The sequence below is a fragment of the Tiliqua scincoides genome, chromosome 5, assembly GCF_035046505.1.
Source record: "Tiliqua scincoides isolate rTilSci1 chromosome 5, rTilSci1.hap2, whole genome shotgun sequence".
In the NCBI taxonomy this organism is placed as follows: domain Eukaryota; kingdom Metazoa; phylum Chordata; class Lepidosauria; order Squamata; family Scincidae; genus Tiliqua; species Tiliqua scincoides.
In genome coordinates this window covers 132,675,668-132,816,318 of record NC_089825.1, presented here as the reverse complement: position 1 = coordinate 132,816,318, position 140,651 = coordinate 132,675,668, and the positions used below count along the sequence as shown (strand labels likewise).

At 45.7% G+C, this 140,651-nt stretch overlaps 17 protein-coding genes and 3 pseudogenes across 17 annotated transcripts; 6 read left to right on the top strand and 14 right to left on the bottom strand.

Annotated features, from left to right (window-relative positions):
• Window positions 1–2,008: 2,008 nt before the first annotated feature.
• LOC136653622 (olfactory receptor 6E1-like) lies at window positions 2,009–2,953 on the bottom strand. Its single transcript, XM_066630514.1, has one exon. It carries the CDS (start codon window positions 2,951–2,953, stop codon window positions 2,009–2,011), a length of 945 nt encoding a protein of 314 aa, XP_066486611.1.
• Window positions 2,954–8,457: 5,504 nt separating this feature from the next.
• Window positions 8,458–9,399, bottom strand: LOC136653621 (olfactory receptor 6E1-like). Its single transcript, XM_066630513.1, has one exon. The coding sequence runs from the start codon at window positions 9,397–9,399 to the stop codon at window positions 8,458–8,460; it is 942 nt and encodes a 313-aa protein (XP_066486610.1).
• Window positions 9,400–15,393: 5,994 nt separating this feature from the next.
• LOC136653620 (olfactory receptor 6E1-like) lies at window positions 15,394–16,338 on the bottom strand. The gene has a single exon (XM_066630511.1). It carries the CDS (start codon window positions 16,336–16,338, stop codon window positions 15,394–15,396), a length of 945 nt encoding a protein of 314 aa, XP_066486608.1.
• Window positions 16,339–23,022: 6,684 nt separating this feature from the next.
• On the bottom strand, window positions 23,023–23,964 carry LOC136653619 (olfactory receptor 6E1-like). Its single transcript, XM_066630510.1, has one exon. The coding sequence runs from the start codon at window positions 23,962–23,964 to the stop codon at window positions 23,023–23,025; it is 942 nt and encodes a 313-aa protein (XP_066486607.1).
• Window positions 23,965–33,655: 9,691 nt separating this feature from the next.
• On the bottom strand, window positions 33,656–34,594 carry LOC136653618 (olfactory receptor 6E1-like). The gene has a single exon (XM_066630509.1). It carries the CDS (start codon window positions 34,592–34,594, stop codon window positions 33,656–33,658), a length of 939 nt encoding a protein of 312 aa, XP_066486606.1.
• Window positions 34,595–36,625: 2,031 nt separating this feature from the next.
• Window positions 36,626–36,745, bottom strand: LOC136654599 (5S ribosomal RNA; annotated as a pseudogene).
• A 3,573-nt stretch (window positions 36,746–40,318) lies between these two features.
• On the top strand, window positions 40,319–40,438 carry LOC136655054 (5S ribosomal RNA; annotated as a pseudogene).
• A 1,351-nt stretch (window positions 40,439–41,789) lies between these two features.
• Window positions 41,790–42,740, bottom strand: LOC136653617 (olfactory receptor 6E1-like). Its single transcript, XM_066630508.1, has one exon. The coding sequence runs from the start codon at window positions 42,738–42,740 to the stop codon at window positions 41,790–41,792; it is 951 nt and encodes a 316-aa protein (XP_066486605.1).
• Window positions 42,741–46,474: 3,734 nt separating this feature from the next.
• Window positions 46,475–55,028, bottom strand: LOC136653616 (olfactory receptor 6E1-like). Its single transcript, XM_066630507.1, has 2 exons — window positions 54,661–55,028; window positions 46,475–47,060 (listed from the first exon to the last, which is right to left on the bottom strand). The coding sequence occupies exons 1-2, from the start codon at window positions 55,026–55,028 to the stop codon at window positions 46,475–46,477; spliced, it is 954 nt and encodes a 317-aa protein (XP_066486604.1).
• Window positions 55,029–57,433: 2,405 nt separating this feature from the next.
• Window positions 57,434–58,417, bottom strand: LOC136653615 (olfactory receptor 6C74-like). The gene has a single exon (XM_066630506.1). The coding sequence runs from the start codon at window positions 58,415–58,417 to the stop codon at window positions 57,434–57,436; it is 984 nt and encodes a 327-aa protein (XP_066486603.1).
• Window positions 58,418–63,231: 4,814 nt separating this feature from the next.
• Window positions 63,232–64,215, bottom strand: LOC136653614 (olfactory receptor 6C74-like). The gene has a single exon (XM_066630505.1). The coding sequence runs from the start codon at window positions 64,213–64,215 to the stop codon at window positions 63,232–63,234; it is 984 nt and encodes a 327-aa protein (XP_066486602.1).
• Window positions 64,216–70,927: 6,712 nt separating this feature from the next.
• On the top strand, window positions 70,928–71,875 carry LOC136651722 (olfactory receptor 6E1-like). The gene has a single exon (XM_066628360.1). It carries the CDS (start codon window positions 70,928–70,930, stop codon window positions 71,873–71,875), a length of 948 nt encoding a protein of 315 aa, XP_066484457.1.
• Window positions 71,876–78,453: 6,578 nt separating this feature from the next.
• On the bottom strand, window positions 78,454–79,557 carry LOC136653613 (olfactory receptor 6M1-like). The gene is made up of 2 exons (XM_066630503.1): window positions 78,599–79,557; window positions 78,454–78,481 (listed from the first exon to the last, which is right to left on the bottom strand). The coding sequence occupies exons 1-2, from the start codon at window positions 79,555–79,557 to the stop codon at window positions 78,454–78,456; spliced, it is 987 nt and encodes a 328-aa protein (XP_066486600.1).
• Window positions 79,558–85,360: 5,803 nt separating this feature from the next.
• On the bottom strand, window positions 85,361–86,320 carry LOC136653612 (olfactory receptor 6M1-like). Its single transcript, XM_066630502.1, has one exon. The coding sequence runs from the start codon at window positions 86,318–86,320 to the stop codon at window positions 85,361–85,363; it is 960 nt and encodes a 319-aa protein (XP_066486599.1).
• Window positions 86,321–96,987: 10,667 nt separating this feature from the next.
• On the top strand, window positions 96,988–97,962 carry LOC136653611 (olfactory receptor 6C65-like). The gene has a single exon (XM_066630501.1). The coding sequence runs from the start codon at window positions 96,988–96,990 to the stop codon at window positions 97,960–97,962; it is 975 nt and encodes a 324-aa protein (XP_066486598.1).
• A 12,652-nt stretch (window positions 97,963–110,614) lies between these two features.
• On the top strand, window positions 110,615–111,562 carry LOC136653610 (olfactory receptor 6M1-like). The gene has a single exon (XM_066630500.1). The coding sequence runs from the start codon at window positions 110,615–110,617 to the stop codon at window positions 111,560–111,562; it is 948 nt and encodes a 315-aa protein (XP_066486597.1).
• A 5,946-nt stretch (window positions 111,563–117,508) lies between these two features.
• Window positions 117,509–118,465, top strand: LOC136653609 (olfactory receptor 6M1-like). The gene has a single exon (XM_066630499.1). The coding sequence runs from the start codon at window positions 117,509–117,511 to the stop codon at window positions 118,463–118,465; it is 957 nt and encodes a 318-aa protein (XP_066486596.1).
• A 4,026-nt stretch (window positions 118,466–122,491) lies between these two features.
• LOC136653608 (olfactory receptor 6C74-like) lies at window positions 122,492–123,448 on the bottom strand. The gene has a single exon (XM_066630498.1). It carries the CDS (start codon window positions 123,446–123,448, stop codon window positions 122,492–122,494), a length of 957 nt encoding a protein of 318 aa, XP_066486595.1.
• Window positions 123,449–126,338: 2,890 nt separating this feature from the next.
• LOC136653607 (olfactory receptor 6C4-like) lies at window positions 126,339–127,607 on the bottom strand. The gene is made up of 2 exons (XM_066630497.1): window positions 126,758–127,607; window positions 126,339–126,415 (listed from the first exon to the last, which is right to left on the bottom strand). The coding sequence occupies exons 1-2, from the start codon at window positions 127,605–127,607 to the stop codon at window positions 126,339–126,341; spliced, it is 927 nt and encodes a 308-aa protein (XP_066486594.1).
• Window positions 127,608–133,109: 5,502 nt separating this feature from the next.
• LOC136653606 (olfactory receptor 6M1-like) lies at window positions 133,110–134,064 on the top strand (annotated as a pseudogene).
• Window positions 134,065–140,651: the final 6,587 nt, after the last annotated feature.

The window sequence follows — 140,651 nt, the reverse complement described above, 5'->3', positions numbered from 1 at the left end:
ATGAAAACAGAGGCTTCAGCTGATAAGGTGAACCTTTTTGAGACTTGCAAAGCCAGGTGGATCCTGACTGTGATCTGGTTTAAACAGAGTTGTTAAATTGAACTGGGCACTGGGTAGGGCTGAAAACCTTATGATTTTTGTAGCAGGCAGGCTACAGAGCAAATTCACTTGGTGGAACAGGGCTGGCTTCTGCTTATTTATTTGTTTTACTTTAATTATTTATACTTATTTATTTTGATTTGCCTGATGATGTCACTTCCACCATGACATGACTTCTGGTGGGTCTTGGACAGATTGTCATTCTAAAAAGTGGGTCCCAGTGCTTAAAGTTTTAGAACTGCTGCAATAAGGTGTTAGTAAGTTGACACCCTGGGGTGTGTGTGACTAGTGACCAAAATCACTAAAATCATAATTTGGAAGAATAATACCATCTTGTTATATATCAATCAATGCGTAATATCATGCAGAATATGTTCTATCTTTGTTCTATTAAATGGTACAGCCAAAAAACCAGTGGGGGCGGAGTGATGATACATTACCACGCCCACCACCTGGGGTGTTGCCCCGACCACTGCGCGGGGGGTGACGCGCTGGCATCCCGCACCAGGTGACGCGAACTCTAGTGACGCCAGTGCCTCTAAACAAAACACAAGCCACCAGCCATGGATCAAAGTCTGTCAGTTGCTTGACAACTTCCCTGTTTTTGCAATCCTTGTAGGCAACAAATAAAAGAGGGCTATAGAACTCCTTGCATTTGAATATTTGCCCCCAGGTAAATTTTGGGGCTGGCAGAACAAATGTTTCAATGGGGAGCTAACTAGTGATGATCAGCCAAAATGTCATCCCAGAATGTCCCCTGAGAATGGCACTACAATGATAGGGCAGCATAAGAACATAAGAACAGCCCCACTGGATCAGGCCATAGGCCCATCTAGTCCAGCTTCCTGTATCTCACAGCGGCCCACCAAATGCCCCAGGGAGCACACCAGATAACAAGAGACCTGCATCTTGGTGCCCTCCCTTGCATCTGGCATTCTGACATAACCCATTTCTAAAATCAGGAAGTTGAACATACACATCATGGCTTGTACCCGTAATGGATTTTTCCTCCAGAAACTTGTCCAATCCCCTTTTAAAGGCATCCAGGCCAGTTGCCATCACCACATCCTGTGGCAAAGAGTTCCACAGACCAACCACACACTGAGTAAAGAAATATTTTCTTTTGTCTGTTCTAACTCTCCCAACACTCAATTTGAGTGGATGTCCCCTGGTTCTGGTGTTATGTGAGAGTGTAAAATCCATCTCTCTAGCCATCCCCTGCATAATTTTGTATGTCTCAATCATGTCCCCCCTCAGGCGTCTCTTTTCTAGGCTGAAGAGGCCCAAACGCCGTAGCCTTTCCTCATAAGGAAGGTGCCCCAGCCCCGTAATCATCTTAGTTGCTCTCTTTTGCACCTTTTCCATTTCCACTATGTCTTTTTTGAGATGCGGCGACCAGAACTGGACACAATACTCCAGGTATGGCCTTACCATAGATTCTCTCTCATATCCAGAGAGCATTCGGGGGGGGGGGGGAATGGAGGCTCCAAGCAGATAGGTGACATGAGAACATCTTCAGTAAAATTGGTGGATAGGAGAAACATGTAAACCAATGGCCCCCTTTCAAGCATTGACTCACCGCACCTCACCCCCCAACGCATGAGTCAAAGCTTCTTCCCTGAGAACTTTGGGCTCAGCACCACATCAGTGCAAAGTTTACATCCACAGAATGAACTTGCTTCTTAGATTTAAATCCCACTAAAGAAAATGGTGTTTACCTCCCAGGAAAATTCTTGGCACTGAAGTGGCAATTCAGTGGCAATTTACGACAGTAATTGGTGTTCAATTGTTGTAAGAAATCAAGGAGGAAATAGAAAACAGTGTCTTTGTAACTGCTATTTTCCCAAAGAGGTGAATAACACCAAAGTTTGTGTTTAATATTTTGTGTGGATGTTGGTCTTCTTGCCAATCATCTTGAATTCTTACAGAACCCAACAAATTTTCTAAAAACAGCTCTCAAGGCATCTTGAACCTGTTTGTTCCTCAAGCAGTATATGAATGGGATCAAAAGAGGAGCCACAATGGTGTTTAGGATAGCCACCACCTTGCTGAAATCTAATTCAGTGATTCCTTTTGGCTTAAGGTACATGAAAATGCAACTGCCGTAAGTGATGGAGACCACAATGATGTGAGAAACGCAAGTGGAGAAGGCCTTCTTTCTCCCTGCGGCTGATGGGACGTGCATGACCGTGGTAGTAATTTTGACATAAGACACAAGGTTAATGGCCAAAGTCCCAAGGAGAGAAAGTGTAGCAATGAGGAAGTCAGCGAGTTCCAGCAGACTTGTGTCAGCACAGGCAAGTTTGAGCAGTGGTCCACTGTCACAGAAAAAATGGTCAATGATGTTTAGTCCGCAAAACGGCATCTGAAATAACTGAATTGCAGGACCCATAATTAGCAGGAAGCCCCCCACCCAAGAACAGAGCACCAGCAAAGAGCATATTTGACTGTTCATTATGGTTGAGTAGCGCAGAGGGTTGCAGATGGCCACATATCTGTCAACAGACATTACTGCCAGCAGAAAAAACTCAGTGGTTCCCAGCACAAAGTACAGAAAGGACTGTGTGAAGCAACCAGAGAATGATATCGTCTTATAGCCCATTGCCATATTGGCCAACGTTTTGGGAATCACCACGCTGGTGTATCCAATCTCTGCGACTGCAACATGCCGAAGGAAGAAATACATAGGAGTATAGAGCTGGCGATTCAGAAGTGTGATCACAATAATGACTACATTCCCTATTATGGTCAGAAGGTAAGCGCTGAAGAGCAGGAGACAAAGTGAGATTTGAAAGGCGCGGGAGCCGGCAAAGCCTAAGAGAATGAACTCCTTCACCGTCGTTCTATTCCTCATTTTTCGCACCTTCCGAAACAGTTTGTTGGGACTGCAGCGACGACATTGGAAGAGGAAACAAAGCAAAACATGAACACATTTCAGAGAACTGATCCATGATTTTGAGCATGTAAGTCTGTAACACTGTCCATGCTTTCTGGAAGATTCTGGAGTATCTTGACACACACACAGCCGCAAACTTCCTTGCATACGTTTCTTAGCTGCAGAAGAGAACACAGAAGCAACCTCTGATATATTGTGCATAGGCATGTTTTGACCCTGAGCGTATAGTACTAGGCAGCTATCGTTATCATAGTACACAAGAGACATTAACTCTGCTTCCCGGAGGAGCGGAGAACTTAGGTGCATGTGATGAAATAGGTCTATGCCACAAGCAAACTGTCTCAAAGTGCCATAGATTGTCGATCTGGATCCTGTGAGGCTATCATTCTGGATTCCAAACAGAGTTGTAACTGGATCCTTCAGTTGTCCACTGCAAGTTTTACTGCTCCATTGGAATTGTTGGGGGCTTGGGGGCTCTTCCTAGGTGGGTTGCAGCTGGAAGGCACTGTGCAGATAGGAGTTTAAGAGCAGGTATTGGTATGCACTCTGAGGTCAGCTCAGCGATTTTCAGCTCTTCTCATGGCACACTGCCCTCTATGGTCTTCTGCACTGTCTTCTCCTTTAGTGATGTCACTTCTTGCTTCTGGAAAACTCATCCAGAAAACTTTTGTGACTCTGTTTCTAGGGTAACTGTCTGGATTCTTATCCTCCCAAGTGGTTCCAATTTATTGATTCCAAGCTTCTTTCATTAGACCTATCTCCTGAATCCCTTGCTGACATTGACCTCCACAGGGCCCACTCAATTATTATTAAATCTAAACTTTGGGAAGCTGAATTCAACCAACTCTCCTCCAATCTCAACCCCACCTGTTCTCCCCAGTTTTTTGGCCTTCTCCCTTCACTTGGTCGCCCTGGTAACGACTTCAGTAAGCTGATTAATCCTACCAAGAGGAGAGCCTTTATGCTCGCGAGATTCAACATCTTCCCTTCAGCTGTTCATTCTGGCAGATTTTCCAATATTCTGCACAACCGCAGATTATGTCCTTTTTGCTCCCTAGAACCGGACACAGTGGACCACATTTTACTCTGTTGCCCGGCTCACCAATCTCTTCGAGACATTCATTTGAAACCCCTGCTGTCTCTTTTCTTGGGCACTTCTACCGATCCTTTACTTGTCTTCCTGAGTGATAATTCTGTAGCCACTACCAACGCAGTAGCAGAATTTCTTGCCGCTGTTGCCAAGCTAAAACCCCCACCCTGATTTTACTCCTTCCATTGCTTCCCCCCCTTTTTCCCTTACCAGCTCTCTGTTGCGCTTTTTCTATTGGCAACATAGCTATTGTGCTGGCTACTGTTATTGTTATTTACTGTTTTAATGCCAATAAAGGTTATGGAAATGGAATGGAGTAACTGTCCGTAGAGTCAGCTGAGGAAGAGGGACAGGCAATGTGTTACTTCAGACAGTTGCCCAAAAAGCAGATCCACAGAACCTGAAAGACGTTTTCAGAGGTTTCAATCACTGTGCTCCAAACTCCCATGGCACACCTGTGGACCTTTCATGGCACACTAATGTGCCGTGGCACAATGATTGAAAGTCATTGGGTTAGCTGATTGGTTGAGGAGGACCCAAGGGCAATCCCAGAGGTTTTTGTGGTTTAGGATGCTGGAGCATGAATTGCAGGTTCATCCCTGAAGTACATGCAACTTGGAGCTGGCTATGCAATTCATTTTCCTTGACCACCACCACCCCCATCCCCTTGTTGAGCAGGGGGTAGTGTGAGAGCCTGGATTGCCATCAGGCGATCCTGTGTTTTGAGTCAGGGAGGAAATGCCCCAAAAGGGATCTAGAGATCCACAGGCCGCGGTGGCTCTGAGTGGATTCTGCTCGCCCAGCGCTCATGCAGAGCTTCTGAACATGGAGGTGTTCAGCAATGATATTAGTGCTGTTTGGCTCGAAAGCACAGTTCGTTGGTGTCAAGCTGACTCCTCAGCTTCCAGCAGCAGTAGCATAGCTAGAGGGGGGCAAAATGGTATCCCAGGCACTGCAATGTGCTGTGTAAGCTGCCTCTACCACTTGACATCAGAACCATTCCGGGCAGTGATAGTGTCGTACCCCTCCCCCGAAGAGCAGAGCCAGTTGGTTGACAGGTGTAAATTCTATCCAGTGCCGCTGAGACCGAATGAGCAAGACACTGAAAGGTGGAAGGCTTTGAAGGTTTTTATTGTTTCAACAAGACATGTCCGTGACCTCTGGGAGACAGACTCTCAAATCCAGAGGCATCTTTCAAAAGGGTGGGATCCCTTTTAGACATTTCAGTTGTAATTCAAGGCATAGTCTTTCAAAAGGGGATGTTCCCCATTAACCTTCCCTGGTAACTTTCTGCTGACCTTCTCATGCACTCGCCTCCCACCCCTCTCTAATGCCCTCCTCATGCACTTGCCCCCACCTTCTTAAAGGGAAGTAGTCTGGTTTCGGTTTGCCTGTTGAACAAGTTATTTCTATTTCCAGCTATAATGATGCATATTGTCTGCGGTTTTGTTAGCTTGTCAGCAGCAGGGGTTTGTTAATTATAAAATTTGCAAGGCAGCAAGTCTGGAGCAAAATTAGCAAGGCAGTAAGTCTGGAGCTTTTCCCCTTAAGTTCATACTTTGCCTGTCTTCGTTCTGCACCCCCTCCCTCTGTCCTGTATTGATGGTTGTTACAGGTTACTTTGGGAGGAAAGAAGGGGACCAAGACAGGTAAGTAGGTAACAATGGCAATGCACAGGAGACACAGTGAGTGCCTGCACATTGCCGTCAATGCCCAGAATGACTCTGAAGGTGAGTGGAAGGGGCAGCTTTCATGGCATGTCAAGAAGTAACAGCTCAAAAAAAGGGGTTGCCAAACAGGGTACGGGGTGGAGGCAAACAGAGGAAAAAGGAACGCCGTAAGGAGACAGAGGGAATATCAACATGAGCTCTAGAAATGTTCCTTTGCCCAGCCATTGGGTGGGAAGGGGGGAGGAACTGGGGCCCTGAAACCTGAACCTGTGTTGGGCCTTCTGACCCGACATGGGGACTCTCAACTCTGTTTTGCCGGCGTAGACTTGAGTAGCCCCACTGCAGAGCCAGCGCTCTTACCCAGAGGAATAGGATGTGTCAGGTTTTTGGCATCCCAGGCTAGAGATTGTTATTAGCCAGGATGTGGCAGGAGGTCCTGATATCTGGGCCTGGTGTGAAGCCACCAGCAAGGCAGCACAGCTGATGCAATCAACTGCGCCTGCTGCAGGTGGGGGTCACGTGACTTGGGGAGAGATGAGCATTGAGTCACGTAGGCTATGGAGGAATGGTGCAGTGCACCACTGGACAGCCAATCAGAGTGGGTCACAAGACTGTCTTGTGACTATGAGGTCACCCTACTCTGACTGGCTGGCCCCAGTATATGTGGGGCAAGCACAGACTCCTGGGTGTGGGTTGTTGTGATGGAGTTTCTGCTGCTGGTTTGTGTACTGATTTTGGACTGCCTTCTCGTGACTGTGACCTGCTGTATCCCTGACTTCTGGACCATTTGACTGACTACTCTTCTGCCTGCTCCTTTTACCAATACCTGCTTCTGCAACAAACAAGCCTGTGTCTGCTTCTCTGGCTCTGTTTGGGATCGCCTGCTTCTTTTGCTATCTCCCTACACTCCCGTGCCGTTCTGCTATCGGAAAAGCAAGGGCTATCCTCCCCTGCTGACCTGACAGGATAAATGTCCACTTCCCCAAAGGAGACACCAGTGGCTGCTGTGCGCTTAGGATACAGCCATAGCCATTTTGGTGTCGCTGCTCCTCTGGGCACCAGGCAGTTTAGGAATGGGCTGCGTGACAGCACAGAAACCACAGGAGGGGGCAGGGTTAGTCCAAATTTCAGCACAGGTAGGCAAAACTTAGAACTAGCCCTTCCCACCGGAGATGGTAGAATCAAGGCCCTCCCTTAAACATTTGGCATGCCAGTGAGCTGTAGCTCTGTAGGGGTCATTGTGATCTGGAAACCCATGCAGGCAAGTTGTCTCCACATCTACCATGTGTTCAGATGCTCCAGCAAGCAGGAATATGAGAAGAGCTGAGATGTCCATCCAGTCCATAGGGCTGTCTACCACAGTGGCTGGGGAAATGACCCACAAAGCCCTCAAGCAGGACATGGAGACAACCACTCATCCCCCTCTTTGGGGGGTATATAACATTCAAAGGATGGCCTTCTAGTCTTGACATTTTGCATCACATTTCAGGAGTTTGAAGAAATTCTTTCGCATGAACTCCAATAATACAGGCCAACAAACATTGTACTTCCTTAAATGTTACACCAATTCCTGGGTATATTTGGGGTGCCGATTCCAAAAACAGCATCTGTTTTGACCTATCACAACTAGTTTTGGAGACACGGCAGAGCCTCTTTAGCCTCATGAGGAAGCTGCTTGAACCATTCACTAAGAAGGCTATATTATATCTCCAAAACTAGACGTGATAGGGCAAAACGGATGCCGTTTTTGGAATTGGCATCCCAAATTCATATCAAACCACCCTAAAGTTTGGGAAAAACTTTTCTGACCCTCAATTTTGTAGGCCTGTGTAATCAGTATTATTATGCCTTTATCACAGTAGTCAGGACAAAGGAAGATGAAACTGAATAATGACTTTCCTGCACCCATCCACTGAGTTCCTAGCTGGGGAAGATTTGGAATCGGCTCACCTCTACTCACAGTTTGGTGTTTGACTCTCTATACCACACCAAACCCTAACAACTGCTATTGTCAGCTTTTTCCTTTCCTCAACTGTCTTTTCAACCTTTCTCCCCCCATTTCCTCCACCTCCATTTTAGGTATCAAATAATTCTGATGAATCAGCTCAGTTTAGGTGAGAGGGGTAGACAACTTATCCAAGCTGTTTTGGTTTGGTATGATTTGCTTTTTAGTTGCTTTCATTATTTGCATTTTAGTATCAACAAAATATCATAGGAAAACCTTTCATTTGAGAAAGACTGGATACAGTAATTTTATTAAAATAAATATATAAATATATATTATTGGAAATAAATCAATATTAAATCACTGATATTCACTATTGAACCATTTTCAGCAATGACTTCCAGTGCTAGACAAAAAATAAACAATCTTACTGGAAGGTAACAGAAAACTCATCATAAATACCATATTTTTTTTATGTTAGGCCGCTATGTTTTATATGGGACAAATATAACTGATTTATTCAGTTGTTATGTATTATATATCATAGGCTTGTACTCACTACTGTTCTCTTTGTTGTGTTGTTGTGTTTGTGTTTGTTATGTATGCCAATAAAGGTCTTATCTATCTATCTATCTATCTATCTATCTATCTATCTATCTATCTATCTATCTATCTATCTATCTATCTATCTATCTATCTAATACCATATTTGATATCGAACATTCTCTTGCAGATGACAGCCTACATCCCAATCTTCTTAATTTCTTACAGGAAGCTTTCTAAATGCAGATCTGAAAGCATCATGAACCTGTTTGTTCCTCAAGCAGTAGATGAATGGATTGAGAAAAGGGGACACAATGGTGTTAAGAATAGACACAGGCTTACTGAAGTCTAAGTGACTGGTACCACTTGGTTTTATGTACATGAAAATGCAACTGCCATAAGTGATGGAGACCACAATGATATGCGATGCACAAGTGGAGAAGGCCTTCTGTCTCCCTGTGGCTGACGGGATCTTTATGATGGTGGAAATGATGTTGATGTAGGACACAACGTTTACAGCCAAAGTCCCAAGGAGGGAGAGTGTAGCAATGAGAAAATCAATGAGTTCCAGCAGTCTTGTGTCAGCAGAAGCAAGTTTGATCAATGGTCCACTGTCACAGAAAAAATGGTTGATGACGTTAGGGCCACAAAATGGCATCTGAAATAGTACAACTGCAGGACCAGTCATGAACAATAACCCCCACATCCAAGAGTAAAACACGAGCATTGTGCAGATTTGACCGTTCATTATGGCTGAGTAGCGAAGAGGGTTGCAGATGGCCACATACCTGTCAAAGGACATTACAGCCAGCAGAAAAAATTCTGTGGTTCCCAGAACAAAATACAGGAAGGACTGGGCAAAACAACCAGGTACCGATATAGTCTTATGGCCCGTTGCCATATTAGCCAATGTTTTGGGGATGATTGTGGTGGTGAACACAATCTCCAAGAAGGCAAAATGGCGCAGGAAATAATACATGGGGGTGTCCAGCTGGGGATCCACCAGTGTGATGACAATAATGACCATGTTCCCTATGATGGTCAACGGATATGTGCATATGAGTAGAGTGAATAATATGATTTCAAGTTGTTGATTGTTTGTAAAGCCCAGAAGTGTGAAGTCCCCCTCTGTGGTGCAGTTCTTTATTTTGGGCATCATGTATCTAATCCGTTGCTTATGGCTATATTTGCGTTTGCCTTTTAAATTAAATTGCCCAACGCAGATTTTCTGCAATTTATTCAGGGTAGTCACTGCTAATGTCATTCAAAACTGACTGAGTTTCTTCAGCCTAGCGCTCCGTCTTCAACCATGGTGCACTAAAAGCAAATTCACTGGGCATTCCCTCTCTTTGTTGCAGCTGCTGATGTCTAGTATCAGAGAATATCAGGCGAATGTTCACATATCTCCTAAATGCCAACTTTTCTTTTCAGTTATGTGTCCAGTCCTCATGTGCCCTTTGCTAGCGAAAGTCTGAATGCAACTCCATGTGTACCACTCATAAATTCTGCTAAATCTGTGCATCTAGTACTCTGCCATTCATTTCCAAGTGCAAAATTTTTAATGCACAGTGCAAAGGTGAGTGGCAATTAGTTTACTTACCACTTACAATCGACCTCGACAGAATGACATTTACTTTGTTGAGCCAGCTCCTCAAATATCTCTAAAGTACATCCAATACAGGTAAACAAGCAGGTAGGATGTTGATCTTCTCTTTCTAAGCAAGCACGGAGACTTAACAAGTTTCATTCACCCTGTGCATTTTCTGAAATGGTAACTAGGTGGTCAATACCTTCTAGCAGCTTCTTTGCTTTCATGGCTCACATGCAAGCCATCTCTTGGGTGAGATGCTGGCATTTCGCTCTGTGCTCCAAGAGAGGCCATGGAAGCAGGCTCAGGTAGTAATTGTGCAGATTCTTATTATGTCCCTGAACACACAGCAAAAGTATATTAGGTCCTTCCTTATTAGTATACACAAGAGACATGAATTTTGTTTCCCAAGGAAGTTGAAAACTTATTGTACAATCAATGAAATAAACTCGTGCCTTGATTAGTCTCTTTCCACCACAGGTCATGTATGTGTGTAGCTCTAAAATTCCAATGGAACTGACCCCAATTTGCTGCCCACAATTCTCTTCCATGAGTGTTGTGTCTGAATACTTTCTGGGATATTTTCTGAGTATTTTCCAGCCTTCACTCACCGATCCATTACTGTACTTGACATTCGATTTTCAGAGCAGAATATTTGATATTTGACAAGAAGTGACAGTGTTTGATAACTACCCTGATGCTCCCCCCTCCCATTTCTCTGTGTAGCAATGATATTGGGAGCAAGCAGGACTCAAGAGTCCAGCTGCTGGATGTAGTGCAGGAGCAGAAGCAATGAAGAGAAGGCAGGCAGGTTTCAAAGGTAGATGCAGGGAAGAAGCTACTGGACCAGCCTCCTCCCAGCCTTTTTATTCACTCCTCAAGCAGTACAGAGCAAGCTGGGGTTACTTTCGGTTAGAGATGACGCTAGCTGGCAACTAACTGGCAACAACACATTCCTGAGATAAGGACGCGTCTCCAAAACACTGTCTCCCACCCTGTTTACTAGGTACCAGGCAGTGAACAAGGTCAGCTCAGAGTGTGCTCTGAAAGCAGAAGTAGATTTGCCTGTATTGCCAAGTTCACCAAGTTCATGTTACTATGCGTAGTTACTACACTCTGCATGGATACAATTTGCTTTTGGGAAATATTGATAGGCCATACAGCTCACAAAGCTCCCCCGTTGTTGCTTGTCAGAATTAAAGCAATCTCAAAATGCTGTCATTTTAAATACCTCCAATTTTATATTTTCAAATAAACAATTGTATTTAAAAATGTATTGGAACTCCAAAGGGGATTTAGGCATGGCACAAGCCCTTTCTTTCATGGATGATATCTGCAAATTCCTTCAGGACTAACTTTGGGGTGGACAGAGTGGATAGGGAGATGCTCTTTACACTCTCACATAACACCAGAACCAGGGGACATCCACTAAAACTGAGTGTTGGGCGGGTTAGGACAGACAAGAAAATATGTCTTTACTCAGCGTGTGGTCGGTCTGTGGAACTCCTTGCCACAGGATGTGGTGCTGACGCCTTTAAAAGTTTCTGGAGGAAAAATCCATTATGGGTACAAGCCATGATGTGTATGCGCAACCTCCTGATTTTAGAAATGGGTTATGTCAGAATGCCGGATGTAAGGGAGGGCACCAGGATGAGGTCTGTTGTTATCTGGTGTGCTCCCTGGGGCATTTGGTGGGCTGCTGTGAGATACAGGAAGCTGGACTAGATGGGCCTATGGCCTGATCCAGTGGGGCTGTTCTTATGTTCATTAGAGTCAATGGGGCTTACTCCCAGGTAAGCGTGGGTAGGGTTGCAGCCTGAACTGAGGGGGAGGGGGCTGTAAAGCAAGAAAGAAAAGGCTTGGTGTCCAATCCCAAACTCGTTTACTCGGGAGTAAGGCTAGAATCCTATCCCCACTTTCCTGGGAGCAAGCCCCACTGACTCTGGTGGGACTTCCTTCTGAGTCCCATGCATGGGATTGGGCTCCAAGTCGGTGAGTTCAGCGGGGCTTCCTCCATGTTTCAGAACTGCAAACTTCCTGGTTTGGATGCGCTCCCTCCCTTCCCAGATCCTTGGGCGGCGAGGGGGGTGGAGGATTCCCGGCAGGGTAGCTCGGAGGGAGTTTTTCCTGCAGGAGTTGCCTGACCCTCCTGCTGTCAGTGACCCCGTTTCGAGAAGTCCTGGCACGCCCTGGAAAGTCAAGTGCTGCCATACTTCAAAAAAAAGTATGGAGTATCGCTGGGAGTGAGGAGTGAGTGTGTGAGTAAGTGCGTGAAGCAGCAACTTATGGCTCCAATAGAAACGGTTGTGGTGACTCAACCCGCAGTCCCCCTGGGCGATCCTCGAACTAGTTTGTTACGAGGACTTCTTCTTCGTATTAGCTAAGTTTGTATTTCCCCCCCAGTAGCGTAAGGCGCCACTGGGCTGTACTACAACTTTACTCCAGAGTTTTGTTTTTTTTACTCTGCTCAAGTCTCTACATGTCTACTCAGAAATAAGACCTTTTGTGTTCAATGGGGGAAAGTGTGAATAGGATTGCAGGCTAACAGCCGAAACCTATGCCTGTCTACTCGGAAGTAAGTCCCATTAGAGCCAGTGGGGCTTACACCCAGGAAAGTGTGGTGAGGACTGCAGCCTGAGAGCTGCAAAACTAGAGGAAAAAGAGAGATTGTGCAGTGAATTGGGTTTTGGTGCAGCCTGGCTGAAGGTGGAGTGCTGGACTGAAAGAACTTGCTCCTATGCCTGTCTACTCAGAAGTAAGTCCTACTGTGTTCAGTGGGGGAAAGTGTGAACAGGATTGCAGCCTAACCCTATGCATGTCTGCTCAGAAGTAACTCCCTTTATAGTCAATGGGGCTTACTCCCAGGAAAGTGTGGATAGGATTGCAGCCTAAATGTCTTGCATAAAGTAGTGTCCAACAACACAGGAGACGGAGCCTGATCCCAAGCAACTTTTACTCATAAGTAAGTGGGGGGAGGCTTCTTTCTAGTGTCACTTAGCACCGCTGCCTTCAAAGGACCTTTCTATAAGGACAAAGGCTCCTAAAAGGTTTCAGATCCTGGTTAGGAGGCGGCTGCGTCCATGATATGATTGGCTATGATATGTTATGCTTTCTTTTCCCTTGAACAGACGTTAACAGATTTTTTATTTGGCTCCGGATACACGCAAAGAAGTTTTATAGCACATCGTTATGCTAATTGTGTTCTTATGCATTCAGTTAATATGTATCTTTTTATATATTTAGTGTATTAATATTATGAATACGCACCTTGTATTTTGTTTTAGTATGAGCTATATGTCTCAATAGTGTTGAATGCCTTTTTGTTATCCTCTCTGTATGTGTTAAGATACTACTAGGCAACACATGATTATTACTTATTCCTCCAATAAAAAATGGTTTAAAAATAAATAAATAAAAGATTAACAAATTGTGAGTTCCTGCACCTTTTTTTTTCCCAAAAAAAAAAAAAACACACTGGATGGAGGCAACCACAAGACTCCCTCCCCCAATACAGTGGGTTATAACATAAAAACTATGTGCTTTCTATTCAGTCTTGACATTGTGTAGCACATTTCCGGAGTTCAGATAGCTTCACTTACATAATATCCAGTCATCCTTGAACTGGGCTCTCCTGGACTCACAGCTTGGTGCCTGAGTCACAATACCAGGGTGGCCAACCTTTCAACTTTAGGGTTCCTGGATCTTTAACAATTGTGGAGAGGAGGGAATTTCAGCAGGTGCCACTTCTCCTCTCACAGATGCGCCTGCTGAAATTCCCTCCACGCCACCATTGTTGCAGTCCTAAAGTTGAAAGGTTGGCCACTCCTGCTCCATACCCATTGTTGGCAACCTTCAGTCTCGAAAGACTGGTATCATGCTCTGAAAGCTGGTTCTGGAACAGCATCTAGTGTGGCTGAAAAGGCCAATTCGGGAGTGACAATCCCTTCCACACTGGGAGCAAGTGCATACTAAACCATTCTATAACAACTGCTCTTCTCATCTTACTCCTTTTCTTAATTTTTGTCCACCATTTCCACCACTACCACCACTGCCATACATTTATGGTGTCAAATAATTGCAGTGAATCAGCTCATGTTACATGATAAAGGCAGGTCATCTCAACCAAGCTGATTTGTTTTAGTATGAATTGTTTTATAGTTACCTCCTTTATTCGTCATTATTTTAATATCAATGGAATATCACTGGAAAAACCTTATATGAGAAACACAAGATACAATTAATTATAATCAATATACAAATATTATTTTTATAAGTATCAAATGGTATTTACTATTAAACAATTGTCAGCAGTGACATTCAGTCTTGGAGGGGGGGAAATAATCTTACTGGGAGGTAACAAAAATTTCATCATAAATACTATACCAGGCTGTATGTTCAATATTTAATTTCATGGTGATGGCAGTCTATATCATAAGAACATAAGAACAGCCCCACTGGATCAGGCCATAGGTCCATCTAGTCCAGCTTCCTGTATCTCACAGCAGCCCACCAAATGCCCCAAGGAGCACACCAGATAACAAGAGACCTCATCCTGGTGCCCTCCCTTGCATCTGGCATTCTGACATAACCCATTTCTAAAATCAGGAGGTTGCGCATACCCATCATGGCTTGTACCCCGTAATGGATTTTTCCTCCAGAAACTTGTCCAATCCCCTTTTAAAGGCATCCAGGCCAGTCGCCATCACCACATCCTGTGGCAAAGAGTTCCACAGACCAACCACACGCTGAGTAAAGAAATATTTTCTTTTGTCGGTTCTAACTCTCCCAACACTCAATTTTAGTGGATGTCCCTTGTTCTGGTGTTATGTGAGAGTGTAAAGAGCATCTCCCTATCCACTCTGTCCATCCCCTGCATAATTTTGTATGTCTCAATCATGTCCCCCCTCAGGCGTCTCTTTTCTAGGCTGAAGAGGCCCAAACGCCGTAGCCTTTCCTCATAAGGAAGGTGCCCCAGCCCCGTAATCATCTTAGTTGCTCTCTTCTGCACCTTTTCCATTTCCACTATGTCTTTTTTGAGATGCGGCGACCAGAACTGGACACAATACTCCAGGTATGGCCTTACCATAGATTCTCTCTCATATCCAGAGAGCATTCGGGGGGGGGGGGGGAATGGAGGCTCCAAGCAGATAGGTGACATGAGAACATCTTCAGTAAAATTGGTGGATAGGAGAAACATGTAAACCAATGGCCCCCTTTCAAGCATTGACTCACCGCACCTCACCCCCCAACGCATGAGTCAAAGCTTCTTCCCTGAGAACTTTGGGCTCAGCACCACATCAGTGCAAAGTTTACATCCACAGAATGAACTTGCTTCTTAGATTTAAATCCCACTAAAGAAAATGGTGTTTACCTCCCAGGAAAATTCTTGGCACTGAAGTGGCAATTCAGTGGCAATTTACGACAGTAATTGGTGTTCAATTGTTATAAGAAATCAAGGAGGAAATAGAAAACAGTGTCTTTGTAACTGCTATTTTCCCAAGGAGGTGAATAACACCAAAGTTTGTGTTTAATATTTTGTGTGGATGTCGGTCTTCTTGCCAATCATCTTGAATTCTTACAGAACCCAACAAATTTTCTAAAAACAGCTCTCAAGGCATCTTGAACCTGTTTGTTCCGCAAGCAGTATATGAATGGGATCAAAAGAGGAGCCACAACGGTGTTCAGGATAGCCACCACCTTGCTGAAATCTAATTCAGTAATTCCTTTTGGCTTAAGGTACATGAAAATGCAACTGCCGTAAGTGATGGAGACCACAATGATGTGAGAAACGCAAGTGGAGAAGGCCTTCTTTCTCCCTGCGGCTGATGGGATGCGCATGACCGTGGTAGTAATTTTGACATAAGACACAAGGTTAATGGCCAAAGTCCCAAGGAGAGAAAGTGTAGCAATGAGGAAGTCAGCGAGTTCCAGCAGACTTGTGTCAGCACAGGCAAGTTTGAGCAGTGGTCCACTGTCACAGAAAAAATGGTCAATGATGTTTAGTCCGCAAAACGGCATCTGAAATAACTGAATTGGAGGACCCATAATTAGCAGGAAGCCCCCCACCCAAGAACAGAGCACCAGCAAAGAGCATATTTGACTGTTCATTATGGTTGAGTAGTGCAGAGGGTTGCAGATGGCCACATATCTGTCAATAGACATTACTGCCAGCAGAAAAAACTCAGTGGTTCCCAGCACAAAGTACAGAAAGGACTGTGTGAAGCAACCAGAGAATGATATTGTCTTATAGCCCGTTGCCATATTGGCCAACGTTTTGGGAATCACCACGCTGGTGTATCCAATCTCCACGACTGCAACATGCCGGAGGAAGAAATACATAGGAGTATAGAGCTGGCGATTCAGAAGTGTGATCACAATAATGACTACATTCCCTATTATGGTCAGAAGGTAAGCGCTGAAGAGCAGGAGACAAAGTGAGATTTGAAAGGCGCGGGAGCCGGCAAAGCCTAAGAGAATGAACTCCTTCACCGTCGTTCTATTCCTCATTTTTCGCACCTTCCGAAACAGTTTGTTGGGACTGCAGCGACGACATTGGAAGAGGAAACAAAGCAAAACATGAACACATTTCAGAGAACTGATCCATGATTTTGAGCACTGGAGACATGACCAGCCATATATGTGTGATGCAATTTTGAGGGAAACTGTGGGTGATCTTAAATATCCAGCTAGCTTGCGGCCAATAGCCATATTGTCCTGCATTTTGGAATATTCAGTATCCAAGTATTAAATACATAGTAGTATTACACACAAGGTGTGCTTCTTGAAGCCCTGGGGCTCTCTGAGACTCGTTCAGGGTCTCCACTGGCACAGCATCAATCACCCTCTGCCTCCTACCCAGTTTGCTAATCTATCCTCCCACCTTCCCTGTTTGTGGCTTTCCTTCCTTATTCCCCTCCTGTTTTGGCTCTTTGCCCGTGTCCCATGTTGGGCTCAGAAGTGCACCACTTCACGTATGCAGCAGTGCTCCTAGAAGCCTTGTGAGTGGATCCTGAAGGCCACACTCAAAGCTCCCTTCCATGTGGCTGGCCGGTTCCTTTTCGGCAGGACCAGTGGCCCAACTCAACCGACGCTGAGCAGTATCTTCACACCACATCAGTGCTAAAAATAAACCCAGGACCGGGTATTTTAAAATGTTATTTAAACATTTTAAACATATGCTTTAAAATATTTTACTATATATTATATTATGATGACAATCAAATAAATTAATAAATATACATTTACACATTTTTTTTCCAGTTTCAAAGTCTAATGTAGTTTATCAGTGTATGCTTCTCAGAACCTAGGAAGTGAGCATACATAAGATTATGCTGCATGTTATCCTATTTGTCACCCCCCCCCAAAAAAAAAATAAAAAATAAAAAATGAACTCTTAGCAAAATGCTTATCCTTACAATTCATGAAGACAGGGGGACATTCAGGGCCCAATCCTATCCAATTTTCCAGTGCTGGTGCTGCTGTGGCAATGGTGTATGCACTGTCTTGGGGAGGCAGTCACAGAGGCCTCCTCAAAATATGGAAACATTTGTTCCCTTACCTTGGGGATGCATTGCAGCTGTACCGGTGCTGGAAAGTTGAACAGGATTGGGCCCTTGTAGTGCTTTCCTGGTCTTGGATAATGTTGGGTTCACAGTCTTCTCTGTAAATAAAAACAAGCACTTAGAACATCCAACCCATAGTGAATAACGTATTGAGGCTAAAGAATCAGCTGTGATGGAGGCTGGTCCTCTCCTGCTGTCCAAGCAAAGAGAAAGACTGTAAATGCTTCATTCTCTGAGCTCATTTTGCAAGTCTGTAACACTGTCCATGCTTTCTGGAAGATTCTGGAGTATCTTGACACACACACAGCCGCAAACTTCCTTGCATACGTTTCTTAGCTGCAGAAGAGAACACAGAAGCAACCTCTGATATATTGTGCATAGGCATGTTTTGACCCTGAGCGTATAGTACTAGGCAGCTATCGTTATCATAGTACACAAGAGACATTAACTCTGCTTCCCGGAGGAGCGGAGAACTTAGGTGCATGTGATGAAATAGGTCTATGCCACAAGCAAACTGTCTCAAAGTGCCATAGATTGTCGATCTGGATCCTGTGAGGCTATCATTCTGGATTCCAAACAGAGTTGTAACTGGATCCTTCAGTTGTCCACTGCAAGTTTTACTGCTCCATTGGAATTGTTGGGGGCTTGAGGGCTCTTCCTAGGTGGGTTGCAGCTGGAAGGCACTGTGCAGATAGGAGTTTAAGAGCAGGTATTGGTATGCACTCTGAGGTCAGCTCAGCGATTTTCAGCTCTTCTCATGGCACACTGCCCTCTATGGTCTTCTGCACTGTCTTCTCCTTTAGTGATGTCACTTCTTGCTTCTGGAAAACTCATCCAGAAAACTTTTGTGACTCTGTTTCTAGGGTAACTGTCTGGATTCTTATCCTCCCAAGTGGTTCCAATTTATTGATTCCAAGCTTCTTTCATTAGACCTATCTCCTGAATCCCTTGCTGACATTGACCTCCACAGGGCCCACTCAATTATTATTAAATCTAAACTTTGGGAAGCTGAATTCAACCAACTCTCCTCCAATCTCAACCCCACCTGTTCTCCCCAGTTTTTTGGCCTTCTCCCTTCACTTGGTCGCCCTGGTAACGACTTCAGTAAGCTGATTAATCCTACCAAGAGGAGAGCCTTTATGCTCGCGAGATTCAACATCTTCCCTTCAGCTGTTCATTCTGGCAGATTTTCCAATATTCTGCACAACCGCAGATTATGTCCTTTTTGCTCCCTAGAACCGGACACAGTGGACCACATTTTACTCTGTTGCCCGGCTCACCAATCTCTTCGAGACATTCATTTGAAACCCCTGCTGTCTCTTTTCTTGGGCACTTCTACCGATCCTTTACTTGTCTTCCTGAGTGATAATTCTGTAGCCACTACCAACGCAGTAGCAGAATTTCTTGCCGCTGTTGCCAAGCTAAAACCCCCACCCTGATTTTACTCCTTCCATTGCTTCCCCCCTTTTTCCTTTACCAGCTCTCTGTTGCGCTTTTTCTATCGGCAACATAGCTATTGTGCTGGCTACTGTTATTGTTATTTACTGTTTTAATGCCAATAAAGGTTATGGAAATGGAATGGAGTAACTGTCCGTAGAGTCAGCTGAGGAAGAGGGACAGGCAATGTGTTACTTCAGACAGTTGCCCAAAAAGCAGATCCACAGAACCTGAAAGACGTTTTCAGAGGTTTCAATCACTGTGCTCCAAACTCCCATGGCACACCTGTGGACCTTTCATGGCACACTAATGTGCCGTGGCACAATGATTGAAAGTCACTGGGTTAGCTGATTGGTTGAGGAGGACCCAAGGGCAATCCCAGAGTTTTTGTGGTTTAGGATGCTGGAGCATGAATTGCAGGTTCATCCCTGAAGTACATGCAACTTGGAGCTGGCTATGCAATTCCGTTTTCTTGACCACACCCCCACCCCCTTGTTGAGCAGGGGGTAGTGTGAGAGCCTGGATTGCCATCAGGCGATCCTGTGTTTTGAGTCAGGGAAGAAATGCCCCAAAAGGGATCTAGAGATCCACAGGCCGCGGTGGCTCTGAGTGGATTCTGCTTGCCTAGCGCTCATGCAGAGCTTCTGAACATGGAGGTGTTCAGCAATGATATTAGTGCCATTTGGCTCGAAAGCACAGTTCGTTGGTGTCAAGCTGACTCCTCAGCCTCCAGCAGCAGTAGCATAGCTAGAGGGGGGGCAAAATGGTATCCCAGGCACTGCAGTGTGCTGTGTAAGCTGCCTCTACCACTTGACATCAGAACCATTCTGGGCAGTGATAGTGTCGTACCCCTCCCCCGAAGAGCAGAGCCAGTTGGTTGACAGGTGTAAATTCTATCCAGTGCCGCTGAGACCGAATGAGCAAGACACTGAAAGGTGGAAGGCTTTGAAGGTTTTTATTGTTTCAACAAGACATGTCCGTGACCTCTGGGAGACAGACTCTCAAATCCAGAGGCATCTTTCAAAAGGGTGGGATCCCTTTTAGACATTTCAGTTGTAATTCAAGGCATAGTCTTTCAAAAGGGGATGTTCCCCATTAACCTTCCCTGGTAACTTTCTGCTGACCTTCTCATGCACTCGCCTCCCACCCCTCTCTAATGCCCTCCTCATGCACTTGCCCCCACCTTCTTAAAGGGAAGTAGTCTGGTTTCGGTTTGCCTGTTGAACAAGTTATTTCTATTTCCAGCTATAATGATGCATATTGTCTGCGGTTTTGTTAGCTTGTCAGCAGCAGGGGTTTGTTAATTATAAAATTTGCAAGGCAGCAAGTCTGGAGCAAAATTAGCAAGGCAGTAAGTCTGGAGCTTTTCCCCTTAAGTTCATACTTTGCCTGTCTTCGTTCTGCACCCCCTCCCTCTGTCCTGTATTGATGGTTGTTACAGGTTACTTTGGGAGGAAAGAAGGGGACCAAGACAGGTAAGTAGGTAACAATGGCAATGCACAGGAGACACAGTGAGTGCCTGCACATTGCCGTCAATGCCCAGAATGACTCTGAAGGTGAGTGGAAGGGGCAGCTTTCATGGCATGTCAAGAAGTAACAGCTCAAAAAAAGGGGTTGCCAAACAGGGTACGGGGTGGAGGCAAACAGAGGAAAAAGGAACGCCGTAAGGAGACAGAGGGAATATCAACATGAGCTCTAGAAATGTTCCTTTGCCCAGCCATTGGGTGGGAAGGGGGGAGGAACTGGGGCCCTGAAACCTGAACCTGTGTTGGGCCTTCTGACCCGACATGGGGACTCTCAACTCTGTTTTGCCGGCATAGACTTGAGTAGCTCCACTGCAGAGCCAGCGCTCTTACCCAGAGGAATAGGATGTGTCAGGTTTTTGGCATCCCAGGCTAGAGATTGTTATTAGCCAGGATGTGGCAGGAGGTCCTGATATCTGGGCCTGGTGTGAAGCCACCAGCAAGGCAGCACAGCTGATGCAATCAACTGCGCCTGCTGCAGGTGGGGGTCACGTGACTTGGGGAGAGATGAGCACTGAGTCACGTAGGCTATGGAGGAATGGTGCAGTGCACCACTGGACAGCCAATCAGAGTGGGTCACAAGACTGTCTTGTGACTATGAGGTCACCCTACTCTGACTGGCTGGCCCCAGTATATGTGGGGCAAGCACAGACTCCTGGGTGTGGGTTGTTGTGATGGAGTTTCTGCTGCTGGTTTGTGTACTGATTTTGGACTGCCTTCTCGTGACTGTGACCTGCTGTATCCCTGACTTCTGGACCATTTGACTGACTACTCTTCTGCCTGCTCCTTTTACCAATACCTGCTTCTGCAACAAACAAGCCTGTGTCTGCTTCTCTGGCTCTGTTTGGGATCGCCTGCTTCTTTTGCTATCTCCCTACACTCCCGTGCCGTTCTGCTATCGGAAAAGCAAGGGCTATCCTCCCCTGCTGACCTGACAGGATAAATGTCCACTTCCCCCAAGGAGATACCAGTGGCTGCTGTGCGCTTAGGATACAGCCATAGCCATTTTGGTGTCGCTGCTCCTCTGGGCACCAGGCAGTTTAGGAATGGGCTGCGTGACAGCACAGAAACCACAGGAGGGGGCAGGGTTAGTCCAAATTTCAGCACAGATAGGCAAAACTTAGAACTAGCCCTTCCCACCAGAGATGGTAGAATCAAGGCCCTCCCTTAAACATTTGGCATGCCAGTGAGCTGTAGCTCTGCAGGGGTCATTGTGATCTGGAAACCCATGCAGGCAAGTTGTCTCCACATCTACCATGTGTTCAGATGCTCCAGCAAGCAGGAATATGAGAAGAGCTGAGATGTCCATCCAGTCCATAGGGCTGTCTACCACAGTGGCTGGGGAAATGACCCACAAAGCCCTCAAGCAGGACATGGAGACAACCACTCATCCCCCTCTTTGGGGGGTATATAACATTCAAAGGATGGCCTTCTAGTCTTGACATTTTGCATCACATTTCAGGAGTTTGAAGAAATTCTTTCGCATGAACTCCAATAATACAGGCCAACAAACATTGTACTTCCTTAAATGTTACACCAATTCCTGGGTATATTTGGGGTGCCGATTCCAAAAACGGCATCTGTTTTGACCTATCACAACTAGTTTTGGAGACACGGCAGAGCCTCTTTAGCCTCATGAGGAAGCTGCTTGAACCATTCACTAAGAAGGCTATACTATATCTCCAAAACTAGACGTGATAGGGCAAAACGGATGCCGTTTTTGGAATTGGCATCCCAAATTCATATCAAACCACCCTAAAGTTTGGGAAAAACTTTTCTGACCCTCAATTTTGTAGGCCTGTGTAATCAGTATTATTATGCCTTTATCACAGTAGTCAGGACAAAGGAAGATGAAACTGAATAATGACTTTCCTGCACCCATCCACTGAGTTCCTAGCTGGGGAAGATTTGGAATCGGCTCACCTCTACTCACAGTTTGGTGTTTGACTCTCTATACTACACCAAACCCTAACAACTGCTATTGTCAGCTTTTTCCTTTCCTCAACTGTCTTTTCAACCTTTCTCCCCCATTTCCTCCACCTCCATTTTAGGTATCAAATAATTCTGATGAATCAGCTCAGTTTAGGTGAGAGGGGTAGACAACTTATCCAAGCTGTTTTGGTTTGGTATGATTTGCTTTTTAGTTGCTTTCATTATTTGCATTTTAGTATCAACAAAATATCATAGGAAAACCTTTCATTTGAGAAAGACTGGATACAGTAATTTTATTAAAATAAATATATAAATATATATTATTGGAAATAAATCAATATTAAATCACTGATATTCACTATTGAACCATTTTCAGCAATGACTTCCAGTGCTAGACAAAAAATAATCTTACTGGAAGGTAACAGAAAACTCATCATAAATACCATATTTTTTTATGTTAGGCCACTATGTTTTATATGGGACAAATATACCTGATTTATTCAGTTGTTATGTATTATATATCATAGGCTTGTACTCACTACTGTTCTCTTTGTTGTGTTGTTGTGTTTGTGTTTGTTATGTATGCCAATAAAGGTCTTATCTATCTATCTATCTATCTATCTATCTATCTATCTATCTATCTATCTATCTATCTATCTATCTATCTATCTATCTATCTAATACCATATTTGATATCGAACATTCTCTTGCAGATGACAGCCTACATCCCAATCTTCTTAATTTCTTACAGGAAGCTTTCTAAATGCAGATCTGAAAGCATCATGAACCTGTTTGTTCCTCAAGCAGTAGATGAATGGATTGAGAAAAGGGGACACAATGGTGTTAAGAATAGACACAGGCTTACTGAAATCTAAGTGACTGGTACCACTTGGTTTTATGTACATGAAAATGCAACTGCCATAAGTGATGGAGACCACAATGATATGCGATGCACAAGTGGAGAAGGCCTTCTGTCTCCCTGTGGCTGACGGGATCTTTATGATGGTGGAAATGATGTTGATGTAGGACACAACGTTTACAGCCAAAGTCCCAAGGAGGGAGAGTGTAGCAATGAGAAAATCAATGAGTTCCAGCAGTCTTGTGTCAGCAGAAGCAAGTTTGATCAATGGTCCACTGTCACAGAAAAAATGGTTGATGACGTTAGGGCCACAAAATGGCATCTGAAATAGTACAACTGCAGGACCAGTCATGAACAATAGCCCCCACATCCAAGAGTAAAACACGAGCATTGTGCAGATTTGACCGTTCATTATGGCTGAGTAGCGAAGAGGGTTGCAGATGGCCACATACCTGTCAAAGGACATTACAGCCAGCAGAAAAAATTCTGTGGTTCCCAGAACAAAATACAGGAAGGACTGGGCAAAACAACCAGGTACCGATATAGTCTTATGGCCCGTTGCCATATTAGCCAATGTTTTGGGGATGATTGTGGTGGTGAACACAATCTCCAAGAAGGCAAAATGGCGCAGGAAATAATACATGGGGGTGTCCAGCTGGGGATCCACCAGTGTGATGACAATAATGACCATGTTCCCTATGATGGTCAACGGATATGTGCATATGAGTAGAGTGAATAATATGATTTCAAGTTGTTGATTGTTTGTAAAGCCCAGAAGTGTGAAGTCCCCCTCTGTGGTGCAGTTCTTTATTTTGGGCATCATGTATCTAATCCGTTGCTTATGGCTATATTTGCGTTTGCCTTTTAAATTAAATTGCCCAACGCTGATTCTCTGCAATTTATTCAGGGTAGTCACTGCTAATGTCATTCAAAACTGACTGAGTTTCTTCAGTCTAGCACTCCGTCTTCAACCATGGTGCACTAAAAGCAAATTCACTGGGCATTCCCTCTCTTTGTTGCAGCTGCTGATGTCTAGTATCAGAGAATATCAGGCGAATGTTCACATATCTCCTAAATGCCAACTTTTCTTTTCAGTTATGTGTCCAGTCCTCATGTGCCCTTTGCTAGCGAAAGTCTGAATGCAACTCCACGTGTACCACTCATAAATTCTGCTAAATCTGTGCATCTAGTACTCTGCCATTCATTTCCAAGTGCAAAATTTTTAATGCACAGTGCAAAGGTGAGTGGCAGTTTACTTACCACTTACAATCGACCTCGACAGAATGACATTTACTTTGTCTGGAATGTCTGGTGACAAGGGAAAATATTGACATAGTGGGCATAACGGAAACCTGGTGGAATGCGGAGAATCAGTGGGATACCGCAATCCCGGGCTATAAACTCTACAGGAGGGACAGGCAGGGGCGTGTTGGAGGTGGGGTGGCCCTTTATGTTAAGGAAGGGATAGAATCCAGCAAAGTAGAGATTGAAGGTGGGTCCGACTCCACCGTAGAATCTCTGTGGGTTAAATTACCAGGCTTGTGCAGCAATGTAATACTGGGGGCGTGCTATCGTCCTCCAGACCAGAAATCTGATGGGGACCTTGAAATGAGGAAACAGATCAGGGAGGTGACAAGGAAGGACAGGGTTGTAATCATGGGGGACTTCAATTATCCTCATATTGACTGGGTCAATTTGTGTTCTGGTCACGATAAGGAAACCGGATTTCTTGACGTGCTGAATGACTGTGGCTTAGATCAGCTAGTCAAGGAGCCCACCAGAGGACAGGTGACTCTGGATTTAATTTTGTGCGGTACGCAGGACCTGGTTAGAGATGTAAACGTTACTGAGCCATTGGGGAACAGTGATCATGCTGCGATCCGTTTTGATGTGCACGTTGGTGGAAGAATACCAAGCAAATCTCTAACAAAAACCCTTGACTTCCGACGGGCGGACTTCCCTCAAATGAGGAGGCTGGTTAGAAGGAGGTTGAAAGGGAGGGTAAAAAGAGTCCAGTCTCTCCAGAGTGCATGGAGGCTGCTTAAAACAACAGTAATAGAGGCCCAGCAGAGGTGTATACCGCAAAGAAAGAAGGGTTCCACTAAATCCAGGAGAGTGCCCGCATGGCTAACCAGCCAAGTTAGAGAGGCTGTGAAGGGCAAGGAAGCTTCCTTCCGTAAATGGAAGTCTTGCCCTAATGAAGAGAATAAAAAGGAACATAAACTGTGGCAAAAGAAATGTAAGAAGGTGATAGGGGAGGCCAAGCGAGACTATGAGGAACGCATGGCCAGCAACATTAAGGGGAATAATAAAAGCTTCTTCAAATATGTTAGAAGCAGGAAACCCGCCAGAGAAGCGGTTGGCCCTCTGGATGGTGAGGGAGGGAAAGGGGAGATAAAAGGAGACTTAGAGATGGCAGAGAAATTAAATGAGTTCTTTGCATCTGTCTTCACGGCAGAAGACCTCGGGCAGATACCGCTGCCCGAACGGCCCCTCCTAACCGAGGAGTTAAGTCAGATAGAGGTTAAAAGAGAAGATGTTTCAGACCTCATTGATAAATTAAAGATCAATAAGTCACCGGGCCCTGATGGCATACACCCAAGGGTTATTAAGGAATTGAAGAATGAAGTTGCAGATCTCTTGACTAAGGTATGCAACTTGTCCCTCAAAACAGCCACGGTACCAGAAGATTGGAGGATAGCAAATGTCACGCCTATTTTTAAAAAGGGAAAGAGGGGGGACCCGGGAAACTATAGGCCGGTCAGCCTAACATCCATACCGGGTAAGATGGTGGAATGCCTCATCAAAGATAGGATCTCAAAACACATAGACGAACAGGCCTTGCTGAGGGAGAGTCAGCATGGCTTCTGTAAGGGTAAGTCTTGCCTCACGAACCTTATAGAATTCTTTGAAAAGGTCAACCGGCATGTGGATGCGGGAGAACCCGTGGACGTTATATATCTGGACTTTCAGAAGGCATTTGACACGGTCCCTCACCAAAGGCTACTGAAAAAACTCCACAGTCAGGGAATTAGAGGACAGGTCCTCTCGTGGATTGAGAACTGGTTGGAGGCCAGGAAGCAGAGAGTGGGTGTCAATGGGCAATTTTCACAATGGAGAGAGGTGAAAAGCGGTGTGCCCCAAGGATCTGTCCTGGGACCGGTGCTTTTCAACCTCTTCATAAATGACCTGGAGACAGGGTTGAGCAGTGAAGTGGCTAAGTTTGCAGACGACACCAAACTTTTCCGAGTGGTAAAGACCAGAAGTGATTGTGAGGAGCTCCAGAAGGATCTCTCCAGACTGGCAGAATGGGCAGCAAAATGGCAGATGCGCTTCAATGTCAGTAAGTGTAAAGTCATGCACATTGGGGCAAAAAATCAAAACTTTAGATATAGGCTGATGGGTTCTGAGCTGTCTGTGACAGATCAGGAGAGAGATCTTGGGGTGGTGGTGGACAGGTCGATGAAAGTGTCGACCCAATGTGCGGCGGCAGTGAAGAAGGCCAATTCTATGCTTGGGATCATTAGGAAGGGTATTGAGAACAAAACGGCTAATATTATAATGCCATTGTACAAATCTATGGTAAGGCCACACCTGGAGTATTGTGTCCAGTTCTGGTCGCCGCATCTCAAAAAAGACATAGTGGAAATGGAAAAGGTGCAAAAGAGAGCGACTAAGCTGATTACGGGGCTGGGGCACCTTCCTTATGAGGAAAGGCTACGGCGTTTGGGCCTCTTCAGCCTAGAAAAGAGACGCTTGAGGGGGGACATGATTGAGACATACAAAATTATGCAGGGGATGGACAGAGTGGATAGGGAGATGCTCTTTACACTCTCACATAATACCAGAACCAGGGGACATCCACTAAAATTGAGTGTTGGGCGGGTTAGGACAGACAAAAGAAAATATTTCTTTACTCAGCGCGTGGTCAGTCTGTGGAACTCCTTGCCACAGGATGTGGTGCTGGCGTCTAGCCTAGACGCCTTTAAAAGGGGATTGGACGAGTTTCTGGAGGAAAAATCCATTATGGGGTACAAGCCATGATGTGTATGCGCAACCTCCTGATTTTAGGAATGGGTTAAGTCAGAATGCCAGATGTAGGGGAGAGCACCAGGACGAGGTCTCTTGTTGTCTGGTGTGCTCCCTGGGGCATTTGGTGGGCCGCTGTGAGATACAGGAAGCTGGACTAGATGGGCCTATGGCCTGATCCAGTGGGGCTGTTCTGATGTTCTTAACTACAATTCCCAGAAAGCCTTGCAGGTCTCTTATTATCTGGTGTGCTCCCTGGGGCATTTGGTGGGCCGCTGTGAGATACAGGAAGCTGGACTAGATGGGCCTATGGCCTGATCCAGTGGGGCTGTTCTTATGTTCTTATGTTGTTGAGCCAGCTCCTCAAATATCTCTAAAGTACATCCAATACAGGTAAACAAGCAGGTAGGATGTTGATCTTCTCTTTCTAAGCAAGCACGGAGACTTAACAAGTTTCATTCACCCTGTGCATTTTCTGAAATGGTAACTAGGTGGTCAATACCTTCTAGCAGCTTCTTTGCTTTCATGGCTCACATGCAAGCCATCTCTTGGGTGAGATGCTGGCATTTCGCTCTGTGCTCCAAGAGAGGCCATGGAAGCAGGCTCAGGTAGTAATTGTGCAGATTCTTATTATGTCCCTGAACACACAGCAAAAGTATATTAGGTCCTTCCTTATTAGTATACACAAGAGACATGAATTTTGTTTCCCAAGGAAGTTGAAAACTTATTGTACAATCAATGAAATAAACTCGTGCCTTGATTAGTCTCTTTCCACCACAGGTCATGTATGTGTGTAGCTCTAAAATTCCAATGGAACTGACCCCAATTTGCTGCCCACAATTCTCTTCCATGAGTGTTGTGTCTGAATACTTTCTGGGATATTTTCTGAGTATTTTCCAGCCTTCACTCACCGATCCATTACTGTACTTGACATTCGATTTTCAGAGCAGAATATTTGATATTTGACAAGAAGTGACAGTGTTTGATAACTACCCTGATGCTCCCCCCTCCCATTTCTCTGTGTAGCAATGATATTGGGAGCAAGCAGGACTCAAGAGTCCAGCTGCTGGATGTAGTGCAGGAGCAGAAGCAATGAAGAGAAGGCAGGCAGGTTTCAAAGGTAGATGCAGGGAAGAAGCTACTGGACCAGCCTCCTCCCAGCCTTTTTATTCACTCCTCAAGCAGTACAGAGCAAGCTGGGGTTACTTTCGGTTAGAGATAATGCTAGCTGGCAACTAACTGGCAACAACACATTCCTGAGATAAGGACGCGTCTCCAAAACACTGTCTCCCACCCTGTTTACTAGGTACCAGGCAGTGAACAAGGTCAGCTCAGAGTGTGCTCTGAAAGCAGAAGTAGATTTGCCTGTATTGCCAAGTTCACCAAGTTCATGTTACTATGCGTAGTTACTACACTCTGCATGGATACAATTTGCTTTTGGGAAATATTGATAGGCCATACAGCTCACAAAGCTCCCCCGTTGTTGCTTGTCAGAATTAAAGCAATCTCAAAATGCTGTCATTTTAAATACCTCCAATTTTATATTTTCAAATAAACAATTATATTTAAAAATGTATTGGAACTCCAAAGGGGATTTAGGCATGGCACAAGCCCTTTCTTTCATGGATGATATCTGCAAATTCCTTCAGGACTAACTTTGGGGTGGACAGAGTGGATAGGGAGATGCTCTTTACACTCTCACATAACACCAGAACCAGGGGACATCCACTAAAATTGAGTGTTGGGCGGGTTAGGACAGACAAGAAAATATGTCTTTACTCAGCGTGTGGTCGGTCTGTGGAACTCCTTGCCACAGGATGTGGTGCTGACGCCTTTAAAAGTTTCTGGAGGAAAAATCCATTATGGGTACAAGCCATGATGTGTATGCGCAACCTCCTGATTTTAGAAATGGGTTATGTCAGAATGCCGGATGTAAGGGAGGGCACCAGGATGAGGTCTCTTGTTATCTGGTGTGCTCCCTGGGGCATTTGGTGGGCTGCTGTGAGATACAGGAAGCTGGACTAGATGGGCCTATGGCCTGATCCAGTGGGGCTGTTCTTATGTTCATTAGAGTCAATGGGGCTTACTCCCAGGTAAGCGTGGGTAGGGTTGCAGCCTGAACTGAGGGGGAGGGGGCTGTAAAGCAAGAAAGAAAAGGCTTGGTGTCCAATCCCAAACTCGTTTACTCGGGAGTAAGGCTAGAATCCTATCCACACTTTCCTGGGAGCAAGCCCCACTGACTCTGGTGGGACTTCCTTCTGAGTCCCATGCATGGGATTGGGCTCCAAGTCGGTGAGTTCAGCGGGGCTTCCTCCATGTTTCAGAACTGCAAACTTCCTGGTTTGGATGCGCTCCCTCCCTTCCCAGATCCTTGGGCGGCGAGGGGGGTGGAGGATTCCCGGCAGGGTAGCTCGGAGGGAGTTTTTCCTGCAGGAGTTGCCTGACCCTCCTGCTGTCAGTGACCCCGTTTCGAGAAGTCCTGGCACGCCCTGGAAAGTCAAGTGCTGCCATACTTCAAAAAAAAGTATGGAGTATCGCTGGGAGTGAGGAGTGAGTGTGTGAGTAAGTGCGTGAAGCAGCAACTTATGGCTCCAATAGAAACGGTTGTGGTGACTCAACCCGCAGTCCCCCTGGGCGATCCTCGAACTAGTTTGTTACGAGGACTTCTTCTTCGTATTAGCTAAGTTTGTATTCCCCCCCCCCCCAGTAGCGTAAGGCGCCACTGGGCTGTACTACAACTTTACTCCAGAGTTGTTGTTTTTTTTACTCTGCTCAAGTCTCTACATGTCTACTCAGAAATAAGACCTTTTGTGTTCAATGGGGGAAAGTGTGAATAGGATTGCAGGCTAACAGCCGAAACCTATGCCTGTCTACTCGGAAGTAAGTCCCATTAGAGCCAGTGGGGCTTACACCCAGGAAAGTGTGGTGAGGACTGCAGCCTGAGAGCTGCAAAACTAGAGGAAAAAGAGAGATTGTGCAGTGAATTGGGTTTTGGTGCAGCCTGGCTGAAGGTGGAGTGCTGGACTGAAAGAACTTGCTCCTATGCCTGTCTACTCAGAAGTAAGTCCTACTGTGTTCAGTGGGGGAAAGTGTGAACAGGATTGCAGCCTAACCATATGCATGTCTGCTCAGAAGTAACTCCCTTTATAGTCAATGGGGCTTACTCCCAGGAAAGTGTGGATAGGATTGCAGCCTAAATGTCTTGCATAAAGTAGTGTCCAACAACACAGGAGACGGAGCCTGATCCCAAGCAACTTTTACTCATAAGTAAGTGGGGGGAGGCTTCTTTCTAGTGTCACTTAGCACCGCTGCCTTCAAAGGACCTTTCTATAAGGACAAAGGCTCCTAAAAGGTTTCAGATCCTGGTTAGGAGGCGGCTGCGTCCATGATATGATTGGCTATGATATGTTATGCTTTCTTTTCCCTTGAATAGACGTTAACAGATTTTTTATTTGGCTCCGGATACACGCAAAGAAGTTTTATAGCACATCGTTATGCTAATTGTGTTCTTATGCATTCAGTTAATATGTGTCTTTTTATATATTTAGTGTATTAATATTATGAATACGCACCTTGTATTTTGTTTTAGTATGAGCTATATGTCTCAATAGTGTTGAATGCCTTTTCGTTATCCTCTCTGTATGTGTTAAGATACTACTAGACAACACATGATTATTACTTATTCCTCCAATAAAAAATGGTTTAAAAATAAATAAATAAAAGATTAACAAGTTGTGAGTTCCTGCACTTTTTTTTTTTTTACAAAAAAAAAACAAAAACACTGGATGGAGGCAACCACAAGACTCCCTCCCCCAATACAGTGGGTTATAACATAAAAACTATGTGCTTTCTATTCAGTCTTGACATTGTGTAGCACATTTCTGGAGTTCAGATAGCTTCACTTACATAATATCCAGTCATCCTTGAACTGGGCTCTCCTGGACTCACAGCTTGGTGCCTGAGTCACAATACCAGGGTGGCCAACCTTTCAACTTTAGGGTTCCTGGATCTTTAACAATTGTGGAGAGGAGGGAATTTCAGCAGGTGCCACTTCTCCTCTCACAGATGCGCCTGCTGAAATTCCCTCCACGCCACCATTGTTGCAGTCCTAAAGTTGAAAGGTTGGCCACTCCTGCTCCATACCCATTGTTGGCAACCTTCAGTCTCGAAAGACTGGTATCATGCTCTGAAAGCTGGTTCTGGAACAGCATCTAGTGTGGCTGAAAAGGCCAATTCGGGAGTGACAATCCCTTCCACACTGGGAGCAAGTGCATACTAAACCATTCTATAACAACTGCTCTTCTCATCTTACTCCTTTTCTTAACTGTTGTCCACCATTTCCACCACTACCACCACTGCCATACATTTATGGTGTCAAATAATTGCAGTGAATCAGCTCATGTTACATGATAAAGGCAGGTCATCTCAACCAAGCTGATTTGTTTTAGTATGAATTGTTTTATAGTTACCTCCTTTATTTGTCATTATTTTAATATCAATGGAATATCACTGGAAAAACCTTATATGAGAAACACAAGATACAATTAATTATAATCAATATACAAATATTATTTTTATAAATAAAATAAAATGGTTCAGGATGTGGACTCACCTCCCTGCATTACAATCTCTGAGCATGAACTGGAGGTTGTCCATGACTTTGTGTACCTTGGCTCAACGATCTCCGACACTCATTCTCTCGATGCCGAGCTAAACAGGCGCATCGGTAAAGCAGCTACCACGTTTTCCAGACTCACAAAGAGAGTCTGGTCCAACAAGAAGCTGACGGAACATACCAAGATCCAGGTCTACAGAGCTTGCGTCCTGAGTGCACTTCTGTACTGCAGCGAGTCATGGACTCTTCGCCCACAACAGGAGAGGAAACTGAGCACTTTCCACATGCGCTGCCTCCGACGCATCCTCGGCATCACCTGGCAGGACAAAGTTCCAAGCAACACAGTCCTGGAACGTGCTGGAATCCCTAGCATGTATTCACTGCTGAAACAGAGACGCCTGCGTTGGCTTGGTCATGTCGTGAGAATGGATGATGGCCGGATCCCAAAGGATCTCCTCTATGGAGAACTCGTGCAAGGAAAGCGCCCTACAGGTAGACCACAGCTGCGATACAAGGACATCTGCAAGAGGGATCTGAAGGCCTTAGGGATGGACCTCAACAAGTGGGAAACCCTGGCCTCTGAGCGGCCCGCTTGGAGGCAGGCTGTGCAGCATGGCCTTTCCCAGTTTGAAGAGACACTTTGCCAACAGTCTGAGGCTAAGAGGCAAAGAAGGAAGGCCCATAGCCAGGGAGACAGACCAGGGACAGACTGCACTTGCTCCCGGTGTGGAAGGGATTGTCACTCCCGGATTGGCCTTTTCAGCCACACTAGACGCTGTGCCAGAACCACCTTTCAGAGCGCGATACCATAGTCTTTCGAGACTGAAGGTTGCCAATACTATACTATTTTTATAAGTATCAAATGGTATTTACTATTAAACAATTGTTAGCAATGACATTCAGTCTTGGGGGAGGGAAATAATTTTACTGGGAGGTAACAAAAATTTCATCATAAATACTATACCAGGCTGTATGTTCAATATTTAATTTCATGGTGATGGCAGCCTATATCATAAGAACATAAGAATAGCCCCACTGGATCAGGCCATAGGCCCCTCTAGTCCAGTTTCCTGTATCTCACAGCAGCCCACCAAATGTCCCAAGGAGCACACCAGATAACAAGAAACCTCATCCTGGTGCCCTCCCTTGCATCTGGCATTCTGACATAACCCATTTCTAAAATCAGGAGGTTGCGCATACACATCATGGCTTGTACCCCGTAATGGATTTTTCCTCCAGAAACTTGTCCAATCCCCTTTTAAAGGCATCCAGGCCAGTCGCCATCACCACATCCTGTGGCAAAGAGTTCCACAGACCAACCACACGCTGAGTAAAGAAATATTTTCTTTTGTCTGTTCTAACTCTCCCAACACTCAATTTGAGCGGATGTCCCCTGGTTCTGGTGTTATGTGAGAGTGTAAAGAGCATCTCCCTATCCACTCTGTCCATCCCCTGCATAATTTTGTATGTCTCAGTCATGTCCCCCCTTAGGCGCCTCTTTTCTAGGCTGAAGAGGCCCAAATGCCATAGCCTTTCCTCATAAGGAAGGTGCCCCAGCCCCGTAATCATCTTAGTCGCTCTCTTTTGCACCTTTTCCATTTGCACTATGCCTTTTTTGAGATGCAGCGACCAGAATTGGACACAGTACTCCAGGTGTGGCCTTACCATAGATTTGTACAACGGCATTATAATATTAGCCGTTTTGTTCTCAATACCTTTCCTAATGATCCCAAGCATAGAATTAGCCTTCTTCACTGCCGCCGCACATTGGGTTGACACTTTCATCGACCTGTCCACCACCACCCCAAGATCTCTCTCCTGATCTGTCACAGACAGCTCAGAACCCATCAGCCTATATCTAAAGTCTTCACACCGAAAGCTTTCTTAATACAGTTCTCAATGCAACGTGAACTTGTTTGTTCCTCAAGCAGTAGATGAATGGATTGAGAAGGGGAGACACAATAGTGTTAAGAATAGCCACAGGCTTACGGAAGTCTAAGTGGCTGGTACCATTTGGTTTTATGTACAAGAAAATGCAGCTGCCGTAAGTGATGGAGACCACAAAGATGTGGAAGGCACAAGTGGAGAAGGCCTTCTTTCTCCCTGTGGCTGACGGCATGCGCATGATGGTGGTAACGATATTGATGTAGGAGACCACGTTTACAGCCAAAGTCCCAAGGACGGAGAGTGTAGCAATCAGAAAATCAATGAGTTCCAGCAGTCTTGTGTCAGCAGAAGCAAGTTTGATCACTGGTCCATTGTCACAGAAAAAATGGTTGATGATGTTAGGACCACAATATGGCATCTGAAATAATGCAACTGTAGGACCCATTATGAGGAAGAAACCCCATACCCAAGAGCAAAGCACCAGCAACGTGCAGATTTGACCGTTCATTATGGCTGAGTAGCGCAAAGGGTTGCAGATGGCCACGTATCTGTCAACAGACATTACTGCCAGCAGGAAAAACTCTGTTGTTGCCAGCGCAAAGTACAGAAAGCCCTGTGTGAAGCAATCAAAGAATGTTATAGTGTTATGGCCTGTTGCCATGTTGGCCAGTGTTTTGGGGATGATTGTGGTGGTGAATCCAATCTCTACGACAGCAAAATGGCGCAGGAAAAAATACATGGGGGTGTCCAGCTGGGGATCCACCAGTGTGATGACAATAATGACCATGTTCCCAAAGATGGTTAACAGGTATGTGCCTATGAGTAGGGGGAAAAGTATGATTTCAAGTTGCTGATTGTTAGTAAAGCCCAGAAGAATGAAGTCGTCCTCTGTGGTGCAATTCCTTATTTGGGGCGTCATGTTAACTGACGACTAATCCATTTCTCTGACTATATATGCATTTGCCTTTTAAATGAAGTTGTCCTACTCTGAGTCTCTGCAGTTGGATCAGTGTGATCATGGCTAAAGTGGCTCATAACCGATTGTCTGAGACCTTCCAGTCCAGCACAATGTCTCCAACAATACTTCAACAAAAGCCCACTCACTGCACAGTCCCTGCCTTCTGCTACTCCCTGTTGCAGCCACCCGTGCTGTTACTTAGTACTTAAGAACACTGGGGAAAATGTTCACATATCTCCCAAATACTATTTTGTGCTTCTGTCATGGTTCCCAGTCCCGCATGTCTGCTTTGCAAATGAAAGTTGTCCTGCAAACACTCATAAATTTTGCTGAGCATGGGAATCCAGTACACTACTGTCCATTTCAAGTGCATAATATATTTTGTCTCCTTTATGCGCTGTGCAATCATGAGCGAGTCATTTACTTACCACCTACAGTCTGCATCGACAGAACGACATTCATTTCCATTCATGGGTCTATTTTTCAGCAAGCTCCTAAGGATCTAGATTACATCCAACACGATTAAAGAAGCAGGTATGATGTTTATCTTCTGTTCCAAGCAAATATAAAGACTTAAAAAGATTCACTCCGTGAATGGCAACTAGACGGTTAATTCTATTTGAGCAGATTCTTTGCTTTCATTGCTCAAAAGTAGTATTTTTTTCAGTGTAATTCAGGCATTCCTCTGTTTCAGGCGAGAACATGGAAGCAACTTCAGCCCACAGCATAAGATATATCAGATCCTTCCTTATTCGTATACACAAGAGACATGAACTTTGCTTCTCTGAGAAGTCAAAAAGTTATTGTATAAGTGATGAAATAGGCTCTTCCCTCAACCAATCAGGGCCCAATCCTATCCAATTTTCCAATGCTGGTGCAGCTGTGCCAATGGGAAGTACACTATGTTCTGTGGTGGGGAGGTAGTCACAGAGGCCTCATCAAGGTATGGGAACATGTGTTCCTTTATGTCGGGGTTGCGCTGCAGCTGCACCAGTGCTGGAACGTTGGATAGGATTGGGCCCTCAGTCTCTAAGCACCAAGGGTAACCTATGTGTGTGGCTACTGTTCCAGTCAAACGGTTATCATTTTGCTCCCCATAATTCTCTTCTATGAATTTTGTCTTTGGATTAAAATTGTGTTGCCAGAAGTTGTGGTGGTTTGGTTTGGTGAACATCCTCATTGGCAAGGAAATTGCCATTCAAAGGTATCATTTTCAACAGGCATTAAAACAAACCTTACAATATTTGTGTACCACCTTACCTATAAACTCAAGGCAGTTTACATAGGCAGGCTGAACACCAACTCATTTTTTCAATGAGGTTTTTACAAGTGCTGTGTCATGGGAAAATCTCATAGACCATTTCTCCAGATGTTTTCCTTCATAGCTCCCTCCTGTAGCTCCATAGGGGACAATGTGATCAGGAAATGCATGCTGGCAAGTTTTCTCCCAGTGACACCACTAGCTGGGTGTGGGCCGCACCAGGTGATGTGCACGGGTGTGTGTGTGTGTGTGAGACACTACTACTGACCAAAATTTTTAAAAACTTGGTATTTTCAAATCGTGCCATCATGTTATATATCAATCGATGTGTAATTTCATGCAGAATGCAATAGAACAAACTGGGTTGAAATAGCTCTATTCTATCAAAAGTTATAGCAAAAAAGCCAGTGGGGACAGGGAAATGGTACATCACCATGTCCATTGCCTGGGCTGTTGCCCTGCCCACTGCTTGGGAAGAGGTCCATCATGGGGGTGACACTCTGGCCTCCCACACTGGGTGAAGCAAACCCTTGTGACGCCTCTGTTGTCTCCTCACTGACTGTGTGCCCAGATGGTCTAGAGAGTAGGAATGTAGGAAGATCTGAGATTCTGTTCATAGGGCTGTCTGCCACCATGGCTGAGGAAATGCCCCAAGGAGTCCTTATGCAGGACATGGAGGCCAGTATCATAGATATGGTTGGCAACCTTCAGTCTCGAAAGATGGTGGTATAAGCCTACAGCACCTGGTATTCCCAGGCGGTCTCCCATCCAAGTACTAACCAGGCCTGACCCTGCTTAGCTTCCGAGATCAGACAAGATCGGGCATGTGCAGGGTAACAATTGCTGCTATCATAGCTAGAAGAAGGCAAAACAGTAAGAGTTGCAGCCCAACACACCATGTAAATGGCCTCTCCCACTCACTGTCAAAGTCATTATGGTCAGCGACGGCAATGTGCAGGCATTCATCACACAGAACAGTGTCTTCTGAGTATTGCCATTGCTGCCTGGAATGTTTCTAATGGTAAGAGGGAGGGGCTGCTTCTACAGAGCTTTGTGGTACATGCAGCATTTGCTGTTTAGCATCCCCTTTATTTCTTCATCCAGTGTATAATTGACCTGTGGTACTCCTTGCCACAGGAAGTGGTGATGGCATCTGGCCTAGATGCCTTTAAGGCAATTGATTTAAGGCAATGTGATTAGGCATATTTCTGGAGGAAAGGTCCATCAAGTCATGATAGGTATGTGCAAGCTCCTGATTTGAGAGGTAGGCTGTATCAGAGTGCCAGATGCAGGGGAGGGCACCAGGATGTAGGTTGTGTCTTATGTGCTCTCTGAAGCATTTGGTGGGCCACTGTGAGATACAGGAAGCTGGACTAGATGGGCCTTTGGCCTGATCCAGTGGGGCTCTTCTTATGTTCTTATGTTCATCTGCTCCACTGATAGTGGCATATGACATACAAATAATGTACTATCTTGACATTGTTCAGCACGCCTGCGTTGGCTCGGTCATGTCGTGAGAATGGATGATGGCCAGATCCCAAAGGATCTCCTCTATGGAGAACTCGTGCAAGGAAAGCGCCCTACAGATAGACCACAGCTGTGATACAAGGACATCTGCAAGAGGGATCTGAAGGCCTTAGGGATGGACCTCAACAAGTGGGAAACCCTGGCCTCTGAGCAGCCCGCTTGGAGGCAGGCTGTGCAGCATGGCCTTTCCCAGTTTGAAGAGACACTTGGCCAACAGTCTGAGGCTAAGAAGCAAAGGGAGACAGGCCAGGGACAGACTGCACTTGCTCCCAGTGTGGAAGGGATTGTCACTCCCGAATCGGCCTTTTCAGCCACACTAGACACTGTTCCAGAACCACCTTTCAGAGCGCGATACCATAGTCTTTCCAGACTGAAGGTTGCCAACTACAAGGCAGCACGTAACCTTCTTGTAATAAATAAATTATATGCAATATAGCTTAAAATTTAATGATAATTTGATGTTTCAATTAACCACATGAAATCAATAAACGAGTGTTTTTAGCTTTTATTTTGTCAAGTCCTACATTTTTGATGCCTCTTAATAAAGAATTTAAAGCAAGCAAGCAAGCAAACAAACAATGGGGCTTCTCAAGTCTGTGCTGGCTCTTTTGCCATCAGGCCTGACACAGAATTCATCCCACCCCCCACCCCTGCCCCATATTGAGGAATCCATGAAAACACATTTACCCCTTTTCACGCCCATATGGGTGAATCAGAGTATCAGCTCTGATGCATGGAAATGAGAAGTGACTCATGCTAACATTTTATTGGTTCCCCGCTGTGTCATAACAACACCTCATTGGCTCTTGGAACAAATGGTCTCATTGGTCAGTTTTGATTTAAAGAAATTAATTTTTGTTACATAAGGCAGTTGGGTTCTCCTTTTCTGGTTATTTGGACATAACTTTTGATAGAATACAGAAATTTCAACATGGTTTGTTTCAATAGTGAATGGGGATGGGGTAATGGAGGATTATGGTTATTTTATTTTATTTTCTATTTGTTCTCCTTTATCTATGCTAATAAAGGTCTTATGTATGTATGTATGTATGTATACCATACATACCATAGTCTTCCGAGACTGAAGGTTTCCAACAACCATGTGTGTGTGTGTGTGTGTGTGTGTGTGTGTGTGTGTGTGTGTGTGTGTGTATCTGAGTGGCCCGCTTGGAGGCAGGCTGTGCAGCATGGCCTTTCCCAGTTTGAAGAGACACTTGGCCAACGGTCTGAGGCTAAGAGGCAAAGAAGGGAGGCCCTTAGCCAGGGAGACAGACCAGGGACAGACTGCACTTGCTCCCGGTGTGGAAGGGATTGTCACTCCCGAATCGGCCTTTTCAGCCACACTAGACGCTGTGCCAGAACCACCATCCAGAGCGCGATACCAGAGTCTTTTGAGACTGAAGGTTGCCAACAACCATGTATGTATGTATGTATGTATGTATGTATGTATGTATGTATGTATGTATGTATGTATGTATGTATGTGTTTCATTGCATTCTGCATTAAATTACACATCAAATGATATATAACTGTTGGTATTATTCAAAAATACCTAGATTTTCACAGTTTTGGACAATAGTTGTGTCACACACACACACACCCCCAAATGTGTCACCCAGTATGGTTCACAACCCCCACAGCCCCCAGCAACACCGCTGGTACTAGACATCAAGTTATCAGATCTAAACAGGGCCTTTGAGAAGAGTTTTATCAGGGGGTACAAAGTTTCTTTTGGGCCCCTCCCCAGATGGGGAGGGGAGGGGATGAAACCGAGTGGGGGATGGTGGTGACAAGGATGGGCAGAAAAGGGGTGGGGGAGGGGCTAAACAGGGCAGAGAAGGGTGGCTACAGCCAGCAAAATCTTTGGAGCCCAGGTTTACTGGGCTTTCCCAATGCAGAGCCCAGGTCTACCTGCCCATGCAGCATTGGCAGCTAGACACAATAAAATGGAAAACCAACACACTCTTGAGTATCTCTAAAATCTTTTAAATATAGAAAATCATTGCGGAAAATGAGCGTCGTTGTATTTAGGCTCACACTAGAATGGAACGTTTTCTGTTTGCACCAAAACATACATCTGCAGCTGCTGTAGCCCCACAGCTGTGTCCCTGAGCTCCTATCCACTCCTTCATGGCAAGTGGATCTACACACCAAAGAGCTACTGCAGCAGGCCAGTTTCCTCCCAGATTTGACACTATGGTGAGGAGTGCCATATAGGCATTCCTTGGCCCAGCACATATGGCACATACAGCAGCAGCTGTGCGCCTAGCAGCGAGTCCAGGTGAGATCAGAAAACATAAGATCCCATAAATTTTCTAGGTCCCCTTCTTTGGTTCCCAGGCCACCTTTTTGACTAAGGGCCTGGGTACAAATGATCCCCTTTACAAGTGACAGTGTTTGATAATTATCCTGGATAAATAGGATTCCCCCCCCCCTTCCTCTGCTCAGAAATAATCATGAAAGTGAAAAGTAACTGTGGGTGGAACAATCATTGGCAGACAGGCTGTGGCCCCAGTCCAGTGTGGCCCCACTATGTGCGAGTGCTTTTCTGCTCCCAAATTTAACCCTGCAGGGATATTCCAGCAGCTTCTCACCTTCTTCTCTCACACAACCCAATCCTATCCTGCGCTGGAACAGGCGGGCCAACTGACCTGCACTGTATCCAGAGCAGGGTAGGAGGTGGCATTGATTTCCCTTTACCCCGTGTCACATGGCAGTCGCCTCAATGGGTCTACTTGGACCTGCCCCACCGATTGGTGGGCGGACCAGGCCCAGGAGGAGGTTGGGACCGGCCTCAGCGGACTAGCGGCATTCCAATTCAGAATATTATAGTTAATGACATTGAATACATATCCTGAATCTATAGAGATTTACACATTGAGAGGAGAGTCAATCAAGCAAGCAGCAACTGTTACCCTGCACATGCCTGATCTCATCTGATCTCGGAAGCTAAGCAGGGTCAGGCCTGGTTAGTACTTGGATGGGAGACCGCCTGGGAATACCGGGTGCTGTAGGCTTATACCATAGTCTTTCGAGACTGAAGGTTGCCAACCAATCAAGCAAACAGGCAAGAAGATCATTGCACTGTGACATTATTCAGGAATGTCTACACTTAGGCAGGGCCTAGGAGAAGGGGGTAAAGGGGGGTAATTTGGACCCGGGCCCAGGGTCAGAAAGGGGGCCCAGGAGCCAAAGGAGGGGGCACAGAAAGTTCCTGGGATCTGACATTTTCCTGTCTCAACCAGGCTATGCAGGATGCTGTATCTAGCTGCCAGTGCCAGGCAGGTAGGTAGATCTGAGCTCTGCATGGGGAAGACTGGTAGACCTGGGCTCCAAAGACTATTCTGGCTGTTGCCACTTTCCCCCTGCCTGTTTTGCCCCCATTTGCCCACCTCCATTGCCACCATCCCCAGTCTGTTTCATCCCCTCCCTCTTTGGGAAGAGGCCCAAAAGAAACTTTGTACCCCCTGATAAAATTCTTCTCAGAGGCCCTGCACTTAGGCAAGTCATTCCTTATCCTTCCTGCATCCCAGCTGGAGAATCCCACAATACCAACTCTACCATCTTAATAAAGGTCTGTCTGTCTGTCTGATTATAATGGAGTATAATGGCATGCACTAGTGAAGAATAATGCACTGCACTGAATGCTTTCCACATGCGCTGCCTCCGACGTATTCTCGGCATCACCTGGCAGGACAAAGTTCCAAACAACACAGTCCTGGAACGTGCTGGAATCCCTAGCATGTATGCACTACTGAAACAGAGATGCCTGCGTTGGCTCGGTCATGTCGTGAGAATGGATGATGGCCGGATCCCAAAGGATCTCCTCTATGGAGAACTCGTGCAAGGAAAGCGCCCTACAGGTAGACCACAGCTGCGATACAAGGACATCTGCAAGAGGGATCTGAAGGCCTTAGGAGTGGACCTCAACAAGTGGGAAACCCTGGCCTCTGAGTGGCCCGCTTGGAGGCAGGCTGTGCAACATGGCCTTTCCCAGTTTGAAGAGACACTTGGCCAACAGTCTGAGGCAAAGAGGCAAAGAAGGAAGGCCCATAGCCAGGGAGACAGACCAGGGACAGACTGCACTTGCTCCCAGTGTGGAAGGAATTGTCACTCCCGAATCGGCCTTTTCAGCCACACTAGACGCTGTTCCAGAACCACCTTTCAGAGCACGATACCAGAGTCTTTCGAGACTGAAGGTTGCCAACTATGTTACTAGGAAGAACAACAGTGTAGTTAGTTTGGCAAAACTTCCTTTTTTGGGGAGAGGACAGTGGGAAAAGGTAGACAATACCACAAGTATATAACTGAATGGTTTGACAGGGAATAGCAAAGAGGTAAGATCCATCTACACTCTTATTTCAGACACTAGCATCTGGGGATTACAGCAAATAGAGTTCTCTGACCAGCAATGTCCTTCAGGGCCTCTTTGACCTGCTTGTTCCTCAAGCTGTAAATGAAGGGGTTGAGTAGAGGAGAGATCACATTGTTCAGAACACCCACCGTCTTGCTGAGGTCCAGCCCCCAACTCTGACTAGGCTTGACATACATGAAAATACAGCTTCCATAGGTGATGAAGACCACAGTGAGATGAGAAGCACAAGTGGAGAAGGCTTTTTGCCTGCCAGCTGTGGAGGGCATGCGCATGATGGTAGAAATTATTTTAATGTAGGATACTATAGTCACAGTGAGGGTTCCCAGGACACTAAATGTGGCGAGGAGAAAATCTAGCAGTTCTAGGGTTTGTGTGTCGGTGCAGGCAAGCTTTATCAAGGGTATATTGTCGCAAAAGAAGTGATTAATGACATTTGGACCACAGAAAGGGAGACGAAACAGCAAGATGAGAGGGACGATGAGGTACAGGAAACTGAATATCCAGGAACCCAGAACTAACTGAATGCAGAACTGTCTGTTCATGATGGTTGTGTAGCGCAAGGGATTGCAGATGGCAACGTACCTGTCAAAGGACATGGTGGCCAGGAGAAAGAACTCCGTGGTTCCTACTACAAAATAGAAAAAGGCTTGGGCAAAACAGCCAGCCACAGAAATTGTATAGGTGCCAGAGGCCAGGTTGTATAAGACCTTGGGAGTTGATGATGAGATGAAGCTAATTTCCAGGACAGAGAAGTTTCTGAGGAAGAAATACATGGGGGTCTGGAGTCGATGGTCAGACAGGGTAATGAAGATGATCAGAACGTTCCCCACCACAGTGAAGAGATACGTGATGAAAAGCAGAAAGAAGAGTAGAATCTGAAGCCATCGAATATTGGTGAAGCCTACAAGGATAAACCGAACTACTGTGTCAGTCTTGTTTTCCATTGTAAGTCTTTGTTTGTGAATCATCTACCAGGAAGAAGTAGTGCTCTTTCTGGTGGTGCTCTGGTGTGCTCCCTGGGGCATTTGGTGGGCCGCTGTGAGATACAGGAAGCTGGACTAGATGGGTCTTGGGCCTGATCCAGCGGGGTTGTTCTTACGTTCTTAAGAATCCCTTCTCTACTAGGAAGATGTCCCTTCCCCACTGGAAGAACTTGTGATGGGTTCAGCTTTTGTAACAGGATTTAACAAGCATTGTCGGTTGACTTCTGTAGGAAGTAGTGGGATCTGGGCTACAAACAATAAAGCAATTTAACAAAAATAAAAAAAATGAAAATAAAAAATAAAAAAGAGAAACATTAAATGTTTCTAAAGGAAACATGCAATGCACTTAGATCGGTCCCATGCACTGTAGCACAGAAAAAGAAATAATACAGGAAAAAAATAAGAAAGGGAGAGAGGAATCTTTCAAAAGGGTGTCAAGTATTTATAAATCTCTCACCTACCTTTTTTCAGTAATAATGCCATTTTAAGGCTTTCCCTTCTTTGCTACTGCAGCCATTCCCACTGCGGGTAATTTGTTGATAGACCATAAATTCCCTGAAGATAAGGGTGCTCTGGTGGTAGAGCATTTGTTGATCTATTACCAGAAATTGGAATGCTTTGTTCAACTAGTTTTATTTGCTTGAAAAATAAACCATTGATGGTTGAGCATGAGTAGTGCTTTGATGCACATGTTGTTTAGTAGTAGTAGTAGTAGTAGTAGTAGTAGTAGTAGTAGTAATATTTTATTTAAGGGTCTCAGACCAACATAAAAGTAACAATACAGGTTCACAAACATAGCATAACATAGCAATACAAGCTTACAACTATAGCATGACCAACCTCAGAGGCCACCTTAAATAAAAAATTAGCTATATATTTCAGCAAAATAAAACTTTAAAACTAAACTAAGATTTACTGTTAAACTAAGAATTGCTATTAAATTATTCAAAAATCAATAAATACCTGATATACTGGTTTAATTTCTAAAATAATCTAGCACGTTGTTTAACAAGCAGTTTTTGCAGTACCTTCATCTCAGTTTTGTTTCTGAAGACCTTACTGTAGGGTAGATCTTCACATCTTAAGATCCTCTAAGCAGTGGCGTCGCTAGGGGGTGCAGGGGGTGCCAACCGCATCGGGTGATGCACACAGGGGGTGACGCGCTAAAATCGCAGTGGTTCGGAGTAACCCCATCATATTATATACCGTTCGATGTGGAATTTCGAGCAGAAGGCAATGCAGTATACCAGAGTGAAATATCTCCTTTCTATCAAAAGTTATGGCCAAAAAAAATGAAGAACAAAAAATGCATGGATCCCTATGGAAAGTGAAAGTGAGCCATATCATGCATTTACTCGTGAGTAGGCGAACTTGCATTAGTCTGTTGGAACGGGCAGGCTGAGTGGAATCCAGTGACACCAGAATGGTCCTGATCCAATGAATGCAGCCGAAAAAAACACCAGAGAAGTAAGTCCCTCCCTTCAAGCAGATGAATGTATTGAGTGAAACTAAGCCTCATGGTTGAGTTTACTTGTGGGTAAGCAAATGTGCCTTGGCTGGTGTGGAAGATCAGGTCAAGGAGCGTGCAAGGCTACCAGAAAGGTCCTGATCCTATGCACCTGCAGTTAAACAAGTGCTCCAGAAGGCAGCCTCCCCCCTCCACTAAAAAGGATCAAAACAGAGGCTTCAACTGATAAGGTGAACCTTTTTGAGACTTGCAAAGCCAGGTGGATCCTGACTGTGATCTGGTTTAAACAGAGTTGTTAAATTGAACTGGGCACTGGGTAGGGCTGAAAACCTTATGATTTTTGTAGCAGGCAGGCTACAGAGCAAATTCACTTGGTGGAACAGGGCTGGCTTCTGCTTATTTAATTATTTGTTTTACTTTAATTATTTATACTTATTTATTTTGATTTGCCTGATGATGTCACTTCCACCATGACATGACTTCTGGTGGGTCTTGGACAGATTGTCATTCTAAAAAGTGGGTCCCAGTGCTTAAAGTTTTAGAACTGCTGCAATAAGGTGTTAGTAAGTTGACACCCTGGGGTGTGTGTGACATCACTAGTGACCAAAATCACTAAAATCGTAATTTGTAAGAATAATACGATCATGTTATATATCAATCAATGCGTAATATCATGCAGAATATGTTCTATCTTTGTTCTATCAAATGGTACAGCCCAAAAACCAGTGGGGGCGGAGTGATGATACATTACCACGCCCACCACCTGGGGTGTTGCCCCGCCCACTGCATGGGGGGTGACGCGCTGGCATCCCACACCGGGTGACACGAACTCTAGTGACGCCAGTGCCTCTAAACAAAACACAAGCCACCAGCCATGGATCAAAGTCTGTCAGTTGCTTGACAACTTCCCTGTTTTTGCAATCCTCATGGCAACAAATAAAAGAGGGCTATAGAACTCCTTGCATTTGAATATTTGCCCCCAGGTAAATTTTGGGGCTGGCAGAACAAATGTTTCAATGGGGAGCTAACTAGTGATGATCAGCCAAAATGTCATCCCAGAATGTCCCCTGAGAATGGCACTACAATGATAGGGCAGCATAAGAACATAAGAACAGCCCCGCTGGATCAGGCCATAGGCCCATCTAGTCCAGTTTCCTGTATCTCACAGCAGCCCACCAAATGCCCTAGGGAGCACACCAGACAACAAGAGACCTCATCCTGGTGCCCTCCCTTGCATTGGCATTCTGACATAGCCCATTTCTAAAATCAGGAGGTTCCACATACCCATCATGGCTTGTACCCCGTAATGGATTTTTCCTCCAGAAACTTGTCCAATCCCCTTTTAAAGGCATCCAGGCCAGTCGCCATCACCACATCCTGTGGCAAAGAGTTCCACAGACCAACCACACGCTGAGTAAAGAAATATTTTCTTTTGTCTGTTCTAACTCTCCCAACACTCAATTTGAGTGGATGTCCCCTAGTTCTGGTGTTATGTGAGAGCGTAAAGAGCATCTCCCTATCCACTCTGTCCATCCCCTGCATAATTTTGTATGTCTCAATCATGTCCCCCCTCAGGCGTCTCTTTTCTAGGCTGAAGAGGCCCAAACGCCGTAGCCTTTCCTCATAAGGAAGGTGCCCCAGCCCCGTAATCATCTTAGTTGCTCTCTTTTGCACCTTTTCCATTTCCACTATGTCTTTTTTGAGATGCGGCGACCAGAACTGGACACAATACTCCAGGTATGGCCTTACCATAGATTCTCTCTCATATCCAGAGAGCATTCGGGGGGGGGGGGGAATGGAGGCTCCAAGCAGATAGGTGACATGAGAACATCTTCAGTAAAATTGGTGGATAGGAGAAACATGTAAACCAATGGCCCCCTTTCAAGCATTGACTCACCGCACCTCACCCCCCAACGCATGAGTCAAAGCTTCTTCCCTGAGAACTTTGGGCTCAGCACCACATCAGTGCAAAGTTTACATCCACAGAATGAACTTGCTTCTTAGATTTAAATCCCACTAAAGAAAATGGTGTTTACCTCCCAGGAAAATTCTTGGCACTGAAGTGGCAATTCAGTGGCAATTTACGACAGTAATTGGTGTTCAATTGTTATAAGAAATCAAGGAGGAAATAGAAAACAGTGTCTTTGTAACTGCTATTTTCCCAAGGAGGTGAATAACACCAAAGTTTGTGTTTAATATTTTGTGTGGATGTCGGTCTTCTTGCCAATCATCTTGAATTCTTACAGAACCCAACAAATTTTCTAAAAACAGCTCTCAAGGCATCTTGAACCTGTTTGTTCCTCAAGCAGTATATGAATGGGATCAAAAGAGGAGCCACAATGGTGTTCAGGATAGCCACCACCTTGCTGAAATCTAATTCAGTAATTCCTTTTGGCTTAAGGTACATGAAAATGCAACTGCCGTAAGTGATGGAGACCACAATGATGTGAGAAACGCAAGTGGAGAAGGCCTTCTTTCTCCCTGCGGCTGATGGGACGCGCATGACCGTGGTAGTAATTTTGACATAAGACACAAGGTTAATGGCCAAAGTCCCAAGGAGAGAAAGTGTAGCAATGAGGAAGTCAGCGAGTTCCAGCAGACTTGTGTCAGCACAGGCAAGTTTGAGCAGTGGTCCACTGTCACAGAAAAAATGGTCAATGATGTTTAGTCCGCAAAACGGCATCTGAAATAACTGAATTGCAGGACCCATAATTAGCAGGAAGCCCCCCACCCAAGAACAGAGCACCAGCAAAGAGCATATTTGACTGTTCATTATGGTTGAGTAGTGCAGAGGGTTGCAGATGGCCACATATCTGTCAATAGACATTACTGCCAGCAGAAAAAACCCAGTGGTTCCCAGCACAAAGTACAGAAAGGACTGTGTGAAGCAACCAGAGAATGATATTGTCTTATAGCCCGTTGCCATATTGGCCAACGTTTTGGGAATCACCACGCTGGTGTATCCAATCTCCACGACTGCAACATGCCGGAGGAAGAAATACATAGGAGTATAGAGCTGGCGATTCAGAAGTGTGATCGCAATAATGACTACATTCCCTATTATGGTCAGAAGGTAAGCGCTGAAGAGCAGGAGACAAAGTGAGATTTGAAAGGCGCGGGAGCCGGCAAAGCCTAAGAGAATGAACTCCTTCACCGTCGTTCTATTCCTCATTTTTTGCACCTTCCAAAACAATTTGTTGGGATTGCAGCGACGACATTGGAAGAGGAAACAAAGCAAAACATGAACACATTTCAGAGAAGTGATCCATGATTTTGAGCACTTGAGACATGACCAGCCATATATGTGTGATGCAATTTTGAGGGAAACTGTTGGTGATCTTAAATATCCAGCTAGCTTGCGGCCAATAGCCATATTGTCCAACATTTTGGAGTGTTCAGTATCCAAGCATTAAATACATAGTACTATTACACACAAGGTGTGCTCCTTGAAGTCCTGGGGCTCTCTGAGACCCAATTGATGGCACAGCATCAATTGCCACCCTCTGCCTCCTATCCAGTTTGCTAATCTATCCTCCCACCTTCCCTGTTTGTGGCTTTCCTTCCTTATTCCCCTCCTGTTTTGGCTCTTTGCCAGTGTCCCATGTTGGACTCAGCAGTGCACCACTTCACGTATGCACCAGTGCTCCCAGAAGCCTTGTGAGTGGACCCTGAAGGCCACACTCAAAGCTCCCTTCCATGTGGCTATCCTGGCCGGTTCCTTTTCGGCAGGACCAGTGGCCCAATTCAACCGACGCTGAGCAGTATCTTCACACCACATCAGTGCTAAAAATAAATCCAGGACCGGGTATTTTAAAATGTTATTTAAACATTTTAAACATATGCTTTAAAATATTTTACTATATATTATATTATGATGACAATCAAATAAATTAATAAATATACATTTACACATTTTTTTTCCAGTTTCAAAGTCTAATGTAGTTTATCAGTGTATGCTTCTCAGAACCTAGGAAGTGAGCATACATAAGATTATGCTGCATGTTATCCTATTTGTCACCCCCCCCAAAAAAAAAAATAAAAAATAAAAAATGAACTCTTAGCAAAATGCTTATCCTTACAATTCATGAAGACAGGGGGACATTCAGGGCCCAATCCTATCCAATTTTCCAGTGCTGGTGCTGCTGTGGCAATGGTGTATGCACTGTCTTGGGGAGGCAGTCACAGAGGCCTCCTCAAAATATGGAAACATTTGTTCCCTTACCTTGGGGATGCATTGCAGCTGTACCGGTGCTGGAAAGTTGAACAGGATTGGGCCCTTGTAGTGCTTTCCTGGTCTTGGATAATGTTGGGTTCACAGTCTTCTCTGTAAATAAAAACAAGCACTTAGAACATCCAACCCATAGTGAATAACGTATTCAGGCTAAAGAATCAGCTGTGATGGAGGCTGGTCCTCTCCTGCTGTCCAAGCAAAGAGAAAGACTGTAAATGCTTCATTCTCTGAGCTCATTTTGCAAGTCTGTAACACTGTCCATGCTTTCTGGAAGATTCTGGAGTATCTTGACACACACACAGCCGCAAACTTCCTTGCATACGTTTCTTAGCTGCAGAAGAGAACACAGAAGCAACCTCTGATATATTGTGCATAGGCATGTTTTGACCCTGAGCGTATAGTACTAGGCAGCTATCGTTATCATAGTACACAAGAGACATTAACTCTGCTTCCCGGAGGACTTAGGTGCATGTGATGAAATAGGTCTATGCCACAAGCAAACTGTCTCAAAGTGCCATAGATTGTCGATCTGGATCCTGTGAGGCTATCATTCTGGATTCCAAACAGAGTTGTAACTGGATCCTTCAGTTGTCCACTGCAAGTTTTACTGCTCCATTGGAATTGTTGGGGGCTTGGGGGCTCTTCCTAGGTGGGTTGCAGCTGGAAGGCACTGTGCAGATAGGAGTTTAAGAGCAGGTATTGGTATGCACTCTGAGGTCAGCTCAGCGATTTTCAGCTCTTCTCATGGCACACTGCCCTCTATGGTCTTCTGCACTGTCTTCTCCTTTAGTGATGTCACTTCTTGCTTCTGGAAAACTCATCCAGAAAACTTTTGTGACTCTGTTTCTAGGGTAACTGTCTGGATTCTTATCCTCCCAAGTGGTTCCAATTTATTGATTCCAAGCTTCTTTCATTAGACCTATCTCCTGAATCCCTTGTTGACATTGACTCCACAGGGCCCACTCAATTATTATTAAATCTAAACTTTGGGAAGCTGAATTCAACCAACTCTCCTCCAATCTCAACCCCACCTGTTCTCCCCAGTTTTTTGGCCTTCTCCCTTCACTTGGTCGCCCTGGTAACTACTTCAGTAAGCTGATTAATCCTACCAAGAGGATTATGCTCGCGAGATTCAACATCTTCCCTTCAGCTGTTCATTCTGGCAGATTTTCCAATATTCTGCACAACCGCAGATTATGTCCTTTTTGCTCCCTAGAACCGGACACAGTGGACCACATTTTACTCTGTTGCCCGGCTCACCAATCTCTTCGAGACATTCATTTGAAACCCCTGCTGTCTCTTTTCTTGGGCACTTCTACCGATCCTTTACTTGTCTTCCTGAGTGATAATTCTGTAGCCACTACCAACGCAGTAGCAGAATTTCTTGCCGCTGTTGCCAAGCTAAAACCCCCACCCTGATTTTACTCCTTCCATTGCTTCCCCCCCTTTTTCCCTTACCAGCTCTCTGTTGCGCTTTTTCTATCGGCAACATAGCTATTGTGCTGGCTACTGTTATTGTTATTTACTGTTTTAATGCCAATAAAGGTTATGGAAATGGAATGGAGTAACTGTCCGTAGAGTCAGCTGAGGAAGAGGGACAGGCAATGTGTTACTTCAGACAGTTGCCCAAAAAGCAGATCCACAGAACCTGAAAGACGTTTTCAGAGGTTTCAATCACTGTGCTCCAAACTCCCATGGCACACCTGTGGACCTTTCATGGCACACTAATGTGCCGTGGCACAATGATTGAAAGTCATTGGGTTAGCTGATTGATTGAGGAGGACCCAAGGGCAATCCCAGAGGTTTTTGTGGTTTAGGATGCTGGAGCATGAATTGCAGGTTCATCCCTGAAGTACATGCAACTTGGAGCTGGCTATGCAACTCCGTTTCCTTGACCACACCCCCCACCTCCTTGTTGAGCAGGGGGTAGTGTGAGAGCCTGGATTGCCATCAGGCGATCCTGTGTTTTGAGTCAGGGAAGAAATGCCCCAAAAGGGATCTAGAGATCCACAGGCCGCGGTGGCTCTGAGTGGATTCTGCTCGCCCAGCGCTCATGCAGAGCTTCTGAACATGGAGGTGTTCAGCAATGATATTAGTGCCGTTTGGCTCGAAAGCACAGTTCGTTGGTGTCAAGCTGACTCCTCAGCCTCCAGCAGCAGTAGCATAGCTAGAGGGGGGGCAAAATGGTATCCCAGGCACTGCAATGTGCTGTGTAAGCTGCCTCTACCACTTGACATCAGAACCATTCCGGGCAGTGATAGTGTCGTACCCCTGCCCCGAAGAGCAGAGCCAGTTGGTTGACAGGTGTAAATTCTATCCAGTGCCGCTGAGACCGAATGAGCAAGACACTGAAAGGTGGAAGGCTTTGAAGGTTTTTATTGTTTCAACAAGACATGTCCGTGACCTCTGGGAGACAGACTCTCAAATCCAGAGGCATCTTTCAAAAGGGTGGGATCCCTTTTAGACATTTCAGTTGTAATTCAAGGCATAGTCTTTCAAAAGGGGATGTTCCCCATTAACCTTCCCTGGTAACTTTCTGCTGACCTTCTCATGCACTCGCCTCCCACCCCTCTCTAATGCCCTCCTCATGCACTTGCCCCCACCTTCTTAAAGGGAAGTAGTCTGGTTTCGGTTTGCCTGTTGAACAAGTTATTTCTATTTCCAGCTATAATGATGCATATTGTCTGCGGTTTTGTTAGCTTGTCAGCAGCAGGGGTTTGTTAATTATAAAATTTGCAAGGCAGCAAGTCTGGAGCAAAATTAGCAAGGCAGTAAGTCTGGAGCTTTTCCCCTTAAGTTCATACTTTGCCTGTCTTCGTTCTGCACCCCCTCCCTCTGTCCTGTATTGATGGTTGTTACAGGTTACTTTGGGAGGAAAGAAGGGGACCAAGACAGGTAAGTAGGTAACAATGGCAATGCACAGGAGACACAGTGAGTGCCTGCACATTGCCGTCAATGCCCAGAATGACTCTGAAGGTGAGTGGAAGGGGCAGCTTTCATGGCATGTCAAGAAGTAACAGCTCAAAAAAAGGGGTTGCCAAACAGGGTACGGGGTGGAGGCAAACAGAGGAAAAAGGAACGCCGTAAGGAGACAGAGGGAATATCAACATGAGCTCTAGAAATGTTCCTTTGCCCAGCCATTGGGTGGGAAGGGGGGAGGAACTGGGGCCCTGAAACCTGAACCTGTGTTGGGCCTTCTGACCCGACATGGGGACTCTCAACTCTGTTTTGCCGGCATAGACTTGAGTAGCTCCACTGCAGAGCCAGCGCTCTTACCCAGAGGAATAGGATGTGTCAGGTTTTTGGCATCCCAGGCTAGAGATTGTTATTAGCCAGGATGTGGCAGGAGGTCCTGATATCTGGGCCTGGTGTGAAGCCACCAGCAAGGCAGCACAGCTGATGCAATCAACTGCGCCTGCTGCAGGTGGGGGTCACGTGACTTGGGGAGAGATGAGCACTGAGTCACGTAGGCTATGGAGGAATGGTGCAGTGCACCACTGGACAGCCAATCAGAGTGGGTCACAAGACTGTCTTGTGACTATGAGGTCACCCTACTCTGACTGGCTGGCCCCAGTATATGTGGGGCAAGCACAGACTCCTGGGTGTGGGTTGTTGTGATGGAGTTTCTGCTGCTGGTTTGTGTACTGATTTTGGACTGCCTTCTCGTGACTGTGACCTGCTGTATCCCTGACTTCTGGACCATTTGACTGACTACTCTTCTGCCTGCTCCTTTTACCAATACCTGCTTCTGCAACAAACAAGCCTGTGTCTGCTTCTCTGGCTCTGTTTGGGATCGCCTGCTTCTTTTGCTATCTCCCTACACTCCCGTGCCGTTCTGCTATCGGAAAAGCAAGGGCTATCCTCCCCTGCTGACCTGACAGGATAAATGTCCACTTCCCCAAAGGAGATACCAGTGGCTGCTGTGCGCTTAGGATACAGCCATAGCCATTTTGGTGTCGCTGCTCCTCTGGGCACCAGGCAGTTTAGGAATGGGCTGCGTGACAGCACAGAAACCACAGGAGGGGGCAGGGTTAGTCCAAATTTCAGCACAGATAGGCAAAACTTAGAACTAGCCCTTCCCACCAGAGATGGTAGAATCAAGGCCCTCCCTTAAACATTTGGCATGCCAGTGAGCTGTAGCTCTGCAGGGGTCATTGTGATCTGGAAACCCATGCAGGCAAGTTGTCTCCACATCTACCATGTGTTCAGATGCTCCAGCAAGCAGGAATATGAGAAGAGCTGAGATGTCCATCCAGTCCATAGGGCTGTCTACCACAGTGGCTGGGGAAATGACCCACAAAGCCCTCAAGCAGGACATGGAGACAACCACTCATCTCCCTCTTTGGGGGGTATATAACATTCAAAGGATGGCCTTCTAGTCTTGACATTTTGCATCACATTTCAGGAGTTTGAAGAAATTCTTTCGCATGAACTCCAATAATACAGGCCAACAAACATTGTACTTCCTTAAATGTTACACCAATTCCTGGGTATATTTGGGGTGCCGATTCCAAAAACGGCATCTGTTTTGACCTATCACAACTAGTTTTGGAGACACGGCAGAGCCTCTTTAGCCTCATGAGGAAGCTGCTTGAACCATTCACTAAGAAGGCTATACTATATCTCCAAAACTAGACGTGATAGGGCAAAACGGATGCCGTTTTTGGAATTGGCATCCCAAATTCATATCAAACCACCCTAAAGTTTGGGAAAAACTTTTCTGACCCTCAATTTTGTAGGCCTGTGTAATCAGTATTATTATGCCTTTACCACAGTAGTCAGGACAAAGGAAGATGAAACTGAATAATGACTTTCCTGCACCCATCCACTGAGTTCCTAGCTGGGGAAGATTTGGAATCGGCTCACCTCTACTGACAGTTTGGTGTTTGACTCTCTATACTACACCAAACCCTAACAGCTGCTATTGTCAGCTTTTTCCTTTCCTCAACTGTCTTTTCAACCTTTCTCCCCCATTTCCTCCACCTCCATTTTAGGTATCAAATAATTCTGATGAATCAGCTCAGTTTAGGTGAGAGGGGTAGACAACTTATCCAAGCTGTTTTGGTTTGGTATGATTTGCTTTTTAGTTGCTTTCATTATTTGCATTTTAGTATCAACAAAATATCATAGGAAAACCTTTCATTTGAGAAAGACTGGATACAGTAATTTTATTAAAATAAATATATAAATATATATTATTGGAAATAAATCAATATTAAATCACTGATATTCACTATTGAACCATTTTCAGCAATGACTTCCAGTGCTAGACAAAAAATAAACAATCTTACTGGAAGGTAACAGAAAACTCATCATAAATACCATATTTTTTTATGTTAGGCCACTATGTTTTATATGGGACAAATATACCTGATTTATTCTGTTGTTATGTATTATATATCATAGGCTTGTACTCACTACTGTTCTCTTTGTTGTGTTGTTGTGTTTGTGTTTGTTATGTATGCCAATAAAGGTCTTATCTATCTATCTATCTATCTATCTATCTATCTATCTATCTATCTATCTATCTATCTATCTATCTATCTATCTAATACCATATTTGATATCGAACATTCTCTTGCAGATGACAGCCTACATCCCAATCTTCTTAATTTCTTACAGGAAGCTTTCTAAATGCAGATCTGAAAGCATCATGAACCTGTTTGTTCCTCAAGCAGTAGATGAATGGATTGAGAAAAGGGGACACAATGGTGTTAAGAATAGACACAGGCTTACTGAAATCTAAGTGACTGGTACCACTTGGTTTTATGTACATGAAAATGCAACTGCCATAAGTGATGGAGACCACAATGATATGCGATGCACAAGTGGAGAAGGCCTTCTGTCTCCCTGTGGCTGATGGGATCTTTATGATGGTGGAAATGATGTTGATGTAGGACACAACGTTTACAGCCAAAGTCCCAAGGAGGGAGAGTGTAGCAATGAGAAAATCAATGAGTTCCAGCAGTCTTGTGTCAGCAGAAGCAAGTTTGATCAATGGTCCACTGTCACAGAAAAAATGGTTGATGACGTTAGGGCCACAAAATGGCATCTGAAATAGTACAACTGCAGGACCAGTCATGAACAATAACCCCCACATCCAAGAGTAAAACACGAGCATTGTGCAGATTTGACCGTTCATTATGGCTGAGTAGCGAAGAGGGTTGCAGATGGCCACATACCTGTCAAAGGACATTACAGCCAGCAGAAAAAATTCTGTGGTTCCCAGAACAAAATACAGGAAGGACTGGGCAAAACAACCAGGTACCGATATAGTCTTATGGCCCGTTGCCATATTAGCCAATGTTTTGGGGATGATTGTGGTGGTGAACCCAATCTCCAAGAAGGCAAAATGGCGCAGGAAATAATACATGGGGGTGTCCAGCTGGGGATCCACCAGTGTGATGACAATAATGACCATGTTCCCTATGATGGTCAACGGATATGTGCATATGAGTAGAGTGAATAATATGATTTCAAGTTGTTGATTGTTTGTAAAGCCCAGAAGTGTGAAGTCCCCCTCTGTGGTGCAGTTCTTTATTTTGGGCATCACGTATCTAATCCGTTGCTTATGGCTATATTTGCGTTTGCCTTTTAAATTAAATTGCCCAACGCTGATTCTCTGCAATTTATTCAGGGTAGTCACTGCTAATGTCATTCAAAACTGACTGAGTTTCTTCAGTCTAGCACTCCGTCTTCAACCATGGTGCACTAAAAGCAAATTCACTGGGCATTCCCTCTCTTTGTTGCAGCTGCTGATGTCTAGTATCAGAGAATATCAGGCGAATGTTCACATATCTCCTAAATGCCAACTTTTCTTTTCAGTTATGTGTCCAGTCCTCATGTGCCCTTTGCTAGCGAAAGTCTGAATGCAACTCCATGTGTACCACTCATAAATTCTGCTAAATCTGTGCATCTAGTACTCTGCCATTCATTTCCAAGTGCAAAATTTTTAATGCACAGTGCAAAGGTGAGTGGCAATTAGTTTACTTACCACTTACAATCGACCTCGACAGAATGACATTTACTTTGTTGAGCCAGCTCCTCAAATATCTCTAAAGTACATCCAATACAGGTAAACAAGCAGGTAGGATGTTGATCTTCTCTTTCTAAGCAAGCACGGAGACTTAACAAGTTTCATTCACCCTGTGCATTTTCTGAAATGGTAACTAGGTGGTCAATATCTTCTAGCAGCTTCTTTGCTTTCATGGCTCACATGCAAGCCATCTCTTGGGTGAGATGCTGGCATTTCGCTCTGTGCTCCAAGAGAGGCCATGGAAGCAGGCTCAGGTAGTAATTGTGCAGATTCTTATTATGTCCCTGAACACACAGCAAAAGGTATATTAGGTCCTTCCTTATTAGTATACACAAGAGACATGAATTTTGTTTCCCAAGGAAGTTGAAAACTTATTGTACAATCAATGAAATAAACTCGTGCCTTGATTAGTCTCTTTCCACCACAGGTCATGTATGTGTGTAGCTCTAAAATTCCAATGGAACTGACCCCAATTTGCTGCCCACAATTCTCTTCCATGAGTGTTGTGTCTGAATACTTTCTGGGATATTTTCTGAGTATTTTCCAGCCTTCACTCACCGATCCATTACTGTACTTGACATTCGATTTTCAGAGCAGAATATTTGATATTTGACAAGAAGTGACAGTGTTTGATAACTACCCTGATGCTCCCCCCCCCCATTTCTCTGTGCAGCAATGATGTTGGGAGCAAGCAGGACTCAAGAGTCCAGCTGCTGGATGTAGTGCAGGAGCAGAAGCAATGAAGAGAAGGCAGGCAGGTTTCAAAGGTAGATGCAGGGAAGAAGCTACTGGACCAGCCTCCTCCCAGCCTTTTTATTCACTCCTCAAGCAGTACAGAGCAAGCTGGGGTTACTTTCGGTTAGAGATGACGCTAGCTGGCAACTAACTGGCAACAACACATTCCTGAGATAAGGACGCGTCTCCAAAACACTGTCTCCCATCCTGTTTACTAGGTACCAGGCAGTGAACAAGGTCAGCTCAGAGTGTGCTCTGAAAGCAGAAGTAGATTTGCCTGTATTGCCAAGTTCACCAAGTTCATGTTACTATGCGTAGTTACTACACTCTGCATGGATACAATTTGCTTTTGGGAAATATTGATAGGCCATACAGCTCACAAAGCTCCCCCGTTGTTGCTTGTCAGAATTAAAGCAATCTCAAAATGCTGTCATTTTAAATACCTCCAATTTTATATTTTCAAATAAACAATTATATTTAAAAATGTATTGGAACTCCAAAGGGGATTTAGGCATGGCACAAGCCCTTTCTTTCATGGATGATATCTGCAAATTCCTTCAGAACTAACTTTTTCACACTTGTTACCTAGAGTACAAAACAGTAAACATTTCAAATGACATAAAAATGGTGAAGCATTTTCCTTGCTGAACACTATTCTAGGTTATCGTGATGCAGCCTGACCTTTGAAGCCCCATTGAACAAGAGTACAACCATAACCAACTTTTAAACACTGACATAACTGTGCCAATGTGGTGTGAACTGCATCCTGCAGTGGGGAGGCAGTCAAGGGCATGTTTCTCCTCAAGGTAAGGGCATGTTTCTTACCTTACCTTGGGACTGCATTGCAGTTGGTCAGTGCTGGAAAGTTGGTTAGGATTGTGCCCTGAGTGGAATTTGAGTCTTAAAAGCGATAAACCAGTGTCTTCCAAACTATGTGTTGCGACCTGTGGATGGTCACTACCCAACAGTTGGTGGGTCATGGACCCTACATGAACCTGTAAAACACTTCCAGGTCATACTGGCCCATGAGTGGCTTCTGGTTCAAGCCCCACATTGCCCTGCTGCTTCCTGATCACTGCAAGATTAGGAACTACCATAGGCACTGATGCAGGTCACAGGCATGAATAGTTTGGGTACTGCTAAGTTCAACTGTGAAAAATACTTTGAAGAAGTTGGTGAGAACTTCATAAACATTGTTCCTGTCTACCTTTTCTTTTTGCCGTCCTTCTGATTCTCAGTGTCCACGTAAATATCTTCTTTCCAGCATCTCTCAGTACTTCCTGCACCTGCTTGTTCCTGAGGCTGTATATGAAGGGATTCAGCAAGGGTGTAACCACAGTGTTGAGAATGGCTACCCCTTTGTCCAGCTCTATCCTTTTACTTTGTGAAGGTCGCACATACATGAAGATGCAGCTGCCGTAGAACATGGAGACCACAACAATGTGAGAAGAACAAGTGTAGAAGGCCTTTTGCCGCTCCTGTTTGGATGGAAGGCGAAACACAGTGAAGATAATGTTGATGTACGATGCAGTGGTGATGGCCAGAGTTCCCAGTAAGATGATTACTGAAAAAACGAAGTTCACCAGTTCAATGAGCCGCGTGTCAGCACAGACCAACTTAAGCAGGGGTGAGCTATCACAGAAGAAATGATCAATTACGTTGGAACCACAGAATGGCAGACCCACCACGATGACGGCTGTTGGGAAGACAACGGAAAAACTAGCCAGCCAACAGCCAGTCACCAGCTGAGTGCAAAACCTGCTGTTCATAACGATGGTGTAGCGAAGTGGGTTGCAGATAGCCATGTACCGATCCAACGACATGGCAGTCAAGAGGAAAAACTCTGCAACACCCAGAAGGAAATAGAAGAACATTTGGAAGAAGCAAGCAGGCGGTGAGATGGTCTTCTTTACAGAAAGGAGGTTGACAAGCATCTTGGGGATAATGACGGCAGTTAAACTGATTTCCAAGATGGAAAAGTTTCGGAGGAAAAAATACATGGGACTGTGGAGACGGTGGTCCAGCAAAGAGATGGAGATGATGAGAAGGTTTCCTGCGAGAGTCAAGATGTATGTGATCAGGAGAATAACAAAGAGAGTGATCTGGAACTCCAGCACATCGGTGAAACCCAGAAGGATGAATTCCGTCACCAGAGTTTGGTTCCACATGGTGGTTCTCCGCTGGACCACAGCTGTGCGAGAAACAGGGAACGAAGACACAGCCATCAAAATTAAATAGTCCACAAAGTAGACTGACAATGTTTCAAGTTATAGTGTGTATCTTGGAGCAGAGGTTATGATTGTGGGCTGTGTGCTGTGTGCTTAAAAAGACCATTCTCTGTACTATGCAGGCATGTTTCAGAAGGAAGGGATGACACATTTTTTTTTCCCTTTTCTCCAGACTGCCTCCCACCCCATAGTAATAAAATGATCAGGTTCAGGATTAGCAGCTAAATAGTACAGTATTGTAAAGAAAGGACTTAAGGGAGTGGGGAGTCCCTTCCCCACTTGTGAAGCTGTCCTTGGAGTCTGAGGAGCACTAGGAGGTTCTTGTCCTGAGTTCATTTTGGGTTATGAGTACTCTCCCTGCACAATTTTCTTCCAAGCCCTACTTTCGGAAATCAATAATTCGGAATAATATTCTTTCAGAGCCCGAACATCTTAGTGTCACAGTTTGATTCAAGCCCATTTCTTTAAATTCTTCTTTAAGGTTGATGTTTTATTTGAATGTTCTGCAAATTAATCAAGCCCATTGCAAATATGGCATCAAGGAAGGACTACACAAACTATGGGGCATTTCACTCAGGATTCACCTTATCCACCATCCCCAAACAGACTGAAGAGTTTCTCTGCAGGGAACAGTCCTGCAGTTTCAAACAAATCACAATGCAGATTCTCTTTTCTCGTGATTCTTGTTTGTGTTTCATGCAAATTGTTGGTTCTTAACTTTGTCAATTCGATTTCATGGGCACAAATACTGTAAGTTAAACCTGTCAATCTCCCTGGTTTCAACAGGAGCAACTGAGTTGATGCTGGGCAGCTCAATCCTTTGTTTCTCTGCACCCACTAGAGTAGCGGTGCCAAAGTGGCTGCTGCTGTATCCAGCAGGAGCTGGGAAGCCGCCAGGAGTCTCCTTGGGGGAAGGGGACTTTGGCCCTTACTCTCCTTGAAATCACAGAAACTTTCAAATGATTTACTTTCACTGGACCAGGTTCAGCACATATCATCTGTAGATGCAGTACCCATCTATAATTCCAACCCCTTATTGGTTTTGACCACACATACTTGCATTCCTGTCTCTTCCAACTCTGTTTCTTCTCTGTCTTTTCCTTCTCTCTCTCTATCTTTCTTTCCTTGTCCCTTTCTCCTCTATCCTCCTTCTCTCTCACTATTTTTCAGTCTACAATAAATTCATTCATTCATTCCACCTTTATTGGCATAAACAATCCAACAAGAAAACAAAATTACGAGTAAAACATTCAAGGTAGCCACCAATCATTGATCAGGCAAAGAAATACAAAGGAATTTATGCCTCGACAGTGCCTTAAATAAATATTTTGCTACATTTGATGAGCAGCACTCATTTCTCCCGTCCAACAAATACCAGACCAAGTCTGTATCTGAACCATGAAAGTTTTCCAGGAATGGATAGAGAAATCGATGGCGTAAATCATTATAGTGGGTACAATACAGAAGTACATGGGTCAAGAACTCTTTTGAGGTCAGGTCGAAAGAACATGACTGGGGACTCTCCAATGGTCTATTACAATAAATTCTAAGGGAACATACAAAAAGCAAGAAAAAGGTGGAGATGCTCCTTTTGGTCTTGCACAACACAACTATTTGAGCACCAGTGGTCTCTATGCATGCTTGAGCTCTCTAGAACCACTGACAATTTGCCTTCCTTGTTCTTGGTTTGTGACACATTATAGTCCATGGGTGCTGCTGAGGGGTAAGCACCATTGGATGCTATTGGGTTCCATTTCAAGCCTTTGATTCAATGAACTATCTATCCATACACAGGACATACTTATATATTGATTCATGTAACATCTTCTGACTCCCAATATAGCCAAACTTAGAATATTGATTGCAAGATTTAAGACACACCAAAAGCTTACCATGCAGTAGGATGTCCTAGTAGCACTCCCAGCAAAACAGATCATTTATTAAGCAGGCAAAAAATATATATATACAGAAGTATTAGCCACAAGGCTCCTTCACCCTGGAGAGAACACTCATCAACCCCCCTGAGCCCATCATCCAGAAAGCTAAAATGGGAACTGGGAATTTGTACTGCATTGTCTCAGAGTGCACAGATGTAAAATTGAGGGCACAATCCTAATGAGGTCTACTCAAAAGTAAGTCCCTTTTTGTTCAATGGGGCTTACTCTCAGGAATGTGTGGTTAGGATTGCAACCTGAGTGAGTCTAAATATCTCTTTTTCCAAAAGCTGACCTTTTTAATGAAAGATGTCCTGCTGATAATATCACTGCTCCTGCTTCAGGAGAAGTCCTGGAGTTCTTCTCCCCCACCACATTCTGTCACCCTGTTCATGAGTGATGAGAAAAACCAGAAAAGGGAAGAGTGCTTGTCCTCTTAATGATCTTCAAATATAGGAAATATCTCTGTTATTTTCTATCAGATTGTAAGTGCTGTGAGTCATTTTGAAAGTCAATTTGGAAAGGGCTGAGAAGCAGGATAGCCATCTAAACAATGATCCAATCATTTAAAAGTTCAGTTTTTGGAAGAAGACATATTTAGACTCACTCAGGCTGCAATCCTAACTACACTTTCCTGAGAATAAGCCCCATTGAACAAAATAGGACTTACTTCAGAGTAGACCTGGTTACCACTTACAATCGACATTGACAGAATGATATTCACTCTGTTGAGCCAGCTCCTCAAGTATCTCTAAAGTACACCCAATACAGGTAAACAAGCAGGTGGGATGTTGATCTCCTTTCTTTCCAAGCAAACACAAGACTTAACAAGTTTTATTCATCCTGTGCATTTTCTGAAATAGTAACTAGGTGGTGAATACCTTCTAGCAGCTTCTTTGCTTTCATGGCTCACATACAAGCCATCTCTTTTGTCTGGTGCAGGCATTTCTCTGCATGCTTCAAGAGAGACCATGGAAGCAACCACAGGTAGTAATTGTACACATTCCTATTATGCCCCTCAGCACATGGGAAAAGATATATTAGGTCCTTCCTTATTACTATACACAAGAGACATGAACTTTGCTACCCAAGGACATTGAAAACTTATTGTACAATCAAAGAAATAAACTCCTGCCTTGATTAGTCTCTTTACACCACTGGTCATGTATGTGTGTAGCTCTAAAATTCCAAAGGAACTGACCCCAATTTGCTGCCCACAGTTCTCTTCCATGAGGGTTGTGTCTGAATACTTTCTGGGATATTCTCTAAATATTTGCCAAGCCTTCACTCACCAATCTATTACTCTACTTCAGGGGTGTCCAAACATTTTGGCAGGAGGGCCACATAATCTTTCTGACACTGTGTCAGGGGCCGGGGGAAAAAAGAATTAAATTACATTTAAAATTTGAATAACTTTACATAAATGAATATATTAGAGATGCAACTTATATGAATGAATGAAGGTTTTTCAGCAGCTCGAGGCCTATAAAAGGCCTTGCACAAAGCAAGGCCACTCTTTCCTTTGCTGCCACTGCTGCATCACAGACATGAAATAGCAAGTAGTCGAGGGAGCCCTCGTCCCACAGCTCAGGTGAGAGGTTGAACAGTCATCCTCACACTGACAGCAGTTGCATCGGCCAGCATGGGCTCCAGTAAGTCTCTGGAGGGCCAGAGGCTCATTGGAGACTGGGGGCTCCCCGTGGGCCAGATTGGGAGCCCCTGACGGCCACAAGTGGCCCCCGGGCCAGGGTTTGGGCACCCCTGCTCTACTTGACATTCAATTTTCAGAGCAGAATATCTGATATTTGTCAGTTGACAAAAGTGACGGTGTTTGATAACTACCCTGAACGAATAGGATTTGCCCCCCCCCCCATTTCTCTGCATGGATACAATTTGCTTTTTGCAAATATTTGATAGGATATTTCCTATATCATATATGATATGAGTTTCAAATATCTGGAATGTTTGAAACGCATGAAGCTCCCTAGCTGTTGCTTGTCAAAATTAAAGCAGTCTCAAAATGCTGTTATTTTAAATACCTCCAATTCTGTATTTTCAAATAAACAATTATATTTAAACAATGAGTTGGAGCAAAGAACTCCAAAGAGGATTTAGGCATGGCTTAAGTTCTTTTTTAATCATGGATGATGACATCTGCAAATTCCTCCAGGACTAACTTTTTCACATTTGTTACCTATAGTACAAAATCATAAACCTTTCAAATGACATAAAAATTGTGAAGCATTTTCCTTGCTGAAAACTATTCTAGGTTAACATGCAGCCTCGTCTTTGAAGCCCCATTGAACAAATCAGTGGAATTTAACTCATAAAAGAGTTGAATCAGTGCTTCCCAAACTATGTGTCGCAACCTAAGGGTGGTCACTACCCAACTGTTGGTGGGTCATGGGCCCACCATGAACCAGTGAACCACTTCCAGTTTGCACCGGCCCATGACTGACTTCTGGTTCATGCCCTACAGTGCCCTGCTGCTTCCTGAGCATGGCAAAGTTAGGAAATACCATGGGCACTGATGTGGGTCACAGAGATGAGTAGTTTGCTCCTGGGCATTATGGTCTGTTATACTGTTTTTATATTATGATGCATGTTGTATAGAATGTGTGAGTGAGTGTGTAGAGTGTGACTGTTGGAATTGTAGTATATATTTATGCTTGTATCTCAAAGGGGCATAAATTTTGTTCTGCTGTAGCACAATGACGATAAAGTTACTACTACTACTACTACTACTACTACTACTACTACTACTACTACTACGACTGCTGAGTTCAACTGTGAAAAAATACTTTGAAGACGGTGAGAACTTCATAAACATTGTTCCTGTCTGTCTTTTCTTTTTGCCGTCCATCTGATTCTCAGTGTCCACGTAAATATCTTCTTTCCAGCATCTCTCAGTACTTCCTGCACCTGCTTGTTCCTGAGGCTGTATATGAAGGGGTTCAGCAAGGGTGTAACCACAGTGTTGAGAATGGCTACCCCTTTGTCGAGCTCTATCCTTTTACTTTGTGAAGGTCGCACATACATGAAGATGCAGCTGCCGTAGAACATGGTGACCACAACAATGTGAGATGAACAAGTGTAGAAGGCTTTTTGCCGCTCCTGATTGGATGGAAGGCGAAACACAGTTAATATAATATTGGTGTAAGATACAGTGGTAATGACAAGAGATCCCAGTAAGATAGTTACTGAAAAAAAGAAGTTCACCAATTCAATGGGTCGTGTATCAGCACAGGCCAATTTAAGCAGGGGTGAAGTATCACAGAAGAAATGATCAATTTTGTTGGGACCACAGAACGGCAGGCGCACAATGATGATGGCTGTTGGGAATACAATGGAAAAACTAGCCAGCCAACAGCCGGTCACCAGCTGAGTGCAAAACCTGCTGTTCATAACGATGGTGTAGCGAAGTGGGTTGCAGATAGCCATGTACCGATCCAACGACATGGCAGTTAAGAGGAAAAACTCTGCAACACCCGGGAGGAAATAGAAGAACATTTGGAAGAAGCAAGCAGGCGGTGAGATGGTCTTCTTTACAGAAAGGAGGTTGGCAAGCATCTTGGGGATAATGACGGCAGTTAAACTGATTTCCAAGATGGAAAAGTTTCGGAGGAAAAAATACATGGGACTGTGGAGACGGTGGTCCAGCAAAGAGATGGAGATGATGAGAAGGTTTCCTGCGAGAGTCAAGATGTACGTGATCAAGAGAATAACAAAGAGGGTAACCTGGAGCTCCAGCACATTGGTGAAACCCAGAAGGATGAATTCCGTCACCAGAGTTTGGTTCCACATGGTGGTTCTCCGCTGGACCACAACTGTGCGAGAAACAGGGAAAGAAGGCACAGCCATCAAAATTAAATAGTCCACAAAGTAGACTGACAATGTTTCAGGTTATAGTACAGGGTGACCCCAAAAAAACAGAACCTATAAAAATTTTATTAAATCCTACAAAGGTCCAGTAAATTTCAAGAAACTTTTCCTTGGTTGACCAAGACATATTGGGGAAGATTATTGTTCCAATATTTCATGCACAAAGTCAACTTGTATACCCTGAAAGAAAAAAGATGAAAAATTGAAATTGACAGTTTTATTCAAAGATTTGTGGGTTCTGTTTTTTTTTTTTTTGGGTCACCCTGTATGTATCCTGGAGCAGAGGTTCTGGTTCTGGGATGCTTGCTGTGTGCTTAAAAAGACAATTCTCTGTACTATGCAGGCATGTTTCAGAAAGAAGGAATGGCACTTTTTTCCCTTTTCTCCAGACTGCCTCCCACCCCATAGTAATAAAATGCTCAGAATTAGCCCTAAATAGTACAATATTATAAAGAAAAGGAGGATCTCAAGGGAGCGGCAAAGAAAACAAGTGTCCAGATTCCCTTCCCCACTTGTGCAGCTGTCCTTGTTGTCTGAGCAGCACCAGGAAGCTCTTGTTCTGGGCTCAATGGGCTTGTGAGTACTCTCCCTACACAATTTTCTTTCAAGTCCTACTTGGTTAACATTCTGAAGTCGAAGATGCCTGTTCCTTCTTTAAATGGACCGTTTCACACAAATCAGAATGCAGATTCTCTGTTCTCATGCTTGTGTTTCATGGAAAATGTGGGTTGTCGATTCCATAGGCACAAACACTGTAAGTTAAACATGTCAGTCGCCCTCATTTCAACAGGAGTAACTGAGTTGATGCTGGGCAGCTCAATTTGATGTTTCCCCGCAGCCACTAGAGCAGTGGTGCCAAAGTGGCTACTGCTATATCCAGTGGGTGCTAGGAAGCCGCAGGGAGTTCCTTTGGGGAAGGAGACTTCGGCCCTAACTCTCCTTGAAATCACAGAAACTTTTAAATGATTTAGGGCACAATCCTAACCAACTTTTCCGCATTGACATAGCTGTGCCAATGTGGCGTGCACTGCATTCTGCAATGGGGAGGCATCAAGGGGACCTCAACAAAGCAAGGGCATGTTTGTTTCCTTACCTTGGGCTGCATTGCGGCTAGGTCAGTGCTGGAAAGTTGGTTAGGACTGTGCCCGTACTTTCAATGGATCAGGTCCAGGATGTATCATGCGTAAATCCAGCACCAATCTATAATTCCAACCACTTTTTTGTTTTGACCATACGTACATGCATTCTCCATGCTTTCCCAGCTCTGTTTTTCCTCTATCTTTTTCTTCTCTTTCTCGGTCTTTCTCTCCTTGTCCCTTTCTCCTTTCTCCTCCTTTTCTCTTGCCATTGTTCACCTTGTCTACGATAAATTCTAAGGAAGCAAACAAAAAGCAAGCAAGGTTTGTTATGCTCCCAGTAAACGTGGTGCACAGCACACCTGTTGGAACACCTCTGGCCTCCACGCATGCTTGAGCTCTCTAGAACCGTTTACAACACAGGCACCTTCCTTGCTCTTGGTTTGTGGCACATGATTGTCCATGGGTGTTGCTGAGGGGTGAGCAGCTCTGTCTTCTTGGAAATTGGACTGGGTGCTATTTGGTTCCCTTTTAAGCCTTTGATGCAATGGACTATCTATCCATACACTGAGCATATTATATCTTCATTCATGCAGCAGCCTCTCACTCCCAGATAGCCAAACTTAGAATATCAATTACAGAATTTTAGACACTCACTGAAAGCTTACCGGGCAGCGCAATCTTCTAGTAGCACTCCCAGTAAAGAGATCATTTATTAAGCAGGCAAAAATTTATATAGAGAAGTGTTAGCCATGAGGCTCCTTCACCCTTGAGAGAACACACACAAAGCCCCTGAGATCATCATCCAGAAAGCTAAACTGGAAATTTGTACTGCATTGTCTTGAGGTTCGCAGGTGAAAAATTGAGTGGGTCTAAATATCTCTTCTTCTGAAGAGTGACCATTTTAATGACTGGGTCATTGATTAGATGGTTTTCCTGCTTCTCAAACCTCCCCAAAATGGACTCTTCAAATGATTCACAGCAATTACAATCTGAAAGGAAATAACAGAGATATTCTCTATTTAGGAGATTGTTAAGAGGACAGGCACTAAAGGGGATTGGACAAGTTTCTGGAGGAAAAATCCATTATGGGTTACAAGCCATGATGTGTATGTGCAACCTCCTGATTTTAGAAATGGGCTATGTCAGAAAGGCAGATGCAAGGGAGGGCACCAGGATGAGGTCTCTTGTTATCTGGTGTGCTCCTTGGGGCATTTGGTGGGCTGCTGTGAGATACAGGAAGCTAGACTAGATGGGCCTATGGCCTGATCCAGTGGGGCTGTTCTTATGCTCTCTTCATTCATGATTGGGGTGTCATGGCAGAAAGTGGGGAAGAAGAAGTCCAGGACTTCTCCTACAGCAGGAGCATGGTATCATCAACAGGACATCTTTCAGGTGCACCCTTTGGTTTTGAAAGGACTTTAGCTGAGAAGAAGAATCAGGCTTGGAAGGAAGCCAACTGAGAAATTTGCCTAGGGGCGTAGGTTACTGTATAAACCAGTGGTTCTCAAACTTAGTTGGAGAGGGGACTCACCAAGCTATCGGGACCCACCAAGCTTTATGAGACTTTTTAAATAAAGAGTGATATTTAAATAAATATAGGTGATATAGAAAGAAGTAATATTATTTATTTATTTATTTATTTATTTATTTACAAGTAATAGTTTGTCTGCCTGTTTGCAAAAAAAATCCATTTCTTGTCATGAGGCAGCCCTAATGAATAACCTCAAGGTTAGAGAGGCTTAGTGATGTGACCCAGGGCCCAATCCTATCCGATTTTTCAGTGCTGGTGCAGCTATGCCAATGGGTCATGCACTGCATCTTATGGTGGGGCAGCAGTCACAGAGGCCCTCTTAAAGTATGGGAAAATTTGTTCCCTTAGCCTGTCAGGAGCACACCCTGTGCTGATGAGATGCAGCACCTCCGCACTCTTCTCCTCTAATCCAGCCTTGACCAATCCCAGGATGTCCAGGGCGAGGGGCACACTGGGAAATGTAGTCCCTAGGGCAAGGTTGCACATGGAGAGAGCTCCATGATGAGATGCAGCACCTCTGCCGATGCCCAGCCAGCCTTCTCTTCCACCTCCCCCCAGCATGTTTCACATGCCCTCCCAGCCTCACACTGCCCCACCCACCTCGTTCACAGCTGAAGAAAAGCAGCAAGGCAGCAGGTGCAGCTGGGCAGAGCAGAGCTCTGCAGAATCAGCTGCAGCTGCCTCTCTCCCCAGATGCCTCCCTAGGGAGGCGGGACACACAGATTGAATACCTCAGCCCTATATTTACACAAGCTTGCAAACTGTAGGAGCTCAACTATTTGCCAGTCAGTTAGCAGCAAGCATGTTTTTGAATAACCTCAGAGTTGGAGATAATTGGATCTTTCCATCAGCCCTGTTTTCCTTGGAGGCTCCGTGGGACCCATGTCTGTGATAGCCCCGCTGGGGCGGCACATGGGCTGCAACACTGCTCCAGCATTGGATTGGGCTGCTAGTCTCCTTATCTACTATCTTTGGAAGAATTTGTTTTGAAATGGCCGCCAGCAGCTCACTGTGCATAAAAACCTGCAGCCCTATACAATATGGGCCAATGGCTATTAGGGCTACAATCCTAATGTAGCCCTAATGGGAAGCTATGGCCATTGGCCCAGTAAGTCAAGAGAGCTGCCAGATAAAAAAGTACTGACTTACAGTTCAATCCTGAGCTCCCGGACCCGGCATCTCCACAGAGGGCTGTTGCCAGATCCTGCACCTCCCGTGCTACCGTGGGAGGCTCCTCGGGAGAAGGGGACATTCATACCCTTCCCCCAAGTAAGGGAAGCAGCCCCACAATGGGGCTATTCACTTTAGCGCCGACCAAAAGGTTGGCGCTAAAGTAAAGGTGCTCGTGTAGGGCGAGCAGCCCAACACGAGCACCTAGCATCCTGTGGAGCTCAGCTGTGCGGATTCGCCTCTCCCCTGCCCCTGACATGCCTTCCCCACACCCCCAGTCACACCTCCCCCTCCCCGGAATGCCTCCCCCACACTCCAGCCACGTCCCGCCTCTGTTCCGCAGCCCCGTGGTCTGGGGGATTGCGGAGCTGCGGAACCCGGGTGACCACTGGGCGCTAGCCTGGTGCTGGCCGGCGCTGGGCTAGCTCCGGTGGGAGCACAGTGGTAAGCTCCACAAGCGTGCTTTATGGCATGTTTGCGACTGAGGTCTGCGGCGTGGAGCCGTGCCGCAGACCTCAGGATTGGGCTCTTAGACAGTAACCTACACCCCTGTCGCCAGGGCTTGACCCCGGCAACACAGGCCACCTTGGGAGCAAGGGGCTACTCGGGAGCAGGAGGCTACTCAGGAGGAGGGGAACCAAACCAGTACCAGCTGGATCCAGCCTCCAGGCAGGAGGTCTCCCGGGGAGGAGGTCCTGAGTTCTCATGAGAGCTCATGACAGTCACATGGTCAGAAGGGGGTCCAAGAGGTCCTGGCAGCACGGGGCAGCACCTGGGCCATCAACCCAACCCACAGGGGGGTTTCCAGTCACCAACAAGCAGCCTTACCAGAGTTTCAGGCTCATGAAAGGGTTGTGATACCCACCCTCGCAGAAACTCTTGCTAAACTGTGGACTTTGAATGCTGACACCTTGTGGCATAACAAGGGGGCACCATGAGTGTCAAATCGCTCACAAGAATAAATCGCAACTGCCAAACTAGCAAAAGGTCTCTGTGGTCCATCCCTCAGAGGGGTGAGTCAGTCACACCCTGCTTGCCACATCCCTTAACCCCAGACCACCAGGAGGGAGGATGGGATACTGGCATGAAAATCAGAACCCCTCCGCAAATTTCTCAGTTTGCTTCCTTCTGAGCCTGATGCTTTTTCTTGGCTAAGGTTCTTTCAGAAATTTTCAGAGGGAGCAGCTGAGTGATATCCTGCTAATGATATCACTGCTGCTGCTGTAGGAGAAGTCCTGGAGTTCTTCTCTCCAACCACATTCTGCCACCTTGATCATGAGTGATCAGAAAAGGGAGAAAGCGCTTGTCCTCTTAATGATCTCCTAAATACGGAAAATATCTGTTATTTTCTATCAGATTGTATTTTGCTGTGAGTCATTTTCAAAGTCAATTTTGGGGAGGGATGAGAAGCCGGAGTCCCATCTAATCAATGATCCAATCATTGAAATGGACAGTTTCCAGAAGAAGAGATATTTAGACCCACCCAATTTTTGGTCTGTGCACTTTGAGACAATGCAGTTCAAATTCCCAGTTCCCATTTTAGCTTTCTGGATGATGGGCTCAGGAGGCTTGATGAGTGTTCTCTCCAGGGTAAAGCAGCCTTGTGGCTAATACTTCTGTATATGTATGTATATATATTTACCTGCTTAGTAAATGATCTGTTTGCTGGGAGTGCTACTAGGGCATCCCATCGTGTGGTAAGCTTATGGTGACTGTCTTAAACCCTGTAATTGATATTCTAAGTTTTGCTATATGGAAGTCAGAGGATGCTGTATGAATGAATACATAAGTATGTCCTGTTTATGGATAGATAGTCCATTGAATCAAAGGCTTAAAAAGGAACCAAATAGCATCCAATACCCAGGAAGACAGGACTGCTCACCCCTCAGTAGCACCCATGGACAATAATGTGTCACAAACTAAGAGCAAGGAAGAGGAAGGTGCCTGCATTGTAGATGGTTCTAGAGAGCTCAAGCATGCGTGGAGGCGACTGGTGTTCCAATAGGTGTGTGGTGTACCATGTTCATTGGGAGCATCACTATATCTTGCTTGCCTTTTGTTTGTTCCCTGTGAATTTATTGTAGATAAGGTGAAAGATGGCAAGAAAGGAGGAGGGCGGGGGGGGGGGAGAGAGAGAGAGAGAGAGAGAGAGAGAGAGAGAGAGAGAGAGAGAGAGAGAGAGAGAGAGAGTCTGGCATGCATGAATAGTCAAAACCAAAAAGTGGCTGGGACTCAGAAAGAAGGTATTCAACACTGTTGGCTTCAGAATGTTACACAGGTAGGACTTAAAAGAAAATTGTGCAGGGAGAGTACTTACAACCCCAATGAACCCAGAACAAGAGCCTTCTAGTGCTCCTCAGACACCAAGGACAGCTTCAATAGTGGGGAAAGTGAATCTGGACACCTGGAGCCAATCCTATGCATGTCTACGCAGAAATAGGTCTCATTATAGTCAGTGTAGCTTACACCCAGGTAAGTATGGACAGGATTGCAGCCCTGTTTTCTTTGCCACTGCCTTGAAATCTTCCTTTCCATTACAATACTGTACTATAGGGTCATGATTGGGGCTAGCTGCAAATCTTAAACCTGTTCATGTTATCATAAAGGGATGAGATGCAGTCTGGAGAGTTGGAAAGGCAAAACGTGTCATCCCTTCCTCCTGAAACATCAATGTATAGTGCAGGGGGGATTTTTTTAAGCACCTGGCATGCATCCCACAACCATAACCTCTGCTCCAGGATGCATACTGTAACTTGAAACATTGTCAGTCTACTTTGTGGACTATTTAATTTTGATAGCTGTGCCTTCTTTTCTTATGTTTCTCGCACAGTTACAGTCCAGCTGACCAGCCACCATGTGGAACCAAACACCGGTGACGGAATTCATCCTTCTGGGTTTCACCGATGTGCTGGAGCTCCAGGTCACCCTCTTTGTTATTCTCCTGATCACGTACGTCTTGACTCTCACAGGAAACCTTCTCATCATCTCCATCTCTTTGCTGGACCACCGTCTCCACAGTCCCATGTATTTTTTCCTCCGAAACTTTTCCATCTTGGAAATCAGTTTAACCGCCGTCATTATCCCCAAGATGCTTGTCAATCTCCTTTCTGTTAAGAAGACCATCTCGCTGCCTGCTTGCTTCATCCAAAGCTTCCTTTATTTTGTCCTGGGTGTTGCTGAGTTCTTCCTCTTGACTGCCATGTCGCTGGATTGGTACATGGCTATCTGCAACCCACTTCGCTACACCATCGTTATGAACAGCAGGTTTTGCACTCAGCTGGTGACCGGCTGTTGGCTGGCTAGTTTTTCCGTTGTCTTCCCGACAACCGTCATCGTGGTGGGCCTGCCATTCTGTGGTTCTAACGTAATTGATCATTTCTTCTGTGATAGCTCACCCCTGCTTAAGTTGTCCTGTGCTGACACGCGGCTCATTGAACTGGTGAACTTCGTTTTTTCAGTAATCATCTTACTGGGAACTCTGGCCATCACCACTGCATCGTACATCAACATTATCTTCACTGTGTTTCGCCTTCCATCCAAACAGGAGCGGCAAAAGGCCTTCTACACTTGTTCTTCTCACATTGTTGTGGTCTCCATGTTCTACGGCAGCTGCATCTTCATGTATGTGCGACCTTCACAAAGCAAAAGGATAGAGCTGGACAAAGGGGTAGCCATTCTCAACACTGTGGTTACACCCTTGCTGAACCCCTTCATATACAGCCTCAGGAACAAGCAGGTGCAGGAAGTACTGAGAGATGCTGGAAAGAAGATATTTACTAAAACACTGAGAGCGCAATCTTAATTGGCAATTAGGGTGGCAGGACCGCGCTGCACAGGCCTCCGGGTGTCGCAAAAATGTCACAAGTCATTTCTGTGCCACCTGGAGAGTCAGGAGGATGAATTTGGCTCCTCGGAACTGGCGTGCAGGTAAGGTCACACCTGCCAAGTCTGATGGCAGGAGGTCTTAGGAGGGCAGGGGAGGGTGTTCTGGGTTGATGGCAGGTGGCACTCAGGGGGAGGGTGGGCACTGGATGGGCTTGCGGGCAAACTGTGCCCAAGCAGGGTGGGTGGGGCCAGGATCTGGCACATGCCAGATCCTAACCCCACCCCTGGATGGCCTGGCCTACCCCAGCTGCATGTATCTGCACCATCTTTTAAAGTGGTGCATTTCCAAGTAACCCCATTTGGGCCACTGTGGGCACTACCCAGGGTAAGGAGAATTCATTCCCCTTGCCCTGGGCTGTGGCGCAGAAAGCCCCAACGCTGCTCTGAATGCAGCACAGGCCAGTCAGGCCTTCTACTCCAGAGAAGGTTAGAATTGGGCTGCCCAATTCTACCATCAGATGAATCAGATGGAGGGAGAAAAGAAAGGAGAGAGGCAGATGGAAACAATGCTTATGAAGGTTGCACCAAGCTCTTCAAAGTGTTTGCTAAACTGTTTGACTAATTCCACTCATTTGTGCAATGGGGCTTCAAGATCAGGCTGCATCATGATAACCTGGAAGAGTTTTCTTCGAGGAAAAGGCTGGACAATTCTTAGGTTATCCAAAATGATTAATCTTTTGTATGATAAGTAACAAATGTGAAAAGGTTAGTCCTGGAGGAAATCATCCAAGAAAGACAGGCCTTGTGCCATGCTGGAATCACCTTTCGAATCCCAAGCTTTCCAGATGAAAATGGTGACCATCTGGTCTCTAAGAGAGAAAATGATCTTGTACCAATTCAAAAAGCTGCCAATGCAGAGACAGAATTTAGAGTTGGGAAAGAGTGTGTCTTTACTCAGCGTGTGGTTGGTCTGCGGAACTCCTTGCCACAGGATGTGGTGACGGCGTCTGGCCTGGACGCCTTTAAAAGGGGATTGGACAAGTTGCTGGAGGAAAAATCCATTACGGGTTACAAGCCATGATGTGTATGTGCAACCTCCAGATTTTAGAAATGGGCTATGTCAGAATGCCAGATGCAAGGGAGGGTCCCAGGATGAGGTCTCTTGTTCTCAGGTGTGCTCCCTGGGGCGTTTGGTGGGCCGCTGTGAGATACAGGAAGCTGGACTAGATGGGCCTATGGCCTGATCCAGTGGGGCTGTTCTTAAGAGTGAGGAACAGGTGTCCAGCTGGACCAAGGAACTGGAGCATCTTTCCTACAACGAAAGGCTCAAGTCACTATTGTTTGTTTTCACTGGAAATCATTTGTTCTTGGTAAGGTGTATCCCATGGGCACAAACTCTGCATGCAATTTTCTGTCATTGATCTCACCATTTTCAACAAGACTTTTCAGTTCGAGGGAGAAACCCATTAAAGCAGTGGTTCCTAAAATCCTCTGTGGGAGGAGGGAGCCACCTAATTGCTTGCGGGATGGGGTGATGGCAGTGATGTGATCCCCAGGATTGCGCTGCTGCTGGGGAAAAGGGGTGGTCTCTGGGGTGAGTGCAGGGAGCCCTTCACAAGCCTATGCAGGTTCCCCCTTAAGCCTCCAACCAAAAATTGTGATCGCGACTTTACAGCACATATACAACACCCAGTGCCAATGGTACACTCGTACCGCTGGTGCTGAAGAGTTCAGGATTGGGCTCTCAGCCTCCTAAAAGCTGCTGAGGCATCCTACTGCTGTTTCCATTGTCCTACTTTAATTCAGCACTGTTACAGAAGCGCCATGTATTAGAGCAGCCAGATCAGTTCACGATTCGCTTGCCTTCATGTCTGGATTCAGCTTAGCAGACGCTCTTGGCCAGAATTTCAGCCAACCAAGCAAGCCATAGCAAAATAAATCAGCAGCTTGCTTGGTTGGTTGGCAACCTTCAGTCTCGAAAGACTATGGTATAAGACTACAGCACCCGGTATTCCCAGGCGGTCTCCCATCCATGTACTAACCAGGCCTGATCCTGCTTAGCTTCCGAGATCAGACAAGATCGGGCAGTGGATGAAACCAACACAGCAGCATTAAAAAGAAAATAAAAATAAAAAATCCCTAAAACAGCATTTGATCTGCTTCATGATTCTCACAAACACGTACATTGCCCGCATATCCTCAAAATGACACAAGACAAGATATTGAGTCACTGTTTATTAAAAAAACAAACAAACCATAAATCTGCAATGAGAACTCCCTAACCAAAAACCCTCATCCTTAGCGTACAGGCATCTACAATGGGAGACAACAACCACTGTTCAGTCCCATGTAGTGTGTACTTCACGCACCCCTTTGTTCCAAGGGGGAAGTTCCACAACTTCAAGTTGGCTGACTCTGCCCCCGCCTATCATCCAACACTGAGGTCATTTTTGTTGGCAACCTTCAGTCTCGAAAGACTCTGGTATCGCGCTCTGAATGGTGGTTCTGGAACAGCATCTAGTGTGGCTGACAAGGCCGATTCGGGAGTGACAATCCCTTCCATACTGGGAGCAAGTGTAGTCTGTCCCTGGTGTATCTCCCTGACTTTTCTCTGACTTTTCTGGTGTGCAGCGGTTTGGAGACCTCTGCCCTAGACACAAAGCTGCAAAACCAGGAAGAGTCTGCTCGAAACCAGAAGTGGCATCACAAGAAGCAAAAGCCGTAAAGAAGACCACAGAGGGCAGTGTGCCATGAGAAGTAAAATGCTGGAAATCATGGAGCTAACATCAGGGTGCACACCAATACCAGCTCTTAAACCCATACCTACACAATGCCTGCCAGCTGCGTCCCACCCAGAAAGAGCCATCCTGTCCTCCCTCCCCCCCAACAATTCCAGAATGGCAGCAAGACTTGCAGAGGACAATTGGAAGATCAAATTAGAAGCTCTGTTTGGATCCCAGAACAATAGCCTGACATGATCCACTGACAACCTATAGCACCTTTGGCCCAATCCTTGCCTGCAGTGGCATTCGGGGGGGGGGACGGGGACGAGGGAAGCACTAAGTTTTTCAGGCATGTAAAGTGGCCTCTCCCCTTGCCTTCAAAGCCATTCAGGGCACTGAGAGCAATGCAGGTAATAGGTACCTTGTAAGCTTGTAGGTACTTCATTGTGCATACATTGAATCATTGTACCTAGGCTAGCCTAGGCTACCTCAGGGGAGAGGGATATTGTGCATCAATGTAAGGAACATGCTTGCATGCAGAAGTTCCCTTCATCTCCAGTTAAAAGGATTCCTGGTTGGAAAAGACCCCCCCCCCCTTCCTGGAGAGCAGTGGCTAGTTGGGGAAAGAGAACTGGAATGGATGGACCAGTGATCATTCTGGCCACCATCTGCTTAATGATGTCATTTCCAGCTCTCAAGTTTGGAAACAAGTTTGACATCCCTGATTGAGATGATAACATATGAAAAGTAATCATGATTAGGACAACTCTCCAGGGTGAAGAGAGCAAGTTTTCGGTGCTTTTTCATTGTTGCACAGAAGGGCTTGTTTGCTCAGTGCTGCTTATCAGGCAGGTGCGAGAAAAGTTTCAGGTGCCCAAATGACTTTTTCTACAGGACTCTTAAAGGCAGAGGACCCTTTCTCCCTCTGAAACTGACCATCCTGTATGCTGGAACACGCCGTGAGCTCTGGAGGACAGACCGGGAATGGTACAGAAAGAAAGATGGTCATTTCCACATCAACTAGATAAACCTTGCTGGATCAGACCTTCATTAGCCCAGCATTCTGATCCACCATGGAATGGGGAGGTGGGGGGTTCAGACATCATGGGGCCTAGTAGACCCACTAAAATCTACTGCTGGCTCAGCTGACGACTCTTACTTATATCAAAAAGGTTAGATTTGATGGAAGCATGGCCAAAGCCAAGAGTCCTACAGACATTCAACTCAATCACTTCACTTTACAGTGATTCTTGCTTCCAGTCTGCACATTCAATTCACATTTCCTCTAACCTGTAGCTGAATATTTAAATGGAGACTTTTTACAGCAGATATACAATGCTGAACCTCTGAGGAGTTACTACTGATTAGAACTCTAGTAGTCCCTATCCACTATCTTCTCAGTAGAAGTGGTGTGGTTTTCCACTGAATCAGACAGCACAAACCTGTGCCTTGAAATCCACCTCTTTTTGGAAACTGATCTACCTTCATCCAAGAGACTCATGAAATTTCATTCATTCATTCATTCATTCATTCATTCCACCTCTATTGGCATAAACAATCCAACAAGAAAACAAAATTAAAACATTCAGGGTAGCCACCAATCATTGATCAGGCAAAGAAATACAGAGGAATTTACGCCTCGACAGTGCCTTAAATATATATATTTTGCTACATTTGATGAGTGGCACTCATTTCTCCTGTCTAACAAGTACCGGATGAAATTTATTCCCTATCAGTTCATTACAGATATAACCAGGGCTTTTTTTCTAATGGAACGCGGGGGGACGGAGTTCCGGCACCTTTTTGCAGGGGCCCCTCCCCTTTGGAGGCATTCCAGGAGGGGGGAGCAAAATAGAGGCATTCGCTGGGTGGGTGCTGGGGGGTGCAGGGTGGGCGGGCGCCTGGCCCCTGCCTGACCGTACAACGACCCCCTCCTGCCCTCATCCCCAAGCTCTCGCCTGAGCCCAGCCCGCCTCCCCTCCCCCCCGCGCTGTGCTTCCCAGCGTAGCTTCCACGCCAGTGGAGGGCACGGGGGACATGCGCCGACGCCGAGGAGGAGGACGGACAACCAGCCAGCCAGCCAGGGAGACGGGCTGCGGCACCCACGGAATGCCCAGGTACTGGCTTGGCGGAGGAGGAAGGGAAGGAAGCTGGCTGGTGCAGCCCCTGTGCCAATCTGCAGCACAAGCCTAGGCATGTCTACTCAGAAGTATGTCTCATTGTGCTCAATGGGGCTTGCTCCTGGGAAAGGGTGCATAGCCTTGCAGCCTGAGAGCCCAAGCATGTCTACTCAGAAGTAAGTTCCACTGTGTTCAATGGGGCTTACTCCCAGGAAAGTGTCATAGCCTTGCAGCCTGAGTATTATTAATTATTATTAACAATATTTAATATTACTGAGTAGACAGGCAAAGGAAGGGCTCTGTGGCTGCAGTCCTCTCCACACTTTCCTGGGAGGAAGGCCCACTGCCTCTGCCCACTGCCCACAGTCCTATCCACAGTAAGCCCCATTCACTAAAGTGGACTTCTGAGTAGACATGCCTAGGATTGGGCTCTTAGGCTGCAATCCTAGGCACTTTCCTGGGAGTAAGCTCCATTGACTAGAACAAGACTTATTTCAGAGTAGACATACCTAGGATTGGGCTCTTAATCCTGGCAGAGATATATATCTGCACCCGTTTTCACACGCTAAGGGCAGGTGAAAAGGGATTCTACGTGTGTACAACGTGCTGTCCAGCCTTGCCAGAGATCCTCCTCATCCTTCCCCCACAAGCATGCCCTCCAACAGCCAGCGTTTGCAGCTCCTCTCCAGCAATGCACAGCAGCTGCTCAGGGCAGCAGAGAACATACAATTGCATGCCAAGCGCCTTCCCAAAGACACAGAGTATTCTGATACCTGAATTAAACCATATTTAATGGCTTGTTTGCAAAAATAGCTGTTTCTATGTGCACCTAAGGACCCCTCTCGTGTAAGAATTCCTTTTTTATTCTTATTCCCACAGTTGCTTAGAGTAATTTTACTACATGGAACTCATGTAAGCCATTTTTCAGAATCCATTCACTGCTTCCTCTCCTCGAAGTAGTGCCACACTACATACTAAATGCTACAAGTGCACCTGTACAGTATTTTTCCCCATGTGTAGAAAAAATAGCTAGGGGGAAGGGGGTGTAGAGATTGACAGTCCAATCCTATGCATGTCTACTCAGAAGTAAGTTCATCTTTGGGGGGGAAGCACATAAAAAATATTTTATTTCTCCAATAAATAAATAAATAAATAAATAAATAAATAAATAAATAAATAAATAAATAACAAGTTGTGAGTTCCTGCATCTTTTTATTTACAAAAAAAGCACTGGGTATAACTTGTAGGAAAAGAAACATGTTATGTTGAACATAACAGACAGACAGACAGCACTTGCTCCCAGCGTGGAAGGGATTGTCACTTCTGAATTGGCCTTTTCAGCCACACTAGACACTGTTCCAGAACCACCATACCAGAGTCTTTCGAGACTGAAGGTTGCCAACATGTTGAACACAAAACAATTAAGAAATTCCACCTGATCTTTGTGTATTAAATTCATTCTCAAATGCATATTTGTTATTTTTAATTATTTTTCAATAGACTATAAAAAAAACACTAGCCACTTATAAATTCAATTATTACAATATAATCCTTACAATATCTGGATTTTTAAAAAAAAAATTCCTAACCCATCTGATTGCAAAGAAAAGTTTAAAAAACATGTTGAACACTCAAAAGTATAACAGAGAATAAGGGAGAAAGGAAGATGCTTGGCTATCTTTGTAGAGAAGGAAGGAAGGAAGATGTGACCTCTAATGTATCAGTGTTATAACTTTTGTCCTGCATTGAATGGAGGTCATAGTTACATCCTTCTTCCCATGAAAGGAGAAGCAATCACTCCCTATCCATTAACTGTCATCTGTGCTCAGCTTTTTTGCGGTGCATGCAAATTGGGACACAGTGTCCTTCAATACCTCCTTTACTTGCTGATTCCTCAGGGTATAGATGAATGGATTGAATAAGTGGGTGACAATGCAGGTCTGTAGGGTCACGGCTTTTTTGAGGCCAAATGACAAGCCTTTGTTGGGCACTATGTACATGAAGATGGCACTTCCATAGAAGACAGATGCCACTGTGATGTGGGACGCACATGTGGAAAACGCTTTTTTCCTGCCTGTGGAGGATGAGATGCGGAGAATGGTGGCAATGATATACAGGTAGGAGACTATTGTCAATAGCAGAGAGCTCAGTAACACAATGGTAGAAAGAGAGAACTCTATCATCTCCAGGAGGGCAGTGTCAGCACAGGAAAGCCTGATCAGTGGCTCGATGTCACAGAAGAAATGATCAATGATGTTAGGACCACAGAAGGGCAACTTGGAGATGATGATGATTGGAGACAGGACAGAAAAGAAGCCCCCAATCCAAGACGAAAGAATTAGCTGGACGGTCAAGCGCGCATTCATGATGGTGGAGTAGCGAAGTGGGTTGCAGATGGCAACATACCGGTCCAAGGACATGACAGCCAAGAGGATGAATTCAGTGGTGCCCAGGAAGAAATAGAAATAACATTGTGAGATGCAGCCTGACACCGAGATGGTCTTTTTCCTTGATAGAAAGTCCTTCATCATTTTGGGGGCAATAGCTGTTGCTACCATGGCATCCAGGAAGGACAAGTTGCCCAGAAAGAAATACATGGGACTGTGGAGTCGATGGTCAACCCATACTGCAGTCAGGATGACCACATTCCCCATGATGGTCAGAATGTAGACTACAAGCAGTGCTGCGAAAAAGAAAAGCTCCACCTGCCAGCCGACCGAAAATCCAAGCAAGACAAATTCGTGGACTTTGCTGGTGCTTTGGTTGCTCCCAAACATTTGTGAGATTTCTGTAGAGGATATTATTACAAGGTGCATCGCTTCCAAACGAGAGAGAGAGAGAGAGAGAGAGAGAGAGAGAGAGAGAGAGAGAGAGAGAGAGAGAGAGCGCACAATATTTTCAATGCATTTATTAAGATACGTTCACTAAACATCTGATGACACCTTGACAGGTGCTAACTTTTTGGTCTTCCCTTCAAATTGTAAGGACTGCAGAATCTCTCTTGGCAGTACTAGTTCTATAATTATCTTTTGGGAGGAACAAAGGTCTGTGTCTGTGAGTAAGGCAGCTTTGTGTCCTCTCCCCAATCTGGATGAAGTGGAATGCACAACCTATGACTTCTCTTGTACAGCTTTTGATCTTTGAACATATTTAGATGCTCTAGATACTGTCTCCACTAACTGATGGCTTTCTGCGCAAGCAATCAAGCAGGTAGAAGTCTTTCTCAGCCTTCCTGCTTGGGATCCCTGAGATAAACTGAGAGAGACTGAACCTGGCACCTTCCACATGCAAAACGTTTGTTCTGCCACTGAGCTCTGGTCATTTTTCCATGCCAAACCATTTGAGTAACTGAACTTTTGCTAGTTTGGGGGAGAAAAAGTCCCCCAAAATACAACCTCAGCAGTATGTATTTCAGAAAATGACATTGAATCAAACCTCAGTCTTGTTTTTTCGTGAGAAACGGGGTCAGGTACACATTAGACAGTCTAATGCAGCAATTTCCAAACTTTTCCATCTCATGGCATACTGAGAATGCACTAAAATTGTCAAGGCGGCACACACCCAGTGTTTTAAGGCTATATTTTATCATGTAAAAACCAAATATTAAAGATATAGAAGTAACAAACAACATGCTTTAGCTCACGCGTACATGGAATAACACACCCAATCTGAATAACAGCTGATGGAAGAATGACACTGATTCTGCCCTCGCTCTAGTCTAATCTAATTGATCTAGTCTAATTGATATTTTGATCTAGTCTAATTGATATACAAATCCATGTATTTTATGTCATATGCTAAATAAATAAATGCCCTCCCTCAAACACCCCCAATGGCCCTACTAATAAATGACCTTCCCCCAACCTCCTGAGGCACACCTGTGGACTATTCATGGCACACCAATGTGCCATGGCACAGTGATTGAGAATCACTGGACTAATATACACTCATTATAGCACAGTGAGGGATACAGATATATGGTGTATATACAGATATATATTAACATGTAAACATGATAGCCCGGAACTGAGCCCGGATACGGGGACTGAGGAATATAAGATGTGTACGATACCTGTTGTATTGCCACTCTTGTACCTGTAAAGAAAAGAAGGGAAGACTGTTTTAAGGAGTAGAATTTCATGAATGAAATGCATGAAGAACATTTAGAAGCCTGAATAATATATGCGTTACATGACTTTTTAAAACTAATAAGAGCAATTATGATATCTCTAGAACAAAATGAGGAAGCATGTATATAGATTGACAATACAGTATTACAAGTATGTTTTTTAGATTAGTAGTTTCATGGAAAGAAAAAGAAAGGCAATTCGGAGAAGACAGTGGGGAAGTCACAGCAGAACATGGTCTTATGATTTTTTTTCTTCCTGGCATGTTCTGGATATTCACCTGATGCAATGTCATCAGGGCTTGCAGCCTCCTGTTCTCCAAGGCCCTCGTTGTGTGTATTCCACAGAGACTTCCCCAAAGGAACAATAACCCCAAATTACCAACAGATCACCCAAGACGTTTCCGATATTCAGAGATTCAATTTGGGTTGCTGAGTCATTCATAGCTTCGTCCTGGATCTGTCTTCTGCTACATTATGTTCTCCCTTTGAGGATCAGTCAATACAATTAACAGCCCAATCCCATCTGGGCTTTATGACAGCAGAACAACGGTTCTGTGGCTGTCAATGGTCATGTGGCAGTAGACACAGTGCGCTGCTGGTAGCCAGTCTGGAACCACCGCTGCAAATGGTGGCAGTGTTGGAGGCCACTAAGAGTCATTCATTTTTCAGAATCTGTCTGTCTAAGTAGCCTTTAAATCCATAGATTAGTGCCTCTTTCCAATCCATGGGGCTTCATCCAGCAACATGTTCAAAAGGCAAGCATAGGTTTGGATAGCCTGTGCTTAAAGAACGTCAGTTTGACTCTTTGTGTTACCCATTGTCAGCCCAATACTATCCACACTTTCCTGGGAGTAGGCCCCATTGACTCTAATGGGACTTACTTCTGAGTAGACATGCATAGGATTGGGCTGTGTGTCTCCAGGCAAAGCAGAGGGTCAGGGATTCTGCCCAGGTCCATGTGCCAGGAACCCACCTTGGGAAAGTTGTCATCATGCTTCGTCTATTCCATCAAAGCGCCACTGAAAGAGGATGGTGGGAACAAGGCAATCATCTGACTTAATTTGTATTCTTCCCAGCAAGATTCCCTTCCATCTCTAATTTTATCTTCACAACAACCTTGTGAGGTAGAACAGGCTCCAGAATGGCACCTCCAGGTTCTCCAGTGCACCTCATAGCTGAGCAGGGTTTTAAACCTGGGTCTTTGCTAGTTTTTGTCTTGTACTCTAACCACTCACCCACACTGCACATGCTGCATCACACTGGCTTTTGCCTGAGCTGACCCTTTCTCCCTGCATGCAAGCAGAGGTCACTGAGTGAACAGACAGTTGTCACACAGGTCCAGATCATGTGATGATTCCCACTCAGAGGATGGAAGGGGAGACTCCACACCCCACATGCAGTGACTTTATGCAATGGGCAGTGCGATGGGCTACTTATGGGGGGAAGAAAGGTTATATACTGCTTTACCTACTTTGCAGGATTATGTGGGGGGGGGGACGACAAAATGCAATAGTTATATTGTGTATAGATGGGGGAAGGGAGGGCCAAATCTGGTAGCAAAATGATGAACAAGATAATTCACACTCTTTGGGTATGTATTTTTAGATACTCCCTATTTCTTGGTCTTTGCTGCCCCCTCGTGGCTGTGGCATAGAACAGCCACTCTTCTGGGACAACCTCCCTGAACAAAGAATTTTCTCTGTTCTATTGATCAAAACAGACATGAATCCGAAGGCCCTAATTATTTCAACATTTTATGATTATTTATACAGATAGTGGTTTCTGTGTGTGTTTGTGTGTAAAATGGATCAAAAGCATGGTGGGAGTGGGGGTCTAGCTTTTGGCCCCCTGGAATTCCTAACCACCTTCCCCTGTTTTTTATTTGTAGTGTATGATGATGATGATGATGATGATGATGAAGAAGAAGAAGAAGAAGAAGAAGAAGAAGAAGAAGAAGAAGAAGAAGAAGAAGAAGAAGAAGAAGAAGAAATTTATGTGTAGCATTTTCTGAGTGTTGAAAGCATTTCCTTTTTTACTATGAATAACACACACACATCACATGATCTGACTAGGGGCTGCAGAAGGGACTAAGATCTACTGTAAAGCTTCCTCCCCCCACTCAGGTTCTGCCATGGTTCTGGATAGGGCCGGCCTTAGGAGCTGTGGGGCCCAATTGGAATCTTTCTCTCCCCCCCCCAAAGGGCTCCAGATTCACAACCAAAGACAAATACTATTTATTATAGACTTTCTATCTCTATAGTAGAATAGAAAACAATCAAAATACACGCTTTAAAAGTGCATGCGAGTTAATGTACCAGACACATCTAAGCCCATTTTAATATAAAATTGCATACAAGACTAGCGTAGGTTACCCTAGCCCGGAGGGCCCTTAGGCGCGGGGCCCAATTGGGAAGCATTGGTCCAATTGTCTTAGAGCCAGCCCTGGTTCTGGGCTGAGATAATGGGAAGCAAACCTGGGAACGCTAAGCTACAGCTGTTCCTCTGCAAGCTGCTGTCTGCCTTGCCTTGTCTGACCAACTTTTCCTAAGAAAACGGCTTCCCCTCTTCGCACCTGAGCTGCGCAGGAAGAGGAAAATCGGAGAAGAAGCTTGTTAGCATTTATCATGTCTTTTAGCAGGTTTTAGACTCTGTTCACAGAGGCTGGTTTCGTATTGCACAGAGAAACCATTTTGGTTCTTTCAGGTGGAGCAGCTGTAACCAAAACTTTGCATAAAGTGAAAATGTGAAGTGTTCCGGGGAAAGCCAAGGCAGTTTCAAAAAGACTAATTGAAATGTACCAAGGCTTCTCTCGGTGGTGGCGCAAAATTTCACATCCAGTTCCCTCGGATGGCCTTCCTCAGTGACACCTCTGAGGACTTTTGAGGGAAGCTCACAGGCTTCAGGAGTGCCATTCTTTGATGGGCTGGTTTGCATCCTGGAAGACCTGAGGACAATGGAAGAACTTTTATTTATTGTAGAGCCTCTCTGTCCCTGCATGAGGGGAAAACTGGACCACATTAAATTCTTCCTGCACTAAGTTCTGAGATGTATTTAAAAGGTCTGACACCCAGTGGCATCGCTAGGGAGTGCAGGGAGTCCGGATCGCACCGGGTGACACGCACGGGGGGGGTGACGTGCACTGGGGGGGTGAAATGCTAAAATTGCGGTGGTTAGCGGTAATACCAGCATATTATATACCGTTGGATGTGGAATTTTGAGAGGAATGCAATGCAAAAAAACCACAGTGAAATATCTCCTTTCTATCAAAAGTTATGGATGGATGGAACAAAAAAATGCATGGATCTCTATAGAAAGTGAGAGTGAGTTGTATCACACGTTTACTCGTGAGTAGGTGAATGTGCCTTAGACCATTGGAAAGGGAAGGCTGAGAGGAATCCAACAACACCAGAATGGTCCTGATTCAAAGAATGCAGCCCCCGAAAACATCTGAGAAGGAAGCCCCTTCCTCCAAGCAGATGAATGTATTGAGCCCTATGGAAAGTGAATCTAAGCCTCACAGTCAAGTTTAGTCGACTCAAGGTCAAGTAAGCAAACGTGCCTTGGCTGGTGTGGAAGATCAGGTGAAGGAGAATGCAAGGCTACCGGAAGGGTCCTGATCTTATGCACCTGGAGCTAAACAAGTGCTCCAGAAGGCAGCCCCCCCCCCCACTAAAAAGGATCAAAACAGAGGCTGCAGCTGATAAGGTGAACATTTTTGAGATTTGCAAAGCCAGGTGGATCCTGATAGTGATCTGGTTTAAACAGAAGTTCTTAAATTGAACTGGGCACTGGGTAGGGCTGAAAACCTTACTGGTTTCGGAGGGGGGGTGTTATTGCAGGCAGGCTACAAATTCGCTTGGTGGAACAGGGCTGGCTTCTGCTTATTTATTTGTTTTACTTTAATCTTACATCAGATAAAACCTTGGTGAACTGTCTGTACATTCAAGGAACTGTCTCAATGACAAGGCATGTTCAGATAACTCTTGAATAGAAGGAGACAGGCAGTCCAGTCTTGGCACAGCCAGGCTTAATGACTTACTCAGCGTCCAGTGCAGCTCAGGATGTGGCTGGAGGTCTCCTCGAGGTAACAGGACTATAATTCCCCTTACCATGTGTGAAGCCCCAGCCACCCCTATAGTGCAAATCAGGGAAGCCCAGTGTAGCACAGTGCAGGCCAGGAAGTGGGTTAGATATGGTGGAGGAGGCCTCCATCATCCCACTTCCCTCTCAGGCCTGATCCTCCCTTTGTTCCACCCTCCTCACCTAGAAGTGCACCTTCCCCACCCTCTCCAGCCCCTGCACTACCTGGTGTAACCCTACCTGCTTTGGCTGGCGCTGGGTTGAGATGTGGCGCTTGCCTTTGTATCCCAAACTAAAGAAAAGACCTTCATCCCATCAGAAGCAACACAACCACCAGCCAAAAAGACACCCACCCTATCCAGTCAAATTGCAACCCAAACCACGAGAGTACCATAACCAGACAGGTAGCTTCAGTCTTTTCGCAGGGCAAATTTCTGCTTCTTCACACAATCTCTGAAGGCTTCCTTCACCTTCTCATTTCTCAGACTATAGATAAAAGGGTTCAGCAGTGGGGTCACCACTCCCGTGAGTACGGCCATGGCCTTCTGGACATCCTGAGACCGCCCCTGGCTGGGCAAAGAGTACATGAAAATTGCACTGCCATAGAAGATGGAGGCCACAGTGATGTGGGAAGCACAGGTGGAAAATGTCTTTTGCCAGCCATTCGTGGAGTGCATGTGCAAGACGGTGGTGCAGATGTAGAGGTAGGAAAGAGCAGTGACGGACATTGAACTGAATAGCATCACTGCAGACAGGACAGATTCCAAAGTCAAGAGGAAAGGTATACTGTCGCTACATGAAAGCCTTACTGTTGGGGCATAGTCACAGAAGAAATGGTCTATGATGTTTGAGCCACAGAAGGGCAGATGGAACAGCAGAAACATAGGACCAAGCATCGAAAGACAACCACTTACCCAGCAGATTGAGATCAAGCAAGTACAGACACGTCCGTTCATGATTATACTGTAGCGAAGTGGGTGACAGATAGCGACGTAGCGGTCAAAGGCCATCAAGGCGATGATGATGATTTCACTGGCACCAAGGAAGAAGTAGAAATAGCACTGTATGGCGCAGCCCAGGAAGGAGATGGATTTGTTCCTGGAAATCAGGTTCACCAGCAACTTGGGGGTGATGGACAAGACAAAGAAGATCTCCATGAGGGAGAGGTTGCAGAGGAAGAAATACATGGGGGTTTGGAGACGCTGGTCCAGGCACACCAATGTGATGATGGTGACGTTCCCAGCTATTGTCAATAAGAAAACCAGAAGCAGCACGGTGAAGACAAAGACCTCAACGGGCTGAGGAAGTTGGAAGCCAGTTAAGATGAACGCTGTCACCTGCTTGGTGCTGTTTGAATTCCTCAGTCCCATGGCCAGTTTGAGGGGGCAGAATGATGAAAAGGACAGAAAAACAGCCCCCTTTAGAACTCACTTAATTCAAGACAGACCACCTTTTCCATCCTTCATGGTATGAAGTCCAAATAAAACTCCCCTTCCCTGACAATAATGCACAAGAACACAATTCTTGAGAGCCAAATCTTAATTCTTGAATGGTCCCTTTCACCGGAAAGCATCCTAGCATCTTATATTTTGAGTGTTATGGTGGATTTTGTCTGGATCCCATATTTCAACTCTTGTTTTCCTTTTTTATAGAACTTAACTCACTTGTTTGAAAGTTTGTCTTTTTTCTACTTTCTCGGATGTGTTTTCATTTTTAGGTTTCCTTTTGTGCTGCAATTCTCTTTGACTTCAGCTGCAAGCCTATACGCACTTTCCTGGGAGTAAGCCCCACTAAGCACAATAGGACTTACTCTTGAGTAGACATGGTTAGGATTATGCTGTTATTTTTAGAATCTCATTTGTACCTGATAAACTACATTAGTGTTGAAGGCCCCACTCAACTGCTGCATCCTATAGCCAGTAGCTGCACAATTGCAGTCCTGGGGAAAAAATGACACAGGCTGGATGAGTCTCTTGGTCTTACCCCACTTTGATATGTTGCCCTCATTCTCTCTGCAGAATAAGGCAGTCAGGGAAGTTTTAGAAAAAATGGCACCTTGGGGGAGTTAATGCTGAGGAGTGTTTATCTGCTTACCTAGCCTCAGGGGAAGCCAAATCTGTTATGAGTATTCTGTGTCTTCAGTGTTGGAGTGATGCCCAATAAGCTGCCCAGCTCCTGGGTGGGTGAGTGGGTGGGTGGGGGCTCAGGATTCAGGATAGCTTGGAAGATAAGGGAATCCACATGATCCCAGAAGGTCATAAAAGGCAGATCAACGAGTGCTTGAGGTACCTTGCTCATAGGCATTTATGGCTTTGAAGGTAATACCTTCAAATATCTGAAAGGCCATCATAGGGAAGAAGGAATAAATTAATTTTCAACTGTCTCTGAGAGTAGAAGTGGATCCAATGGATACAACTGCAAGGGAAGAGATTCCGGTTGGATATCAGGAAGAAATTCACAATGAAATTCATAGTTCTGGGTGGTTTGGCAGTGGAAGACATTGATGAGGATCAGGAGGTGGTGGCTTCTCCCTCACTGGAGATTTTCAAGCAGAGGCTAAACAGGCACCTTGAGGAGATCACAGTGGGTCACAGTGCCTTTGCAGCCTCTTCTTCCTGACTTAGCCAGGCACCGCCATCTTGGATCTCATAAAATCTCACAAGACCCAAGATGGTGGGTGCCCAAATCCAGGGCCTAGCAGAGGGAGGTAAAGGGGGTAATTTGTACCTGGGCCCAGGGTCAGAAAGGGGGCCCAGGAACCAAAGGAGGGGGCCCAGAAAGTTCCTGGGATCTGACATTTTCCTATCTCACCCTAATTCACTGCCTGCACATGATGCTGGGGGCACAACCGTGGGCATGGAGTGGCAACTGCTGCTGCAAGCCATGCACACCAGGCCCAGGAAAGCATCCATGACTCCTTAACACAGTGTCAAATCTGGCCTGCTACAGTAGCTCTTTGGCTTGTGGATCCCGTAACCATGAAGGAGTGTATAGAAGCTCAGGGAACCAGCTGTGAGGTTCCAGCTGCTGCAGAAGTTCATTTTCATCTATTCTAGTGTGAGCCTAAATTTGATGATGCTAATTTTCTGCAATCGATTTTCTATACTTCAAAAGTTTTAGAGAGACTTAAGAGTGTGTTTGGTTTTCCATATTACTTTATTTAGCTGCCGATGCCACATGGTCGGGTAGACCTGGGCTCTGCATCAAGAAGCCTAGTAGACCTGAGCTCCAAAGACTATTGTGGCTGTCAGCACCCTCCCCCGCCCTATTTTGCCCCCTGTTCTGCCTGCCCCATTGCCCTCCTTCCCCTCTGGGAAGGGGCCCAGAAGGAACTTTGTACCCCCTGCTAAAATTCCTCTCATAGGCCCTGCCCAAATCTCATGAGATGGTGGCACTTGGGGGAGCAGGTAGGAGGAACTCTGCCTTTAAAAAGGGAAAGAGGGGGGACCTGGGAAACTATAGGCCGGTCAGCCTAACATCCATACCGGGTAAGATGGTGGAATGCCTCATCAAAGATAGGATCTCAAAACACATAGACGAACAGGCCTTGCTGAGGGAGAGTCAGCATGGCTTCTGTAAGGGTAAGTCTTGCCTCACAAAGCTTTTAGAATTCTTTGGAAAGGTCAGCAGGCATGTGGATGCGGGAGAACCCGTGGACATTATATATCTGGAATTTCAGAAGGCGTTCGACACGGTCCCTCACCAAAGGCTACTGAAAAAACTCCACAGTCAGGGAATTAGAGGACAGGTCCTCTCGTGGATTGAGAACTGGTTGGAGGCCAGGAAGCAGAGAGTGGGTGTCAATGGGCAATTTTCACAATGGAGAGGTGAAAAGCGGTGTGCCCCAAGGATCTGTCCTGGGACCGGTGCTTTTCAACCTCTTCATAAATGACCTGGAGACAGGGGTGAGTAGTGAGGTTGCAAAGTTTGCAGACGACACCAAACTTTTCCGAGTGGTGAAGACCAGAAGTGATTGTGAGGAGCTCCAGAAAGATGTCTCCAAACTGGCAGAATGGGCAGCAAAATGGCAGATGCGCTTCAATGTCAGTAAGTGTAAAGTCATGCACATTGGGGTAAAAAATCAAAACTTTAGATATAGGCTGATGGGTTCTGAGCTGTCTGTGACAGATCAGGAGAGAGATCTTGGGGTGGTGGTGGACAGGTCGATGAAAGTGTCGACCCAATGTGCGGCGGCAGTGAAGAAGACCAATTCTATGCTTGGGATCATTAGGAAAGGTATTGAGAACAAAACGGCTAATATTATAATGCCGTTGTACAAATCTATGGTAAGGCCACACCTGGAGTATTGTGTCCAGTTCTGGTCGCCACATCTCAAAAAAGACATAGTGGAAATGGAAAAGGTGCAAAAGAGAGCGACTAAGATGATTACAGGGCTGGGGCACCTTCCTTATGAGGAAAGGCTATGGCGTTTGGGCCTCTTCAGCCTAGAAAAGAGACACCTGAGGGGGGACATGATTGAGACATACAAAATTATGCAGGGGATGGACAGAGTGGATAGGGAGATGCTTTTTACACTCTCACATAACACCAGAACCAGGGGACATCCACTAAAATTGAGTGTTGGGAGAGTTAGAACAGACAAGAGAAATATTTCTTTACTCAGCGTGTGGTTGGTCTGTGGAACTCCTTGCCACAGGATGTGGTGACGGCATCTGGCCTGGACGCCTTTAAAAGGGAATTGGACAAGTTTCTGGAGGAAAAATCCATTACGGGGTACAAGCCATGATGTGTATCCGCAACCTCCTGATTTTAGAAATGGGCTATGTCAGAAAGGCAGATGCAAGGGAGGGCACCAGGATGAGGTCTCTTGTTATCTGGTGTGCTCCCTGGGGCATTTGGTGGGCCGCTGTGAGATACAGGAAGCTGGACTAGATGGACCTATGGCCTGATCCAGTGGGGCTGTTCTTATGTTCTTATGTAAATACTTTGTTCCACCATTTTAAGGAAGAGAAAGACATGGCCATTCTCATGACATGACCAAGCCAACGCAGGCGTCTCTGTTTCAGCAGTGCATACATGCTAGGGATTCCAGCACGTTCCAGGACTGTGTTGTTAGGAACTTTGTCCTGCCAGGTGATGCCGAGAATGTGTCGGAGGCAGCGCATGTGGAAAGCGTTCAGTTTCCTCTCCTGTTGTGAGCGAAGAGTCCATGACTCGCTGCAGTACAGAAGTCGATATAGGAGATATCGACTGTCGATATAGGAGATCCTATATATCTTAGGTTCTGAGACATGTCTAGTTTCCTCAGCCAAAAACAATACTGCAGACATTGTAAGTAGTAAGGGGGGTTCCCACATGTATGTTTGCATGAGGACCTAACTGCTTCATAACATTGTTGAAAACTAGATGTCCAATGTGCCTCTGATTTTGTGGGGATCAACTCAACAAGGCAGCCTCTCCTTTTCCCAACCATCTACATGGGACTCTGCATGGTCCCCAATGGAACTTCTCAGATCTACACCAGCTCTTTTGCTGGTGTAGAGCTGATAAGCCTGCTAGAAGTGGATCAGGGTGGGGTGGGTGTTCAGGATACGGCAGATTCCACTGCCACCGTGATCCACCTCATCCTGCCCCAATTCTCTCTGATCCATCCCTCGATCCATCCCTCCACTGGCACAATGTCACCAGCACCCAGTCTGCATAGCACTGGTGAAACTGCATGGCAACCACTGGTGGAGAGGCTGCCATGATGGTGGGGTCCTCATTCCGCCAGCATCCCTGGCCATTTGCCTGTACAACCAGAGCCATAAATGTATTATGGACCTTTGACATGGTTTTTGTTCCCTTGATGAACAGCAGTCAGATCATGAGCTATGTTGCCCTACCCTTTGCTGTGCTACCAATCCACGTTTCACCCCCACACACACCTGTTATTTGGTGCTAGAGGGAGATTTTACTTTGGCAAATAGCACATGCAAAGAGGTGTGAGCTATAGAAGGGACATGAATGAGAAGCACAGTTCAACCCTCCCTATCTCTTGCTGTAGCCCTAATAGGCAGGGAGGGGACAATGGCGATGACACACAAACAGACTGCCATTTGACTGCCATTAACCAAGGAAAATGAAAGACAGAAAGGCCAATGCTGTGATCAGTGACACATTATGTTTGAAATTGTGGGTGACTCTGGAGATGTGATTAAGGTGTGGTAAATGGAGCTTTCTTCTGCCTACTCAGTATGGTTTCCCTCTCAAAATCCTCGAGTCACCCATCCGTGGTAGCCCAGATGCTGGAAGAACCTGGAGCAAGAGGAGCCAAGCAGGTTCTCTAAGCAGTTATTTACTAATGATATTCTTCTTTTTTTTTGGGGGGGGGGGGTGCCTCATCTCCTGGAAGGCAGAAGATGAAGATCACCTGGAAGATCACCTCCCTCATCATGGTGCAAGTCAGTTCATCCTGGCATTTGAAGTGTCACTGCGGCGCTTGGAGAAACATGCCTATAAACAGATTTGGTGTCTAAGAGGAGAGGCTGGAACTCAGTAGAAAAGCACAGTCTTTGCTTGCACAAAGTCCCAGGTTCAATTCCCGGCAGCATCTGCTCGTAGGTCTGTGATAGACACCTCCTCCCATCTGATCCTCTCAAGGGTTAGTACCAGTCTGAGTAACAATACTGAGAAAAAGATTCACTTGAAGATCTAATAGTAGACAGTGGTTATCTCTGCTACTTTCCGTTCCCTCCACATGCGAACAATTGCAGAATATCTACCTCCAGAATTTTTTTTTTGTTTTAAAGAGGGGAGGATTGGTATTTCTTGACAAAACAGCCTCATACCCCAGCACCCTGTTGGAGTACACACACTGTGTATCTTTCATGCTGCTTCTCATGTTTGAGCTGGAAAGGCATGATGCAGAGGTTAGGATATGATGGAGCAGAGCTCCACCGATTCCACCCCCATTCCTTCCCCTTCTCTGCCCTCCCTCACCCCCAGAAGCCCAGTACCTGACTAGTTCAGGCCCATGTCTGCACTCCTTAATTGCCAGGTGCTGTAAACGTAGCTTTTACAGCACCCAGCACCTGTGCTAGGGCTCAGCTCTGGCATTGGCCACATTCAAGATTGGGCCCTCAGAGGGCAGTTTGGGGCATGGAGAGAGGGATAAGTTCTAGTATCTACAAACAGCATCAAGTAAAAAAAAAAAAATCAGGACAGGGTTAAATGAGAAGCTGCTCATTTATAGCACATAAATCTCCTGGGAGCATCTGATGAGCAACAAAGATCAGTGCTGTATATAAATTCCAGTTCAGCAATGTTTCAGAAAAGGAATATCGGGGGTGGAAAGCAGTCTCCCAGATGCATGCAGTAATTCTGGTAACACTGAAAAAAATCTGCAAGGACCATGGAAGGCTAAGGGGTTTGGGATCGACTGGATAGTGGAACAGACCCCAAATTTGATGGGCTTTGCCATAGTGCAGCCATGGAGAAGGGATGGTGAACCCTTGCTTAGAGCAAGCAGATATCTGAAATGTTCAACCAAATGGAATAAGAAGAGCTTCCCCTCTCAGAAGTAACTCTTTTGTCTCCAAATCTTTCTGTATATGATGGTGACATTGGTCTAATTTAGACTTACTGCTAGCTACCATTTTGGATTAGACTCAGAGGTTTCCTTCGTCCAAAAGAGGAACCTGTGGATATGATTCAATATTATTTTAGATCAAGAAGCAGTAGTAACCCAGACTGAATTGACACAAGGGCTAGTTGCGAGGGGGCTTGCTGTCTTATGGAAGAATATGAGACCTTGCGCCTCCTATACAAACTATCTCTTTGTGATACGCTGTCTGGATTTAATTGTAGATGGTTGTCTTCTCTGAGAGAGAGAGAGAGAGAGAGAGAGAGAGAGAGAGAGAGAGAGAGAGAAGGTTGAACTTCTAGACTACCAGCACCTTTTTACTAGAGTTACCTTTGTTTTCCCTTAGGGGGCATGCTTGTTTGGTGTTGGGGCTGATGCTCAGTGCTCATCATTCAACAGCTTCCCAATTTGATCCACTGTCACTGTCTGGCTGAGACCGTATGGACCAGTGACAGTCTGAATAGACAGTCCTGGGCGAGCTGGGCCAGTGGTCTGAAAGGCAGCATTTTTTTGCTGACATGTGTAGGTGATGAACGGCGCAAAATGACTGAGATTGCAGGGTCTTACATATCTTCTTCGATATGAGTCACCTCCTCAGGGTTTCAATGAGACAACATTTCAGATGGAAGAGCAGTGGCAATGGTGGGCGCTATTTTTGTGCCCACTGTCCTACATTGCCCCTTTACCCTGTGTTGGAATCCTCCAGGCTCAGTTCTTTTGTAGCTTTGTGTTGTATCTCCTGCTAGTCCACCAAGTTCCTCCTTCCTTGGTCCTACCCATGTCGTCCCCCCCCATTTTTTAAATCTAAAGGTTGCAACTCTTTCAGCACAATCTTATTCATTTCTACTCAAAAGCAAGTTCCATTGAATTCAGTGGGACTTAATCCCAGGACATTTGGGAGGAAATACCGCTTTTGTATATAAATACCAAACGGTGTACTATGGAGAGGTGCTAGCTATGTGTACCCCCCCCCCCCCAAAAAAAAATCTCTTGGGGATAAATAATGTTTTGCATTATTTTTGTTTCATAATTACAGAAATTTCCTCTTTTCCCCCCTTGGACCAGTCTTAGTGGGTTGTAAACTGGACCTTCTTTTGGAGACATAATCTTGTTCTGTGTGCACGATTATGTGAGACAGAATCTAGTTTTCCAGAGTGCAGCCCTCACTTCAAAATGCCAAAAATCTAAGAGCGTGAGCCTGGTAGCAATGAGGTAGCACACAGATATTAATGACTTATGATGTTAGGGTGACCAGACATCCGGGATTTCCTGGACATGTCCTCGTTTTTAGCCAAATGTCTGGGACTCCAGGAGAAGAGCGTAAAAGTCCTCCATTTGGTTTCTTCTTCCCATGAACAGCTCCGCAGACCACACAAAGCCTTCTCAGACCAGGTCAGGCTGCTGTTGCTGGGCAGTCCTGCTTAGGTTCCAATAGCAGCAGGCCCCAACAGTCCAATGATACTGCCTGCAGAAGGATCTTCAGACTGGTGCCACCAACCAACCAGTTTTATCTTGCTGCTATTAGGAGTTTTCCTATCCAAATGGGCAGGGCATGAGTTGGCAACCCCTGTCCTCTTTTCCCCCTAAGAAAATACATATGTGGAAAGACTGAAAGACTGAAACTTGGAAAGGGGGAAGGAGAGAGAGCATGAACGCACCAGTACAGTCCATTGGATGGAACTAGAAAAGACATGAGAGTCTTTGGTTAAAGTCCCAGCTCAGCGTGTCTTTGCTAGGTGGTCTTGGGCTGGTGATTCAATGTCAGCCTTTCTTGTTTGCAAAACTTTTACTTTTTGCACAAGCTGCTGGGGGGGGGGAGAGAGAGAGAGAGAGAAGGCCAGAGGTTGCATTGCACTTTAATGATAAAGTCCTGGTGTACATAGCATCCAAGAGACTGAGCTGTGAACAAGGTTGAGTGTGGTTTGAATCTTGCCTCTTTCTTGCTTGCTAGGTGCCATCTAACCCCCTCCCCTCTCAACTGCCACATGGGAATCAAATGACTTACATCCCTTACAGGGTTGTTGTAAGCAGTGCATCTTCCTTATTTTCTTGAAGCCTTATTCTTCCTGCCCATTTGCCAAACTTTGGATTCTGTAAAATAACCTTTAAATCTCTCTCTCTCTCCCCCCCCCCCCCAAAAGCATGCTCACTAAGCAAGTTTGGGCAAATATATACTAACTGTTGAAATTTTGCATTCCAGATGCAACATTTGTAGTAATTTGTACTTGTTGAAATATTCCTTGGAAATTTGCGCGCGTGGTGTTGTGTTTAAAGATGCTTTGAGAATTGCTTATACAGTATGCTGCAATGCTTCTTACTCTCTAAGGTTGCAATCCTATCCACACTTTCCTGGGAGTAAGATCCATTGATTATAATGGGACTTACTTCTCAGTAGACAGGCATAGGTTTGGATTCGAAAGCACTTGTGTGATGCATTAACTGTGTCCATGTCTGGTCTCTTCTTGATGTACTAGGAGGGTGTACAGTGCCAGTAAATGAAGACTGATTCAGAATTACATGGTTTTATTTTACTTTATTTTAGCAGATGTTTTTAGCAGAAAGCAGTGTTATGTGTTTTTATTTCATTTTCACCATGTTCTCTTGCCCTTAGTCATGTAATGATAAGTGGGTTAAGTGTTTTGAGAGTAGGAAAGATGACAAATGCTATTCTGAACTACTTAAAATGGCAGATTTTTTTTTCCATTGCCCGGACACGATGCAAACGTTGAAAAAGTTTTCCTTAATTTCAGCGCAATGGACAAATGAGAGGAATAATTTAAATGTAGATTCAGTCAAGGTTTTGTTACTAGCTAAGTTCAATTCTAAGCATTTTTCTTGCTCAGAGTTCCATAAGTATCTTGTAAGCCAGCAAGACATTTGAAAGAAGATAAGCTCATTATAAAAATACAGTTGAGACTGGTGGCAATTCCTGACTTGCCCAAACTCTGATCCAACTCTTAGTTTTCTATTATGCTACAATAGTTGGTATATGTCGATAGCATAGTCTGATTTGGTTGAGAAACATTACACAGACGGTCACATTTTCAAAGTGAGTCTGTAAAATTATATGTAATATACGAGTTTTAAATTTAATAACAATATAGTGTTAAAATTAAACAGATTAAATCAATACAAGAGTGTTAGCAGCTTTTATATTAACATGTCCTCTATTTTTCTTTGGTGTCCTACATTTTGGGGCACCTTATCCTCTTTTGTAGTCATGACATTTGGTCACCCCGTATGATGGGAAGGAGGAAAACATGCAAGTCCATAGAGAAATTGCCTTTCTTGATCCAGGCTTGGGTATTTCCACTTGATTGGCATAGAAGATTTTATTTCAGATAATAAAAGAATTGGATCTGTAGCTTAGTTGATAAAACTTCAGCCTACTGTTTAGAGAAGTATGTATTATTGGAATGTGAATCCTATTATGAACGCAATTTGGTATCAGAACTGTGAATTGTGAGAAGTACCTTTCTGTGAGCTGGCCATTCCAGTCACACCAGGATAGATGACAACTCGGGAGATCAAGAGACACTGAGCTGATAAAACTTCAACACTCTGTGAAACCAAACATCCTAGGGATAACTGCATCCTTAGTGGAGCTAACGAAGGGTGCAATCCTATCCTGCACTGGAACAGGCAAGCCAAAGGCCAATCCAAGGCTCAGTGCCTCCATCGGCACGGAGGAGGAAGTCAGCCTCCTCGAGCCGGCACACCTCCACAAACCGGCCTAGCCAACTCACTGTGGCACATTTGTGACCCTCCTAAACCAATCTCAGGATTGCACTGCACCTGATGTGGAGCCGTCATGTACTTAGTATGTTAGGTGCAGAACTAGGGAAATTTTGGATGTGAAGGGAAGGTCCTAACAAAATCTGCTCATTACCTTTTTGTTAATGTTGTCATTACTCTTATTTTCTTTTTCCTGCAGGGAAGAAAACGAGGAACTATTTTTCAAGGGCTTCTTGACTGGGTTGATCATCAATATTGGTCTCAATTTTCTTCTGTCTCCCTTCTTCCAGCATCAAGCAGACATGAAATGTAATCAAACGATGGTCAGTGAATTCATACTCTTAGGCTTTACTGATATTCAGAAGCTGCAGCTCTTGTTATTCCCCATCCTCTTCTTGTCTTCTCCTAACCATCTTTGGGAATGCTGTGATTATCACCATTACCCATCTCGATGCTACAAACCCCCGTGTATCTTTTCCTTCAGAACTTCTCTTTTGTGGAAATTGGCTTCACCAATGCTGTCATCCCCCAAACTTTGGCCCACCTGGCGACAGGTAGCAAAAAGATTTCCTATGTTGGGTGCATGATCCAGTCCTTCTTATGTTTCCACCTGGGCACCACAGAGTTCTTCCTCTTGGTGGTTAGATCATTTGATCGTCCTAGTTTCTTCCAATGAACATTCATTGTTTGAAAATACATATCTTTTTCCCCCAGCAGATGGCTTATGAAAATGAAGTCATAGTGGAGAACAGAACCAAGATCAAGGAATTTTTACTCCTAGGGTTCACAGGAAATCACAAACTAGAGATGCTGCTCTTTGCCTTTTCCCTGACCATGTACTTGATGACCCTAACAGGAAACATGCTCATTATTATCCTCACTCTGACGGTTTTACGACTTAAAACCCCCATGTATTTCTTCCTCCGGAACTATGCCATCTTGGAAATTGGCTACACCACGGCAGCTATCCCAACAGCCTTGATCAACCTGGCATCTGGCAGGAAGACCATCTCTTATGTTGGGTGCCTAAGCCAGTCCTTCCTCTATTTCTTCTTGGGCAACACCGATTTCTTCCTGCTGACGGTCATGTCCTTTGATAGATACACTGCCATCTGCAACCCTCTGAGGTACACCACCATCATGAACGAACGTGTCTGCACCCTCTTGGTGCTGGTCTCTTGGATTTGTGGGTTTGCCCTGATTTTTGCTCCATTCATGTATGTGATTCAATTTCCCTTCTGTGGGTCAAATGTTATCGACCATTTCTTCTGTGACATCAGATCATTACTCAACCTCCTCTGTGGGGATACCCGTCTCCTGCAGCTCGTTGGTTTTTTTCTTGCCATGTTTATTCTGTTGGGAACTTTAGCTGTCACTGTGGTGACCTATGTGAAGATTATCTCCACGGTTCTCCACATCCCAACTGCTGCCGGGAGGCAGAAGGCTTTTTCTACCTGTGCTGCTCACATCACCGTGGTCTCCCTCACTTATGGCAGCTGCATTTCCATGTATGTCAAACCAGCGCAGATTGATGATCATAGCCTGAGCAAAGCTGTAGCCATTCTCAACAACGTAGTGTGTCCTCTTATGACTCCGTTTGTTTACACTTTGAGGAACAAGCAGGTCCAAGATGCCTTGAAAGACGTTTTTAGCTGCAAAGTGGCCTTTCATAAAATGCAGAGGTCCTCATAGGTGTTGAAAGTAGGCACAAATAAATTAATAAAAATGCACACAGTATCTAACACTGACCTACAAATCCTCTGGTATTTTTCATATATCAGCAGTCTTAACAAATAAATAAAAACCCAGAAAGCTATATTGTGGTTGTCCTAGAAAAATGGATCCAAGAATCTTCTGAATCTTCTTGCTTGTTCAATGGGTATCTGAATGTATTTCATGTGATGAAGTTGATCTTGATGATGATTATGTATAGGTATGTGTGTGAGAGACCAATAATTTCCCCCCATCCATTTCCTTCATATTCATTTCACTTAAATAAGCCTCCCGCAACCCCCCCCCCCCCAAAAAAAAAATCTCAAAATTTCTACGAAGAGGTAGGATTCTAGGAAAGTGGAGAATATCAGACTTGTTCATATTCATGTCTGTTTCGGGGGGGGGGATAAGAATAGGCCCTCGGTTTGGCTGTACTTGTCGTAAGAGGCGACTAAACAGCCGCCGGGTAGATGGGACTCGTCAGCCTGGGAAGGCAGCTCATCTGAGAGAAGGAAAACTCTGATCCCAAACCTCCACTGCCTTGTGGCTACATCCAGTTATGGAAAAGGCTTCAGGAGTCAACCTCGAGGCAAAATCCGGAGCCGGAGTCCCTGAGGCAGTTCATGGCTGAACACAGTCACGTTCTGGCAACTCCTGCGACGCCGCTGGAACCAACCGTATTGGCCTCTGCCTTTCCATTGGACCATTTCATGACGTGGAGAGGGGGGATTTGCTGCATGGGTAACAGCCTATCCTCCATACCTACTTTACCCAGGCTTCGCGCACTGGAGAGGACACTCTGTTCCAGAACCACCATTCAGAGCGTGACACCATAGTCTTCCGAGACTGAAGGATGCCAACAAGAATTCGGGGGGGGGGGGGGAATGGGACACCTCTACTTTGTGACCAAGGGACTCTTTTTTCCTTTGGCACGAGTCATGTTTTGAGGATGTTTTTTTTTTTTTTTCCTAAGTAGAATAGGGGGTGCAAAACAGCCCAAAACCATAATAGGGGACAGGTTTTAACACTTAGTGCCTGACCCTGCTGCAGTTCCTAATCCCATCATGTGATCTGAAAATGCTATTTACATGGAGGTCTGGCAGAAAGAGAAGCCAGAGTTCTGCCAATGGCTCTTTACAAACGATGAGAAGACAAATCCCTGCCCCCAACAGCTTACAATCTAAAATTCAGTACGGAAAGGAAGAGAAAGCAGGATAGGCTCCTCTGGTGGCCACCTTGGTGCAGCTCCAGCTGTTGAGTGAATCGGGGACAAAAGTCCAGAGTAACACAGCGTAGTGGCAGCAGCCGGTCTCAACGCCTTGGGAATCAACTGGACGTGACTGTGAACATAGGCGCCCAGCACAGGATGGACTCCAGGGGGAGCTGGTGGCAGATGTGAACATAAAGGATAACTTGAGCTTGGTACAACCTGGGCTCTAAAAGGTTGTGCCCTCTCCCAGCATGATGACAAAGGATTAATACGTCTCTCTCCAGCATCTCTCCAAAAGGCATAATTGGGGCACTAGGTGGATTGTCACCAACCATGAGTCATGACCAAAAACTAGGCACAATCCCTGATCAAAAGGAGCTGCTGGTGTATGTCCTTGGACCTGTTATTGTCCTCCCTCAGGACCACCTTGATCCCTGGCCAACTCACTAAACATACATGTTACGGCCTAGTTCTAAGACAAGGTGCAGACAGAGTGGTTCAAGAGGAGAAGTGGTGCCTTCAGGAATGCTCAGGTGTTCCCTTTGAAACATTTTCTTTAAAGACCTGAGAGCCCAATTCTGACCTTTGTGTGGTTGGCAACCTTCAGTCTCGAAAGACTATGGTATAAGCCTACAGCTGCTGGTATTCCCAGGCGGTCTCCCATCCAAGTACTAACCAGGCATAACACTGCTTAGCTTCTGAGATCAGACAAGATCAGGCATCTGCAGAGTAACAGTTGCTGTGTGCCTGCTTAAGATTTGTGTGCCAGCTTTGTGTGCCAGCTCAAGACTGGGCTATGAACTCGGAAGAAACATCAGGGTCAGCAGGAGGCAAACTGAGAAAATGGGCATTGGTTCCCAAATGTTTTCAACTGGTGGCTCACTTCTCCTACTGGTCCATTGGCTGCAGCTCCCCATTAGGGCTACAATACTCTACATTGTATAGGGTGGCAGATTTTTCATGAGGATTCCACAACTCCCCTGACTGATTTCTGCAGCTCCCCAGGAAGCCATGGCTCACAGTTTGGGGAGGGGCATATGTGGATATATGGGCCACTGGTCTGAGAGCATATGTTAGTGTATGGGCCTTTGTGTTTTCTAAGATCTTGACAAACTTGCAGTTCAATAGAGAAAAAAGAAACTGCAACACATAATAGGTGATTGTTTTTCACAACTTAAATTATAAATACATCCAAGTGAGTGCTTTTGAATGTGAAACTCTTCTCCCCCCCCCATCCCAAATGTAACTGAAAATGCCACCATATCCTGAACAAAAAGCTGGTTACAGAAGAAATAAAGAAAGTGGGGGGACGGGAACTTTCTGCCTGCATCCCCTGACATTGATGTCTCAAGTCCGACACACCTTAATTAACCCAACAGGACCAGCTCATCCTTTGGGGGCATCTGGCCCAATGGGACAAGGCTAGTGAAATTAATTGAAACTCTAGTGAGCTAATCAGCACCAGAAAGTTTGATAGAGTTTATGAGAAACTTTTTTTCCTCTTTTGGTTCATTAGGCGATGAAATAATGAGCTTGGTGCACAAGAAGAAGCATGTCCCTATTAGAGTTGTCTTAAGTAACAAGTGCAGAACTGAAAAGGAGCCTGGGCTGGAAATCAAGGCAACTTGTCCAACACCGGGGGTGGGGGGGGGATGGTGTATTGATACATTATTCTTCCTCTTAGGGCCCAATCCTCTTAGGGTCCAACTTTCCATCACTGATGCAGCTGCAATGCAGCCCTGAGGTAAGGGAGCAAATGTTCCCTTACCTTGAGGAGGCCTCCATGACTTCCCCCCCCCAGTGCAGGATACAGTGCATGTCCCGTTGCCATGGGTGTATCAATGTTGGAAAGTTGAATAGGATTGGGCCCTTAGTTCCCTTCATCTTTCTAAAGAGCCATGCTAAAACAATAATGCCTTAAGAAGAATAAATGGAAATAATAAACTGGACATAATAAAGCAGTGTGGAAAACACACACACACACACACACACACACACACACACACACACACACACACACACACAAATAAGCACTGATTGATAGTACGACATAGATGTAGATCACTCATGGATGGTCACGTCAACGTTGGCAGAGTCCTGTGCCAACAGATACAAACCAGACTGTTAGCCCACAGACAAGGTGGTAGCGTAGCTAGAGGAGGGGCAAAGCACTAAGTTTTGCAAGGAACCTCACCAGGCCGTGCAAGTGGACCCTCCCCTTCCCCTTTGGAGCCATTCTGGGCTGCTAGATCAGGAGGGAAGGGGGAGGGGCTGCTTGCACAGCACGGTGAGGCTCCCTGCAAAACTCAGTGCTTTGCACCCGCTCTAGCTACGCTACTGAGACACGGTACATATAGATTAACAACGGGCTATTTGAATGCCTTATGGTCAAAGCACAGAACACAAACTCTCCCTTATAGTCATGGCCAGCACTCCAGGAGGGAGCACGCCAAGCCACCATGCAAAAGGATGCAGGGGAGTGGTGGTCTTTATCACATCTAAAGTAGACTCCAGGTGGGCAGAGAGGAGTTTGTAGTGGCAGCCAGGAACTGAATCAGAAAACTAAAAAAAAAAACCGCGTTCCACAGAACAGGGGATATGTCAGAGCAGCCCCTTCCTAATTCTCAACAGACTTCAGATTGTGGGGCGGAAGGTTTCACAGGCAGTCAGGAGCATATCTGTGGGTGGAATGTCAGTTAAGCTCCCCAAAATTCAGTTTGCACATCACCTAATGAGCCTATGTTTGCCCGAGTTTGTTTGCCCGAGTTGCACTAAAGAGGCTCCAGGTACTTGCAGAGAGCGTCTATCCAGAATCGCAGTGCGGATTCCGAGCCAACAGGTCCACCACTGATATGGTATTCTCCCTTAGACAACTGCAGGAGAAATGCAGGGAACAACGACAGCCACTCTTTATAGCCTTCATAGATCTCACAAAGGCTTTCGACCTGGTCAGCAGAGGCGGCCTCTTCAAGATTCTCCCCAAGATTGGATGTCCACCCAGGCTCCTCAGCATCATCAGATCCTTCCACAAGGACATGAAGGGCACTGTTGTCTTCGATGGCTCCACATCAGACCCTTTTGACATCCGAAGCGGAGTGAAGCAGGGCTGTGTTCTTGCACCAACCTTGTTTGGGATTTTCTTTGCTGTCCTGCTGAAGCAGGCCTTTGGAACTGCAACAGAAGGCATCTATCTCCGGACCAGATCAGACGGAAAGCTCTTCAACCTCTCCAGACTGAGAGCAAAGTCCAAAGTCCAGCTGAAATGTCTGCATGACTTCCTCTTTGCCCTACCCACTCTGCCAAAGATCTCCAGCAGGTCATGGATTGTTTTAGCAGGGCCTGCCAAGATTTTGGACTGACGATCAGCCTGAAGAAAACACAGGTCATGGTTCAGGATGTGGACTCACCTCCCTGCATTACAATCTCTGAGCATGAACTGGAGGTTGTCCATGACTTTGTGTACCTTGGCTCAACGACCTCCGACACTCTTTCTCTCGATACCGAGCTAAACAAGCGCATCGGTAAAGCAGCTACCACGTTTTCCAGACTCACAAAGAGAGTCTGGTCCAACAAGAAGCTGACAGAACATACCAAGATCCAGGTCTACAGAGCTTGCGTCCTGAGTACACTTCTGTACTGCAGCGAGTCATGGACTCTTCGCTCACAACAGGAGAGGAAACTGAGCGCTTTCCACATGCCCTGCCTCCGACGCATCCTCGGCATCCCCTGGCAGGACAAAGTTCCAAACAACACAGTCCTGGAACGTGCTGGAATCCCTAGCATGTATTCACTGCTGAAACAGAGACGCCTGCGTTGGCTTGGTCATGTCGTGAGAATGGATGATGACCGGATCCCAAAGGATCTCCTCTATGGTGAACTCGTGCAAGGAAAGCGCCCTATAGGTAGACCACAGCTGCGATACAAGGACATCTGCAAGAGGGATCTGAAGGCCTTAGGGATGGACCTCAACAAGTGGGAAACCCTGGCCTCTGAGCGGCCCGCTTGGAGGCAGGCTGTGCAGCATGGCCTTTCCCAGTTTGAAGAGACACTTTGCCAACAGTCTGAGGCTAAGAGGCAAAGAAGGAAGGCCCATAGCCAGGGAGACAGACCAGGGACAGACTGCACTTGCTCCCGGTGTGGAAGGGATTGTCACTCCCGGATTGGCCTTTTCAGCCACACTAGACGCTGTGCCAGAGCCACCTTTCAGAGCGCGATACCATAGTCTTTCGAGACTGAAGGTTGCCAATACAATACATAATGAGCCTATGGAATAAATTGCATTCAAGGTGCAATGATGGCCCCTGGTTTATGCCATTTTCCAAGTGGATTGGGCACATTCAGCAGGTATTGGCCATTCTAGCTCAGCGGGCCCTTCACGTTCAGAAGTAAACTAAACATCACGGCAGGGCAGTTGCCTTTGTTCAGTGGAGATGGGCAACTCGGAAGTGTCTGACTGGGCATTGTGGGAAATGAGATGCTGGGGTTGATGGATCTCTTCAAGACCCAGCAAGATTCTTCTATATATACTGTATATAGGTCCCTCTCCAGCCTCTGCTTGAAGATCTCCAGTGAAGAAGATCTTATATGAAGCCGACAATGGTCCACTTTCCCAGTATTCTCGCTATGAACACTTCTTCAAATCTTTTCCAGGCCCGTCATTTAGTGCAGATGGCAGGGGTTGAACCTGGGTCCTTGAGACTGAGCTATGACTCCTTCCTATTGGATACAGGAGCCAAGCAGTCTGGCTCTTGTCATTATTACGCTGCAATAATAGAAATGACAAATTTGAGGATGATCTTCAGCTTACTAGAGGCCATAATGAGGTGGTCTGTGAGCGGACGCATGGACCAAACCAGTTCTGAGGAAGACTAGCTTAGAGTTGAAACTTTAGGCAACAGCCATTTAGAGGTAAATTTCAGGGGGGAAATGTACAGTGCATCATAACACTTGTTGGTTCTACAATTTGTGTTCCCAGTGAAATCATTCTATGAAGCCCTATGTGGTGTAGTGCACTGCATTAAGTCTCAGCAGTCCCAAATCTAAACTCCTGCTCAGAAATGGAGCTCCTCCTTGTGGAACTCATTGCCTGTCACTCTAACCCAGTGGTTCCCAAATTGTGGGTCAGGACCCACTGGTGGGTCTCCACCTGATGCTTGGTGAATTGCCAAAGGGCAATGGAAGGATCAGATAACTAATTGCATCAAGCCCTGAGGCTACTCAAAAATCAGATACTGTAGCTGCTAATTACCCTGCAAAGAGCTCAGCTCCTGCAGTTTGCAAGCATGTGTAAAAATAGGGAGATAATGTTTGAAGGTCTTTTTTCTGGTTGCTATTATTATTATTACTTATAAAAATAAAATGCTATTTCTTTCTAGATCTTCTTTTTTAAAAGTCTGGTAAACCTAGGAGGGTCCCAACAGAGTGTCATTTTAAAAAGTGGGTCCTGCTGCTAAAAGGTTTGGGAACCACTACTCTAACCTATTGTTTAGGTAGCTGTGAGGATAAATTAAACTGGGTCATTCTTACCATTCTTACCATTTATGCTCATCTACTCACCTCTCTCTCTCTCTCTCTCTCTCGCACACACACACACACACAGAATTTTTCTATTCTATCTCATATCCATTTACACCAACACCCTCTCTTCCAATGTTTTCACAGGCAAAGTTGTAATCATTTTTGTTTGAAAGTAGCACCCAACAGGAATCTATTTCACAGTCTGTTGTTCTTTGAAATTATCTCACAGCATCTGCATTCATAAGTCACAGAGTGAGTTCAAAAGAGCTTTTCAGTCACACCAAATAAAAGAGCCCCCTTTTTTTTAAGCATGCACACTCTCATGTGCACACTGAAATCCATCCTCCTTTCTGTCCAGACCAGGGGTGTCCAAAGTTTTTGCCAGGAGGGCCACATCATCTTTCTGACACTGTGTTGGGGGCCGGTGAAAAAAAGAATTAATTTACATTTATAATTTGAATAAATTTACATAAGTTTACATAAATGAATATATTAAAGATGAACTTATATGAATGAATGAAGGTCTTGGAATAGCTCAAGGCCTATAAAAGGCCTGGCACAAAGCAAGGCCAGCCTTTCCTTTGCTGCCACTGTTGCATCACAGATGTGAAACAGCAAGCAGTGGAGGGAGCCCTCATCCCACAGCTCATGTAAGAGGTCAAACAGTCACCCTCATGCTGAAAGCTTCGGGCCAGTGTGAGCTCCAACAAATCTTTGGATGGCCAGAGGCTCATTGGGGACTGGGGGCTCCCTGAGGGCCACATTGGGAGTCCTCAAGGGCCGCAAATGGCCCCAGAGCTGGGGTTTGTGCACCCCTGGTCCAGACCATCACCCCACCAGATTTGAGCCCTTCCCATTCACCAAACAATGCAAGCAATGTGAGCCAAGAGGGTACCACAAGAAGCAAGAAGTTCCATATTGCTCAGTTACTCTCACTGTGAAAATTTCTGCCTCTTCCCACAGTCTCTGAAGGCTTCCTTGACCTTCTCATTTCTTAGACTATAAATAAAAGGGTTCAGTAATGGGGTGATCACCGCCGTCACTACCGCTACTGCCTTCTGGACATCTTGAGACCGTCCTTGGCTTGGCAAAGAGTACATGAAGATCGCATTGCCATAAAAAAATGGAGGCTACCATGATGTGGGACGCACAGGTGGAAAATGTCTTTTTCCGGCCTGTGGTGGAGTGCATGCGCAAGATGGTGGTGAAAATGTAGAGGTAGGAGAAAGTAGTGACAGTCAACGAAAGGAGCAGCATCACTGCTGAGAGGACGGATTCCAAAGTCAAGAGGAAAGGCATGTGGTCACTGCATGAAAGCCTCACCATTGGGGCATAGTCACAGAAAAAATGGTATATGACGTTTGAGCCACAGAAGGGCAGATGGAACAGCAGAAACATAGGACCAAGCATCGAAAGACAACCACCTATCCAGCAGCTTGAGACCAAGAAAGCGCAGACACGTCCGTTCATGACAACGGTGTAGCGAAGTGGGTGACAGATAGCGACGTAGCGGTCAAAGGCCATCAGGGTGATGATGATGGTTTCACTGGCACCGAGGAAGAAGTAGAAATAGCACTATATGGCGCAGCCCAGGAAGGAGATGAATTTGTTCCTGGAAATCAAGTTCACCAGCATCTTGGGGGTGATGGACATGACAAAGAAGATGTCCATGAGGGAGAGATGGCAGAGGAAGAAATACATGGGGGTTTGGAGGTGCTGGTCAAGGCACACCAGTGTGATGATGGTGACATTCCCAGCTAGGGTTAACAGGAAAAACACAAGAAGTACCACAAAGAGGAAGACTTCTAAAGGCCTAGGAAGCTGGAAGCCAATTAAGATGAACTCAGTTACCTGCTTTGTGCAGTTCTGATGCTTCAGTCTCACGGCCAACTTGAGTTTGCAGAAGGACCAAGAAGAAAGAATTAAAATACACCATTTAGAGTTCGTATCTGGAGTAAAAACCATCTAAGTTGTCCTCTGAACATGTCCCAGCTTTTCAGTGGCCTTCTTAAAATGTAGTGCTCCAAAGCATATACAGTATTTCAAGTGCAGTCTGAGAGGAGAAAAAAAAGTGAACTGTTACTTCTGAGAGACTCAGTTCCCCTCTCACTTGTGAGGTTCTCTCAGCCGTGGCTGAACCTGGGCCAGTCTTTACATCTCAGTCCAACTTATGTCACTATCGTGCAGATAAAATTGTTTGAGGAGAGGGAGGAGAATCCCCTCAAGAGAAGCCGTTCAGGACTTTTCACAAGCTAGAAGGAGAGTTCATGGTTCGTAAGAATCCTCTAATTATTTTGAATGGGGGCCTTTGGGACATGTTTGAGAGGAGGGACTGAGATGTGAGTGTCACGTGTCTCACTTCTGCTTCCTGAAGTCACTGACAAAGACCAAGAAAACATGGGCTGTTGATTCTGGGAAAAGGTTTGACCTGAGATAGACTGCAGCAGCAGCTGCTCAGAGAAGGAACTGGCAGCGAGTAGCTCCAGACTTGCTTATGAGCAGCATCACATACAGGTTGCTGCTTGTGGGGGCGCAAGGTACCTACAGCCAATGTTCACACCTGTGCATTTGTCAATAAAACAAATATTACAATGGCACCATAAGCTCCTAGGGACTGCTGCTCTGAAGGAAGCCTGAAGTAACACAGTGCCCCTGAAACTTCTCAACACTTGGGGATGGGGAACACAAATGTTGATGGGACACAAATATATAGTGAAATAGAAACAAAAGACACGTGTTGTAGTCCAGAGGATTCAAACACTTTCCCTTTGTGCTGCATAGTCTCCAGGGACTGTAATGCAGTCTATTGCTTGCCCCTGAATATCCCTCTATAGGGTGGTCACAAACCCTTTCTTACTTCTCCCAGACCCATACAGCTATACCATTTGTGAGCAAACAGCTAACACCCCAGTCCTGAGCTGCCCAGAGTGTGGGGCTGGTGCAGTGCCAAAAATGGCTGCCACGGTATCCTGGACGCTCTGGGTAGCTGCTGCCACCTCAGTGCAGAATCAAAGAGTCCCATGTTGGGCTGTACGGTCCAAAACAGGGCTCAGGATCTGGTGGAGCTGAGCTCCACCAGGTCCACACCCCTCCTGCCCCGCTCCCTCTCCCGCCACGCTTTCTCCCCACCCTTCCCCCACTTACCCCTGCCCCGGAACACCTCCCTCCCGCTTCTCCCCACAACCCCATTCACCACTCCACCACCCAGCAGTCTGGGCAACTGCCAGGCATCAGAACGTGAGTCCAGCACCTGAGCTGGCCCAGCGCGGGCTTGCACTGGGCTAGCCTGGCACTGGTCACACAGTAAGGGGTGAAATGGACTATGTCAGAATGCCAGATGGGCTATGTCAGAATGCCAATGCAAGGGAGGGTACCAGGATGAGGTCTCTTGTTATCCGGTGTGCTCCCTGGGACATTTGGTGGGCCGCTGTGAGACACAGGAAGCTGAACTAGATGGGCCTCTGGCCTGATCCAGTGGGGCTGTTCTTATGTTCTTAAACTACAATTCCCAGGAGGCCTTGCAGCTCTTCTTGTTATCTGGTGTGCTCCCTGGGGCATTTGGTGGGCCGCTGTGAGATACAGGAAGCTGGACTAGATGGGCCTATGGCCTGATCCAGTGGGGCTGTTCTTATGTTCTTAAACTACAATTCCCAGGAAGCCTTGCAGGTCTCTTCTTATCTGGTGTGCTCCCTGGGGCATTTGGTGGGGCAGCTGTGAGACACAGGAAGCTGGACTAGATGGGCCTATGGCCTGATCCAGTGGGGCTGTTCTTATGTTCTTAAACTACAATTCCCAGGAGGCCTTGCAGCTCTTCTTGTTATCTGGTGTGCTCCCTGGGGCATTTGGTGGGCCGCTATGAGATACAGGAAGCTGGACTAGATGGGCCTATGGCCTGATCCAGTGGGGCGGTTATTATGTTCTTAAATGCACTAGCCCAGTGGTTCTCAGACGTTTCACTTTTTAGAATGAAAAACTGTCGGGGCCCACCGACATCATCAAGCAGGACCATTTTTAACAATACTAGGCTGCAATCCTACCCACACTTACTCAGGAGTAAGTCCCATTTACTATCATTGCTAAAATAATTTACATAGTAGCTTGTTAAAAGTACAGGTCTGTAACACTTCCCAAAATGCAGTAACATACTTGTAGTATTAAGTCTAATATAGTAAAAATAAAATATTGAAATGAATGGGGACCCACCTGAAATTGGCTCACAACCCACCTATTGGGTCCTGACCCACAGTTTGAGAAACACTGCACTACCCTCTAACACATACTGGCATACCTGGGGCTAGGGATGCAAATGCCCTGGGTGGCACAGGGAGGAACACCCCAGTGCCACACACACACACACACACCCAGTGCCCTGCACGGAGGCCCTATACCGAGGGACCTTCTAAGTGCCTAGAATGTTGGTTTCGGTTTTCGGCCAAAAACTGGAAGTGTGGTTTAAGGCCTTCTGGAGGCCTCAGGACCTTTGGAAGGCCCTCCAGATGCAATGGAGCAATGGCAACATTCTGGGGGGGGGGGGGTGGCATTCTGTAGATCTGGCCCTGGGCAGCACAGTGGCCAGGTTCGCAAGTGCCCCCTTCCTCCCTGCCACACTTTTCTCCTCACAATAAGCTTGTCACAGACTGACAGATAAAGACTAGCCCAGTTTCAGCCACTGGACTTCACAGCTGAGAGAGAAAGTAGTGGGTCTCTCTGCTTCTCACTTGACACTCTAACCACTGCACCACACTGTCTCACAGTGCCATAGCTCCTAATGAGCTCACTAGGCTGGGATCTGAGAGGAAGACCAGAAGGACCGGTGAGACTCAGGTTCCCCTGAGAACATGAATACAGGTGGAGGTTTTTGGAACCTCCCTCAAGCACCTTTATAAAACTCTAGCCTTGCTGGTATCTTGTTCCAGGGGACAATATCAGGATGCTCACCTGTGATGAGATTAAAAGACCCCATGGACCTGGTCTCCATGGCCTCCATTTTGCCACTCATTCTAATATTGTAGGAGGGTTTGTCATTAAATGTAGTGTATGGAAATTAAGAAGGTTCAATGCATTAATTACAACAGTGTATTACATTTAAAAAAGAGAGGTTTGGTTTAAAATGGGAGTGGATTTCACAACCGGAGATCTTTTTGTAAAACATTTGGAATGGGAGAAGAGTCAAAGAACGGCTACTGATTTGTAGAAGCTCTTTGAACTCCACCCCACACAGATGCCTTTAAAAATACAACCCTGTGCCGCTATACATATCTAGGTGGTTGCAATTGTGTTCCGGTGATGCTTTAGCGCATCAAATCATGTCCTCCACCTTCTCTGTATTGCCTCTGTTGAACAGGTTCTGAAGAACAACATCCCTCAACCATTCAGTCCTGACTTTCCTGGTACACGGGAGAGGTGGACCAAAAGGCTGGCGTTGAGCTTTCATGGGAAAGAGGGAATAAGGAAGTGAATTGCTGTAGTCAGTCAAGGGGCTGCTTTTTTGTGCCATTGTGCATGGAGCTTTAGAAAGGAGGAGAATAGCTTTGATTGACAGCCCAACCCCATGCATGTCTATTCAGAAGCAGGTCCAATTATCGTCATTGGGGCTTACCTCCAGGTAAGTGTGGATAGCATTGAATCCTGCAAGTGATATGAAACTGGGCAGGCTGGGTGGAGGGGATATCTTTAATACCCAGGAAGAAAGAATTAAGATGGAATTGCTTTGTTTTGTGTGTGTGTGTGTGTGTGTGTTTGATTGTTTAAGGGTACAAAGATGTAAGGAGTAGTAACTGAGAGTCAAGCAAGGGCTCCTGCTCTTTAGAACCTTGAAAAGCAGGGAATATAACCTACCTTGAATCAAATGAACTCTGACGTTTGTGTGTGTCTTTTAGATTATTTTGCAGCCTCAGATTGGCCATGAAAATGAGGAATCCGAACAACACGCAACAAGTGACTGAGTTCATCTTAATTGGCTTCCAGCTTCCTAGACCCATGGAGGTGCTCCTCTTTACGGTGCTTCTTTTTGTTTTCCTGCTGACCCTGACTGGGAACATCACCATCATCACTCTGGTGTGCCTGGATCAGCGCCTCCAAACCCCCATGTATTTCTTCCTCTGCAATCTCTCCAACCTGGAGATCCTGTTTGTGTTTTCAATCACCCCCAAGATACTGGTGAACCTGCTTTCCAGGAACAAGTCCATCTCCTTCCTGGGCTGTGCTGCCCAGTGCTATTTCTACTTCTTCCTTGGCACCACGGAGTTCATCCTTATTGCGGTGATGTCCTTTGACCGCTATGTTGCCATCTGCCACCCTCTTCGCTACACCGTCATTATGGATGACCGTGTTTGTATCTTTTTCGTCTTGGGCTGCTGGGTGGGTGGCTTCCTTTCTACCATTTTTCCAATTATTCGGCTTTTCCAGCTGTCCTTTTGTGGCTCAAATGCCATAGACCACTTCTTCTGTGACTATGCCCCCATGATAAAGCTTTCTTGCAATGATGTGCATGTCCTCATGGCTTTGGTGTCCATCCTATCTTCTGTGGTGCTGCTCCTCTCGCTGTCTGTCACTGTTGCCTCCTACCTCTATATTCTTGTGACCATCTTGCATATGCACTCCACCACAGGCCAGAAGAAGGCGTTTTCCACCTGTGCTGCCCACATCATGGTGGCCTCCATCTTTTATGGCAGTGCAATCTTCATGTACTCTTTGCCTGGCCAGGGACGGTCACAAGATGTCCAGAAGGCGGTAGCAGTACTGACGGCCGTGGTGACCCCACTGCTGAACCCATTTATATATAGTCTGAGGAATAAGAAGGTCAAGGAGGCCTTCAGAGACTGTGTGAAGAGGAAGAGGTTTCCACAGTGAGACAAATGGGAGAGAGCTGGAGTTGCCAGCCCTGTTTTCTTTGTACTTTCTTTGTTCGTGTTGCATAGGTTGTTTGATGAATGGGAAGGACTACAAGCTGGGAGGAGGGATGTTGTTCTTGATGCTCAGTAGGAGACAATCAAAGCGCATTTGTGTATTTGTGCATGTGTATGCGTGTTTGCGTGCGACAGAGCATGCTTGAAAGTTTTAATCCTTGGCACCAAAAAGCTCTTTTGAACCTTACTCTTTCCGTAATGTACAAATATTGTTGTTATGGGAGAACTTCAAAACACTAAAAGCAGAATGTGTGTTCTGTCAGAGGCACATTAATGTTGGATGCTGCTTTCAATTAAAGATGATTTAAACCTTGCATGTGATAAAAAAAAAAAAAAAAACTTGGAGAAGAGGATGTCAGTGTGTATCCATGCAGGATGAAGTAAGGAGATGTGGGTTTGTAAATACCTGTGAGAACTGAGCAGATGAACTCAAATGTTTAACATGAGCCATGAATTCCCCTATGTAAATCTATTCCACCACAAACTAATTGATTGTGGGCAGTGGTGTAGCTAGAGCTGGAGGGAGCCTCACTGCAGCATAAATAGACCCTCTCCCCTTTGGAGCCTTTCTGAGAAGTGGGTTCCAAACTTACGTGGAATTGCTCCAAGAAGAGGGGGAGGGGCCCCTTGCATGCTGCAGTGAGGCTCCCTGCAAAGCTTAGTGCTTTGCCCCCCCAGCTATGCCACTGATTGTGGGACTTTCTGTGGGCCAAGCACATAGTCCAGAAGTGAGCTATGCTCTGTTGCAGGTAACTGTAGATGGGCTTTAACCTTCTCGGTTCACAGCCAAACGTATGATCCAGCTGTGCCACACAGGCCCTAAGCTAATTCTCCCTGGAGCTGATTACCACTGGCATTCATGTCTACCTGGCAAGTGGAGACTGAAAGGGAAGGTGGGGTGATTTCAGAGATAGCGGCTGAGAGCATGGGAAGGCACTTGTTGGGTCATGACATGGGGGAAGGCTTCCACCAAGTTTCGATAAGTTTAGAAATAAGCTGAGCTTTTTACCAATTTGCGGAAAATACCTTTGTGAGCCCAGGTAAAGGGGCAATGGACTTATTATTCTCATTACTCTCAAGGCCTTTCCCAGTTTGAAGAGACACTTGGCCAACAGACTGAGGCAAAGAGGCAAAGAAGGAAGGCCCATAGCCAGGGAGACAGACCAGGGACAGACTGCACTTGCTCCCAGTGTGGAAGGGATTGGCACCCCTTAATTGGCCTTTTCAGCCACACTAGACGCTGTTCCAGAACCACCTTTCAGAGCACGATACCAGAGTCTTTCGAGACTGAAGGTTGCCAACTACTAATGAGAGCCTATAGAAAAGTTGCCCACTGTAGTTGTCCTACTGATTAATTTGATCTTTTTTAAAAGGAAAGTTGCTGCATGATACAGGGACAGAGTGGATAGAAATTTAGGAGGTGGACTAGGAAGATTTGGGGAAAATACAAGTGAGACATCAAATTGACATCATCTTGGCAGCGCTGTCGCGACTCTGAGGGCCATAAAGCTGTTTTTGCCACCAGAATGCTCATTGCTCTGGTATATGTGGAGGATAGGATTGGGCTGCCCATAGAAGATAAAATGCTGCTGCAGTCACTACTTCTTAAACCCCTCTTTGGATTTTGTTGTACCCCTCCCCCCAAAAAAAGCCCCCCAGATATATTTTGCTTGTAAATGGACAGGCAAATGAGCTGACCATTTTTGCTCAGCCATAGGTCCTCCCTCCCAAATCCTTCCCATATATGACCCCTTGCTTAATAAAGACCACCCTTGTTCATATGAATTGGCCAGCCCATTACAATTGTCTGAGGAGGCCCTCTTCCACATTCATCCTCACTCTAGGTTTGAGTGTGCATTGATATCCTTTACAACAGCAGTCGCCAAACTCTGACTGCCGTCCTTCAAAGAAGCGGTCCCTGTTTGGACCAGAGCTTACTGTTCTGCCTCCGCACCATGTTCATCCCCAGTAGATCTGGGCATCTGGATGCTTTGGGCAGTCGCATCTGTTGCCCACGCTGTGCAACAGGGCATCCGGGCAGATGCGACTGTTCAGTGCGTCCTGATGCCCAGACCTACTGGGGATGAACATGGTGCAGAGGTGGAATGGTAAATTCTGGTCAGGAAGCAGAGGGTTTTCCCCAAATCCCAGATCCATCCCCCAGGCCAGGGCTTGGAAAGCCTGCTTTAGCGTACCGATTCCCAAACCGTGGACATTGAACCAATTTTTGGTGCGTCACAAAGAGTTTTTGAAATGTGATCCTTTGCGTGTGCCTGCCATGCAAAAAAAGGGGGGGAATAAAAGAACAGCAGGAATAAAAACAGCTAAAAACCAAACAGGCATGTTTTGTAAGAGCATAACTTAGATGCGGCACAGTCACCCCAGATCGTAACCCACATGTAAAGGCCACTGGAGCAACACGTACGATGGTAACAGAAAAGCTGCTTGAAAGAATCATTTTGGCAGCTGATTGTTAGTTTCACAGAAGTTTCACAGAAGCTGCAGGGGGCCTTAAAGGCTGTGTTATATGACGGAAGTTGACAGCAACCTGGGTAACATACTATTTGTGCAAAAGCTTAAAAGCCACATTGCTAAAGCATGGAAACACAGAGAATAGTAAAAAGCTGTTTGAAGCAAAACTGTTAGTCTCACAGAAGCTGCTCACAGAAGCTGTTTAGGCCTCAGAGTGTAAGCACTCTGGAATTTAGAAAAGATAATGCAACTAAGGCAACAAAGAGACAGGCTTCATCTTGGCAGAAGTGCACGTCTTGCCAAGGACATCATTATGCCTGCCTGCCAGTGCTCACTTATAGCTTTATATTTCATACTTTATGCTTTTGGGGCAAAAGACATATGGAAACCAAGTGATCCCTTAATACCAATGTACTCAAGGTAACTGGTCACAAAAGGTATATAGAATTACAGAGGTTTTAGTAAAGCTTTTGAAAACCCCTTTTAATAAAAGGAACCAAAAACTACTTTGCTGTGTTATGTTAAGCAACAGGTGTAAAAGATAAGAGGACTGTATCAGGGCACACTAAGGAGATGGATATGCCAAGAAACGGATCTGAAGTTCTGCCAAAGATGAGGTCTTCACACCGGTGTTTAAGTAATTTTGTACCCTCTTTAATGAGGTTAGTAAGAGGACATGTCAAATACGCTTAATTAAAATGATGGATGTGAATAAGGTTCAACACTGGGTCAACACTGGACAAATGATATTACACCGTACCCTGCTGGTTTTTGAAAACTTTTGAAAATTGTGTAATTTTGGCTAAGTTTAAGGTGAAACCCTACCTGTATGTAAATCAGAGTCAATCAACTGTTTTGCCCACTTATTGCCCACCTATTTTCTATCTTTTATGTAATCTATCTTTCATGTAATCTATCATGCAGCATGACCTTTCCCAGTTTGAAGAGACACTTTGCCAACAGTCTGAGGCAAAGAGGTATAGAAGGAAGGCCCATAGCCAGGGAGACAGACCAGGGACAGACTGCACTTGCTCCCGGTGTGGAAGGGATTGTCACTCCCGAATTGGCCTTTTCAGCCACACTAGACGCTGTTCCAGAACCACCTTTCAGAGCGCGATACCATAGTCTTTCGAGACTGAAGGTTGCCAATACAATGTAATCTATATCCTATTAGGAGTTAGCCCCATTTCTGATGTCACATTTCAGCCAATGGGAAATCTAGATTTTCAAACAAAGAGGTGAGAAATTTCTAAAAACTCTGGACATCATTGGGTTGATGTCCATGCTTTCAAGTTACCTGCTTCCCAGGTTTTATCCCACCCATTCTGCTTTTGGCTGTTTCACGGATTTTCCAAATGGAACTACGTGGAGGTAGCATTGAAATTATTTTACAATTATTGTTTTGTCTAAATTTACATATTTTTGTAAAATTAAAGAAGAAGCTGGTTTAGGTTTTTGTTATTCCCCCTCTTTTGGAGTGGAAGGGAGGTCTAGTAAAGCTATGTGGATCACAATAGATTGTCATTTTAAAAACTTGAGTTGTGGTGTTGAATGTTTGGGAAGCAGTGCTTTAGAGCAGGGGTCTCTAAACTTTTTGGCTGAAGGGCCGCATCAAATGTCTGGCACAGTGTTGAGGGCTGAAAAAAAAAATAATTAAATATAAAATTTAAATAAATACATTAGAGATGGAACTTAGATGAATGAATAAATGGGCTCAAATGTTCAGGATTTCTCCAAACACCAACACAGCCCAAAGCACACACTTAAACAGACTCCCATTCCCCCACTCCACAAGCACAACTCTGGTTGTGTTTGGTCAACTGGGCCAGAGGCTCTCAGGGGATCAGAGGTTGACCACGGGCCAGATAGAGGCTGTGCCAGGTTTTGGAGACCCCTGCTTTAGAGCCTTCCCAGGACAACTGGACCTGGATGGCTAAGGGCCCTATCCTATCCAATTTTCCAGTGCTGGTGCTGCTGTGCCCACAGGGTATGCACTGCTTTCTGTGTTGGGGAGGCAGTCTCAGAGGTCTCTCAAGGTATGGCAACATTTGTTCCCTTACCTTGGAGCTGCATTGAGGCTGCACCAGTGCTGGGAAATTGAATAGGATTGGGCCTGAACTGGTCTACATGCCAGCAGTGAAGACACTGGATCACTGTTACAGACTTGTGTTCCTCTGGCGCTGTTTAAGCTAATCACCAGTCTTGAAAATGAATTTTCCCAAGGTGCCTTAATATAAATGTTGCCTCACTTATGTCTCATTCAACAGAAGAGAAAAAGACAAGACTGGGGTTTGACAACTGCAGGCTATACATTCCAGTAGGCTGGTGAGGCTTACAAAACTGGTAAATTCTTTGATCTCTATACGAAGGTATCTATTTTATTTATAAAAGTTAGACAAAAATATTGCAATACAAAATGAAAGATAAAAGTTAAAATGTGTCTGGCAAAACAGCAGTGCAATTGTACATTGAGCCACCTTGAGTCCCTTCGGGGAGAAAGGCGGGGTATAAATAAAGTATAATAATAATAATATTAATACATTGACTGGAGAGATTTTTTATTTTTAGTTTTAGTTTTGTTTTTTGTTTTTTGTTTTTTGTATTTATGAGTTTCCCCAATACTGGGGGGGGGGGGGAGAGAGAGAGAGAGTGAGAGAGAGAGAGAGAGAGAGAGAGAGATTTTTTAAAGAGGTGATTGGAAGGGAGTATTTTAAAGGAAGAAAAATTAGACTTAGAGGGAAGCCAAAACAGCTTGTTTCCTTAAAAAAAGGAGGCCATTGAATGTGTGATGTTTGGTGCCCATTTGTCAAACGGCCAAATCTTAACTTTCCAGTGTTGATATGGCTGTGCCAACAGGCTGTATCTTGCAGTGGGGGGGTGGGGTGGGGGAATTGAGTCCTTCCCAGAACACGGGTATGTTTTGCTTTTTTTTTTTCTCCCCCTTACCTTGGGCTGTACTGTGGCTCCATCAGCCCTAGAATCTTGGCCAGGACTGGGCTGAAAAACACTTTCAAATGTGCATTTTACAATCATGTAATGGGTATTAGGTGTTAGGGTTGGTATATCAGTATAATGGTTGTGATTCAGGAGAGCAAACTCACCAGCTGTTTTCAAAGTCATTTTCTGATGAATCATTGACTTGGAACTACAGTTCTCACCTGCTGTTGCCTGGAAGAAGTAGACCCAGGTACAGTGATACTTCCCTGTTGAAAGAGTATCAAGGTATGAAGTACAGGTTGGATCTCAAGGGGGCAATTCTTGCGCATTATGGTTGGAAAAGGGGAGTCTTATTCATGCTTCATACCATAAGGAAGGGAAAAGAAGACTGTCTCAAATCAGGTAAGCACTAAAGACTGTTTATTTTTATTTATCTATTTTTCTCCTGTTCGTTTGATAATTCTGCCACCTCCGACCAGCCATGGGGCTGAGGAATCAGACCAGCACTCAACAGGCAACAGAGTTCATCTTAATGGGCTTCCAACTTTCCAGGTCCATAGAGGTTTTCCTCCTGGTTATCCTTCTTCTTGCTTTTCTAGTAACACTAGCGGGGAACATCACCATCATCACTCTGGTGTGTCTTGACCAGCGCCTGCAAACCCCCATGTACTTCTTCCTCTGCAACCTCTCCCTCCTGGAGATGTTCTTTGTCTTGTCCATCACCCCCAAAATGCTGGTAAACATGATTTCTAGGAACAAATCCATCTCCTTCTTGGGTTGTGCTCTACAGTGTTACTTCTACTTCTCCCTTGGGGTCTGCGAAGCTATCCTGATTGCCTTAATGGCCTTTGACCGCTACGTGGCTATCTGCCACCCACTTCGCTATACAATCATCATGAACGGTCAGGTCTGCATGTACATTGCACTGGGATGTTGGGCTGGTGGTTTCATCAATAACATTTTCCCATTGTTTCTTATGACCCGCCTGTCCTTCTGTGACTCAAATGTCATTGACCACTTCTTCTGTGACTATGCGACTATGTTAAAGCTTTCTTGCGATGATGTCCATGTCCTTCTGGCTCTGGAGTCCATAATGGCTGCACTGGAGCTGCTCACCTCATTTTCTGCCACTGCTGTCTCTTACTTCTACATTATTGTCACCATCTTCCGTATGCGCTCCACCACAGGTCATCAGAAGACGTTTTCCACCTGCAGTTCCCACATTACAGTGGCCTCCATCTTCTACGGAAGTTCAGTCTTTATGTACTGTTTGCCCAGCCATGGACGTTCTCAGGATGCCCAGAAGGCTGTCGCGGTTCTCACAGGTGTGGTGACCCCGTTGCTGAACCCTTTTATCTACAGCCTGAGAAATGAGAAGGTGAAGGAAGCCTTCAGAGATTGTGTGAAGAAGTGGAAATTTGCACTGTGGAAAGACTGAAGCTTCCTGTCCTCTGGTCATGATGGCACTCTCATGGATTGAGTTTCACAGTGTGACTGGATAGGGTAGGTGCAGTAGCATAGCTAGATCGGTGCAAAATTGTAACTATTACCCACATGCGAGTGTAAGCAGCCTTTCCCACTCGCCCAGAGCCATTCAAGGCTGTTAGTAATTATCAGCGCAATCCTATCTTGTGCTGGAATAGGCAGGCCAGGAGGCTTGTGCTGTATCCAGCGCAAGATAGGGCTGTCAAAGTGGCTCAGTTGGAGGCAAGGGGAAATTCTTCCAGGTAGGCCACTGCAGCCCCTATGGGTTTCCTCGGATTTGTGCCACCTCCTGAGGTGGCAGAAATTTGAGGAGAGTAGAGCGCTCCGCGCTGCTTGGGAATCTGGCATAAGAGCTGAATCCCAGCCCCAACTCCTGCTCCCCACCCACCCCAAAGCCACTCTCTGTCCACCCACCCTTTTGTGCCTGTGTATACCAGGGGTGGATCCAAAACGGGGCCAAGGGTGTGTGCCCCCCCCCAACTGTTGCGCCAGCAGAAAAGAGCACCTGCCAGGATGGGAAGCAGCCCAAGCACAGCTGGGAGCCCAGATCTACCCACCTGGAAAAGGCAGCTCCAGAGGAGGGAGTTGGAATGGGAGCCCTGGTCTACCAGTCAGGTAGAACTGGGTTCCAAGTCCAGTCAGGAGCCCTTGTCTACCTGCCCAACAAACCTCAGCCATGGAGACCAACTGGGAGTCCAGGTCTACTTGCATGGTTGACCTGAGCACTGGAGTTAAGGTAGTGCTCACCCCCCCCAACATAAAAACTGGATCCATCCCCGGTGTGTACACCTGTAACCCAGGATCTGTGGATGCAAAACTAAGACTCAAATGAACTATCAACAAAATAAATTTATTGTCATTTTATCAAATGAGAACTGGTGGAATTCTTCCGAGTTGTTAAATACATATGAAGTTATGTGCATTATTGTGAATTAGCATGGACCATTTTGGCTAGAATCTGGAGATATCACATTGCCCAGTATTTGGTTAAAGCAGAATTTGAGAGTTGGGATCCTCGAAATATTTTGTTCCATCATTTTGAGGAAAATAAATGTTTAAACCTGGCTGCTAGTTTGGACATAACAACCCCAAAATTGTTTTACGTCACTAGCACATATGATCCATTATGTGTAAAATGTCCCATTTCATCACATAAATAATTTGCTTGCTCACGATAGAGTGAATGAAAATGATCTTTGGGCCAAACTCACATATACTACAATGTAAGAATTAAAGACCCAGACAAAAATGTAATAGGCTATCAAAAACCGACAATGGTTTATTGACATTCTCTTTGGTTGAGCTGAGTTCTCACAGTATATGTCTACATGCTGTCAAACCACTGGCCCTCATAGTATTGAGTCCTCAATACTCCAGTATTGAGAGCCCAATTCTGAACAGTGCGCACCAGTGTACACTGTCTGCGGGCGCGTACTTACCGCTGGCGCGCACTGTTGCAAACGTGCCAAAAGGCACACTTGTGGGCCCTAGCTCCGGGCAAGTGCCAGTGGTAGCCCAATGCTGGCTGGCACTGGGCTACCGCCAGGCTGGCTTCCAAGCTTTGCCACTCGGCAGTCCCACAGACCGCCGAGCAATGGAGAGGTAAGTGGGGGCATGGGGGAGGCAGGGAGTGGGGAAGTGTGCAGAGGGCAGGGAGGAGGCATTCCAGGGGGAGGGAGCAGGGACAAAGAGTGGCAGGACTGGTGTAAGGACACTCCACTGGATCCAAAGACTCCATGTTGGGCTCGCTGTCCGATATGGAGGTTTTTGATTCACCCCATTGCAGGGCTACTCTCTTTATGTGGGGGAAGGGGAAAAAAATTCCCTTTTCCCCCAAGGAGCCGCCGGCAGCTGCCCAAAGCACGCAGGATGTGGCAGCAGCCATTTTCAGCGCCACTGCAGCCGCATGCCCTGGGCAGCTCAGGATTGGACTGTGAATCCCCAGTATTGAGTCACTCCCTCCGGCAGAATATGCCTTTTCTTTTCTTATTGCCAAGGAGGAAGTTAAGTCTGAGGCTGGAAGCTGAACAGGAGGTTAAATCTGAGACTATATGCAAACTGAACGCTTTCCCCATGTGCTGCCTCCGATGCATTCTCGGCATCACCTGGCAAGCCAAAGTTCCAAACAACACAGTCCTGGAACATGCTGGAATCCCTAGCATGTATGCACTGCTGAAACAGAGACGCCTGCATTGGCTCGGTCATGTCGTGAGAATGGATGATGGCCGGATCCCAAAGGATCTCCTCTATGGAGAACTCGTGCAAGGAAAGCGCCCTACAGGTAGACCACAGCTGCGATACAAGGACATCTGCAAGAGGGATCTGAAGGCCTTAGGAGTGGACCTCAACAGGTGGGAAACCCTGGCCTCTGAGTGGCCTGCTTGGAGGCAGGCTGTGCAGCATGGCCTTTCCCAGTTTGAAGAGACACTTGGCCAACAGTCTGAGGCAAAGAGGCAAAGAAGGAAGGCCCATAGCCAGGGAGACAGACCAGCGACAGACTGCACTTGCTCCCAGTGTGGAAGGGATTGTCACTCCCGGATTGGCCTTTTCAGCCACACTAGACGCTGTTCCAGAACCACCTTTCAGAGCGCGATACCATAGTCTTTCGAGACTGAAGGTTGCCAACAGACAGACATATTGACAGGCCACCTTCATGGCTAATGAGTATGTCCTGAGAGTCTATATGCTCTGGAGACAGTAAAGGTGTTTACTGCTCACTCCCTGACTTATCAGTAATGGGATGCATAAGGAATTTGTCCTCAGAAAGGGTCCAGAGGATGGTGGGGTCCTCCATTGCAAATGTTTTGTTATTGGCTGTTCATTTGGGACTCTTAGCGCAACTCTTCCTTTTGACTCTTAAGGCAGCTTGCCACTACTTCACCAGATTACTATGTCACTAAATAACAGGAACAGTTGCATTAATGGGGTTTCTGACAAGTGTTCTGCATAGGTGGAGCAATTGTCCCACTCCTGTGTTTCAGGACTGTAGTCCCTCATCATTAACGGGACTCTTCACACGTTATGCTGTAGCCAAGCTCAGCTGTCTGTACCTGGGTACATACTGACATGTGAATGACTGGCTTCATTTTTACAGGTCAATACTCCATGTTCACTGTAAACAGATTGTACCTGCCTTATACAGGAGGTGGGAATAACTGCAGCCCTATGCACTCCCTGTATCTGCTAACCACCACCTCTATTATTCAGATACCCACTCGGTCAACTCCTTGCCTGGCTGGCAACTCTTTGACCTTCATGGCTTGGCCCAATGCCAGTTGGGTCAATGGCCTGGCTGGCAATTCTCCTTGTCCCACTGCAGAGGAAGAAATGAGCACAGATTGATAGCGACACATAAGGTCACCCAGGAGACACTTGGGGTTGTTGCCACTGTCATTTCCTCACGTCCTGCTCCACCTTGTGAAGAGAAGGAAGAGGAGTGGGGATGCAATCCGTGGCCTTTAGATGGAGAGAAGAATGTAGAGGGCTGGGTTCAGGCACACATCACATGGGCCATCCCAGCAATGGAGAGATGGTTCATTGGTAACTTGCTAGCTGAGGTGCAAGAGATGGACTTTGGTGAGCTCTGAGTTCAACTCCTGAGTGACACAGGGGAGTCCGGGATAGGCTGCTCTAAGATGCACCCAGAGTTCACATGGAGTGGAGATCAGGTACAAGAGACTTGGCTAGCAGACCATGCCAACTTAGTTATGTAACCTAGAATACATCGCTACCCAAGCAATCCTCAGCAATTGAGACAGAACTGGATGATGTTTCCTGAATATACAGTAGAAGGTGTAAATCGCACTGTGGTACTGCAGCGAGCAAACAGCAGATAATAACTAAATAATGCAATGCAGAACATTTCTTTTTATTCTGGCAGGCAGTTCTTCTACCAGGCCAAATATATCTATTGAGAATAATACAGTCCTCATAGTCCTTGCTGGTTTCCTCCCAGAATACTTTTCACTTCTTTATCACATCAGTTTTTTTTCCCCAACCCCCTAACAATGCCAGTGAGTTGTTGCAATGCATCCCTCAAAGCCTCTTGAACCTGCTTGTTTCTCAAGCTGTAGATGAAGGGGTTGAGCAAAGGAGACACGATGGTGTTGAGAATGGCCACCACTTTGCCAAGCTCCAGTTTGTTGTTCTGTGTCGGCTTGATGTACAAGAAGATGCAACTCCCGTAGGTGATGGACACAACCACAAAGTGAGAGGCACAGGTGGAAAAGGCTTTCTGTCTCCCCGTAGCGGAGGGGATCCGTACAATGGTTTTAATGATATTGATGTAGGACACCACAGTGATGGTCAAGGTGCCCAGGACAGAAAGCACAGCGGTGATAAATCCAAGAAATCCCAGCAGCCGTGTGTCACCACAAAGGATCTTGATCAACGGGGTGTTGTCACAGAAGAAATGATCCAAGATGTTCGAGTCACACATTGGGAGTTGTAGGAAAAGAAGGGATGGACCGATGATTAGGAGAAAACTGCCAAACCAAGAACAAAGAACCAAGCAGATGCATAGACGATGGTTCATGATGGTTGGATAGCGCAAGGGGTTGCAGATGGCTACATATCTATCAAATGACATAACTGCTAGGAGGAAGAATTCTGTGGTGCCCAGTTGGAAATACAAGAAGGACTGGATCATGCACCCAACATAGGAAATCCTTTTGCTACCTGTTGCCAGGTGGGCCAAAGTTTGAGGGATGACAGCAGTGGTGAAGCCAATTTCCACAAAAGAGAAGTTCCGAAGGAAGAGATACATGGGGGTTTGTAGCCGGAGATCGAGGTGGGTGATGGTGATAATCACAGCATTCCCAAAGATGGTCAGGAGATAGGCGAAGAAGAGGACGGGGAACAACAAGAGCTGCAGCTTCGGAATATCAGTGAAGCCTAAGAGTATGAATTCACTGACCGTCGTTTCATTATACTTCATGTCTGCTTGACGCTGGAAGAAGGGGATAGAAGATAATTGAGACCAATATCGATAATCAACCCGGTCAAGACGCCTTTGTTCTGCAGTGTATATGTAACCCTCTACTTAAAATAAACTCATCCAAGAACTCACCCCAACACCCTTTCAAGCATTCAATTGAAAAATTGTTCCTCTTTTCTCCCCTCCCTGAGCAGGAAAATAAATAGATAAATAATGACCACATTTACAAAAAGGTGGATGAGCAAATTTTGGTAGGATCTCCCCGCCACATCCAACATTTCTCTAGTTCTGCACCTCACAGATCAAGCACTCGATGGCGCAATATCAGTTACATCCCAATCCTATCCACTTTCCTGGGAGTAAGCCCCATTGACACTAATGGGACTTACTTCTGAGTAGACACACATAGGATTGGCTGTTCGTTAGCTCCACTGAGGATGCAGTTGTCCCTAGGATGTTTGGTTTCACAGTAGGTTGAAACTTGTTCAGTTCAGTGTCTCTTGATCTCTTGAGTTGTCATCTTATGTTCGTATGTTCTTATCTGTCCCAGTCTGGCTGGAATGGCCAGCCCACAAAGCTCACAATTCACAGTTCTGATACAGTTCTGATAGTAAATTACATTTATAATTATATTCACATTCCAACAATAACAATCCTTTCTCGACTCTAAACGGTAGGCTGACGTTTTATCTGCTCACAGCACAATCCTATGCATGTCTATTCAGATTTAAGTCCCATTGTGTTGAATGGGCCTTATTCCCAGGAAAGTGTATATAGGATTGTAGCCTAAACCACAGATCAAGTTATCTTATTCTCTGAACATCAGCCCCAACACAATTCAAGCATGCACCCTAAGAAAAAGTGGTAACACTACCAAAAGGGTGGTGATAGTCTAGTAGTTCAACCTTCACACACACACACGTGCGTGTGCGCGTGCGCACGCGCACACACACACACACACACAGAAAGGACAAAAGAAAATATTTCTTTACTCAGCGTGTGGTTGGTCTGTGGAACTCCTTGCCACAGGATGTGGTGATGGCATCTGGCCTAGATGCCTTTAAAAGGGGATTAGACAAGTTTCTGGAGGAAAAATCCATTATGAGTTACAAGCCATGATGTGTATGTGCAACCTCCTGATTTTAGAAATAGGTTATGTCAGAATGCCAATGCAAGGGAGGACACCAGGATGCAGGTCTCTTGTTATCTGGTGTGCTCCCTGGGGCATTTGGTGGGCCGCTGTGAGATACAGGAAGCTGGACTAGATGGGCCTATGAGCTGATCCAGCAGGGCTGTTCTTATGTTCTTATGTTCCTCCAAGAGACAGCAAGCCCCCCCTCAAAACTTAGTCCTTTTAATAATTCAATATGGGCTACAACTACTTCTTGACCTGAAATAATATTGAGTAATATCCACAGGTTCCTCTTCTGGACAAAGAAAACCTCTCAGTTCAAAGTAATAGTTAGCAGTAAGTTTGAATTAGACCAGCATCACCATGATATACAGTGAGATTTGGATATAAGAGACATACTTCCAAAAGGGGAAGCTCTTCTCATTCCGTCAGATTCACTTGCATTTTCTACGCTAGGGTTCACCGTCCCTTCCCCACGGCTGCATTTCAGATCCTGTTGAATTATGGGTCAGTTCCACTATCCGGTTGATCCCAAATCCCTTAGCATTTCATGCTTACCTTGCAAATTTGTCAATTCCATCAGAATTATTGCATGCATCTGGGGGGACTGCTTTCCACCCCTCCAATATTCCTTCTCTGAAATATTACTGAACTGGAATTTATATAGCACTCTGGTTCACTGATCTTTGTTGCTCATTAGATGTTCCCAGGGGATCCGTGTGCTATAAATGAGCAGCTTCTAATGTAACCCTGTCCTGATTTTTTCTTTCTTTTTTAAACCTCAGATGCTGCCTGAAGATACTGCCAGAGAATTGGAATGGAGAGTGAGGAGTTCAGGGGCCAGAAGGGGTATATCTTGATGGCAGCTTGCTCCAGGCTCTTCCACCATCTGGGGTACCATGGATGGGTGACTCAAGGATTTCAGGAGGGCAACAGTACTGATTTCTCAGTAAGCAGATGGACGCCATTCACCATATTTATTCACTACATTTTAATCACATCTCCAGAGTCACTCAGGGCCAAACATAATGTGAAACTGAATGCATCAATGGCCCGGACATGTTTTACCCCTGCACCCTCCAAAAGAGACACAGACATGGTTCTAACGGAATGGGACTTTGTTAACTATTTATATACCAACTGCAGCAGGGACAGCTAGAATTGTGCGGGCCTAATTGGGGAAACGGAGCTGGGCGAATCGGGGCAGGACAGGATGGATCATGATCATGGTGGCAGCAGAATCCACCATATCTTCAACGCCCATCCCGTCCCAATCCGGCTCCTCAGAGCTACATCAGCAGCTGGTGTAGATCTAAGGAGTTCCATTGGAGATCATGGGTGGCTGGGAGGATAAGTTTATATTTCTTACCTTTCTTGGCTGGCCTGGTCCCTATTTGGTGCATTGGATGGAGGGGACACTGTATCCGCAGCCCTGCATCTTGTGTGCTGGCCCAGAATAAGATTGGGCTATCAATGTCATAAGTACATTGATGGCTGTGAGAAATGCCCCAGAGGTAGCCATTGATGATGATTGCACAACCCTCAGCCAGACAAACAGGTTGACACTGTGCTTTACGCACCTTTGTTTCCTTCTGTCTCTGCTAACTCACTACACCAGGGGTGCCCAAAGCCTGGCCTGGGGTCCATTTATGGCCCTCGAGGACCCCCAATCTGGCCCTTGGGGAGCCTCAAGGCTCCAATGAGCCTCTGGCCTTCCAGAGACTTGCTGGGGTCCATGCTGGCCCAATGCGACTACTCTCAGCACGAGGGCCGATTGTTGACCTCTTGCGTGAGCTGCTGGCCGAGGGCTCTTTCCACTGCTTGCTGCTTCACATCTGTAAAGCAAAGGAAAGGCCAACCTTGCTTTATGCAAGGTTTTTCATAGGTCTTGAGCTATTGTGAGACCTTCATACATTCATATATGTTCCATCTCTAATATATTTATTTATGTAAAGTTATTCAAATTTTAAATGTGAATTAGTTATTTTTTCCTGGCCCCCAACACAATGTCAGAGAGATGATATGGCTGTCTTGCCAAAAAGCTTGTACACCTTTGCAGTATACCAAGTTTTAATTTCAACTTACCTGGTTCAGCTTCCAGAGAGCCTCGCACAGTCTTGTGTGCAAATCCTAATGGCAGAACCTGCACAGACATCTCCATTTACTCCACAATTTACCACAAATGCCTTTCAAGGCCTCCTGCATTGTTTTGTTCCTGAGACTGTATATGAAAGAGTTCAACAAAGGAATCACCACCATATTGAGGACAGATACCTCTTTGTTGAAGTCCAAGTGACCTTGTTGTTCTGGCTGGATGTAGGCAAATATGCAACTTCCATACAACATGGAGACCACGAGAAAATGTGAAGAACAAGTGGAGAAAGCTCTACTCTGGTCTTTGGCAGAAGGAAGATGCAACACTGTCAAGATAATCTTGATGTAAGAAGCGACAACAATGACCAAAGTCCCAAACAGAGTGGCAGTGGCCAAAATAAGATCTATCAGATTGATGAGCCATGTATTGGAGCACGCCATGCTAATCAGGGGTCCACTGTCACACATGAAATGGTTAATGGTGTTGGGACCACACAATGGAAGGCGAGTTATGAGAATGTTGAGAGGTAGGGCAAACAGGAAGCTAATGAGCCAACAGCCAAGCACCAACCAGAGGCAACGTTGGTCATTCATGATGACCAAGTACTGGAACGGGTGGCAAACGGCAACGTAGCGATCCACAGCCATCACCCCCAAAAGGCAGAACTCCATAATGCCAAGGAAGAAGACGAAGAACAATTGCGCAAAACAAGCCACTGCCGAAATGACCTTCTGCCCAGACAGGAGATGCCTGAGCATGTTGGGGATGCTGTTGGAGATGAAGCCAATTTCCACCATGGAGAAGTTTCTCAGGAAGTAGTACATCGGGGTGTGCAGGCGAGGATCCAGCAGGGTGACGGTGATGATGACAAGGTTTCCCGTCAGGCTCAGGAGATAGACCAGTAAGAGCAGGAAGAAGAGCAGAACCTGCATCCAGTGGTTTTCAGGAAACCCCAGAAGAAGGAAATCAGTTACGGTAGTTTGGTTTGTCATGATGCTGTCCTACGAAGAAGTAAAGAAAAAGAAGATATCCTTGTGCCTTGATAGAGCAAACATTACTTATGCTAGTGGCAACTTACATTTTGATTAGAGAGTGACGGAAAACTGAGAACTTATTCCAGCTTATGAGATTGAAAGGAAGCATTCATGCAGCCCCCCATTCAGAACATGCTTCAAGCGCACTGTCCCTCACATCCTTTGCTAGATGCTCTTGGTGAAGGATGTGAGGACACTGTGCCTGAAAGATGTTCCATGAATGTGTACCTTGTGACTGAATGGAGGGCTGCATCAATCCATTCCTCCATTGAGTCCCTCCCTAAGACCTTTCTAGATTCATTCTTGACCTGCTCTGTCACTACCTAATTCTCCCTTACCGCAATTCTTACTTCAATACTCCATGTTCAACCTCTCTCTCTCTCTCTCTCTCTCTCTCTCTCTCTCTCTCTCTCTCTCTCTCTCAAACACCTTCACCCCCAGTCTAATGGGGGGTCTGTCCAAGTCACATTGAAAGGCAAAAGCAATTCAGACTCCTCTGACATAAGTCTATCTGCCCCTCCCCCCAAATGTGGCAAGTTTAGGGTGACTACATAATAAGAACATAAGAACAGCCCCACTGGATCAGGCCATAGGCCCATCTAGTCCAGCTTCCTGTATCTCACAGCGGCCCACCAAATGCCCCAAGGAGCACACCAGATAACAAGAGACCTCATCCTGGTGCCCTCCCTTGCATCTGGCATTCTGACATAACCCATTTCTAAAATCAGGAGGTTGCGCATACACATCATGGCTTGTACCCCGTAATGGATTTTGCCTCCAGAAACTTGTGCAATCCCCTTTTAAAGGCGTCTAGGCTAGACGCCAGCACCACATCCTGTGGCAAGAAGTTCCACAGACCGACCACACGCTGAGTAAAGAAATATTTCTCTTGTCTGTTCTAACTCTCCCAACACTCAATTTTAGTGGATGTCCCCTGGTTCTGGTGTTATGTGAGAGTGTAAAAAGCATCTCCCTATCCACTCTGTCCATCCCCTGCATAATTTTGTATGTCTCAATCATGTCCCCCCTCAGGTGTCTCTTTTCTAGGCTGAAGAGGCCCAAATGCCGTAGCCTTTCCTCATAAGGAAGGTGCCCCAGCCCCCTAATCATCTTAGTCGCTCTCTTTTGCACCTTCTCCAGTTCCACTATGTCTTTTTTGACCAGAACTGGACACAATACTCCAGGTGTGGCCTTACCATCGATTTGTACAACGGCATTATAATACTAGCCGTTTTGTTCTCAATACCCTTCCTAATGATCCCAAGCATAGAATTGGTCTTCTTCACTGCCGCCGCACATTGGGTCGACACTTTCATCGACCTGTCCACCACCACCCCAAGATCTCTCTCCTGATCTGTCACAGACAGCTCAGAACCCATCAGCCTATATCTAAAGTTTTGATTTTTTGCCCCAATGTGCTTGACTTTACACTTACTGACATTGAAACGCATGCTATTATTATTATTATTATTATTATTATTATTATTATTATTATTATTATTATTAAAATAATGCTATTTCCAAGACTGGCCACCAGTAAAAGGAGACACTGTTTGGTGATTAAAATGGACATTTTGCAATGGCTGACAGGAGGTCTTCTAGCTCCACAGAATGATCTACCTGGTCAACACCCCATTGCTTTTAGAACTGTTAAGTGGATGCTTCAAGGCTGACATTAACCTGCCTCTGAATTTACTGCATTCAAGATAAGGCAGTGAGAGAAACTCTCTCTCCCCCTCTCTCGCCATGGCTATGTCTTTCCTTCTCCATCACTTTTCAACAGATGCCTCTCACTCCCCTCCTCCTTTTTGTAGAATTGCCACTGAACATTTGTCTTGCCCCTATGTTCACCCCAGCAATTCACTTAACACTTAATGTCCACAATGGTGACAATGTTGGGGGGGGGGGGGAGAGACTGTACCTTGTTGCGATTGAGAAGTTGTAGAAAGCCAAAGTTCAAACCAAAATTGGTGGCTACCAGCAGATCCAGAAATAGGCTCACATTTTTTAAAGAGCTCCTGGGTGAAGTGACATTTCATGGGTGAGACTTTTCAGCGCCCGTCTGTGAAGCAGAGGGCGGGTTACTCTGTCATTGGGTGGACAGAACTGGTTCTGCTCCTTTTATTGTATCAGGGAAGAAAGAAGGTTGCTTGATTGTTTGGGGACTGGAATAGGAGGAGCCACTCAGGCAGGTGGGTCTGTTCTAGAGGCTGGAAAAGAAAATGAACAGCTCTAGGTGATCATCATCGGTGTCCCCCGATCCACTGGGGCAGCCACATCAAAAAATAGGCATATTGTATTGGGGCGGGGGAGATTGAGAGGTTTCAGAGGCAAAGGGGGATTTAAATCCCCTTCCAAAAGCCTCTCACTCCACAATGGATCTCACCAGACCTGCACTAGTGGTTTTGCTAGCACAAGTCCAAGGAGAAAAAGGGGCAGGGGAGGTTGCAGAAAAAGGGGGGGTGGGATCCAGTGCATGTCACTGCCATCTGATCCACCTTCCCATACACCCCGTTCCTCCCCTCTGCCCATTCCTTTGCCCCATACCTGCCCTATTCCTCCACTGGCAGTTAGTGGCGGCGGACTGTCCATTCCACCACCATTCCTAGTTAGGATTGGGCCAAGGGAAGACTAACTGAAGGCTAGGAAGATGTGGCAAAGGGCATCTCTACCCTGCATGACCTCTGACCTTTCTCCCTTAACCTTCCATCGCAGAAACCAGGCACACCTTTCCTTTCTCTTTTCCTCCTCCTTCTCTCTATCCCTAGTTTGGCACAATCCAAACTGTGCACTAGATGGCACATGTCGCTTGCACTGGCCTTCAGGTGTCACAAACGTGCCATAAGGCACTACTGTGACAGCTCGGGAGCAGGCTTAGATGGCGGAAGTATGCGCACCAGCCTGCTTCCACCAGATTCAATCCCTGATCCAGTAAGCGCCGGCCTAAGAAGGCTGGCATGGGAACTTGGAAGAGTGGTGGGGAGGATGTTTCAGGGGCATTCTGGGGCAGGGGGAGGACCGTTCAAAGGAGGGAAGTGGTGCCAGGATCTGGCACTTAGTCCAGATTCTAACCCCTGTCCCAAGCAGCCTGGCCTTACACCGGGCTGCTTGGCTCTGTGCCACCTCTTTAGGTGGCGCAGATCCAAGTTGCCCCATGGGGCAGCTGCCCCGCGACACAAAGGAAGGGGAATGAATTACGCACTTCTGGAGAGTCTCTCATTCTCATTCCATAGTCTGTGGGTGGGCATCCTGTACAGCTCTCCCAGTACCACTAGTCCTGAGTAGCTAACAGCCCAATCCTACACAGAACTGGGCTCCTGGTGGGGACCATTACAACAGTGGAAGCGACTTCTGCTGTCATAAAGTGACCTCTGCTGGCATGCACAGAGCATAAAGTGACCTCTGGTGGCCATTTCGCACATGCTGCTGCAAAAGGCAGTAGAACTGTAGCTTCACCATCTGGCCCCAAAGCACCCACTGGACCTAGTAAATCAGTGCTAGGGGGTGGGCAGGGAGGGAGAAGACTGGGCATGTAACTGGGCAGGGAGGGGGAGAAATGGGGCAGGGATCAGGGGGCAGTGATGTGTGCCAGATCCTATTTCCTCTATTGCAAATCTTCCCACCCCTTTTCTCTCTGCAGATGTACCCCATCAAAAGTGGTGGCGTATGCCCAAGAAGTTCCATAGGCAACCCCAGGGCTTCCCGGTAGGTACATATAAGCGTGTTATATTTACATCCTGTTTGCCTTCATGTCACCCCCCCTCCACATGCACAAATACTGATGGAGGCAGCGTCCATCTCTTTGGTGTGGCTGCATCAATGGGGCAGGGTAGGGGGAAGCAGATAGGTTTGGGCCTTTAGTAAGCTACACACCAATAGTGAAGCCACAAGATCCTACCAACAGACTTGAGTTTCTCTGGCACTACTTAAGGTTGAAAAAGGTCACCATAATTTTCACAGGTAATTTCCCCAAGGTCCACTGATATAAACCTTCCCCCACTGATGTCTCATTCTATAGAGAGGATAAAGACCGGATTCCAAAGTGTGGTAAGAATTAAGGACTCTGCCACCCCGTGTCATTTTATTCCATGACTGTGATTTTGTAACTACTGGTTATACGGCACTCCAGCTGGGTGAGGCATTTGACATGGGTGTGTTCTAAAATATTTGAATGCATTTATTGTTTGTGCAAAAAGATATAGTCCTAGAGAAATGTGCAAAATTAAATCATGGTCAATACAATGGCAACAAATTCAACATGAAGTAAATCAGTATAATAATGCATAAAAGCAAAACGAAAACAAGTTTACATTCGGAGAGGAAGTCCAAATTAAAACACATCATTCATTGAAAAACTAGCAAAAAAACCACACTCTGCCTGTCATGCCTTTAAAAAAATAAAAGAAGTCTTGATGATGGAGTACGGACTAAAGTAGCCTACCTGGGGAGGATTTAATTGTCATTGTGAAAATGCTGTATTTCCAATATGTTCTTAAAGAACAGGTTAGGTTTTGTTTTGTTTTAAAGGTAGCATTAAAAACACCCTTTAAACTAGAAGAAACACACTATTCAGTTTGTGATGCTTTTCATTCCTTGTGTAGCCTAAAGCACTTTCAAGCGGGCATTTTAAAATAATGTAATGAGTATGGGATAGTCCACAAGGCAAACTGTTATGATTCAGGAAAGCTGGTCATTCTCTGAAAGGAAGAAGAACTTTCTTCCACCAGTTCTGGAGCTCTAGTGGCTGGGAGAAGTGGACTGATGTATCATGCTTCCCTGGAAAGGGAATATCATCGACTTAAGACCTGGTAGGATCTGGAAAGTGAAATTCTTGTTCAGTAATGTGTCCTGTCCTAACATAAGAAGAGCCCCGCTGGATCAGGCCAAAGGCCCATCTAGTCCATTTTTGTGTATCTCACAGTGGCCCAACAAATGTGTCCGGGAGCACGCAAGACAACAAGAGATCTGCATCCTGGTGCCCTCCCATGCATCTGACATTCTGGGGTAGCCTGCTTCTAAAATCAAGAGGTTGCACCCGTCATGGCTTGTAATCTGAGATGGACTTTCCTTCCAAAAAAAGATAAGTCCAATCCCCTTTCTTTGTCCAATCCCCTTTTTAAAGGCACCCAGGTCAAGAGCATCACCACATCCTGTGGCAAGGAGTTAAACAAACTAAAAAATTTTTTTTTCCTTTTGTCTGCCCTAACTCTCCCAACACTCCGTTTTAGAGGATGCCCCCTGGTTCTAGTGTTGCGTGAGAGGAAAAAGAACACCCCTCTATCCAATTTATCCACCCCCCTGCATAATTTTGTATGTCTCAATCATGTCTTGAATCATATGAACCCTAAAATGTTCATTTTCCCCCTGTCTACTTCCTCATTTAGCGATCTCAACTTGACCATGGGACTGAAGGACCAGAACAGAACAGAGCAAGTGGCAGAATTTGTCTTAATTGGCTTCCAACTTCCCAGGTCCATGGAGGTCTTCCTCTTTGTGCTGCTTCTTCTTGTATTCATTTTGACCCTCGCAGGGAACATCACTATCATCTCCTTGGTGTCTTGACCAGCGCCTGCAAACCCCCATGTACTTCTTCCTCTGCAACCTCTCCCTCCTGGAGATGTTCTTCGTCTTGTCCATCACCCCCAAGATGCTGGTGGACTTCATTTCCAGGGACAAATCCATTTCCTTCTTGAGTTGTACTTTGCAGTGCTACTTCTACTTCTCCCTTGGCGCCTGTGAGGCTATCCTGATTGCCTTAATGGCCTTTGACCGCTACGTGGCTATCTGCCACCCACTTCGCTATACCATCATCATGAACGGACGGGTCTGCACGTACATGGTGTTGGGATGCTGGTTTGGCACTTTCATTAATAACCTTGGCCCTGTGATTTTGATGACCCATCTGTCCTTCTGTGACTCAAACATTATTGATCATTTCTTCTGTGACTATGCGACTATGGTAAAGCTTTCTTGCGATGATGTGCATGTCCTTCTGGCTCTGGAGTCCATCCTGGCTGCACTGGTGCTGCTCACCTCATTTTCTGCCACTGGTGTCTCTTACTTCTACATTATTGTCACCATCTTCCGTATGCGCTCCACTACAGGTCGTCAGAAGACATTTTCCACCTGCAGTTCCCATATCACAGTGGCCTCCATCTTTTATGGCAGTTCAGTCTTCATGTACTCTTTGCCCAGCGAGGGGCGCTCTCAGGATGCCCAGAAGGCTGTCGCGGTTCTCACAGGTGTGGTGACCCCACTGCTGAACCCTTTTATCTACAGCCTGAGAAACGAGAAGGTGAAGGAAGCCTTCAGAGATTGTGTGAAGAAGCAGAAATTTGCCCTGCGAAAAGACTGAAGCTACCTGTCTGGTTATGGTACTCTCGTGGTTTGGGTTGCAATTTGACTGGATAGGGTGGGTGTCTTTTTGGCTGGTGGTTGTGTTGCTTCTGATGGGATGAAGGTCTTTAGTTTGGGATACAAAGGCAAATGCCACATCTCAACCCAGCGCCAGCCGAAGCAGGTAGGGTTACACCAGGTGGTGCAGGGGCTGGAGAGGCTGCACTTCTAGGTGAGGAGCGTGGAACAAAGGGAGGATCAGGCCTGAGAGGGAAGTGGGAATGGTGGAGGCCTCCTCCACCATATCTAACCCACTTCCTGGCCTGCACTGTGCTACACTGGGCTTCCCTGATTTGCACCATAGGGGTGGCTGGGGCTTCACACATGGTAAGGGGAATTATAATCCTGTTACCTCGAGGAGACCTCCAGCCACATCCTGAGCTGCACTGGACGCTGAGTAAGTCATTAAACCTAGCTGTGCCAAGACTGGACTGCCTGTCTCCTTCTATTCAAGAATTATCTGAACATACCTTGTCACTGAGACAGTTCCTTAAGTGCACAGACAGTTCACCAAGGTCTTACATGAAGTGCTCCTCTTCTCATTCTTACCATTCAGAAATTCTTCTGGTGTCGGACCTTCCAAATACATCTCAGAACTTAGTGCAGGAAGAATTTAATGTGGTCCAGTTTTCCCCTCATGCAGGGACAGAGAGGCTCTACAATAAATAAAAGTTCTTCCATTGTCCTCAGGTCTTCCAGGATGCAAACCAGCCCATCAAAGAATGGCACTCCTGAAGCCTGTGAGCTTCCCTCAAAAGTCCTCAGAGGTGTCACTGAGGAAGGCCATCCGAGTGAACTGGATGTGAAATTTTGCGCCACCACCGAGAGAAGCCTTGGTACATTTCAATTAGTCTTTTTGAAACTGCCTTGGCTTTCCCCGGAACACTTCACATTTTCACTTTATGCAAAGTTTTGGTTACAGCTGCTCCACCTGAAAGAACCAAAATGGTTTCTCTGTGCAATATGAAACCAGCCTCTGTGAACAGAGTCTAAAACCTGCTAAAAGACATGATAAATGCTAACAAGCTTCCTCTCCGATTTTCCTCTTCCTGCGCAGCTCAGGTGTGAAGAGGGGAAGCCGTTTTGTTAGGAAAAGTTGGTCAGACAAGGCAAGGCAGACAGCAGCTTGCAGAGGAACAGCTGTAGCTTAGCATTCCCAGGTTTGGTTCTCATTATCTCAGCCCAGAACCAGGGCTGGCTCTAAGACAATTGGACCAATGCTTCCCAATTGGGCCCCGCGCCTAAGGGCCCTCCAGGCTCGGGTAACCTATGCTAGTCTTGTATGCAATTTTATATTAAAATGGGCTTAGATGTGTTTGGTACATTAACTCGCATGCACTTTTAAAGCGTGTATTTTGATTGTTTTCTATTCTACTATAGAGATAGAAAGTCTATAATAAATTGTATTTGACTTTGGTTGTGAATCTGGAGCCCTTTTGGGGGGGGAGAGAAAGATTCCAATTGGGCCCCACAGCTCCTAAGGCCGGCCCTATCCAGAACCATGGCAGAACCTGAGTGGGGGGAGGAAGCTTTACAGTAGATCTTAGTCCCTTCTGCAGCCCCTAGTCAGATCATGTGATGTGTGTGTGTTATTCATAGTAAAAAAGGAAATGCTTTCAACACTCAGAAAATGCTACACATAAATTTCTTCTTCTTCTTCTTCTTCTTCTTCTTCTTCTTCATCATCATCATCATCATCATCATCATACACTACATACACTACAAATAAAAAACAGGGGAATGTGGTTAGGAATTCCAGGGGGCCAAAAGCTAGACCCCCCACTCCCACCCTGGTTTTGGTCCATTTTACACACAAACACACACAGAAACCACTATCTGTATAAATAATCATAAAATGTTGAAATAATTAGGGCCTTCGGATTCATGTCTGTTTTGAACAATAGAACAGAGAAAATTCTTTGTTCAGGGAGGTTGTCCCAGAAGAGTGGCTGTTCTATGCCACAGCCACTAGGGGGCACCAAAGACCAAGAAATAGGGAGTATCTAAAAATACATACCCAAAGAGTGTGAATTATCTTGTTCATCATTTTGCTACCAGATTTGTCCCTCCCTTCCCCCACCTATACACAATATGACTATTGCATTTTACCCCCCCCCCAACAATCCTGCAAAGTGGATAGAGCCTCTCTTCCCCACATAAGAAGCCCATGGTATAAATGGAGCCTGCCCATCACATAAAGTCACAGCATGTGAGGTGTGGAGTCTCCCCTTCCATCCTCTGAGTGGGAATCATCACATGAACTGGACCTCTGTGAGAACTGTCTGTTCACTCAGTGACCTCTGATTGCATGCAGGGAGAAAGGGTCAGCTCAGGCAAAAGCCAGTGTGATGCAGCATGTGCAGTGTGGGTGAGTGGTTAGAGTACAAGACAAAACTGGCAAAGACCAGGTTTAAAACCCTGCTCAGCTATGAGGTGCACTGGAGAACCTGGAGGTACCATTCTGGAGCCTGCTCTACCTCACAAGGTTGTTGTGAAGATAAAATTAGAGATGGAAGGGAATCTTGCTGGGAAGAATACAAATTAGGTCAATGATTGCCATGTTCCCACCATCCTCTTTCAGTGCCGCTTTGATGGAGTAGATGAAGCATGATGACAACTTTCCCAAGGTGGGTTCCTAGCACATGGACCTCAGCAGAATCCCTGACCCTCTGCTAGGGCCTAGGAGAGGGGTAAAGGGGGTAAATTGTACCCGGGCCCAGGGTCAGAAAGGGGGCCCAGGAGCCAAAGGAAGGGGCCCAGTAAGTTCCTGGGATCTTCATTTTCCTGAATGAAGGAGTGTATAGGAGTTCAGGGATACCAGTGCTGGGCTACAGCTGCTGCCTAAGTTCATTTTGGTGCACATAGCACAATGTCCATTCTAGTGTGAGCCCAAACACAAAGATGCAAATTTTCTGCACTGATGTTCTATATTTCAAAGATGTTAAAGAGTGTGTGTTTGGTTTACCATATTACTATATCGAGCTGCCAAAGCAGCCTGGTGGGGTAGACCTGGGCTCCACATCAAGAAACCTGGGATCCAAAGACAATTCTGGTTGTCAGCACCCTCCGCCAACCCTATTTTGCCCTCCATTCTGCTTGACCCCATTGTGCCTTCTCCCTTTGGGAAGGGGCCCCAAAAGAAACTTTGTACCCCCTGATAAAATGCCTCTCAGAGGCCCTCCCCTCTGCTTTGCCTGGAGACACAGTGGGCAACACAAAGAGTCAAACAGACATTCTTTAAGCACAGGTTTTCCAAACCCATGCTTGACTTTGGAACATGTTGCTGGATGAAGCCCCATGGATCGGGGATAGGCACTAATCAATGGATATAAAGGCTACTTAGACAGACGGATTCTGAAAAATAAATGACTCCTTGTCACGGTGGGATGGCTGCCTGGTGGGAAAATGCTGGTGTATTTTGGCCATTTGGGGTGAGAGAAATATGCCCCTAATTGAACCCTAAAATCAGTGTCTTGACTTGCTTGTCTACAACTCAGCATTGGTGGGGGAAACAGTTGCCCAGTTGGATCCTGGCAAGAGAGGCCTAGTTTAAAAGAGAAACTTTGCACTATTATTCTTGGGCAAGAAAGAACCTCTCCTTTTTCAGAAAAGCAGACTTTGAGGACCTCTGTGCTTGAAGTTCCGGCTTTGGACACTTGGTGGAGCCCTAACAAAGTCAAAGCTGGCACTGGAATTTCTACATATATAGAAGTAGAAATAGAAATATATATAATATAGAAATATATATATATTTTTTTATTTTTTCCCCTTTTTTATACTGCCCTTCCTCCAAGGAGCTTATCGTGGTGCACATGATCCCTCTTTTTGTCTTCACAACCCTGTGAGGTAGGGGAGGCAGAGAGAGAGAGAGAGAGAGAGAGAGAGACTGGCCCAAGGTCACTCAGGAAGCTTCATGGCTGAGCAGGGCTTTGAACCTGGATCTTATAGATTTAAGTCCGACTCTCAAACCAAGACACCACCTAATTTTTATGAACATGTGTGATGGAGTGTGAGGCCCTGAACTGCCAAATCACAAAGAACTGGAGACCGGCAAGGAGGGTTAGCATTGCAAGAGCCTGGGCATACCTTCAGTATTGCATGGATTGGATGAAAGTGGGGGCACCTATCATCACACACAGACCATGGTCTAATCCCCCCATGGTGACACTCTGCTGGGGGTACCTTTTCTCCATGCCGCTCATTATAGTCATTTATTTGGCAATGACCTGGAACCCCCCCTTGATCTTCTGAAGGAAGATATTAATAAAGTGACTGTAACACTGTTCTGTTGTAGCAGCTGGAGGGTATCTGTCGGCATGCTAAATCCACAATGGATTGGCTTGTGCTCATTATAGAATGGCTGCCACTCACATGTATTAAGTAACATGGGGGGGCGATAAGTGCGTGTGGGGGAATTCTGAGAAGGGAAGCCAGAGTTCTGCGGATGGCACTTTACCAACAACAGGAGGTCAGGTCCCTGCACTGAAGAGCATACAGTTTAAAATTCAGTGCAAAGAGGAAGGGAAAGCAGGAAGGGCTTCCCAGGTGGCCAGCTCCAGCTGTTGAGTGGCACTGGGGCAAAAGTCCAGAGTAGCGCAGAGTAGTGGTTGGAGCAGACCCTCAGTGCCTGAGGAATAGCCTGGATGTGGCTGTGGGCCTTGGCTTAGACACAGTTGCCTAGCACAGAGTGGCCTCCAGGGGGAGACGGAGACAGAGACGGGTGAAGGAAGTGTGTTTATTTCAGTGTATTTCACTTAACTTGAGCTTGGCAGGGCATGGGTTCTAAAAGGTGCCCTCTCCCTCCATGTTGATACAGTGTTAGTATGTTTCTCTACAGCATCTCTCCAAAAGGCATAACGGGGTCACCAGGTGGCCTGTGACTGACCCATAGCCATGACCAACAACTGGGTGAGAGTAGCAGCTGGAGTATACCCTTGGTCCTCTTATTGTGTTCCCTCAGGGCTACCACAATCCCTGGCCGACTCACCAAGTGCACATGTTATGGCCTGAGACAAGGTGTACATGTGGTTGTGTGTGAGTGTTTCAAGAGGAGCAGGGGGAAGAACACCAGGGCATCTCCTACAACAGAACATACGTAAGAACAGCCCTGCTGGATCAGGCCACAGGCCCATCTAGTCCAGCTTCCTGTATCTCTCAGCGGCCCACCAGATGCCCCAGGGAGCACACCAGATAACAAGAGACCTGCAAGGCCTCCTGGGAATTGTAGTTTAAGAACATAAGAACAGCCCCACTGGATCAGGCCATAGGCCCATCTAGTCCAGCTTCCTGTATCTCACAGTGGCCCACCAAATGCCCCAGGGAGCACACCAGATAACAAGAGACCTGCAAGCCTTCCTGGGAATTGTAGTTAAGAACATAAGAACAGCCCCACTGGCTCAGGCCATAGGCCCATCTAGTCCAGGTTCCTGTATCTCACAGTGGCCCACCAAATGCCCCAGGGAGCACACCAGATAACAAGAGCCCTCATCCTGGTGCCCTCCCTTGCATCTGACATAGCCCATTTCTAAAATCAGGAGGTTGCGTATACACATCATGGCTTGTACCCCATAATGGATTTTTCCTCTAGAAATTTGTCCAATTCCCTTTTAAAGGAATCTAGGCCTGATGCCATCACCACCTCCTGTGGCAAGGAGTTCCACAGACCAGCTACACGATGAGTAAAGGAATATTTTCTTTTGTCTGTCCTAACTCTCCCGGCACTCAGTTTTAGTGGATGTCCCCTGGTTCTGGTGTTGTGTGAGAGGGAAAAGAGCATCTCTCTATCCACGCTATCCTTAGCATCTCAAGGATGCTAAGTGACTTCAGGAATACTCAGGCGCACCCTTTGAGACTGTTTTTCAAAAGACCCTAGCATAGAAGAAACATCAGGGTCAGCAGGAGGCAAACTGAGAAACAGACCTAGGGGCATACGTTAATGTATGGGTCATTGTGTTTCCTAAGGTCTTGATAAACTGGCTTTGTGGCCTATTTGAGAAAATATAAAAAGAAATTTCTATGCAGAATAAGTAGTGCTTTTTTCACAACTTAAATCATAAATACATCTAAGAGAGGGCTTTTGAATGTGAAACTCTCCCCCCCCCCCATTGCAAATGAAATCTAAAATGCCACTGCATCTTGAACAAAAGGCTACTAATGGGGAAAAAAATTAAGAGTTAAAAGGGAAGTATGTTTCAGCAGAAGAGAAGCCAGCCAAGTCTCAGGGACCCTTTCTATCTGGCTCCCCTGACAATGACTTCTTGAACCTGGCACACCATAATTAATCCAAGAAGGCCTGCTATCCTTCTGGGACATCTGACCCAAAGGGAAGAAGCAAGAGAACTGAATTGAAAATCTCGTGAGCTAATCAGCACTAGAAAGTTTGGGAGAAACTTTTCGCTCACTCGGCTCATTAGGAGACGAAATAATGAGCTGGCGCACAAGACGAAGAGGGAAAAAAGTGTCTGTTTGAGTTGTCTTAAGAAACAAGAGCAGATCTAAAGAAGAGCTTGGGCTGGAAATCAAGACAACCTGCCCAGCAGCAGGGGG

What these genes read in the sequence shown, in the direction of transcription:
- LOC136653618 (XM_066630509.1), bottom strand. Translation starts at nt 34,594, where the DNA reads ATGACGCCCCAAATAAGGAATTGCACCACAGAGGACGACTTCATTCTT.
- LOC136653611 (XM_066630501.1), top strand. Translation starts at nt 96,988, where the DNA reads ATGGCTTATGAAAATGAAGTCATAGTGGAGAACAGAACCAAGATCAAG.
- LOC136653622 (XM_066630514.1), bottom strand. Translation starts at nt 2,953, where the DNA reads ATGAGGAATAGAACGACGGTGAAGGAGTTCATTCTCTTAGGCTTTGCC.
- LOC136653621 (XM_066630513.1), bottom strand. Translation starts at nt 9,399, where the DNA reads ATGCCCAAAATAAAGAACTGCACCACAGAGGGGGACTTCACACTTCTG.
- LOC136653612 (XM_066630502.1), bottom strand. Translation starts at nt 86,320, where the DNA reads ATGGGACTGAGGAATTCAAACAGCACCAAGCAGGTGACAGCGTTCATC.
- LOC136653613 (XM_066630503.1), bottom strand. Translation starts at nt 79,557, where the DNA reads ATGCACCTTGTAATAATATCCTCTACAGAAATCTCACAAATGTTTGGG. An exon ending in GAGGTATTGAAGGACACTGT is followed by an intron (nt 78,482 to 78,598) that starts GTCCCAATTTGC and finishes CATTCAATGCAG; the next exon opens with GACAAAAGTTATAACACTGA.
- LOC136653617 (XM_066630508.1), bottom strand. Translation starts at nt 42,740, where the DNA reads ATGGAAAACAAGACTGACACAGTAGTTCGGTTTATCCTTGTAGGCTTC.
- LOC136653608 (XM_066630498.1), bottom strand. Translation starts at nt 123,448, where the DNA reads ATGAAGTATAATGAAACGACGGTCAGTGAATTCATACTCTTAGGCTTC.
- LOC136653619 (XM_066630510.1), bottom strand. Translation starts at nt 23,964, where the DNA reads ATGCCCAAAATAAAGAACTGCACCACAGAGGGGGACTTCACACTTCTG.
- LOC136653614 (XM_066630505.1), bottom strand. Translation starts at nt 64,215, where the DNA reads ATGTGGAACCAAACTCTGGTGACGGAATTCATCCTTCTGGGTTTCACC.
- LOC136653620 (XM_066630511.1), bottom strand. Translation starts at nt 16,338, where the DNA reads ATGAGGAATAGAACGACGGTGAAGGAGTTCATTCTCTTAGGCTTTGCC.
- LOC136651722 (XM_066628360.1), top strand. Translation starts at nt 70,928, where the DNA reads ATGTGGAACCAAACACCGGTGACGGAATTCATCCTTCTGGGTTTCACC.
- LOC136653616 (XM_066630507.1), bottom strand. Translation starts at nt 55,028, where the DNA reads ATGCCCAAAATAAAGAACTGCACCACAGAGGGGGACTTCACACTTCTG. An exon ending in GCTGTAATGTCCTTTGACAG is followed by an intron (nt 47,061 to 54,660) that starts GTATGTGGCCAT and finishes GTCTATTGACAG; the next exon opens with ATATGTGGCCATCTGCAACC.
- LOC136653610 (XM_066630500.1), top strand. Translation starts at nt 110,615, where the DNA reads ATGAAAATGAGGAATCCGAACAACACGCAACAAGTGACTGAGTTCATC.
- LOC136653607 (XM_066630497.1), bottom strand. Translation starts at nt 127,607, where the DNA reads ATGCAGGTTCTGCTCTTCTTCCTGCTCTTACTGGTCTATCTCCTGAGC. An exon ending in GGCCTTGAAAGGCATTTGTG is followed by an intron (nt 126,416 to 126,757) that starts GTAAATTGTGGA and finishes TTTGCTTTACAG; the next exon opens with ATGTGAAGCAGCAAGCAGTG.
- LOC136653609 (XM_066630499.1), top strand. Translation starts at nt 117,509, where the DNA reads ATGGGGCTGAGGAATCAGACCAGCACTCAACAGGCAACAGAGTTCATC.
- LOC136653615 (XM_066630506.1), bottom strand. Translation starts at nt 58,417, where the DNA reads ATGTGGAACCAAACTCTGGTGACGGAATTCATCCTTCTGGGTTTCACC.